Source organism: Bos indicus x Bos taurus, chromosome 2 (genome assembly GCF_003369695.1).
Source record: "Bos indicus x Bos taurus breed Angus x Brahman F1 hybrid chromosome 2, Bos_hybrid_MaternalHap_v2.0, whole genome shotgun sequence".
NCBI classification, from domain to species: domain Eukaryota; kingdom Metazoa; phylum Chordata; class Mammalia; order Artiodactyla; family Bovidae; genus Bos; species Bos indicus x Bos taurus.
This window is the reverse complement of record NC_040077.1, coordinates 126441504-126579123: the sequence shown is the minus strand read 5'-3', so window position 1 is coordinate 126579123 and position 137620 is coordinate 126441504. Positions and strand designations below refer to the sequence as shown.

Below are 137620 nucleotides of genomic sequence, written 5' to 3'. Positions count from 1 at the left end.
TGACAGCATCCCAGCTGGGCTCTGCCCGGCCTCATGCTTAACCCCTTCAAGGCCAGATCTCAGGGCTACTGGGCACCCCAACCTTCATCCATAAAACCAGGAGAATGAAAGTCCCTACTTCATTGGGTGGTTTTGAGGATTAAATGTGTTAATCATTGTGTGAAGTACTTAGAACAGTGCTTAGCATATATCAGTCTCTTAATACATATTAACTAGTATTCCTCATTGTGTGAACTTGATAAATCATTTCACCTGAGTCTCATTCTCTTCAGCAGTCCAATGGAGAACATAATAAACCTACTTCTGAAACGTAGTCCTGGGGATGAATTCTGATCATGTACATTAGAACATTTTGTAGAGTGCTGTAACAACACAATATGGATGGACAAAAAAAAAAAATACTCCCTTTAACTAGGTAATAAAATTCGTTACCAGGAGATGGGCCTTGTAGTTTTCAGACTTATTACCTTACTTGCCAGGTTGAGGGTGCAGTGGAAAGAGTGGATTTGGGGTTGGAATTAGGTACCCCCAATCCTGTTTCCTTGCCTATCAAGTACGGTGGTCACCCCTGCTGGGTCTGCTGTTTAGGGTCTTTGTGGGGGACAAAGGAGATCAGAGAACAAAGGTATGAACATGCTTTGCAAACATTAAAAAGTGCTAGAAGGGAGGGAAAGAGATTTGTGAAGAGTCGGGAGGGGTGCGGGGACCCCTTGGCAGGGGCATTAGTCTTGGGGCTCTGGGTGCTGCAGAGTTTGCCCAGTGGGGAGAGAGTAGAAGGTGCACTCCTGGAACCAGCATTGTGGGGACAGGACTCCCCCTTGAGAAGTGAGGTGTCAAATAAGAAACTAGGCCAGCTCTAGAAGTCCCCGATGGGGGCAAAGAAGGAAAGAGGTCCTTTCCCCAGGCTTGGACCCATCCCTTCATTACCCTCTTCCCAGCCAATTCCATTTGCCATCAGAGGATATTAGACAGAGGCCCCTCCAGTAGGCTCCCTTGTGACCTTCCTGCCAAGACTTGTTGGGAGGGGCTCACCCTGCATATCTGCAGCACCCCTCTCCCCACTTTTAGGCTGCAGATTCTTGGCCTCACCCCTAGGGAGAGCAAGCTTGACACCTTTCACACACGCAGGCCAGGGCAGGTCTAAACCTGCTCCAGAGGGAAAAAGCATGGTGTACTAGAACCCTGCCCTGCCTTCCCATCTGAACGAAGAGCATCCGCCAAGGCCCAGCAGAGCGGGCTGACCCCACGTGAATAACTTGTCCCCACCCCAGGCCTCTGGAGGAAGCTTGGGAACCAGAGACCTTGTTTGGGATGCTGGCTGTGCCCCAAGCTTACTGTGCCTCTATGTAAACCACTTAACCTGCCAGGGCCTGTGTGACCATTGGCTAAATAAAGGAGCTGGACGTGGTCCAAGGGTCCTCTCCTGCTCTGAGATGGTGACCAGGAAGGAGTTAACAGAGGCCAGGCTCCAGGTCAGGAAGGCAAGAGTTAATCTTGGGGGTGGAGGCTCTCTTGGCTTTTCCTGTGGAGAGTGAGGTTTGGCTGCCACCAAAGTTACTTCCAGTCCCCGCTGTCCCTCCTGCCTTCAGTCTGGACCTGCCGGGGGACCCTGGCATTCAGCCTCCCCATGCAGAGGTGAGTGCATCCTGAACCTGGAGCTGGGGTGGGAGGGCACCCAGACACCCAAGGGTACGGAGGCTGGCACCAAGCCAGGGAGCACTGTCCCCCAGCCCGCATCTGTGTCCAGAGCCGAAAGCTTGGGCAAAGTTCATCAGTCCACTGACCCCAGCGCTGGGAGAAGGTAGGCAGAGGGACAGAGGGCTCAAGGATGTCTGCCAGGCTTTTAGGGAGGGAATGTCTGCGGTCCAGCACCAAGGAGCTCAGAAGGCCAGGAAGAGGCAGTGGACAGCAAACTATTTTGGTCCCTGTGTTTAGGAACTTTTTATAGTCTCCTGCTCAGGGCTGGGAAGAGGAGGGGGCAGGAGGGTACCCATGAGGTCAGACAAGCACAGATCCCTCCTGGGACCTTAGAATCAGACCTGTTGCCAAGTTGAGTCTTTGGGAGGCAGGAAGGAGGGCACTGCCAGGCTCTCCTTGCTGCCTGGGTTCCCAGTCACCAGCTACCTATGGGCTGACTTACTGGACACTAAGTGGGTGTATGTAAGTGTATGTGTTTATACTCATGCAGGCTGCCCTGGGGGGAGTGGGATTGGTAGAGTTTCTACTCCAAGACCCCTCACCAGGGCTCCCCTCCCCCCATCCCTGGCAAGTTGTGTTTCTTTGTTGCCTCCAGCCCAAGGTCTCCTCAGCCCCTAGAACTGCTGTGTCCCTCTCAGCTGAATGGAGGATGGGAGGAGTAGGGAAACAGAAGTGGGGTGGAGTGTGCTGGGCTGTGTGGGTGGCCCATTCTATTACTGCCAAAGGAACTGTCAGCTCTTGATTTACAATCCCCCTGGGCCCCCTTCCCCAGCAGAAAAGGAAGGTGGAGAAGAAGGGTCATGGGGGTCTCAGGGTGAGGGACCCAGAGGGCAGGTTTCTGGGAGTACAAGTTCCTGGGAAGAATTAGTGGAAGGAACTTTTTAGAGAGGTAAAGGGCCCATCTCTCGCAGAAATCGCTTGGTGTTAAAGCAGCAAGAACAGAAGCAAAACAGAGAGGAAAGTTCCGATAGGCAAGTGAGAGATTCAAACTACGAAGCGAGAGACCTGTGTTCCAGTCCTGGGCCCAAACTCTCAGTGAGACCTGAACTAGCTCCTCCTCTTTGCGCCAGTTTTCTCTTCTGTGAAATGGAAGTGCAGGGGGCAAACAAAGTGATGTTTACAAGTTGGGCATTCTGGAATTCCCTTCGAAGGGGCACAGACTGAGTGGCATATAGCTGGCTGAAGTGACGTGGTGACCATGTCCCTCTCTTTCCCTGATGGCCCTGCTGGGCCTGGGCAGGGCAGTTGGCTGCAATTACCGGAGGCTCCTACCCTGTGGTTATGTCCCTGACCTCTCTGCTTGGGGGCGGGATGGGTGGGTCCTGCTGGAACCAGCGGGTGGCTGGGAAGCCTCCTTGTCTTGGACTCAAAGTTGCTAGGTTGGGAAGAGGTATTTTTTCCGGTTGAGGCTACTTTCGGGAACCAGGCCGGGGAACAGCCCCATTTCCTTTTCCAAGGGTCCGGCTTGCTGATGCCTACTTGGCATGGCCCTGTGGCCAGAATGGGGCACGCTCAAAAGGGCCTAGGTCTCTGGATGGTCAGAAAGCCCCTGCCCATTGTCTCTGAGGGATCAGGGAAGGGATACCTGAGCCTCTGCCCCCTAGGCATGGCACCTGGCTGACTTGCATGGGGGAGGGGTGGCTGGCTGACCTTATTCCCAGGAATGCCTTCAGGAGAGTCATCTCCTACCTCTCCCCCTGACCACTCCTCTTTCCCCAGCAGGTCCCAGGGAGCCCCAGCCAATTGCTCTCAGTTCCTTCACTATCTGCCTGCCTCCAGTGGCTTATGGAGCACTGTCCTGCCCAGTTCTGCTAAAATGCTCCTGGCCTCTCCCTCCACCCCGTCCCGGGGACGGACCCCCAGCGCAGTGGAGAGGCTGGAGGCCGACAAAGCCAAGTATGTCAAGACGCACCAGGTGATCGCGCGACGCCAGGAGCCGGCTCTGCGTGGGGGTCCCGGGCCGCTCACCCCGCACACTTGCAACGAGCTGGGGCCCCCTCCATCGCCCAGAACGCCCAGGCCCGCCCGCCGGGGCAGTGGCAGGCGACTGCCAAGGCCTGATTCCCTCATCTTCTACCGCCAGAAGCGGGACTGTAAGGCTTCGGTGAACAAAGAGAATGCCAAGGGCCAGGGGCTGGTGCGGCGCCTCTTCCTGGGCAGCCCCCGAGACGTCGCCTCGAGCAGCGCAGGCTCATCGGAGCGACCCGCGGCTCCCGGGGGATGGACCGCGCCCCAAGATGCCCCGGAAGCGGCGGGAAAGCGGGCATTGTGCCCCACGTGCTCGCTGCCCCTGTCGGAGAAGGAGCGCTTCTTCAACTACTGCGGCCTGGAGCGCGCGCTCGTGGAGGTGCTGGGAGCCGAGCGCTTCTCTCCGCAGAGCTGGGGCGCCGACGCCAGCCCCCAGCCCGGAACGTCGCCGCCGCCGGGCTCCGGAGACGCCAGCGACTGGACGTCCAGCGAGGGCGGCGCAGATCGCCGGGACGGTGCGGAGGGCGGCGGCTCAGCGGCGGCGGGCTCGGAGCGGGACGGGCGCCCCCAGGTGTCGGTGGTGGAGCGCAACGCGCGCGTCATCCAGTGGCTGTACGGCTGCCAGCGCGCCCGCGGGCCACCGCGCGAGTCCGAGGTGTGACCGCCGCCGCTCGGGGGCCGGCTCTCCTGGAGTTGGCGGTCCGGGGAAGGGCAAGGAGCGGGCGCGGGGCTGGACCCGGGCAAGGGCAGGGGCTCCCTGCCTCACGCGTCGAGTGCTTTGGGGCAAGCCCTTCCCTCTGGATCGCGGCGTCCACGCTTGAACCTTCGGAGCTTGGGACCAAACGGTTCCGAAGGCCCTTCCCAGCGCAGACTGAGGACGGGGAGGTAGCCGGCCTCGCGGCCCCTGTGGAGGCCGGGAGGTGAGTGAAGACTGGGTTGGGAGATCAGAGAACCTGCTGAATAAAGCCAAAACGTTCTTTAACGGACTCGGAAGGTTGGATTACAGGGCAGATGCGCCAGGGTTTTGGAGTGTGGCTTCCAGACTGACTGTGTGACCCTGGGCCAGCACTCCGCCTCTGGGAACCGCAGCGACACCCCCTCGGTTGATCAAAGTATTGAAATGGTCACAAAGCGCTTGGCAAAGTTGAGGAAGTGCTAAGTAAACGAAGCCTCTAGGACCACTACCGAATTAGCATAATACTAACAGTAACACTATTATGATCATCTCTGCCACTGACCGCGCCCCACCACAGGGGTGGGGTCCAAACTATTTTGGGGGATAGAGGTTGAGGGAGGGGTCTGCTCCCAGAAATCTGGGGTTCACTAGTCCCCGAAGGCCCTCATTCCTGGAGCTTTGCCGCCCATTTTGGTTACTCGGTAGGAAGGACTGAAATGTGGTGAATCCAGAATCAGGATAATAAAGGACTTTTCAAACCAGGATTTTGCCAGCCCACAGCCTCACCTCATCACTGCCTTTCTTTCCCTTAAAACAAGGTCACCTGTTTTCCTCACACGTTCACACCTCCAAGTCTTTATTCACTTCCTCTTCCTTTTAGGCGGGTTACCTTCCCCTTTCTTTCCACTCAGCTAAGATTCCGTATATGCGTTCTCTAGCTCTCTCTCGGGAACTCCTGAATTTCCCAGCGGGTCTCATCTCCTCTGAGCTCCCAAGTACAGCCTGATTTTGGGGCCTCAACCTATCACCTTGCGTGGGACCCGCTGGTAGTCTGGGTTCTCTTGTTAGTCTCTGACCTTCCCCTAGTACAGGGACAAGGCCACAAGCAAAGTGTCGAATTAAAAGCGGCTGGAGAGGGCGGCAAGACCTGTCCATACTGGTAAGATGGTGCCCCAAATCGAATACAATCTGTACTGATACCAGGGATGTCCCTGGTCGTTTTTCTCCCTGTAGGTTTGTGGGGGCACAAGGCGAGGACCACTCCAGTTGGACCCGGGCCTGAGGTTGCCCACCCCAAAGCAGCCTTCTCCGTCCGGACATAAAAGCACGCGGTCACCAGAGGTGTCAGGCCAGGTTTTTATCCGGAAGGGGAGGAGCGGGCGCCCAGTTCGGCCAGCCGGCCGGCTAGTCGCCCTTGGGTGCCGCTTTCACCCTCATCTCGGCCAGTTTGTGAGTGAGGAAGCCCCACTTGAAACCGGCCACGGGATCAGCTTCGCGCGGCTCGGGGCGCTCGGCGGCCTCGTCCCCGGCTTCGGGGTCCGGCTCCGGGGTGGGCTCCGCTCCGCGCAGCATGGACGCGGCGGCCGCCTGCTGCTGCTGCCACCTGCTGGCGAACGCGTCCCAGAAGCCCGGCCCGCGCGCCTCGGCCGCCGCCTGCGGGGCGGGCTGCGCAGCCAGCGGGCTGCGGGAGAGAGGCGGGGTCAGGGGCTGGCCGGGAGGCCCCGGAGAGGCCAAAGGACAGGAGGCGGGGTCAGGGGACCTATCGTGGGGCCAGTGGGGCCCGGGCGAGGTCGAGGGCTGGGAGGGAGGAGAGACCCGGGAGACTGGGAGGAGGTCAGGGCATGGAGGCGAGAGGAGTACTCAGAGGCTACTGGGATAGGGGTCAGGGCATTAGGTGAGGGGGTCTGGGCTTGCCTCGTGGCTCAGCTGGTAAAGAATTCGCCCGCAATGCGGGAGACCAGGGTTCGATCCCTGGGTTGGGAAGATCCCCTGGAGAAGGGAACAGCTACCCATTCCAGTATTCTGGCCTGAGGAATTCCATGGACTATATAGTCCATGGAGTCGCAGTCGGTCGGACACGACTGAGCGACTTTCACTTTCGCTGGGAAAAAGGGTCGGGATCAGGATCCGTGGGGAGAGAGCCGGGCTCACGGGGTCAGAGTTGGTACTCAGGGAGAGGGAGGAGGCCAGAGCAGGGGAGATGGAGGCTGCGGGAAGGTGGGGAGGAGCCCTGAGAGAGGAGCGGGCGGAAGGATGGGAGGTGGTGGTGGCACCCGATCGGGGTGGGGGAGGGACGCGGTCAGATTCTGGAGGCGGTCCTTCGGGAAAACCCGCAGAGCCCGGGGGAAAGGGGCGGGGCGGGAACAGGGGTCTGGTTTCCCGGATGGAGGGAAAGAGGGTCCAGAAAAATGGGGGACGCTGGGGAGAGGACGGGTGCAGGGACCCCGAGGAAGGAGAAGGGCCTAGATCAAAGGCTTAGGGGAGAGGGAAACTCGGGAGGTAGCAAGGAGATGTCGGGAAGGGCAATCAGGAATGGTGTTGAAGCTTGAGTCCATGGGCAGGAGAGAGAAAAGGAACCCTGCGGCAAGAGAGATGGGCGGGTCGGGGGAACCCTAAGGAAGAAAGGAATAGGGGGGATGTCAAAAGGGAAGTGTGACTGGGCTGGAGGAAAGGGCAGAAGTGGAGTGTGTCCCAGAACAGAGCTAGGGGGGAGATCAGACCCTGGATCTGACCCTGTGGCCCCCAGCATCAAGGACTCGCTAAGACAGGGGTTCCTAAACTGTTACCCTCAAGTCCTCAGAGAGCTCGCTGAAAATATAGATCCCCGGCCTCAGCCAACACCCACTGAATCAGAATCTTTGAAGGAAGGTCTGGGAATCTGTGTCTGTCTCAAGTTCCCTGGGAGGATGAGCGTTTAGACCAATACTTAAGAACCACTGATCTGAACCACTCTCTGTTCCAAACACCTAAAACTTCTCTCCTGGTTTCCCTTATTCTAGGGAGGTGACCCCTCCCACATGGATGGGGAGAGACACAGTAATACCTTCTAGCATCTCAATCCCAACAGCTGGTAAATTCCTCCTGAGATCTAATCTAATCTCCCAGATTGGCCTCTTTCCTGCTGAGAGAGAGAGAAACAGGAACAGCCAGGGGCTGGCCCTCCCCAGTCCTCCATGGTCAGAAAGACAAAGCAGAAGGAAAGGACATGGGAGAAGAGGGTCCCCAGGTCTGTTTCAGACAGCCTCCCCCGAAACACACACGTACTGGTCAGCACAGGGCTCCGGTGGCAGCAGCTTATTCTCATCTTCTTTGTTAAACAAAGATGACATCGTCAGCCAACCTTTCACCCCGACTCCCTGAACCTGGGAGAGAGGGGCTGAGGGTCAAGGAGGGCCCCAGCACACCTCCCAGGACTCCACAGAGGCTTCTGCCCAGTTCCCCAGGATTGGGGCGGAAAAAAGCAGAACTCACCCGGCGGGCCAGCTGTGACATGGGGTTGAAGGCCTCTTCAGTGGGTTCTGCCATCTCAGACTCCACTAACACTGGGTTCTCCTTCTGGGACACAAGACCCCCACCCAGTATGAGAGAGGCCCCAGAGGAATACGACCTCCCTTCCCTCCTGCCAGCCTGATGCACACAGACCAGGACTTGAAACCCCATGGAACAAGACACACCTAGCCCCCTGACACCCTCCAAAACTGCACACAGGTGTTTGTACCTCTATGCAAAACTACCTGTCATACACATTACCTGTAGAGTAGATCCTTGCAGACACCTTTGAGCTCACATACCTGCTCACCCACAGACACATTCATACACACTGCCACACACATGGACAAAGGCTTGCACGCCAATGGAGACACACACCTGTACATGAGTGTGCCTCCATATGGCTACAGCTCTTCACCTGTATATAGATACATGTGCTGTGAGACACTTACCCAAGGATGCTCATACAGTTCACACCTGTGCTCTTCCACAACTGCAGACAGGTGCATGGAAGCCCACTCAGCACATAAAACTTCACCCATTCACAGACACTAAAACACAGATGTACACACACACCCAAACACGCATACCATACAAACACAATACCTGTGAATGCTTCCATAGTCTTCTGCCTCAAAGGTATACACCTGAAAATGCCTATAACCTGTTCACACCTGCACACACACACACCTTACCTGGGGATTCCACACAGAAACCAATCCCTATACTGACCCACAGACACTTCTACACAGGGTCAGCCCTGGACGCCAACCTGTGTAGACATACATTTATTCACACTGACATACACACACCCTGGAACTAATTCCTGCCTCTGCCGTGTCTATTTGTGTAACTGCCATCCCTGGGGGCTCAGATGGTAAAGAATCCACCTGCAGTGCAGGAGACCTGGGTTCAATCCCTGGGTTGGGAGGATCCCCTGGAGAAGGGAACAGCGACCCACTCCAGTATTCTTGCCTGGAGAATTCCATGGACAGAGGAGCCTGGCAGGCTACAGTCCATAGGGTCACAAAGAGTCAGACAGGACTGAGCGACTTTCACTTTTACTTTCCAGAGGTAAGACTCTTTTCAAAAACCTTTTTTTAATGTCAGAACAAACATGGTCCAAGTAATGGCTCTGATCTGAGCTGCTACAGTGACCCTCAGTGTAACAAATGCTGCTTATCCTGCCACCAGTCCCAGGGGCTCCCTTCCTCTCAAAGCAAATCATCCCACTTCTGCTCAGCTCTGCCCGTTAGAAACATGTGTCAAACTGAGTGTATCTGCATGGGTGCTGCCCTTGGGTCCTAAAAGGATCCCTTCCATGTGGCAGCCCTTGAGATCTTTGGAGACGCTGACCACTCCTCAGGTGCCCCCCCCCCCAAGTCTTCCCTTCTTCTTTGGTTTGCTGGAATGTCCTGACTTTCTGCCAGTGCACCATGCCATTGGTCATCCCTGTATTGCCAGTTGCTTCCACACAAGTCAATGGCTCTTTCTCTCCCCTCCCTCCTCAGAACCAGTCCCTTCTTCTTCTCTGTACCTTTCACTCCTGCTGCCCCTCTGCCCATGCCCCATCCAGCAAGCAGGATGGTACCCACCTCCTCTGCCAGGCCCTCCTCAGATTCCCCACTCAGGGTCTGTAGCACTTTGGACTTGTAGGTTTTCCAGAAGGCCTGGCTCATGGCTGCATGGGAAATAGGCCTGGCACCCAGGCACGGGAAGCTGGTGGTTCAGGGGGCACCCAGTGAGTCTGGCTCCAGGAACCTGGTGAGTCTGAGAGCCTGTCCCAAGCATCAGGTGACCTCATTAAAGATGCACCAGCCTCCCCAGATGGCACAGTGCCCAGCAGGTGAACCCGATCCAAAAGAGTCTGTGGTGAGACCCAGCTTCTGCCCCTTCAGCCCCTTATCTTGACCCATATTTGCAAGAATAATGAAAACATAATGAAGACATCTTTCTTTACAGAAGCCTCCTTCCTGGGCCTACGAGTTCTTGAATTTGATTATTTGGAAAGGCTCCAGAAAAATTCTTTTCCATTCACGAATTCTATTTACAAAGTCTTTGGGCTTAGGACCCACAGTGGTGCCTCTGCGGCTGTAGCCATACCAGCTGTGCCCTCAACAGGGCCATACCCTCAACAGGGCCCTGCCCTATACCTTCACTCAGCCTGTATGGTCTGGAGTGGGAAGGCCCCAAGGCTCCCAGTGGGTGCCCTGGGCTTACATTTCACTGCTTTGGGCTGGAAACCGATTCCTCTCCCCAGGGATGCACGTGCTGGTCTCCCTGTTTCCTGGCAACAGGTTCCAAAGAACTGGAGCCCCTGAATTATTGCTGAGTTCCTGTGGTCAACCTGGAAGGAAAAAGGCACCCAGCTCTGATGCATGGGGAAAGGCTCTCTGGCCCTCTCCCCAGACTGAGCACACACCATCTAGGCTGATCTCTCTCTTTGATGCCAGCCCACGCCTGACAGTCCAGGGCTCAGAGCAAGGGGTCAAAGATGGGAGGTCCTTCTGTGAGAATCTCCTCTTCTTGTGAGAGGAGCTGACCCCCTTGAGTCTCTGACAGGGCACTGTGATCTCTGGGAGGAATAACTGGGGAGGGGTTTCAAATGGCGAGGGCTTTCTCAAGGACCAGAGATATCTCGGCGCCCTGTGGGAGCTGGGATCCCAAACGTCTTCACTCTTACTTATTCATTTATTCACATCACAGACATTTTTCAGTGCCTCCCAGAGATGCAACATTATTCCCCCTCTCCCCTCAACCGCGGAATCTAAGATGGGGGAACCAGGAAGGTGTGACAAGGCCAGAGGACGGCGCTGAAATCGGTTGGGCCAGGCTGGATGGGTTTGGCCAGGGGACTGGCCGAAATGCCCGCAGGGCTCACACCACCGAGCTCCCTCCAGTGACCGAAGAGGACGCTTGGTGAGGCCGGATCCCGAGCTCAGTCACTGACGTCGACGACCGCCTGGGGGCGCTCGAAGCGCGAGCCGCGCGAGTGACGTCATCAGAGGCGGTCCGGTGGAGCCCGACCCGTCCCGGAGCGTCATATGACGTCATCGAGCCGTCCGGAAGCGCCCCCACGTGTCCTCCCACCTCGGTTCTGGGACCTCTGATCTTGCTGTCACCCATCATGGGTCGTTCCCGCCGAACGGGCGCGCACCGAGCACACTCTTTGGCCCGTCAGATGAAGGCGAAGCGGCGGCGGCCGGACCTGGATGAGATTCACCGCGAGTTGCGGCCCCAGGTCGCCACACGGCCCCGGCCAGACCCAGGCGCTGAACCCGATCCCGACCTGCCAGGGGGAGGCCTGCATCGCTGTCTGGCCTGCGCGTGAGTTCTGGCCAGGCCCAGGCCTGAGGAGGAGAAGGGTCCGCGGTACGGGCCGGAGGTGTGAGGTCCGGGCCCGGGGTGTGCAGGGTTTCCCTCTCTTGGGACCCATGTGGGTCTGCCGGCCTCCCATGCCTTCAAGCCCGGAGCCTAGCGTCAGCGAATGAGCTAGGGTCAGGGAAGTAGGCCTACCTGAGAGGCATCACCTTCTGACTCTCCTCCCTACCCACCTCATCCCTACAGGAGGTACTTCATCGATTCTGCCAACCTGAAGACCCACTTCCGATCCAAAGATCACAAGAAGAGGTATGAAGGAGCAAGGAGAGGATTGATGGATGGGTTGCCGGGCAGACAGAGCTTGCATCTGGTCAGCTTTCAATTCCTATTCTTTTTTCCCAGGCTGAAACAGCTGAGTGTGGAGCCCTACAGTCAGGAAGAAGCGGAGAGGGCAGCGGGCATGGGTTCCTATATTCCTCCCCAGCGGCTGGCAGTCCCCACAGAAGTATCCACTGAGGTCCCTGAGATGGACACGTCTACATGACATGGCCTGAGGATGCAAGGCAGAGGAGCTGCCCATGGACAGTGGTACAGGGGCCAAGCTGGGAGAGACTGTGCTTATCTCTTTTGGTTTGGGGAGTGGATGGCCTCTTCCAGATACCCTCCTTTCCAATAAAAGAAATGGATAAATAGGGCTTGCTTCTGACTCACTAACCTCCAGGCCACTCCTCCAAATTCAAGCCCTGTAAAGATTTCTCTACTACTCCTGTGTACAGGACCCAGGAATTTACTCCCTGCTTGATTCAGCCTTAGAGCCTGCATCCTTGCCATCCCTCAGGGGTCCTGGCATCTGTGCTGAAGCCCCCTTTGGAGCCCAGGTGTGTGTGGGGTGATGGGTAGGATCAGGTTTATACTCTTGCTTACAATGAGGACAGGGAGTGACCTCCAGGAAAAGAAAGAAGTAGGCTCCTGAGATTGTAGCCCCTGTGAATCCAGGGGCCGAGGTGAGAGGCTGCCTGCTTCGTCATGGAGCCTGTGGCCGCCGCCGCTGCCCCACCATCTTCCAGACAGCATAGCAGGAGCCGCCCAGCCCGAGGACAGCCAGCACTGCAGCCACAATCCCCGCCAGCGGACTCCGGGGCTCTGCCTTCAGCTCCCCGGCTATCTGCATCTGGAGATGCACAGAGGGTCCACCTGAGGGGTCAGTCAAGACTACTGGGAAGACGGGTGGGGTGGAAAGGGGCTGAGAAGCTACAGCTGGGGAAAGGAGATATGGATGCCATTGCTGCCCCAGGGAGATTCCACCCCAATCCCTCTCGCTTCACTGCCCATCTGGGCCCTGGTTGCTCAGGCGGCCGGGAACGTGACAGCCTGGTGACTGGGTATCATCCCGGCCATGGTAAGGGGCGGATAGGGTCGGTGCTGGAAGCCATCCGTTGGGGTACTTACCTGTAGCACTCGGAAGTAGCCAGGGGTCAGGCATCGAAATCGCATGGTGGGTGCCGCTCGTCTCCCAGATGTCCTGTGGGGTGAAAGCCGGAATGAGGACCAGTGGCGTTCGTTCATGATACCAAGAGGTGGAAATCAGGGCACAGAGGTCCCTGCTTCTCATACGTGAGAGAGCCTTGCCCTCAGAGGATGCTCACCAGCGTCTGCCTTCCCGGGTCTGGCAGGGGCGGGACAGCCAGACCTTTAAATCTGTCCCTTCCCCCACTGCCCGCCCTGCCGGCCTTAGGAGCAGCTGTCAGGAGAGATCAGCATCAGGCCTGAGCAGCTCCTCCCCCGCCCACTGGGGAGTGCAGCCCTGGGAGGCAGGAGAGGCCTTGCCTAGCAGCGTGGACAAGTCTCAGGCCTGGACCAGGTGCGGGAGGGCCTGCCCGGCCCTGGTTTTGGCCCTGTCCCTGCCTCAGGTAACTGGATGTCACCTGTCAGCTCTCAGCAGAGGAGGGGTTGGGTACCTTTAGCACCCCTTCCAAATAGGGGCAGGCCTTTTTCACTTGATTTCTTTTAGATCAACCATACCTACCTTGGGGGAAGGCACATTTCACCCCTTTCCCCAAGATGGAGTTCCTACAGGAACTTCCCTCCTCAGCTTGGAGACAAGAATAAAAGATCTGCATCTACTGATTGAAAAAGCTGTTTGAGGTGTGTTAAGAAAAATTGTAGCTGATTGGGAATTTCCTGGTGGCCTAGTGGTTAGGATTCTAGGCTTTCACTGTCGTGTCTCAGGTTCATACCTGATCTGAGAACTGAGATCCTGCAAGACCTACAAGTGTGGCCCAAAAAAATAACTGACTGTGCTGGGCATTATTCTAAGCACTTTACGTGTATGATTTCATTTGGAATTGATTATCTCATAAAAATGCAGAAAAGTGTGTTTGCTAAATAGCATGTAGAGTGTCTGCATATAGTATGTAGAGAAGGGAAGAACACCCAGAAAACTTAACAGTGGCCCATTCTGGGCAACGGGATGGGATCCTGCTGGGGAAAGGACACATCCACCTTCCATTTGGGCTTTTCTGGTGGCTCAGCCAGTAAAGAATCTGCCTACAATGCAGGAGACCCATGTTCGATTCCTGGGTTGGGAAGATTCCCCTGGAGAAGGAAATGACAACCCACTCCAGTATTCTTGCCTGGAGACTTGCCAGTATTCTTGCCACAGATAGAGGAGCCTGGCGGACTAAAGTCCATGGCATCGAAGAGTCAGGCAGGACTGAGCAACTAACACTTTCACTTTCCTTCCACTCAATGAGCTACTATTACCTTTGACATTTTTGCAGCAAATAAGTTCAAAGACCTTTTATAAACTCATAAAACTACCCTCAGAATAGAAGCTGCGGGACTTTCCTGGTGATACCATGGATAGGAATCCTCCTGACAATGCAGGAGACACAGGTTCGATCCCTGGTCCAGGAAGATCCCACCTGCCGTGGAGTAACTAAGCCTTTGTGCCGCAACTACTGAGCCCATGCCTAGAACCTGTGCTCCACAAGAGAAGCCAGTGCAGTGAGAAGCCTGCGCACTGCAACTCTATGTTAGACCCCACTCTCAGCAACTAGACAAAGTGTGTGCAGTGAATACCCAGTGCAACCAATAAATAAATTTATTTTTTAAATCCTGATTAAAAAATTGAAGAAAATAGAAGCTGCCATTTACCATGCCTCTACTTCTCAGCCCTGCCAGGTCCTTCAGGTGGGGGTGGGGGTTGGGGGGCAGTAAAGGCACCAGCGTAGCTGTTAGGCCCCCAGTCCTTTTCGGGGAGGATCTGAGTACAAGTGGTGTCTTGTTGGTTTCTCCCCTACAGGATTGTGAGTTCAGGGAGGTCAGGCTGGCTGGCGTCTCACCCCTAGCTCATGTGCCAGCTCAGGGTAGTGTTTGATGAAATCAGGATGATGGAGATACGTCTGTTTATTGGAGCATCACAGGGAAGCTAGTGTGGGAAGAAGGAAAAGCATTAAAGGAGGAGACAGCACAGAGGAGTGTTAGAGGGATACACAGAGTGCAGGGCAGGAGGACATGCGACCAAGGACAAAGCCAGAAACGTGAGGGCCGAGCTGCAAATTTGAGCCTGCTGGTTCACAAATGAGGGAGCAAGGCCTCTGGGGACCTGGCGAGCTGGCATCCCCTTGAAGGAAGCAGCTGACAATCTGCACTCATGTTTGATGCCACGTGCGAAGGTAGAATGAGGTCAACAGAGCTGGCCAAGTTCCAGAGGACTCAATTTGTATGTGAAATTGTTAAATGATAATTAACACACACACATACCACATGGACATCCGTGGACCAAATTCAGACTTTGAATCTCTGACGATTCAGTTCCTGACAGGCTTTGGAGGTACTGGTAGAGAGTCCAAGTTAGGTGACACGGACGGGGCAGCCCTCCCAGGCCCCTCCCCACAGAAGTAAAGCAATAACAACTCAGATCTACCTCATATTCCAGATTTCAAATACTAAAAGACATCCTCAGAGCTAAGGTCTAATTCCCTCTCTGCTCTTCTAGAGACAAAGAAACAGGTTCAGAGAAATGTAAGAGGTGGACTCAGTCACATAGCAAATAGAACTGATTTTTTTTAATTGACGCATAGTTGATTTACAATGTGTTGATTTCAAGTGTACAGAAAAGCGATTTTGATAAATACAGAATATAAGAATATATATATTCAGACTCTTTTTTCCTTACAAGTTATTATAAAATACTAAGTTTAGTTTTCTGTGCTATATAATAGGTCCTTGTTAGTTATCTGTTGTATACATAGCCATGTGTATGTTAATTCTAAACTCATGTGGAACTGATTCTGGCTGACTCCAAAGTCCTGGGCGTTCCCTAGCCTGGGATGATAATAATGATGATAACTGCAGACACTTAGTATGTGTAAGACGTTGTTCTAAAAGGAAAGCTCTTAACTTGGGCTTCCCATCCCATCAACTTGGATGGGGAAAAAATTATATATTTATTTCCACTGACCTCTAACCAAAATTTACCATCTCCTTCTTTATGAAGTATTAACAGTATCTGTGTTTTTGTCACCAGTTGAAGATACATTGATATCAAATTGTAGTTATCACAAGTATCTCAAAATGTTACTTATGCTCATTAAAGATTTCAAAATGCTGACAGTCATTAACCCACTGCTAAATCACACTCTGTTTCAGACACTCCTAAAACAGAGCTGCCATTGACTGTGGCCAGTAGAGGGTTAGTGGCCAAATGGTGAATCCACCTGCTCTTGCATTAGTGACTCAGATTCTCAGCCTCTCACACGCCCTATCTGTAGTTGTTTGCTGACCAATAGGTGTGAGGAGGTGAGTCAGAGACCACCCCCACAATTCAGTGTTATTCATGCTGAGTAACAATACACTGATACCACTAGAAGAGGAAAAGTTAATTTGCCAGTCCTGTTATTGATACATATTAAATACATATTACTATATGTACTGATAAATACATATTACTATATCATAAATTTGTGGGTTTTAATATATTTTGATAGTAATTGTCCTCGCAATCTTCAGCATTTTGCTTTATGCTTTTAAAAGCAATGTTCTGAGAAAACGTCTAGGATTTCCACCATACCGTCAAAAGGGTCCATAGTGCAAAACAGAGGGGGCTGGAAAGTAGTTCTAAAGGTTTTCAGTCAGTTCAGTTCAGTCGCTCAGTCGTGTCCGACTCTTCGGGACCCCATGAATCACAGCACGCCAGGCCTCCCTGTCCATCACCAACTCCCGGAGTTCACCCAGACTCACGCCCATCGAGTCAGTGATGCCATCCAGCCATCTCATCCTCTGTCATCCCCTTCTCCTCCTGCCCCCAATCCCTCCCAGCATCAGAGTCTTTTCCAGTGAGTCAACTCTTCGCATGAGGTGGCCAAAGTACTGGAGTTTCAGCTTTAGCATCATTCCTTCCAAAGAAATCCCAGGGCTGATCTCCTTCAGAATGGACTGGTTGGATCTCCTTGCAGTCCAGGGGACTCTCAAGAGTCTTCTCCAACACCACACTTCAAAAGCATCAATTCTTCGGCGCTCAGCCTTCTTCACAGTCCAACTCTCACATCCATACATGACCACAGGAAAAGCCATAGCCTTGACTAGACGAACCCTTGTTGGCAAAGTAATGTCTCTGCTTTTGAATATGCTGTCTAGGTTGGTCATAACTTTCCTTCCAAGGAGCAAGTGTCTTTTAATTTCATGGCTGCAGTCACCATCTGTAGTGATTTTGGAGCCCAAAAAAATAAAGTCTGACACTGTTTCCACTGTTTCCCTACTATTTCCCATGAAGTGATGGGACCAGATGCCATAATCTTCGTTTTCTGAATGTTGAGCTTTAAGCCAACTTTTTCACTCTCCTCTTTCACTTTCATCAAGAGGCTTTTTAGTTCCTCTTCACTTTCTGCCATAAGGGTGGTGTCATCTGCATATCTGAGGTTATCGATATTTCTCCCAGCAATCTTGATTCCAGCTTGTGTTTCTTCCAGTCCAGCGTTTCTCATGATGTACTCTGCATATAAGTTAAATAAACAGGGTGACAATATACAGCCTTGACGTACTCCTTTTCCTATTTGGAACCAGTCTGTTATTCCATGTCCAGTTCTAACTGTTGCTTCCTGACCTGCATACAGGTTTCTCAAGAGGCAGATCAGGTGGTCTGGTATTCCCATCTCTTTCAGAATTTTCCACAGTTGATTGTGATCCACACAGTTAAAGGCTTTGGCATAGTCAAGCAGAAATAGATGTTTTTCTGGAACTCTCTTGCTTTTTCCACGATCCAGCAGATGTTGGCAATTTGATCTCTGGTTCCTCTGCCTTTTCTAAAACCAGCTTGAACATCAGGAAGTTCACTGTTCACATATTGCTGAAGCCTGGCTTGGAGAATTTTGAGCACTACTTTACTAGCGTGTGAGATAGAGCTGTTAATTCAGGTACTCCGCACAGCCCTCTGAAGTACGCTCTAATACCCATTCTACAGACAGGGAAATTGAGGCCCGGTGGGTCGGTTTAGGCCTTGTCACACAAGCTAAGAAGCTGCAGCGTTGGGGTTTAGACCCAGGCTCGGGCTTCCTAACCTTTCTGTGCCTCGCTGTTGTGATCACTGCTCACTTTCTGGTCCCTTTCTGAGAAGGCCGGAAGGTCAGGTCGCATCCTGCCATTTGAGGCCAGTTTTGGGCGGAGATCCCAGGCCAGCTCCGAGGTCACCCGTATCACACACCAGTGGCCCCACCCCCTGGTTTGGCAGCCAGATATTCTGGGATGCCTGAAGGGCGGGGCGGGAGACGTTGAGGCCAATGGCTGTGAGAGCGCCTTACCTGGCCTGCTCTGTGGGCCCAGGTATGCTAGTGGCTCCGCCCCCGGCCCAGCCCAGCCCCGCCCCAGGTCGGGGCTCGGGGAGCGGAAATTCCTGCGTGGGCGAGGCGGAGCGGGTGCAGTCCGAGAGGCCGAACTTGGCCATGGAGCCAGTGGCGACCTGGACCCCCAGGAAGGTGGCGGCTTGGCTGAGAGGTGGGTGGGGCCGGGGCAGTGCTGGGCCTGAGGGGCCCTGGGCCGGGGAGAGCGGAAGCAAAAAGGACGTGCCGAGTTTGTCAGTCGGTTAGTCTGTCCGCAAGCATTTACACAGCGTCTGCCGTGAACCCGGCAGAAAGGTAGTCGAGATGACTCCGCTGGGGTCCCCCGAGGACCTAGAAGGGGTCTGCCTTCCCGTCAATAGCCCAGGCAGTGGTTCTGTAATGAAAACAGTAGGTGTCGCCCCAGCTGACCGCCCGCAGTGTATCTCCTCTTCCCTCTGCCCCCGGGGCGCAGTGGGCTGTAATTAATCCCACTTTTCAGATGCTGAAAACTCTACACTGAGCCAACAAGTGATTTGCCCAGGCTTTGGACTAGGGCCTGCCCGTAGTGTCTTTTCCCTCCCCCCACCCTGAGGCTCCCAGTGAGAACAGAAGCCCAGGCCCAACTGGAGGGGGTCGGCACAGCCCCTCCTGAGACCTCCAGGGAGGATGAGCCCAGAGTGGGAAAGGCTGGTGAGAAAAGGCCCAGAGTGTCAGCGGACTCAGAGAAGTGTAGATGGTCTGCTGTGGAGTTGGAAGCTGGGAGGTGAGGACCACATTCCTCCCACAGGCGGAGCCAGAGTTGGAGGGAGGCAACTGGAGTCGTCTGGGGACAGACTCAGGGTGACCATCCCCGGGAGGAGCAGGGACTCAGGGCTGGAGTCAGTCTCCCAGACTGAATTCCAGGCCCAGCCCCTCTGCTCATCAGTTCTGTGACCACAAATCTCCGTTTCCCTATCCACAAAATGGGAAAGGCAGCTCTGATCTCTTGAGGTTAGACCAAATAAGACAATTGTGATGAGGGCCAGGCTCAGCGTCAGGGTCTGTTGGGAGGGAGACAACACAGCACATTCACTGTGCATGGGAAGGGGGGTGCTTGAGGCCCACGGCCACGGAGTAAAAGCTCGTGAACTCCTAGTCAAGGGCTCCTGATGTCACACAGGGGATGGGGGAAGAGCTATTGGTCACACACACATACCCCGTAAAGGACTCTGGCTTGGAATGGCAGGGGTTCCTTCAAAGAGGGAGGAAGCTAACTATTAACCTCTATGTGAAATATCTGTACTTTCTAGATTTGGTGAAGATTAAATGTATTAATATGTATAAAGCCCTTAAATTTTTCCTAGCACATAGTATTTATTTTTGAGTGTCTGCCTTATGCCAGGCCTCGGCCGGAATTAGAGATGAACACTTGTTTTAAGGCCCAGTCCTTGGAAGAGCTCGTGTTCGAGTAGGAGAGGTTGGTGCTCTGGTGCAGGGGTCTGTGGAGGCACAGGGGGCAGTGAGCGCAGCAAAGGGCCCCAGCCCAGCCTGGGGAGTTGTGGGAGGCTTCCTGGAGGAAGTTAGATGACCAAGGACATGAGGGAGCTGGAACAGCAGTTCAGGCAGAAGGAAAGGCACCTTCGGGGACCGTGAAGCAAAAGCAAAAGAACCTCCCGAGAGCTGCAGGCAGTTAGTGCTCTGGATCTAGAGTGTTGAGCATGACGGGCTGTGCCAAGAGATGAAACTGGAGAGGCAGGTGGTGGCCGGATCATACGGGGCCTTGCAGATCATGGTAGAGAGTCTGGCAACACATAACATGGGGGCTGTTATTGACTGAACCAAGGGAGTTGGTCAGGTGCTTGACATGTGTCATGTCATTTAATACACATTAGAAGTGATGTGTTTTTATCTCCCCCATTTTTTAGGTGGAAACAGGCACAGAGTAATTCAGTTACTTGCTCAGTTGCTATCACTCAGGTCTCTCGGACTCCAAAGCCACATCAGTCATGACTTGCCCAAGCATCAGAACCCCTGTAGGATTTGTTAAAAAGCACATTGCTGGGCCCTGCCCCTGATTTCACGCCACTGGGCTTGTAGGATCTTATTAATAGTTCCCAGACCAGGGATTAAACTCAGGCTACGGCAGCGAAAGCTCAGAATCCTAACCATAGTCACCATGCTGTACATTCTGTCCCCCAAACTGACTTATAAATAGAAGCTTGTCCCTTTGGACCACCTTCACCCCTTTCCCCCACTCCCTGCTTCCTTGCCGCTGGCAATCATCAGTCTGTTCCCTGTTTCTAAGAGTTTGCGTTGTTTGGATTCTGTATATGAGATAATACAGTTTGTCTTTCTCTGATTGATTTCACTTAGCATAATAACCTCAAGGTCTATCCATGTTGCCAATGGCACAATTTCCTTCTTCCTGGCTGAATATTTGTGCATGTGTGCACGTGTGCAGGTGTGTGTGTGTGACATTTTCTTTATCCATTCATCTGTCAGTGGACACTGAGGTTGTTTCCATGTCTTGCTTGTTTTTCTTTTTTATGGCCACACCACGTGACTCATGGGATCTTAGTTCCCCGACTGGGGTTGAACCCAGGCCATGGCAATAAGAGCGCTGAATCCTAACCACTGGACCACCAGGGAATTCCCAGAATTTGTATTTCTAACAAGTCCTCCGATGAGGCTGCTGCTGCTGGTCTGGGGAACCATCCTTTGAGAACCACTGCCCTGTGTGATCCTACTTCTCAACTCAGTAGTAGCCTTATCTGTGAAATGGGCAGGACAGAACACAGCCTTGGTCTCAGGGTGGGAGAAGGGCTCTTCTACTGACCGGAAAGGCCTTGCCAACCCCCTGAGTCCCCCGTGTTGACCCCTGCTCTCCCTCCAGGCCTGGACGATTCCCTGCAGGACTACTGCTTTGAGGACTGGGAGCTGCCTGGCAAGTACCTGCTGCAGCTTTGCCCCCGCAGCCTGGAGGCTCTAACCGTGTGGCCTCTGGGCCACCAGGAGATCATCCTGGAAGGGGTGGAACAGCTCCGGGCCCTGGTAAGTGAATGGCGGCCTAACTGGCTGCAGCTTCCACCCACCCTGGAGATGCTGATGGGGGCTGGCCCCTGCCGGAGTAACTTGCCCCCTCTCTGCACAGAGCTCAGGGCTACAGTCAGAGAACCTGCAGAGCCTGACAGAGGGGCTGCTGGAGGGAACCCAGGCATTCCAGAGCTTGGTCCAAGGTCGCCTGGGGGGCTGTGTGGAGACCCCTGCAGATGTCCTGGGCGCGGCCGTGCAGCTGGTACATGAGGCCCGTTCCCTCCTCTTCTGGCTCAACAGGTACCTCGGTCTCTTCCCAGGGTCTGAGTGACTGGTGAGGGGACCCTCTGCATCCATGGCCTCCTCCAGGGACCTGGAGAGAAAACAAGAGCTTGGCTCTTGTTCAGCTATGGTTCAGTTCAGTTCAGTTCAGTTGCTCAGTCGTGTCCCACTCGTTGTGACCCCATGAACTGCAGCACACCAGGCCTCCCTGCCCATCACCAACTCCCAGAGTTTACCCAAACTCATGTCCATTGAGTCGGTAATGCTATCCAACCATCTCATCCTCTGTCGTCCCCTTCTCCTCCTGCCTTCAATCTTTCCCAGCTTCAGAGTCTTTTCTAATGAGTCAGCTCTTCGCATCAGGTGGCCAAAGTATTGGAGTTTCAGCTTCAACATCAGTCCTTGCAATGAACACCCAGGGCTGATCTCCTTTAGGATGGAATTTTTGGATCTCCCTGCAGTCCAAGGGACTCTCAAGAGTCTTCTCCAACACCACAGTTCAAAAGCATCAATTCTTCAGTGCTCAGCTTTCTTTATAATCCAACTCTCACATCCATATATGACCACTGGAAAAACCGTAGCCTTGACTAGACGGACCTTTGTTGGCAAAGTAATGTCTCTGCTTTTTAATAGGCTGTCTAGGTTGGTCATAACTTTCTTTCCAAGGAGTAGTATGGTGGGACTGGCCAAAAAAGGTTAATTGGTCTGTGTAAGGGGCTTCACAGTGGTTTGTAATGGGGCTTCCATGGTGGCTCAGATGGTAAAGCGTCTGCCTTCTATTCAGGAGATCCAGGTTCGATCACTGGGTTAGGAAGATCCCCTGGAGAAGGAAATGACAACCCACTCCAGTACTCTTGCCTGGAAAATTCTGTGGACAGAGGAGCCTGGTAGGCTACAGTCTATGGGGTCGCAAAGAGTCGGACACAATTGAGCGACTTCACTCACTTAAGGGCACTGGGTTCCCTGGGTTCCCACCCGACCTCCAGCTTGTAACCATGTCTCATCAGCAGCATTGCATAAGGAGCTGGCTACCCCTTCACTGGCTGCTGCTTGTCCCAGAGGTCCTAGCTCCAATGTCACCTCCTCAGGGAAGCCTTTCCCATTATACACTCTCAGAGCTCCCTATGTGTCACAGGAGTAGAAGTTACATCTTTTTTTGAATTTTTGTTTCTTTTTTGGCCACACTGGGTCTTCCTTGCTGTGGGCAGGCTTTCTCTAGTTGTGGGATGCGGGGGCTGCTCTCTGGTTGTAGTACGTGGGCTGCTCATTGCAGTGGCTTCTCTTGTTGCAGAGCACAGGCTTTAGGGTACATAAGCGTCAATAGTTGTAGCTCACGGGCTCTAGAATTTGTGGGCTTCAATAGTTGGGCCACATGATTGCCCTGTGGCATGTGGGATCTTCTCAGTCCAGGGATCAAACCCATATCCTCTGCACTGGCAGACAGATTCCTAACCACTGGACCACCAGTGAAGTGAAGTGAAGTGAAAGGTGCTCGATTGTGTCCAACTTTTTGCGACCCCATGGACTATACCATCCATGGAATTCTCCAGGCCAGAATACTGGAGTGGATAGCCTTTCCCTTCTCTAGAGGGTCTTCCCAACCCAGGGATTGAAACCAGGTCTCCCGCATTGCAGGCAGATTCTTTACCAGCTAAGCCACATAGGAAACCCAAGAATACTAGAGTGGGTAGCCTATCCGTTCTCCAGCGGATCTTCCCGACCCAGGAATTGAAGCCGGGTCTCCTGCATTGGAGGCAGGTTCTTTACCAACTGAGCTATGAGGGAAGCCCATAAATCATCATTGGACACCAGGGAAGTCCCTAATCATTATTGATGTAATTATGTATTTAATATCTGTCTCTCCAGTGCCTAGAACCAAGCCTGGCATTCATTAAACACTTGACAAATAAATCCTGTGCTAAAGTCTGTGCTAAAATAAATAAAGTCTGCACAGAATAAATCTGTGCTAAAGATGTATCAGTCATCTCCTTCACCCCAAACCAAAACTCATCAGGGCCTTAGATGCGTAGTTGGCTCAGGGTGGTTCAGTGGCCTGACTGTTAAGCTCAGTCCCCTAACCACTGCTCCATCCTCCCCTCTGCCAGGTACCTCTTCTCCCACTTAAATGACTTCTCATCCTGCCAGGCGATTGGGGAATTATGCGGGGAGCTGGGCCAGGCCTTGCAGGAGGTAGGAGATCCAAGGGCCAGGCTTGGCTGAGGCCATAGAGACCAAGTCAGGCTAGAGCTTTTTATAACTTGTGAATCAGCACAGGTTCGGGGGTGAGAGCAGGGAGGGGCCAGAGCAGGAAGAGAGGAGGCCCGGCCACTGGGTAGTGGGTGAGGGGGTGTGGGGGCTCCTAACTGGAAGGGGCAGCTCAGCAAGTTTGATCTCAGGAGGGTGTGGAGCGGGGGAGGGCATGTGTGGTGATCTCTGGGGGCCCGGTATCAGGGAGATGGGATCTTGGGGCCAAAGTTCTGCGGCCCTGTCATTCCGGGAAGGGGCCAGGGTATGGGACACGCTGGGAGGGACCGCAGGGAACTCCCCTGCCCTCAGGAGAAGGCAGGGCACCCTGCTCAGGGCCGGCCCCCGCTCTCTCTCTGCTTCCAGGACTGTCCAGCGGCTGAGAAGGAAAGCAAAGTCCTGAGAATTGTGAGTCAGGGGCTGAGCGGGCCGTGGGGATGGGGTGGGACGGGACTCAGGCTAGACATCCTGCCCTCCATCCGCCAGAGCAGCCATGTGGCTGGGATCTGTTGCAACATCCTGAGCTGCTGCCCGGAGGAGCTGCTGAAGCAGAAGGCTGTACTAGAGCAAGTGCCGCTGGACGATCCTTCGGTGAGCCCTGACCTCTCACCTTTCACCTCTGGTCCCCTCAAGCAGCCTCGTGTGGGCTCGGAAATCTGATTCTAGGATCCCACAGAATCCTATCCTATTACGGCTGGATGGACCTTTCTGTACAGATGTTAAAGGTTCAGAGGACCTCCCCTGGGATCTCACCATCCTTCAGCCCCTTCTCCAGTCCAGAGGGGCTGCAGCAGGTGGGGTCTTGGTGACACATGCCGGCCCCGGGACACGGACTTGGCAGATTAAGGGAGAAGGGGAGAGGGCATGAACTTTTTTGCTTCAATCCTTGACCAGCTGGGAAAACCCCAGCCCTGCCCTGTCCCTGCTTAAGCCTTCAGGAGAGTTGCTGAGAGTTGCTAAAAGCTCAGAAGTCAGTAACCTGCTCCCCTCAGTCCTTAGGGGAAGAGGAGGCAGGGCCCAGAGAGGTGCAGCAGCAAGCCCCAAGTCATACAGCAAGTCGGGCGGTGCCAACTTGAGGCCAGCTCTCTCCCCCTTTCCACCCGCCTATGAGTCCTGGTGCCCAGCGAGGGTCCTGCCCACTGGCCCTGCAGCCCCCCGACCCTCAGTGACCGCAAGGCTTTGCCTTGCAGGGCCTGGAAATCCACACCACCAGCAACTGCCTGCACTTCGTGTCTCGAGTGGGCACCCAGGTGAGAGCCCTGCAGCCTTCTCAGCCAACAAGCCCCACGGTCCTCTTTACCTGCCGGCCAAGCCCCATGAGGGTGCACCCCTCTGAACCCTACCTCCAACACCAGGTCCCCACCAACCCCCAGCTGCAAGTCCTGCCTGGAGACGAGATTGTCCAGGTCAACGAGCAGGTGGTGGTGAGTGAGGGGAAGGGCACGATGGGAGGAAGGGGTTCCTGAGTAGAACCCAGGTTGGTGGGTGGAGAGGTTCCCTTCCTTCGGGAGACCAGGGTGGTGAGCTGCTTGCCGTGAGGTCAGCCAGCTCACGTGGGTCCGAGGGGCTCCGGGAGGCTTCCTAGAGGACAGCGAGGGGAGGCTGAGCCCGAGACTGAGAGAGTGATCGAGGGGAGGGCTGTAAGGTTGCCCCGGAGACTCCCGTCCAGGTCAGTCCAGCCCCGTGTCCCCATCCCCTAGGTGGGCTGGCCCCACAAAAACGTGGTGAGGGAGCTGCTGCGGGAGCCGGACAGGGTCAGCTTAGTGCTGAAGAAGGTCCCGGTGCCGGAGACCCCACAACAGGTACCTGCCACCCTCCCCACCCCCAGTCTGCTTTCAGACCCAGGTGTGGTCCCCAGCTCCATCTCCTATTTCTGGTTGCTCCTTAGACCCCTCCTCAGCCCCTGGACTCACCATGCCCAGTGAGCCCATCACCAGCTCCAGCCTCAGTGTCTCCCAGGTAACAGGCTCGGGCCCCGGGTGGGTCTTGGAGGGTGGGCCACAGCTCACTTTATCTCTCCCCCATCACTCCAGGACCCCGTCTAAAGACATCTTTGACTTCAACCTGTCTTCAAACCCAAGTCCTGGACCCAGCCCTCCTGCCTGGACAGGTAATATCAAAGCCCCACGTGTTAGCAGGTGTCTCAGACAAGGCATGTGGGGTGTCTGACTCTGACCCTGGGCTCTTACACCCGCAGCCTACTGCTGGGCCTGGGTCTGAGGCTCATGGAGCCTCTCTCTCTCTTCTCCCTCCCTGACAGACTCAACCTTCCTTGGCCCCAAGCCCCTGCCCAGCCCCCCTGCAACCGCAGCCACATACCTGGCAGAGGTAGCAGACACTCCGGAGCGCCCAGAACACCCTGATAGGGTAAGTTCAGGGGCTCAGTAGGGAGGGGTGTGTGGCTCTGGATGCAGACTCTTCTCTAATTGCCTGTGTCCCTTTCAGAGTCCTGTCCCTGGCTGCAGGAAATCAAAAGGTATGAAATGCACCAGACTGGGTAGGTTGGGAGGCACTCTTAGAAGTCTTTACAAGGCTGGACAAGACCACCCTCCCAACACACACGTCGCACACTTCTCCCCCGGACACAGTTCTGTTTCTGGGGTCAAACAGACCTGTGCTCCCAGCCTAGACCTCTCACGATCTCTGCAATTTTTGGGCAAACAGCTTGTCCTCTGATCTTCACCTTCCTCATCTCTTAAAATGAGAAGAGTCAACCCCCGCCCGGAACTGACACTTGCTACAATCCAAGTGCAGAGCAGGGGTTCAGAAGCATCAGCTGGGGTGCTCCTGCGGGGCCAGGGAGCAGCTTTGGGGGTCTGGGATGCCCCGCCAACCCCTCACTGACCCTTGTGTCATGCTGCTGCAGGCGTGGCGACGCGCAGGCGGGTGTCGTGTCGGGAGCTGGGCCCGCCCGACTGTGATGGCTGGCTCTTGCTCCGCAAGGTGCCCGGGGGCTTCATGGGCCCGCGCTGGCGCCGCTGCTGGTTCGTGCTCAAGGGACACACACTCTACTGGTACCGCCAGCCCCAGGTGAGACCCCGTACACACACGCACAAGTGAGTCACCTCAGGGCCATGGCTCCTGTTCCTCCTCCAGCGTTCAGGCCCATCAGTGGTCACAGGTGGGCCTCAGCATTCCCATCTGTAAAATGGGGACAGTCTTTGGCGAGAACTGAGGTGTGTGCAAAAGCAGTTTGGAAAAGGTAGCACAGGGCATGTAGAATCGCTGATTCTGCCCACCCTTCCTTCCCCTTCCGTTAATCTGTTCATCCAGTGATGGGTGCTCAAGCAATTGTCTGCTCATTCCACTAACATTCAAGGTGCCTACTGTATACCCAGCTCTGGGCTGGGCCCTGGGACATGTGGGAGAACCAGATCTTTTCTGTTTCTCAGGCCAGTGGGGACAGGGATGAATACACAGGGACAATACGGGAACATATAATGTGATGGAGGAAGAGCCCAGGGGTGGGTGGGATCCCTGCAAAGGTGACCAGTCCACCTGAAGAGTGGCGAAGGCTTCCTGAGAAACTAGTGCCTGAAGGTTAGACAGAAAGGTGCAAGAAAAACAGGCAGGGAGAAGAGCATTCTGCAAAGCAGCTTCGTCTGTGTCTGTGATGGAGCAGATGTATGAGCGGGCTCCTCTTTCCTGGCTGTTTCTCCGGATAGCTTGCCTCCATTTCCAGGCACAGAGACACCCCTTGGTCACAACCCTATCCCAGCTTCCTTCCCTGAGCCCTGGGCATTGAGAGATGAGCAGTTAGACAGCCCAGGAGATGCCCTTCCCCCTCCCCCGCTGCCATTAGGAGCCTGCCTGGGCCTCAAGGGTGTTGGAGCTCCAAGCTGACCTTCACGCTGTGATTCCCCCAGGATGAGAAGGCCGAGGGCCTCATCAATGTCTCCAACTACAGTCTGGAAAGTGGACAAGATCAGAAGAAAAAATAGTTAAGTCCTGGGCTGTGACAGGCGGGGATAGGGAGAGAAAGGGAGAGGCAGGTGACAGGAGGGGCGAGGTGGGGGCAGCAGGTGGCTGGGGTTCCCAGGCCAGCCTCTCTGGGTTCGGGATGGGCACCCCCAGGTGAGTGAGGCCCCTCTGCTCCCCGGCAGTGTGTTCCAGCTCACCCACAACGTGTACAAACCCTTCATCTTCGCTGCTGATACCCTGACGGATCTGAGCATGTGAGTGCCACTCTCTCACCCCCCACAGCTTGCATGTGAGTGCTCAGGGCCTGGGCTCAGGAGCCTGGATTCAGATCCCAGCTCTCTGAGAGGGCTGCTCAAGATACTCCCTTCTCTAAGCCTCAGTTTCACCTTCTGTAAAATGGACTAATAAGAATTCCTATCTCTCAGATTGGCTCTGAGGATTAAGTTAGAAGATGATATAAGTGAAAGCCCCACCCAGCACTCTTGAGAGTCTCTTGGACTGCAAGGAGATCCAATCAGTCCATCCTAAAGGAATATTCAGTCTTGAATATTCACTGGAAGGACTGATGTTGAAGCTGAAACTCCAAACCTTTGGCCACCTGATGTGAAGAACTGACTCATTTGAAAAGACCCTGATGCTGGGAAAGATTGAAGGCAGGAGGAGAAGGGGACAACAGAGGATGAGATGGTTGGATGGCATCACCAACTCAATGGACATGAGTTTGAGTAAACTCCGGCAGTTGGTGATGGACAGGGAGGCCTGGTGAGCTGCAGTCCATGGGGTCACAAAGAGTTGGACACGACTGAGCGACTGAACTGACTGACTGACTGACACCCAGCATGCTGCTGCTGCTGCTGCTGCTAAGTCACTTCAGTCGTATCCAACTCTGTGCAACCCCATGGACTGCAGCCTACCAGGCTCCTCCGTCCATGGGATTTTCCAGGCAAGAGTACTGGAGTGGGTTGCCATTGCCTTCTCCAACCCAGCATACTGACTCAGTGGAAACTCTCTGAGACCCATTTGCCCCTCCACAGGTGGGTGCGTCATCTCATCACCTGTATTTCCAAGTACCAGTCTCCAGGCCGGGCCTCCCTACCCCGAGAGGAAGGTGGGTATCTCACAGGGCTGGATCCCATCGAATCTCACCTGAGCCTCTGCTTTCCTGGGGTGGGGGCTGGGAATCCAGTTCCCCAAGCCCACCCCCTGGCTTACCCAACCTGTGAAGCTTCTGTGCGTCCCCCCAACGGCTCCTGTCCACTCCAGACTGCTATAGCGAGACGGAAGCCGAAGATCCTGACGACGAGGCTGGATCCTGCTCAGCCTCAGTGAGTCGGGGGCTGGTGGAGAGGGTGGTGGGGTGAAGAGCAGGGCGTGGAGCTCAGACTGATAACCCTCCTCTCCTTCCACCCTGCCCACAGCCCAGCCCAGCCCAAGCTACGAGTTCGCTCCATGGAGATCCATCACCTGCAGTCACCCCGCAGGACAGCCCGCGGACCTCCTTCAGTCCGGCGACAGGTGCGGAGCAGAGCAGGCGGTGGTGGGGTTAGTCGGGACACGGAGCTGAGACAGGGCTGGTGGCAGTGGGGCGGGCACACCTTCACTTTGCTCCCCCCTCCCACAGACAGCAGCGAAGGGGCCCTCGAAGGAATGGTCCGGGGCCTGAGACTGGGTGGTGTGTCCCTGCTGGGCCAGCAGCAGCCCCTCACTCAGGAGCAATGGCGAAGCTCTTTCATGCGGCGCAACCGAGACCCCCAGCTCAATGAGCGAGTGCACCGTGTGCGCGCACTGCAGAGCACGCTCAAGGTCAGCAGGGGGCGCACGGGGGGCTGGATGCTGGGCTAGATGTCTAGCTGGGCCAGGTGTCTAGATGTCTAGCCCTCCTGGGCTCGGCTGCGGACCGGGTCGAGTTCTGGATTCCTGGAGCCAGGCTCTCGATTTTGAGGATGGGGGCTGGCGCTGGCTGGGATCTGGGCGCTGGGCCCTAGAGCTAGCTCTGGGCTCGGGCTCTGCCCCTTCCTGGGGTGATCCTGGCCCCTTAACCCCGACACCTCTTCCAGGCAAAGCTGCAGGAGCTGCAGGCTCTGGAGGAAGTGCTGGGCGACCCCGAGCTCACCGGAGAGAAATTCCGCCGGTGGAAGGAGCAGAACCAGGAGCTCTACTCGGAGGGCCTGGGGGCCTGGGGAGGGGAGCAGGCCCAGGGCGGCTCCCAAGTCCTGAATTCTGACCCCAAGGAACAGCCTTCCCACCCGCCACCCTCTGACCCCGAGGAGTGCTCCCCTCTCTGCCCCCTGACCCCAGAGAGTGACCCCCGACCTCCTGACCTCTAACCTTGGCCAGTACCCTAAGTTTCCGACCTCCGGCCTTGAGGACCACCTCTGACACATCTAGGACAGAGCATCCCTGCATGCTGTTCCGAGTTGGAGGCGGTGCTTGTCGGTGCCTCTGCCCCAAGCTGACCGCCTCTGCTCCGCCTTCTGCCATTTCTGCTCCTCTGCCCGCCCTGGAATGGGGTAAAGTGAAGTGAGCTTGTGCCAAGGAAGGAGCGAGAGGCAGGGGTGCAAGAACTCTTTCTTACCCTGTGCTCTTCCTGTGCCCCCTCCGCCCCTCAGCATGTCTCCATTCCCCAAGCCAGTCTGTACAGAAGTTCTTCACTTGAACCAGTGGATACTTTTCAAGTAAATAAAGTCAGTTTCTTTAACATGAATCTGCATGTGCCTTTGACTTCTGTATTAGAATCTGGAATCTGCTTCTGGGAGGGGACAGGGATGAAAAGCTGTCAGATGGGGGTGAATGCTCTTGGTAAGTAGCCCATTGCACAGCCCACCGACGGGGTCTCTAGCTGAAGCCCCATCCCTACCAGGATGGTGGGGGCTTCTCCTTAATGCCCATCTCTCCCCAGCCCTCAGAGACCTGATGGTGTTGTCCTGTGCCATCTCCAGGGGGGAACATGTGAGAAACAGAGACCAAACTTTTCCTCTACAGATGGGGAAACATACCTCCCATGGAAAGATGGGCAGAAGGGCAGCCCTGGAGACTGGGGTGGTGGGATGGGGTGGCCAGTGGGCAGGGATTCAGGATGAAGTCTGCTTGGAGGAGGACCCCAGAACGAAACACCTTTCTCCTCTTCTCTCTCCTTGGCAGGGTCTCACCTCCAGCTCCTGGATGCAGAGCAGGGACCTGCCCCTTTGTCTCCATCCAGGCTGCGTAAGAGACCTGACCTGCTCTCACCAGCCTCCGACTTGTGACCTCCCCCGTGTGCTGGGCCTCCTCTGTGGCACACCCAGGGGAGTCAGTGGGAGGAGCTTCTCTTGCTCCAGGAGTTCCTTGGTGGAATGCGGACGCTGGGGGGTCACAGAGGCCTCTGTGATATCACCACGAGGGGCGGGCAGGCGCGCTTGGAGTGACGTTTCTTTGAGGAGTCGGGGGAGACTGAGCGACATGGCAGATAATCAGAGGAGCTGGTGGCAGCAGTGGACAGACACCACCTACATCAGACCTTTGAACCGCCTGGTAGGCGGCTCCTGCCTGGCTGCACTGCCCAAGCTGGGCATCCCGGGGTGGGATGAGGCATGAGAGGACTGGACTGGGTCTGGAGGGGCACGGGCTGCCCTGATGGGCCCCCTCCTCACCCTTGCAGAGGGCTGCTCAAGAGCCCTACCGGCGGCCAGAGGAGCAAGTGCTCATCAACCGCCGAGACATCACCAGCAGGAAGGTAAGGCTGAGGCTGGGCGTGCAGCCTGGCGGGGGCTTGCAGCCATCCTCACCCCCATGGTGACCCCTCTGCTGCTGCATCCATGGGGCCACAGGCCCTCAGGATAACTGCCCCTTCTGCTTCTAAACGCCCCAGTAGGGATCCCTGCAGTGACCCGCTCCCCAACCATGATATGTTAGTAACCGCCTGGCTGTGACCCTCACAGGAGCCCCTCTATAATGAGAGCCACTCCCCAGCAGAGACCCCCAAAAGAGTCTCCCTTGCAATGACCCCAACAAAGACCACCCCCAGGAGTGACCCGCTTTCAGTGACTAAGTAGTGACCTCTACACTAATGCCCCCAATTCTATGATCCCGTCTCAGGCAACTTCTCCCCCTAAAAGTGGCCCCTGTGGGTCCCTATTCACTGAGAGCAAACTTCCAGGCAGAGGCCTCGTATGGTGACACCTGCCTGAAGGAAGGTCCCCCGTCCTCTCCCAGGATGCCTGGGACATGCAGGAGTTCATCACGCGCATGTATGTCAAGCAGCTTCTCCGACACCCGGCCTCCAAGGTGCTGCTGGCCATGCTGCTGGTGGTCAACGCCATCACCATCGCTCTCCGCACCAACTCCATGCTTGGCCAGGTGGGACTCGAGCCTGACCCCTGCTCTCACTCATCTCACAGGGGCCGGGGCAAGGCACCTCCCTCCCTGGGCCTCGGACTCCTCATCTTTTTATGATGGTTGGATTGGATGCTTTTCACGGGCCTTTCAGCACTGAGATCAAGGAAGACTTCGTGCTGGAGGGGCCCCAGCTTTGAGAAATGCATTGGATTCGCAGAGGAAGGACAGGAGAAAAATGGTGTGAGCAGAGGCAGGCCAGTGGGTGTCTTGTGGGGAAGGGTATCCCATTTTAACCAATAGTCACTGAGCGAGAATCACTCTGCACCAGATACTGGGCTCTGTGCCAGGTATGAATACGACAGACACGACAAACATGTCATTGCAAGTACCTGAGTGTCACAGGGTGTGTGGAAGCTCAGAGGAGGCATTGGACGCAATCTTGGGGTCAGGTGGGCTTCCTGGAGAAAGAGGCATTTAAGTGGAGAATAAAGAATGAGTAGGTGTTGGCCAGGCAGAAGGAGGTGGAGAAGAATGTTTTGGGCAGAAGAAACAGCATAGAAGTGAGTTCTGGGTATCCAGCTTCAAGTCCACTATGACTTGGGTCTTACCCTTGAGGTTTTAATTTCTTACAAGGAGTCCACCACATACGTGAATTGTCCTTTTGAAAGCCAGTGATTTTAAAATGTTCCTGTGTGGTGACTTACAAGTTCAGAGAGGCGGTCAACAGCCAGATCACACAGCATCTTCAAGTTATATTAAGGAGGATGTCTTTGGAAGTTCAGTTCAGTCGCTCAGTCGTGTCTGACTCTTTGCCACCCCATGAACAGCAAGCCAAGGTTTATTTTTTTATTTTTTACTTTTTTTTTAAATTGGAGTATCATTGATTTCAGTGTTGTGTTAATTTCTGCTGTACGGCAGTGATTCAGTTATGTATGCATATATATATTCTTTTTTATATTCTTTTCCATTATGGTTTGTCATAGGATATTACTATAGTCCCCTGTGCTATACAGTAGGACCTTGATGTTTATCCAGGCAAGCCAGGGTTTAAAGTATGGCAGCGTGAGAGTGACTGACATCCAAGCAGCTGGTTGCCGAAGCTCAAGGAAGGGATGAGGTTGCCTGGGAGAGAGTACCGAGTGAGAAGGGGACCAAGACAGAGTTCTCTGAGAAGAGCCTCTAAGTAAAGGTCAGAAAATAGAAGAGGAAATGCAAAAGGGTAGTAAGGAGGAGCAGCCAGCCGAGTGAGAGGATCCCCGGGAGAGAACATTACCAAGGGAGCAAGCGCAGTGTCAGATGTGGCTAGGACACGAGGCCAGAAAAGGACTCTGAAACACCCCTTGGATCTTGCCCTTGTGACCTTGACAGGAGCTAACTCTGATGTGGTGGAGGCAGAAACCCACTTGCCAGGGTTTGCAGAATGAGTGACTGGAGGGCAGATCAAAACTCATCAGTGGATCATGAAAACAATTCAGAATGCAGGTAGCTTTTGATGTAGAATCAAACAAAATGAAAAAGAATGAAGTAGCAACTGTGGTGGGGAAGAGAGAGGGAGGGGAGGAGCCAGAGGGAGAGAAAGCATTATGGAGTAAAATATATATTTGAGTCCAAGTCAAAAATGCTAAAAAAGCCTGGTAGAGTGTATGTGCCGTGAAGCTCAGATCCTAGAGAGCTGTGAATGCCAGCCTGGTTTTGTACCTCACCCTGCAGGCCATAGCGAGTCATGGAAGGTTTGTGGGTAAAGAATACAACTCTGATTTAACCACAGATGCTCTTGACTTGGAGAAGGCAGGGCAACTGTTCAGGACGCTCTTTCAGTAAATACAAGAGGCTATTGCCACCTGTGGCCAGTGGGGTAGAGCTGAAGGGAAAGATGAAGGGAAGAAAAAGCCTTTCCTTGCTTTAGGTAGACACCACTGGCCCATGATGCCCTTTGGGAATTTGGAACAGGCTGGGAGCCCATAAACTTCAGCTCCCATCTGAACTTAAGAAGCTCTGCCCAGGGAGTTCCCTGGTGGTCCAGTGGTTAAGACTCTACGCTTGCACTGCTGGGGGCATGGGTTCAATCCCTGGTCAGGGAAGTAAGATCCCACATGCTGTGCTGCATGGCTGAGAGAAAAAGAAGCAACTCTGTCCAGCCTCACACTGGCTGGTGGATGGAGCTGGTGGCAAGGTGTGGGGAGCAGGAGGCGTGAAGCCCTGAGTCTGTGGGCCACGGAGGTAAAGAAAAGGGGGAGTCAGGTGACTTTTGTAACTGGCAAAGTGGAGTCGGGGGCTGGGAGCTGTTCATGTCACAAACAACAGCAGTGTCACAGCTTAACAGGAGATGGCGTGAAAGTGAGTCGTTTTAAACAGAATTCAGAATCATGGAGTCATCCATCCATCCATCAATCCATCCACCCCGGGAGCATGTCTTGGACCCATGAGTAAGGGGATACTCAGGAGTTTGGTCAAGCCAAGCCTGGGGATTTGGGAGCTGGTGCAGCCGGAGTGGTGGAGACAACCAAAGAAGCAATGATGGGACTTGGTGTCCTCCATCTCAAGGGCCAGGGCTTTCCCTCCCGATCCTGGAGTCTGTTCTGCCTTTCTCCACCTCCCTTTTCCTACTCTAGAGTTCATGGACAAAGGTTTGTAGTCAGACAACAGTCTTTATCACTAACTGTTTGACTTTGGGCACTTCTCTGATTCCTCAAGTGCAAGATGGGAATAAAACCTACTTTGCAGGATGATGGTGATGGTAACATGAAATAAGTTTGTGGTCTTAAGAATGGTGCCTGGCACGTACGTGCAAGAGTTACTCTAAAGAGCGCTACAAAGATGCAAGCCTGAAAAGCAATAAGAATCTAGGCCTCCCCTTCCCTACAGACATCCTCTGTCCCTGGTCTTGCCAAGGCCCCACTCCACTGACTTTTCTGCCCTTCTTTTTCTCTGTCTTCCATGTAGAAACACTATGAGTTGTTCTCTACCATAGATGACATTGTGCTGACCACCCTTATCTGTGAACTTCTTCTCGGCTGGTTGAATGGTTTCTGGATTTTCTGGAAGGTGAGATCCTGGGCCCTCCCTGCCATCACCTCTACTCCTCCTTAGGGTTGGCACCCCATCCTGTCCCCACCACTGTGCACCTGGCCCTGAAACCTGAGGAGTGTGTGTGTGTGTGTGTGTGTGTGTGTGTATGAGTGTGTGAGTATGTTCATGCGCATGCATGAAGAAAGAAAGACTGACTTCTGAGATGTCTGTGATGTGGCAGAAAGTAATTTGTACTGGAAGTGCAGCCTTCCTGGGTCCCCGTTCCTGATCCAGCTTTCCCTAGTTCTGTGCTCTTAGGAAAACCTTGATTTCCTTATCAGAGAAATGCAGCTGAGAGTATCCACCTTCATTTACCCCTGGGTTAGGAAGATCCGCTAGAGGAGGGCATGTCAACCCACTCCAGTGTTCTTGCCTGGAGAATCCCATGGACAGAGGAGCCTGGTAGGCTACAGTCCATAGGGTTGCAAAGAGTCAGACACGACTGAATTAACTTAGTGCGCACACACACACCTTAATTTACAGGGTTCAAGAGCAGAGGGGTCAGCAGAGACTTTCTGTAAAGGGTGTTGACCTTAAAAATAATTAAGTCAGTTATTTTACCAGCAAAACAAAATGGGGGGTTTATTTGGGAATAGAAGAGGATTTGCAATTCAGGACTAGTAAGCTATAGCCAAAGCCACAGCAAGTCCAAAAATGGAGAGGAACATTATTTTAGGGAGAAAAAGGAGGCAGTTAGGAGAGGTTGATTTGAACCAAAATCTGCTGGAGAAAAGTGAGAGTGCAGGGTGAAATGGTCTTATTAGCTGAGTTTCTGGAATATTAGATTTCTTGCAGGAGATGCTCTGTACCTCTTTTCCTGTGGGGCCTATAATTGATGATTCTTTCCCAGTTGGTGATTATTCTGTTGAGTCAGTAATTGACAATTCTTCCTGTAATCTACTAGTAATCTAGTGGTACTGCATGAGAGTGCCCCCTTTTGGCCATCCAATTGCATTGCAGGGAGGTTTCCCTATAATTTTCTCAAGGGCCAGGTAAATATTTTTTTGTGGGGGCCATATAGTCTCTGTTGCAAATACTCATCTCTGCTGTAAGAGCACAAAGCAGCCATAGACAGTATATAGACAAATGAGCATGCTATGTTCCAGATAAATTTTATTTGTGTATACTGACATTTGAACTTTAAATTTTACATGTCACGAAATATTATTTTCCTTTTGCTTTCCCCCCAACCATTAAAAAAATGTAAAAATCATTCTAAACCCATGGGTCTTAAAAAAAAGAGACTGCTGGTCAGATTTGGCCTTGAGCTATAGTGTTCTGACTCCTATTTGGGAGAGTATCAAAAAGATACCTGGGTAGGAACAGATCTTAACATTACATAAAGTGAAACAAAGACTCAAATTCTTTGTTTAAATGGGACTTCTAGAGTCAAAGGATTTCTGGAGTCAAGAGATTTATCTTGCCTTTGGGCATGTGCAAGAAGAGTCTTTAAAAAAAATTACCCATCAAAACTTTATACGTTTTTAAAAAGGAAGCATCATTTAAATACCATTATCAGGACAACCAATTAGAATTACAAGCTTTCCAGGGCTTAGAAGTGTCACTTCATAGAACACAGAATGTAGAACCTAGAACAATATTTCTAAAGTATGGATGTCTTAAAGGCTGCTTTGTGAGACCAACACTTGGGAGGATGTTTATTAACAGAAAATAGAATAGGATGGTGCATATTTATTTGTCTCCATGGTGGAGGGGAGAATAGGTACCATGATTTTGTGAATATTTCAATGTACCACTCTTCAGGATACAGGCAGATATTTGTTCCCTAAGAGAGAGCATTTCTTATGTGAAAGCAGTCCTGAGATTTCTTTCGTTGTCCATAGAAATTGTTCAGAGGCTAGATAAGAAATTCAGGCAAGGCTTTGTTGGGGCCTCTGCAGTAGCAGTGGGGAGTGAGAACAAGTAACTATTTCCTTTGCTCATCTCTCCCTGATTCCTTGTATGAGGTGAGGGTAGTGGTGTGACCAGGGGTCGGACTGGAGGGGTGGTTTAGGTGGTACGCCTGCCGTTTTGGTGGTGGTGTGTGCAGGAGGCATGTGCGAGTACTGCTTTTGCTTACTGCTTTTGAGCCCTTGCGTTTGCTTCCAGCCCCTTGCTTTTGCTCTATGCTCTTCAGAGGTGGCATTTAGGCTGTTTGGTCTTTTTGTATCTTGTCCATAATTTGCCCCAACTGCTCATGCAGGCAGTTATTTTTAGTCTCTTACAGTTTATTTGTATTTTGTTGCTTGGGGAAGTTTGTCCAGGTGCAAGCATTGCAGCAAAGGGTCCCAGATTCCTACCTGTCTCATTGGCAGCAGCAGTTAGGAGGGCCTGCACTTTCAAGGCTAAACTCTAGCGTTTCATTAGCACAAGAGAATGGGAGCAAATTTTGTGTTCCTCCCAGCCACTCTGCATATCTCCTCAAGGACAAGATTTCTCAGCCTGGGCACTGTTGACATAATTGGCCTAGATAATGCTTCATTGGGAGGGGACTGTCCTGTGCACTGTAGAATGTTTAGCAGCATTCTTGGCCTCTACCCGTTAGATGCCATAAACGTCTTCCTAGCTGTGACAATCAAGGGTATCTCCAGACACTGCCAAATGTCCTCTGGAAGGCAAAACCGCCCTCCAGAACTAATGGCTGACAACGAATGTCCCAAGCCCTAACCTTTATCTGGGGCCAGCCTCCCAGTGCCAAAAGCCAGGGCTTGTTAGAGACCCTCTGCTGTCTTCTTCCCCAGGCCCAGCCCCTCTCCTGGTCCTGGTGTACAAGGACTACTCCCCATTTAATGGGTGGATGGAAAGGGAGAAGGCAGGGGAGGGAGGAAAATCTGCAAGTTAATATTTCAAATATTACCCAGCCACATGGGATCCCCAACGTTTTGCCCACAATGCCCCCTTTTCTACAGTGCTCATGTGGCTCCTGTCTCCTCCTTACCTCCACACTCTATTAATTACTATTTTACCACCTAAGAATTTCACAATTTTCTTGCCACCTCTGCAGCTCTGGTACCCCATTCCAGTTCCTGTCTTCTCTCACAGGGTGTTGCTATGGCTTCCAGTGCACCCCACCTGCCATCAAAATAGTTTTCCCAAAGCCCAAGACAGAGTGCCCTTAAACATTCCAGTGGCTCCCAACTGTTTATAGGATCAGGTCTAAATGCCTCATTGTGATACCGACCAGGGTTCTTGGCCTTCTCCAATCAACAGAAACTGACTAGAGGCCAGACAAAAGATTCAGGCTAGGCTTTTTAGGGCCCCTGCTGCAGAAGAGGGGAAGGAGGACAAGCAACAGATTGTTTTGTTCCCTTAATCCCTGACCTGCGAGGCAAGGTTGTTCCTTACATGGGGTGGGGGTAGGGGTGTGTCTGGAGTCAGACTGGAGGGGTGTCTTAGGTGGTTTTCCCATCCCTTAGGTAGTGTTGTGTGCAGGGGGCATGTGCAATACCCTGATTTTGCTCCCAACATCCTGTTTTTGCTCCTGGCTCTTTAGAAGTGGCAATTGAATTTTTTGGTCTTTTTGTATCTTTTGTCCCAGATTTGTCCCATCTGCACATGCACTTAGTTATTTTTAGTCCCAAATAGTTTCTTTGTAGGAGAAGGCAATGGCACCCCACTCCAGTACTCCTGCCTGGAAAATCCGGTGGATGGAGGAGCCTGGTAGGCTACAGTCCATGGGGTCGCACGGAGTCCGACGCGACTGAAGCGACTTAGCAGCAGCAGTTTCTTTGTATTTTGTTGCTCGAGTAGAGGTACGTCCAGGTGCAAGCATTGAAGCACGGCAGCAAAGAGTGCCAGGTCCCAGGCTGTCTCAGTTGTGCTTAAGGCTTTCCATGAAATGGCTCTTGTCTGCTTTTGCAGCCTTATCACTCCTCACCTCACCCTTGGGTGTTCCAGCTACATCAAGCTGCTTGTAGTGACATTCCTCAGATCAGATCAGTCGCTCAGTAGTGTCTGACTCTTTGCGACCCCATGAATCGCAGCCTACCAGGCTCCTCCGTCCACGGGATTTTCCAGGCAAGAGTACTGGAGTGGGTTGACATTCCTAAAGACACACTTACACGTGTGCACACGCACACATACACATACATACACACACTGCTGTTGCTCACTTTACACACTGCTGTTGCTCACTTTCATGCCTTTGTCCATGCTGACATCTAGTCTATGAAAGCTCCTTACCACTTACTCACTTGCTTTTCTCCTACTTACAGTTTAAGACTCATTCAGATGTCTTCTCTTCCAGGAAGTCTTCCTGTTTCTCCTAAGCTAGCTTAGTTGTTGCCCTGTCTCCCTAACACTGTGTACTCACCTCTCAGTTCAGTTCAGTTCAGTCAGTCAGTCATGTCCGACTCTTTGTGACCCCATGAACTGCAGCACGCCAGGCCTCCCTGTCCATCACCAACTCCTGGAGTCTCTCACCAGGAGTTAAAATTTACTGTCTGTCCACTTCCCTCAAAATAGCCTATGAGCTCAGCAGAGCAGAAATCCTGTATCTTCAGGATCTGATTTGAGGTGTGGCATAGAGTAGGAGCTTAATATTGAATGGATACAGGGATGGATCTGTAGACAGGGAGCCTTGTGTCTCCTGATGTATGTTTAGGCACCAACACTCTGAATGTGACATACCAGGAAGTCTTGTGTTTATTGGACTGCCCAATAAATTTAAGAACTTTTTTCCCATTAAAGTAATTTTTTCAAAATAAAGTAGTTTTCTTTTTGGAACTTCCCTGGTGGTCCAGTGGCTAAGACTCCATGCTCCCAATGCAGGAAACCCAGGTTCAATCCCTGGTCAGGAAACTAGATCCCACATGCTGGAACAAAGACCTGTTGCAGCCAAATATTTTTTCAAAAAGGAAAAAAAATTATTTTCTTTTTGAATATTTAATGCAGCTACATATTGGTCAAAACTGTACTGAAAGGAGCATACAAAATTCTTGTTTCTACTCTGTCCCTTCATCCCTGTCCCCTTCCCCCACCCTCTTCAGATAATCTTTGTTATTTATAATCTCTTGTTTATCCTCCTAGTGTTTATTTTGCAATCATAAGCAAATATGTGTATATTTTTAGTCCTCCCTTTCCATGCAGTAGCATAGTTTAAATGCTGCAGTACATTTTACTTTTGTCATTTAATGGGTCTTTCTGTGTCAGTACATGGAGACCTCTCCCATTGTTCTGTACTCCATTGAATGAACATGTAGTTTAGCCAGCCAGTGTTCTATTATAATTGCTGGACACTTTAGTTATTTTCAGCCTTCTACAAATGTCATTTTGTAGTTGTACCAGAGTTTGTGTGGGATGGATTTCTAGAAGTGGGATCACTGGTCAAAGGAAAATGCAGACTGTTTATTAGAGAAAATTCCCCCCATAGCGGTTGTGCTTGAATTTGTCATACACGTGAGCTTCCTTCCTCCGTCCGTACTCTAAAGGAGTTTGTGCCGTGTTGGACGTGGGGCTTGCAAACTGTGCCTTTCTTCTACAGTGAGAGTTAGTTCAGCTCTGAAGTGGCTATTGAAGCCCTGTGCCTTAGTGTTTTCGTTTATTTTCGTTTTATTAACTGTAGTGTGTGTCCCACAAAGCTGGAGCATCCAAACGCTTTCAGGTCACCTAACTGCAGGGCAAGGCCTTTGTCAGCGGCACACTAGCCAAGGTGGGCGCTCAGCTTAGGAACTGGCGTATATGAGGGACTCAATTGTGTGTTCAGACACTGCACTTGGCTGTGGACACGTGTGTGAGACAGCGAGTGCGTGGGTGTTTTGTGGCATGTTTGGGGGGCGACAGCAGGACCGCAGTGGGTGGCACGTGACTGGCCCTGTTCTGAGAGCACCAGGAGTCCCCATCCTGAGGGTGTGGGGAGGGCAGACCCAGGATGAACCCGTGGGCTGGGCCTGACAGACCCTGCTGGGGCTGGCCCACCCCCCCAGGACGGCTGGAACATCCTCAACTTCCTTATCATCTTTATCTTGCTCCTGGGGTTTTTCGTTAATGAACTCAGTGTCGTGGCTATCACCTACACCCTCAGGTAAGCTGGGGGACTCGGAGTGAAGAAGGGACCCGTCTGGATCCCGGGAGAGAGGGGAGGGGGTTGTTGCAGGTGGGCATCAGCTCTGCCTTTCTGGGCAGGTGGGGCGATGGTGAGGAGGAGGGGTCTGGGAAGGGCCGAGGGGCACCCTGAGAGGCTCTGCCGCAGGGCACTTCGTCTGCTGCACGTGTGCATGGCGGTGGAGCCCCTGGCCCGGATCATTCGCGTCATCCTGAAGTCGGTGCCCGATATGGCCAACATCATGGTCCTCATCCTCTTCCTCATGCTGGTCAGTGCCCTCCCCTCCCCCCAGCCGCCCCCCTTTCCTGGACAGGCCCCTGGGTCACTGGGGATACGGGGTGTCTGGAGAGGAGAGGAGGAGGCTTTGGAGATAAGAGGAGGAGAGGCCCGCCTCCCTGTGATTCCTTTGGCAGCTCCTTTGCATGTCCTGTGTCCCAGGCCCGTGGGTGAAATCAGGGGTGGGTCTCCCATCTCTCCGGCAGGTGTTCTCCGTGTTTGGGGTCACTCTCTTTGGTGTGTTCGTGCCCATGCATTTCCAGAACATGCAGGTTGCCCTGTATACCCTCTTCATCTGCATCACCCAGGATGGCTGGGTGGACATCTACAGTGACTTTCAGTGAGTGTCCGTGGGGCTTCCGGGCCCCCAGTCCAGCTGAGCTAGGCGGGGAGGGCCTGGGGCATCCAGGGGCAAAAAAAACCACCTGGGGAGGGAGAAGGGGTCTCAGGTGGGAGTGGGGCTCCAGGACTTGGGGTGAGGGTGGCAGGAGGCGGGTGTGGCACCTGGGGCTTTGAACTGGGGAAAAGCAGACTCCTGGGGCTGAGGCCTCTAGCTTTGTAATCTACTTGAAGCCTTGTCCCTATGAAACTCCATGTATTCAAAGTCCCGCTGCAGTCTTGTTCATGGACTGCAGTCTCCCTTCATGCTCAGCAGTTGGGCAGCTTAGCCTTGGGCCAGGCAGCAGGTCTGTGGTTGTACCTAGGGTCCCAAGGCAGCTCCCAGTCCACACTGGAGCCCACCAGAATGCCTCGACTCCTGGGAATGTAAGGTCTCATTTTATTCATTTTGAGACCCACTGTCCAAGGTCATGTTTGGCCGCAGAGGGCTGCCTGCGTTCTGTTCTTTGCCTCTTTCCATTTAGCCCAAATCCTACTTGTTTCCAGGCCATTTCAGGGGCTGGGTCCCACTGACTGATTTCTTTTTATCTTCCTCGTGTGAGAGTAGAAGCCCAATTGGTAAAGGGGCTTCTACTCTCATTACGCATTACATTATAGGCAGTGGACAAGTCATGGAATGTGCAATAAAGGTGGCCTGGCCTTTTGAGTCTTTGCTCCACTGTACTAGCCATGCAACCTTCTGAGCCTGTTTCCTCATGTGTCAACTGGAGATCATAATACGACATTTAACCATGTCATGGGTTGCTCTGAGGATTAGTAGAGACTGACATTGTGTGCACACACACACATACATGTGTAGCAAGAGAGCAAAAGCTATTATTTGGGAAAATATTTTATGGGAGGTTTGCAATAGATATTAACAGTGGTGGGATTTTTTTTCCTATATATTTTCCCTCTGATTTTTCTACAACAAACCTGAGTTATAATAAGAATGACATGATAAAAGTACAGCCAATAGATTAAATTTGATAATGCTGGTGTATGAATCCTCACCTTGCAGGGCTGGCTTGAGGGCAGCCCACTGTCTGGCAGTACAGCGGGTGCTCATTCAAGAGCAGCTGTGGGAACAATCAGGAGTCAGGCCTTAGGTCTGCACAGCAGCAGTGAGGCAGCAGAAGTCCCAGTAGGCTTTGAGATAATTTCTCCATCTCGTAGATGAGGAAACTGAGGCCCAAAGGGCCAGGGAGGTGATAGGGCCCCTGACTGCCATCTCCAGGACGGAGACAGGGGAGTACGGAGTGGAGATTGGGGGCGCCATCTACTTTGCCATCTTCATCACCATGGGTGCCTTCATTGGCATCAACCTGTTGGTCGTCGTGGTGACCACCAATCTGGAGCAAATGATGAAGGCAGAACAGGGGCACCAGCATCAAATAGCCTTCAGAGAGGTGAGTGAGATAGGGAGGGCAGAGGGGGGAAAGGGAGCGTGTATATGAGTGCTAACTTGAGTGTGTGTGTGTGTGTGTGTGTGTGTGTGCGCGCGCGCTCACACACTGGAGGGCCTAAAGAAAGCCAAGCCTGAGGCCTGAAGGCAGCAATCCCCACTGTGAATGCCAACTCACCAACTGAGGCTTCTGAGGGGTGTGGAGTTCCTTGATATCTTGCTCTGTGACAACTCAAAAGTGAGCAGCTGGGTGACCTTAGGGCATTTAAACCAATCTAAACCTCAATTCCTTCTTCTATAAAATGGAAGTGATAATAATTCTGTTTACTTCATAGGGCTATTATGAGAATTTCATGGGTCAACGAACAGTACTTGACACATATTAAGAACTCGATGAACATTAGCTATAGTATTACTCATCGGGGGGTAGAGCTTCCGAAAGGTGGGGAGTATTGTGTAAAGTGCCGAGGGCTGTGGACTGTGGCCTGAGAGTAGTTAGGGTTTCAGAAGTTTGCTGGGTAGGATTTATCAGGAGGGAAATGATGGGGGAAGCACTAAGTTGTGAAAAGGGGTGAGAATTTTCAGAGGGACAGACTTCTGCATTTCAAGTTGAGCTCCCACAGTAAAGGAGGGAGGCTAAGACTGGTTGGAGCTGAAATGAGGGGCGTGAGAACCCTGGCGTCCTGAGACTCGTCTCCCCTGAAGTCAGGCAGGAAGGGGCCAGGGGAGGGGGTACCGGCTAAGCTACCCTTCCCTCTCCATTCTCCCTTCCCCAGGTAGACGACAAGAAGGAAAATGGGAATAACAAGCTGCCGCTGGTGCACTGTGCAGTCGCCCGTTCGGAGATGTCTGGCGTCCCCCAAGAGCCATTTATGGGAGGCCCCCTGACAAACCTCTCGGAAAGAACATGCGACAACTTTTGCCTGGTGCTCGAGGCGATACAGGAGAACCTGATGGAATACAAGGAGATCCGTGATGAGCTCAACATGTAGGGCGGGTACAGGGGGTAACCCCCGAGTCTCATGAGTCAGGGCTCAGTGGACCCTCAGATTCTTCTGGCCTCATGCCCTGATTGATAATGGGGACCCTGGGACTCAGAGCAGTTAAGTGACTTGCCCAGGCTCCTCCCAGACTGTCTGTGCAGGATATATACCTCCTCGTAATCTCACAAAGGGCCTTGAGCCTTGGCCTGGGTCTCTATCAGAGTCAAGGCGGGGAGGGTGCAGGGGGCTGGACCCCAGGGAAGAGATGGAAGGGCCGCCCCCCAACCCCCTCCCTCGGAATGCACTCACCCTTCCACCTTCAGGATAGTGGACGAGGTCCGCTCCATCCGCTTCAACCAGGAGCAGGAGGAGGAGCTGATGCAGAGGTACTTGTCATGGAACATATCCTTGGAGAGCAGGTCCTCCGTGGACATCCGTGAGATGACTCGCGAGCAAGACTTGATCACCGCGCTCGTCAACAGAGAAAAGGTGCAGCTTCTCAGCTTCCCTTTCCTACTCAATCAGTGCTCACCCCACCCAGCCACCACCCCCTTAGTCAAGGTTTCTGACTCTTTCAAGGTCTGGACCGCCCCCCTAGACTCCCAGGCACCCCAGCAGTCACCGCCCATCTGGTTAGATTCCAGATTTTCTGGGAGGCCCTGCCCCTCCTGTAGGGCTCCACACACTGAGCCATCTTGGTCTTCAGCACCCTCAAGCTTCCTCTTTTTTTTTTTCAAGCTTCCTCTTAAGGGGACTTGAGCAGCTCAGTTCCTGCTTAGTGGCAAATGCTTAGGTCCACCAGGGGGGCATAGGACCCCCCGGGTCTTGTCAGGTACGTAAGAGGAGCAGCCTCCTGAGGGAAGAAAATTCTAGGGAGAAAAAGGCCATGCCCCCCTCCAGGGGGTCTTCCTGAACCAGGGATCGAACCCATGTCTCCTGCATTGGCAGGCGGGTTCTTTGCCCCTGGCGCCACCTGGGAAGCCCCATAGAACAAAGCACATTCCCACACATTTCGTTTCCTTCTCTGCTTCCCATCCCATCTGACCTGGGAGCCTTGTGGGTGTCTATGGCCTGAGAGGAGAGCGCCACCGTCAGAGAGGAGACTAAGAGTTAGACGGGAAGGACTTCCCTGGGAAGCCTGGATGCGCCACTGTTGAGCTGGAGGAGGGAAGTAAGGGGGCGTCTGCCATGTCAGGGGTGGGGGATTGACAAGAAGACCTCTTGGTTTGCAGGTTCAGGAATCCAACACAAATATTAACAAACACAAGGCCAGCCGCTGAGAGGGCAGTACAGGAGCCAGTGGGCATGAGCACACACCCAGCTGCTGCATCTTCCTGCATCGCTAGCGTGACATGGCACATCCTGGCCTGAGCCCATCCTCTGCCTTACACCTGGGCAGATGCCTGGGGATGGAAGGGGGCGGTATCTCTAGGACTTGGGCCTGTGAGCCCCAGGTCCAGAGGAGCACGGATGGAGAAGGTGGTGGATGAGAGTGGGAGCCTTACAGCAAGGATAAGCCCACAAGGGGGTGCTGGCCAAGGCAGCCAGGATTTGCCCTCAGGATTGGCATCCCTGGTCCCCTGCTAGACCAGAACTAGATGGGGTCTAAGTGGGCCCAAGTACCAAGAGGAGAAAGATGAGGCTGGTGGAGCCAGGTATTGTGTATTGACAATAAAGTTTTGTGTTGGGATCAATGTGTCTGACTGGTAGACCTCCAAACCTCTGGAGGCAGCCTTCCCCCTCAAAAGCTTCTTTTGCCAGACAGGGGAGTAACTGACTGTCCCCCAGAGCTTCCAGTCTAATGGGAGAGAGAATCTACAGCCTGAAAAATTTTGACTTAATGGTAGAGAGATAATTCCTGCATTAGGGTCCTAAATTTGGGGGATGAAAGTCTGGTCTTCAGGGTTGGGAGTGCCTCACTGATGGAAACACCTACCCTCTCTCTCTGTCTGAAGGTATAAAACACTGGTCCTCATTCTGGAGAGCTCTAGTCTTGTGGGGTCACCATTGACCAAATCATGCAGGTACAGGAAACTCCATCCTGGGTCAATGGAGAATGAAATGTGAGTCCTGGCAGGCTCTCTGGAGAAGAGCATGGAAGCCTCCTGGAAGGCAGCAGGAAGAATTTGAGGGTCAGGTGAATGAAGTCTGGTAGAGAACTTGGGACCTGTGAGACCTCTTTGGGGCCTTCACAGTAAGACCACTGAGAGCCACAGCAGGTCCCTGAGCCAGGCAATGCAGTCTGACGAAGCCGTGGCACGGGTGGACACTATCAAGAGCTGCCCTGACGGATTCTCATTCTTGGGCAAGTCACCAGGCCTCATTTTGCCCATCGGTGCAATCGGGAGAGGGTGAGATTGAACGCCAGCTCTAAAATCAAGTGGCCGGAGATCAACTCCCTGGAGCTGGGAGTCTGATGAGATCAGCCATGTGACTGAGACTCAGGTTCCCTGCTGTTATGTGAGAGAAAGGCTGCAAGGCCTCGAGTTCTGCCCGGCTGTTCAGCGTACCCTGACAATTAGGGGCCTTGGGGACAGTCACCAGTTGGAATAGGAATCCCCAGAGGCCCACTGATTGCAGCTGATGGGAAACTCCACCCTTCATTCCCTCCCATCGGCATGGCTGCCAGCCCTGAAAAGCCCCCTGGGGCCTGCTGGGAAGCAGTCTGGACCACCAGGGCAGGGGTGGAACACTCAGCAGGCAGGTGGGAGGTGACACCAGCGCCAGCAGTTCCTCGCTGTCTTGGGGCTGCTGTCTGTGCCTCGGTTTGGACCAGGACTCCTTGCCAGTGAGCTCCGGGACTATCAACCAGAAGAACGATGGGCGGACAGTGGCTTTTGCTGCTGCTGCTGTTATTAACTGGGGATGGAGCCCTCCATCTTCCTGGTGAGTATCCACACACACCCTTTCCATCCATCCTTCTCTGGAGGCTCTCACAGCCCATCTTCTGGCTCACTGGGGAGGGGAAGCAGGTGGTGGAAGATAGGTTAGTGTCTGTCCCTAGGAAGACCTTATGTGAGTACAGCCATCTTCAACCTACTCCTAAATGATCTGAAGGCTTAGGGCACCCATGAGCTTGAGGGGCAGGGCAGGAACATGATGGGATGACCTCAGAAGAGCTTCTGGCTTTGTCTGCCCATCCTCATTCAAGATGCCATCCTTGTCTACTTCCATTTCATCTGTCATCTCAGCCGTCTCCCCTTTTCTGTCTGTCCTTTCCATCTGCGTTGGGCCAGTAGCTAGGGGCTTCAGTAGGTTAGTTCCCTCTCAATCTGGTCTAGAACTGTGGCCCCTGCAGGGGCTTGGACCCCTGCTGCCCTCCCCTGCCCTACTCCAACTGCCACCCGCAATGTCTCACTGAGCGCAACGGAGGAGTGCAACCCTGGATCCTGAGTTCATGGGACAGCACGGGGGAAGATATGGGGAGCTTTCAGGAAACTGCATGTGTCATCAATCCCCTGAGTCACGACTTTTTCCAAGACCGGGTGTTTCCTTGGCAAAATAATACCCAGGAGGCAGATACCAGTTTTGGTGAGAGGCACAGAAGGGGAAATCATTACCAGCAGCAGGTTCTGCTTATTGAGCACCTACTGTATGCTCAGCACTGTGCCAAGTGCTTCCTATGTATTGTCTCATTTAATCTTTATGAGCACCCCTGAAGTAGGCACTGTTATCAATGCTGTTTTACAGTTGAGGAAACTGAGACTCGGAGACATGAAGTGGGTTGTCTGCTCGTCACAGTGCTAGGAGTCTGTCCCAGGTCTGACTCTGGGGTCCAGGCCAGGTTCCATTGCTTCTCAAAGGAGCTACTATGGGCAGGAGGCTTCCATGTCATATACTTGTGAATTCTTAGCAAACCTCTAATTGCAACACACTTCCAATCAAAATCACAATGGTGTTAGATTCCAGTACTTATGAGGGAGAACAAAAGGTCAACAATAGCCAAGGTAACTTTGAAGACCAAGATGGGAGACTCGCACTACCTGATACTGAGACTTATGTTAAAGTAACAGTAAGATAATGTGGTGTCGCAGCAATAGCCAAGTGAACCAAGGGAATGAAAGAGCAGGGAAATTAGTTTCGATGCATAACAACAGGTAGCCTGACAAACCAGTGGGGAGAGGACAGACTTCTCCAAAGTGGGCAGAGACAACTGGTTAACCACATGGAAGAAAACATAAAATCAGATCCAGTGGAAACATCTGTCCCTGAAAATAAAAACTCGAGACCCCTATAGCACGATCTCTCTTCATTTCAGCTTGGAATTTTGCTGCAAACAGACCTATGGATCACTAGGGTTTAGAGAGGTCTTGCGATACAAAGTCCAAGTCCCTCACTGTGCTCGTGGAATGTGCAAGGACTGAGAGAGCTGTGGTCTTCCCCAGTATCGCACAGCATGTCAGTAACAGAGCCAGGTCCAGAGCCTAGCTTTTCTTTTCGTGTATCCTGGCCAGCGCTCCTGTCCTTTTGTAACCCCGTAGCTCTCTTCAGGGGTAGAAGAAAGTGAGGGTTGGAAGAAGCAGATGCCAGATGTGGGTGGGGTTGGGGAGAAGGTTCAGTGCCTCTTCAGAGCTAACTGTGGGAAGGACAAGCCCATCACCTGGGCTGGGTCACCTCTTTTCTGAATTAGTCCCTTGACAACTGCCAGGAGAAGGCAATGGCACCCCACTCCAGTACTGTTGCCCGGAAAATCCCATGGATGGAGGAGCCTGGTAGGCTGCAGTCCATGGGGTCGCTAAGAGTCAGACACGACTGAGCAACTTCACTTTCACTTTCCATTTTCAAGCATTGGAGAATGAAATGGCAACCCACTCCAGTGTTCTTGCCTGGAGAATCCCAGGGACGGAGAAGCCTGGTAGGCTGCAGTCCATGGAGTCGCACAGAGTCGGACACGACTGAAGTGACTTAGCAGCAGCAGCAGCAGCAGCAACTGCCAAGGTTACGATAACAGGGCATCAGGTGATAGACCTATTTCTGCCCATTGCCCAGGAGAGAGAGGAAGGTGTCCAAGGGATACAGGGGTAACTGATTTGGGCCTTTTTCTCTAGAGAGGGTAACTGGCTCAGCTATGAGAATAAAGCTGTGTTTTTGTGAAGCAGTGCAGCATAGTAGGGAGGACATTGGGCTTTGGAGTCTGACGGATCTGGTTTCAAATCCAGTGCCACCACTTCCTGGCTGTGCGACCTTGCACAGATGCCTTCCCCTGGCTGAGCCTCAGTTTCTTCATCTGGTAAATAGAAATAATTGTCCTTACCTCACGGTGGATGTGAGGATTCAGTGTGCCAAGGCTTGCACATTGGAACAGCACCTTACTCAGACAAGGTGAAAACTGAAGGTTGTCAAAACTATCTTTGACTGCTGTTGCAGTAAATGAAGCACTTGGCTTTCAGTTAGGGGGTCGGGTTGCAAAAAAAAAAAAAAAAGCGTATCTTTAAATATTAAAATCATATTCAATGTGGTATGAAAGTCACATCAAAAAAGGTATTAAGAAATCAAAGATCATGCTCATACATATGCATGTAAGTAAAAATCTGTGAGAAGCTACTTTAATAATAAACAGGTGATGAATGTAACAAAAAGAAATCAAAGATCAAGTGTGATAATAGATTTCCATCTTTTGCTGACTCTTGTCTCTGGAATAGTCTTTAAGCATAGTGAGACATAGTTGCCAGAATTAGTTAAATTAGCTCTCCCTGGCATCATCAGCTGAGATCTATTAGCACAGTTGTTGTTCAATCACTAAGTTGTGGCCGACTCTTTGCGACCCCATGGACTGCAGCATGCCAGGCTTCCCAGTCCTTCACTATCTCCCAGAGTTTACTCAAATTCATGTCTGTTGAGTCAGTGATGCCATCCAACCATCTCACTCTCTGTCATGCCCTTCTCCTCTTGCCCTCAATCTTTCCAAGCATCAGGATCTTTTCCAATGAACTGGCTCTTCGCATCAGGTGGCCAAAGTAATGGAGCTTCAGCTTCAGCATCCATCCTTCCAATGAATATTCAGAGTTGCTTTCCTTTAGGATTGACTGGTTTGATCTCCTTGGTGTCCAAGGGACTCTCAAGAGTCCTCTCCAGCACCACAATGTGAAAGCATCAATTCTTTGGCACTCTACCTTCTTTATGGTCCAACTTACACATCCATACATGACCACTAGAAAAACCATAGCTTTGACAATACAGATCTTTGTTGGCAAAGTGATGTCTCTGCTTTTTAATATTCTGTCTAGGTTTGTCATAGCTTTTCTTCCAAGGAGCAAGTATCTTAATTTCATGGCTGCAGTCACCATCCGCAGTGATTTTGGAGCCCAAGAAAATAAAAGTAGCACAGAGCTGGCACATAAATGGTGCAAGCCAGTAATAATATAGTTGGTGTTGATATTACTTTACTGAATCTTGCGATAAAGATATTTGGTAAAGTTAGAACATCTGGATTGGTGGAGGGAACAGGTCTATTGATTTCTTTTTGTTTGTTTGCTTTATAGGCATTATGACAACCCGGGGGTCAATTACAACATCCTCCATGAACAACTCTGCAGCTTTGGGAATTACAGAGTATTCCTCCACAACTTCAGCCCCATCCAACAGTGGGAGAGATAATGGCCCTGCAGTTCCATCTAATGCCTCATCAACAACCGGGAGGACAACAATGTCTGAGTCCCAGCAACATTCAACACCAGTTACTCTTCTAACTTCGTCACCAACTGGCAGCTCTGCTGGATCCACTGAGCAGACAAGCCCAACACATGAGACTCAGGAGGAGAAATTAAATACAGTTATCAGTACAACCTCTGAGGGCACTACACTGCCAAATTCCATGATGACTTCCAGACTGAAGGCCCAGGGAGGGCCATCCAGAAGCACAGCCTCATCCAGCATGGCCACAACAGCAAAGCCCTCGAAACAGAACCAGAGTGCTCCAGCTGCAGCCCCATTCACATCCAGCTGTGCAGCCAATGGACTGGAGTCATCAGTGGCAGCTGACTCTTCAAAATTAGCCACAATCACAACTCCAATGGCTTTAAACACATCAGGCATTGACCTTACGTCATCAGGGTCCACAACAACCACTGTCTCTGAGATGTCAGCTACAATCTCCCGAGCAACATTGGACAAAACCACTGATGCGATAGAATCTTCACCTGTGACCACTCGTGTTGTTACTCACACCACTTCACTAACCGTGACCACCCTGGAGACAACTGTTCCTGGAACAAGCATACCTGGGGCTCAGGAAGGGGTAACTACAGCTGCACCCTTCACCCTAACAACATCCTCCACGATAAGCACGGAGTCCGAAAGACATCACAATACCATCATGCAAACACCTTCTTCTCCAATGGAATCAGCCCCCAGTGCTGGTACTGCCATGACCCCGTCACCCGGGACAACAGCTGCTCATTCAACACCCCTTACTCCCATCTCCCCAGGGACAACAAAATCCTCTGCCAGGACTGGAGTCAGTCAAGTGTCCCCCAGACACACTGGGAGCAGCAGTCCTGGAGCAGAAATCTGTGCTTTGGATGAGTACCTAGCTGACAGCGGAGGTTGTATGTGCAATAACAGCTACTATGCCCACTCAGGTAAGTCTGAGGAACTCCGGACAGTGCAGCTAAGAACTCTGCACAACTCTGTGAAGGCCCAGATGAACTAAGTCCAAAGGGTATGGGAGAGCTAGTGAGGTTTAGACATTGACATCTAAAAGAGTCTACCTGGGCAGAGGTGATTTCCAGTGAGAGCAAGCGTAGCTAGACATGTGAATTTGTCTTAGTTCGGGCTGGTATAACAAAATACCATGCATAGGTTGGCTTATGAACAACAGAAACTCATTCCTTACATTTCGGGAGGCTGACAGTCCGAGATGAAGTCACGGGTAGCTTTGGTATTGGGTGAGGGCCCACGTCCTGGTTCAGACAGCTGTCCTCTTAGTGTGCCCTCCAGGATGGAAGGGGCAAGGGAGCTCTCTGGGGTCACCAATCCTGTTCATGAGGGCTTTCCCCTCATGACCTAAGTGAAGTGAAAGTCACTCAGTCATGTCCGATTCACTGCGACCCCATGGGCTATACAGTCCATGGAATTCTCCAGGCCAGAATACTGGAGTGGGTTGCTATTCCCTTCTCGTGACCTAATCAATTCCCAAAGGACCCACCTCCTAATAATGTCACATTGGATATTAGGATTTAACATATGGATTTGGAGGTGGTGGTGCAAACATATGGTGTACAGCAGAGGTAGAATGGGCAAGTCATCAACCCTCAGCCCCCAGGATTCCAGCGACGGATCTGAGATTAAGCCTTCCTGGGGGGAGTAGATGATGAGCTACCAAAGATAAAACCCCAGCAGAGGCCTGGAGGGCTAAGCAGGGAAATGGGAAAAAGTCTTGTTGAGGCAAGACAAGTGTAGCAGATACTACAGAAAAGTGGAAGTCACGGGATCTCCCTGTGTGAGTAGCAATCAACTACCTCTCAGGCTCAGCCTCTGGCAGGGCTAAAGCTGGGTCCTGGGAACCAAACATATGCCCCCTACAGTGGAAATAAATCTAACCCCCCCATTTTTCTAAAAAAAGACTACTCTTTTTTTTTTTTTTTTGCCATGCCATGCAGCATGGGGGATCTTAATTCCCCAACCAGGGATCCAACCCCACACCCCCTGCAGTGGAAGCACAAGAGTCTTCACCACTAGACCCCCTGGGAACTTCCAAAGCACCAGCTCTTATATTGCAGCCCATGCCTCTGACCGAACATGTCTGCCAAGATAGAATCAAGGAGCTTTTTTTTTTTTTTTAAAAAAAGGAAACAAAACCTTTAAATTCAAAGTAATAAAGCAAGTCCAGAAATGTTTAGTATTTCCATGATATTTTACTTTTAATGACTGTGAGCGGTTCATCCCAAATTCAATAGCAAGTGTGGAAAGCACAGACACAGAAAGAATAGAAGGCTTAAATATTAGCTTCACCTTCATCACCCCAAACATGGTGCCTGACATGTGTCAGGGCACCGTGTGGTGCCAGGGGCAGAAAAATCCATGCTAATCGATTTAAGTATAATTAATTAATTAATTTAGAGAACTGAAAACATGGAACAAAGCAAAATTTGTTGCCTTGTGAAGCTAAGAAATCCTGAAAAGGACGTGAAGATGTGTTCCTCTCTGTCATGACTCTCAGTGGTGCTCCCTCCCTCCCTCGGCTGTCTCTCCAGGAGTTTAGGCTTTTACAAGACAGAAAGAGCTATGGAGTTCAGACAGTTTAGGTCCCTCAAAAACCCCAGGGTCCAGGTTACCCGTTGGAATAAGAAGGAAATCAAAGAACAAAGCAAATTATTATCTCCTCAAATAATCTTGACAGGCAAGTAACAGAAGCCAATGGGTTGGAGAAGGGCAAACAGGAGAATTTATTACAAGGGTGTCTCATGGAGCCCAAGGGTAGGCTCCAGCCAGGGTCCCCCGGGACTTGGAAATATGGATGCGGTGGCAACCAGCGAGTCACCCCTCTCTCCTCTCTCAGTCTTGCTTCACTCCCTTCGGTACCCACAACTGCTTTGTTCCTCTCTCCAAACACTGGCTGTTCCTGCATCTCAGCCCACAAGGCAGGAGAGGGCTGCCTCACAACTCTCAAGCCTTATTGCCTCCTTTCAGGCTCAGTTCCTGGGAAAGAGATTCTGAGTGGATCAGCTAAGGCCAGGGATTAGGGTCCCCAGTGCAATCATGGCAGAGGGGTCTCTCCTCCCATGAGGGAGAGTCTTTAAGGGAGTGGCTATGGGTTGGACCCCCAGATTAGAACTAGTACCCCTGCCCATGGCATCACCTCGGGAGCCTCAGGAAGCTCTGTCCTGGCTCTTATCCCCCTACAGAACTATCCGGGGCATTGGTGGCTCTGCGCTGCCAGACACAGAAAATTGAGGTGGTCCTGAGCAGCTGCTTCCTGAAGACGCGCCACTGGATCCTGGGGAAAGGCGCCTTTTCAGGATGCTCCAGTGTCAGCAAGTCAGAGGAAGGTCGCAGAGCCCAGGTCTTCACCGTGGAGAAGAAAGAGGGTTCTTGTGGACTCCACCTCTCTGTGAGCAATCTGGAAGGGATCCTCTGACAGGAAGTTGGGCTGTATATGTGCTTCGGGGGAGGGACTGGGAAATGAATGACTGGTGCCAGTTGTGACTTTATTTCAATTGAAATGAAGGATAATTCTCTGGAATGAAGTCAAGTCTTAGCAATCAGACTAGTCTTTTGGGGGAGGAGACCATGTTGTCTCTCATCAGATTAGGAATGCCTTTATAAATGGTGCCATGTTGGATGGATTGGGAAATTGATTTCCAAACTTGTCAGCCACAGAATCCTTTAAAATAATAACTACCACAACCACAACTGGTATTTATTAATGTCTTACTGTGTGCTGGGCTTCCCTGGTAGCTCAGATGTTAAAGAATCTGCCTGTAATGCAGGAGACCCGGGTTCAATCCCCGGGTCGGGAAGATCCCCGGGAGAAGGGAATGGCAACCCACTCCAGTATTCTTGCCTGGAGCATGGCTACAGTCCATGGGGTCACAAAGAGTCAGACACGACCGATTGACACACACATACTGTGTACCATGTGCTGTGGGTCAGAATCTTTTTTATATGCAATGTCTCGCTAAATCTTCACAATAATCCTGTGAAGTTTCCATTTTACAGGTGAACAATCTAAGGATCAGAGAAGCTGAGGGATTATCCCAAGTCACACAGTTAGTTATTAACTGAGCTGGCTTGTGCTCCTAACTGCTCACTGTGCTGTTACTTCCTTTCCTGGAAAGGGCTCTTATGAAAAGCCAAACATAAAAAGAAATATATAAAAATAGAGCAGCTCTGATTGAATGCAGCAGGAGGAAGAGTGCCCTGCTGGATCAGCTTCCCCCTAACACATAGGTAGACTTTAATGCCCCTTCAAAGAGGCCCTGGAGCTCTCTGGGCTCAGTTTGAAAACCAGAGTTTGTTACAATGGTGGGGTAAGGTGGGTGATGTAGTTCCTCCAGTATCTAGTTCTGCCACCCACAGATGGGTTCTCTTGCCCAAGTCAGTAGCACAGAGTTGACAGTTTCAACATGTAATAGATAAGTCCATGGCTTTGCCCCTAGAATTCTCTGTGTTCTTTTTAAAATAAACTGCCTGATTTACAGCAATAAAACAAATCATTTTGATTTGTTTTTAAGAAATCCTGTGGAAAACAACGAAATATCAAAAAAATATCCGTATCTTGGGATAAGGACCAGGCATCAGCCATTTTAACAAGTCCCACAGTGATTCTTTTATTTTTTTCCAGGAAATTCTAAAATGCATGTTGAAATTTGAGAACCACTGACACAGAGGTTAAGAACATGGGCTCTGGGATCAGTGAGATGTTGAATTCTGGCTTTGTTAGTTGCTTTGGGTAAATCTTTTAACTTTCTAACCCTCCGTTTACTCTTTTGGGAATTCCCTGGCAGTCTAGTGGTTAGAGCTCTGTGCTTTCACTGCCGAGGGCCTGGGTATAATCCCTGTTGGGGAACTAAGATCCTGCAGGCGCACTGTGCAGACAAAGAAATAAGCCTCAGTTTACCCTTCTGTAAAATGGGACTAATAATGGACCCCTCCTCAGAGTTGCATTCAGACCATAGTGCCTGGAATATAACCCATGCTCAGTAAACTTTAGCCATTACTCTTTTCTTGGCCCCTATATTTTGGCCACGGGATTTTCCACCAGGGATCAAATCTGCGTCCCCTGCAGGGGAGGTGCAGCATCTTAACCACTGGACTGCCAGAGAGGTCCAGGCTTTGGCCATTCCTCTTGTTTAAATAAACAGCTTGTAACAAACGACGATGGAAGACAGAGATTCCCCAGGAGATCTGAGGGTAATGGCCGCCTCCCGGTTTTTTCCAGATCAACAAGAGCCATGCCCTTTATTCTCTGGAGGCGCAGCTTCTGAAATCTCACCCTGATGCTGCCAATAAAACTGACATCATGATGCTCAGCCTCAGCTGCACGTATGCTCTGGTGGTGAATGTCACTCACCCCAACCCAGTAGTCTCTTTCACGTGAGTTCCTTTTCATCAGCTGCCTCTCTGGCTTGGCCCTGCAGAGTTCCCACTGCTACCTATAATCAATGCAAAAGGAGTCAACACCCTCCGGATGTTGGTTCCCCCCGCCATGCCCACCCAGCAATCATAGGTACCTCTTGGACTAAGATTCAAAGTATTAGTGGAAGAAAAAGATGCTTTTATGAAGTAATACATTATGGGTTGTTTATGTAAATTACCTTGAGGTAGGATGGCTCAGATATCTCCAATGGCCCTGGGGTCTGAGGATCTATGACGTGGCCCCTCACTTTTTAGGAGGTCCAGGAAGAAGGTTAGCAAACTTGCCGCTCCACTCCCTTCCCGTGGGCTTCCCTGGTGGCTCAGACAATAAAGAATCTGCCTGCAATGCAGGAGACCCAGGTTTGAATCCTGGATTGGGAAGATCCCCTGGAGAAGGGCATGACTACCCACACCAGTATTCTTGCCTGGAGAATTCCATGGAGAGAGGAGCCTGGCAGGCTCAACAAAGAGCTGGAATGATTGAGCGACTAACACTTCCCTGCCCCTGGTTCTCTGTGGCTACCAGTGCTCTGTGAACTGAGGTACAACACAGAGGGTGAGTGATACCCCGGCCTCTGGGGTTTTGTAGTGACGGTCTTATTGCCATCCCTCTCCAGGTATATCACCATCCATATTTTGGGCACTGGGGACACCATCGTCATCCTGGGCATCTACACAGACCCCCAGTGCTTGTCTCCACTTGAGAACAGACCAGCTCCCCTTCACAAGCCTCTCTACGTAGTCCTCAGAGCGACAAGCAGTGACCCAAATAGATTTGCCCTGGTGGTCAATGAGGTCTTCGCCAGCACCAGCATCTCCAGGACTGGTGCTGTTAAGGCCACCCACTACTTTGTGAAGAAAAGGTAAGTACCCGTGGGGCCCTGGTAACCTCCTTTCGCTGCTACTCTAGCTCTTGGACTGTAGCTTGGGCTGGGTGGTTTTATACCCACAAGCACAGGTCCTGTCACCCTTCTCTGTACTGCTAGTACGTAAGCAGGAGGAGAAAGTAAGTGCTGGGTGAATGTTTATTGAAAAAAATGCAAAGATTATTATCATTTCCATGTTTCAGATGAGTAAATTAAGGTGATGGGAAATGAAGTCCTATACAAGATTACAGCCAATTAACACCACTCATTCCTTGTCTTCTTTCCTCAAACAATTACTGAGGGTTTACAGTCATAAAAGTAAAAAACGGAAACAAAGCTAACATTTCAGGGTACAATACACTACCTAATATATTTGACATTTGAACAGACACTGTTCAAATCACTTCGCATATATTAATTCACGTAAGACTCACAATACACTGTATGAGATAGTTATATTTTCATTCCCATTTTATAGATGGAGAAACTTCGGCTCAGTTCACACAACTCGTAAGTGGTAGACCTTGCTAAGTGGTGGTTCAGGTCCTTACCCTCAACAGCTCATGGTCAAGGGAATGAGCCATGTCTCCTGCCTCCTGGTTTTATTTCATTATTATTAACAAGGGTTCACAGAGCACAGTGAATCATTCATCGCCTCATTTATTCCTGAAAAAACCCTGTGAAGTATTATTTCCTCCACTTTAAAAATGAGAGGATTAGAGGATTCAGAATTTAATGACTAGACCAAGGCCATAATGCTGATCTACTCATGCTTCCAGAGTCCTCCTTCTGAAACACCACCAAATCCATTCTACCATGCAATTCTTCCTTTGTCAGGAGGAAAGAGAAAGTGAAAGTGAATCATGTCTGACTTTTTGTGACCCCATGAACTGTAGTCCGCCAGACTCCTCTGTCCATGGAATTCTCCAGGCAAGAATACTGGAGTGGGTTGCCATGCCCTTCTCCAGGGGATCTTCCCCAGCCAGGGATGGAACCCGGGTCTCCTGCATTACAGGCAGATTCTTTACCATCTGAGCCACCAGGGAAGCCCCTTTGTTGGAGAAAAGAGAACCTAGTGATTAAGGGTATTGGTGGCACTGCATCCAGATTGCTACCTGAAGGAACTTGGACAACCTACTTAGCTTTTCTAAGCTTCAGTTTCCTCATCTTTAAAAGAAAAAAAGGACAGAATTCCCAGTCCAGTGGTTAGGACTTGGCGCTTTCATTGCCACGGAGCTAGGTTCAGTTCCAACCACTGAGATCCCACAAGCCACATGATGCAGCCAAAGATAAAAGAAGTAGAAGAAAAGGACCATCAAGGGGGGAAACCAGAATGGATTTTATTGATAGTAAGCTTGAGTTTTGGAATAAAGAAAGTGAAAGTGAAATAGCTTATTCATGTCTGACTCTTGGCGACCCCATGGACTGTAGCCTCCCAGGCTCCTCCATCCATGGAAGTTTACAGGCAAGAGTACTGGAGTGGGTTGCCATTTCCTTCTCCAGGGGATCTTCCCGACCCAGGGATCGAACCTGGGTCTCTCACATTGCAGGCAGACGCTTTACCATCTGAGCCACCAGGGATAAAGACCCAAGGGTGAAAAATACTGGGCTTCACAGGTGGCACTAGTGGTAAAGAACCTGCCTGCCAATGAAGGAGACACAAGAGACACAGGTTAGACCCTTGGGTCAGGAAGATCCCCTGGAGGTGGGCATGGCAATTCACTTCAGTATTCTTGCCCAGGAAATCCCATGGTCAGAGGAGCCTGGCGGGCTACAGTCCATAGTGTCTCAAAGAGTCAGACATGACTGAAGCAACTGAGCAAGCAAGCAAGCTTGAGTCCTGGAATAAAGACCCCAGGGTATAAAAAGATTACACGGGCTTCAGAAAGTACACGGGAGAGAGGTCATAGAGGTGATTCCCTAATGCCCAAGGAGGTAGCATCTGTGGGGACAGGTACTTTAGTGGGAAGATAATTTGCTCTCCCTTAGGCTTTTACATGGGCTGTTTTCTCTTCCTGGAATCCTCAACGCCCTGATACCTATATGGAAAATTCTCATCCCTTTAGTCTTTACTTAAAGGACACCATTTCAATGAAGCCTACTCATCCTTGCTATTTAAAATTGCAACTATCCTCCACTCATCCAGTCTAGATCCATATTTCTTTCTTCTACTTATCACCTCCTATTATATACTATGTTACATGAGCTCGTTTACTTTTTTAAATTAAGTTATTTATTGTATGTCTCCTCTTACCACAAGAGAATAGGAGGTTTGGTCTGTTTCACTCACTCAGTTCCCTGAGTGAACTTTCTCCCAAGCACCAGGAAGAGAACAGAACCTAAGCACAGTGAGACTGTCTGCCCACGGACTCTATCCCAGTGTTAACAGTTATAGTCAAGGGGTTACATTTAGGTTACTGTCACCTCAAAAAAGTCACCATGACAACACCATGAACAATTCAGGCCACTACCTCCAAATCCCTGAGCTCATAATTTTTTGTGTCTATCAGAGTTTGCCACCAGTAGCTGAGGTTTCCTTTTTTTAATGTGCAGCAGCTGATAAGTGATCACTGATAAACTATGTCCAGCGAAGAAGCGCACTTTACTGAAAGGGGAGGGCCTTAGAAAAACACACATAAAAATAAAAGGTCATCTTGCCTTAAGTTACTACCACCACATCATCAAAATAACAATAGAAGTAAGAGAGGAAGGAGAAAAAGGAAAAGACAGAGGGAGAGAAAAGACGTTTTTTAAAAAAAAGGAAGGAGGGTAAGAGAAAGAAAGAAAAAGGGGAGAGAGGGAGGGAAAGAGGGAAGGAGAGAGAAATGAAGGGAAGGAGAGGGAGACAAGGAGGGAAGGGAAGAAAAGGAGGGAGAGAAAGAAGTAAAGAAAGAAAGAGGAGGGGGGCAAAAGTATTGTCCTCCTATGACTGATGTGAGAATACAATGAAATAATGCACGTGAATTTTCATCATGAGACCCAGCATGTACACCCACACTGGACAAGCCAGAAAGGGGGAATCAGTGTTTGCCTGGGCTCCTAACCATGGGGGACGCTGCCTCTCCCGACAGTTGCCCGGTCAGCAAGCGGCTGCTGGAGGGCCCGCGGGCCAACGGGGCCTCCTTGGAGGTGAAACTGGCCTTCAACCCGTTCCGCCTCTTGCCCAGCGATGTGCTCTACCTGCACAGCCGAGTGACCCTGTGTGACAAGCAGGCAGGACGCCCGTGTCCACCGGTGAGCGGGCAGCACTAGGTGCTCCACGGGCCACAGCTGTGGGCGGCTAGCTGGGGAGCTGGGCTCCCTGCAATTCCTTCACCCCGAGGGTGGGACTAAGGTGGGGCCTGGAGGATGGTGGTGCTGGGGCCTGGCCTAGCCTGCCCAGGGCAGGGGGCCTGTAGATTGATCCTAAAGGGCAGGATTTTGGTGAATTCACTGGGGCAACCAGGGCATCTCAGGCAAAGGCCCGACCAGGCAAGGGCAGAGAGAGACTTCGCTACCCTTCTGCTTTGTCCCCACAGACCTGTAGAAAGAACAGTCTGCCTGGGAGGAATCGAGCCTGGGAGATCGCAACCCAGGAGGGCCGGGAGAGTGGCACTGGCTGGCTGGTGTTTGGGCCCATTCGATTAAGTGGTAACTGGATCATTTGGGGGCCTCCTTGGCTCCTCTTCCATATTTCCCCACTGACCTGTTCTGAGATGCCAACCCTTTCACCTCTTCCTACCATACTCTTCCCTCAATTCCAGTCTGTGTCCTCCTCCTTGACCCCTTTGCTCTGGAGAGATCTCCTCTCTCACCCCATCCTGGTTCCCTTTCTCACTCATTAAACTTTTCTCCTCCCATTCTCATCTTTTCTGCCCACCCCAGACCCATTTTCACCCAGTCTGTTTATCTCTTGTGCCAGTCTGCTTTTGTAAACCTTCCTGCTAGTCTGAAACCATCTCTCTTTTCTCCGTTTGGTGACAACCTTCCAAAGCTCTGACACTCACAGGAAAGTGAGAGTCTTCTTAGTAAGTCCATTCTTTAGAGGCAGAAGGTTCATCATCACAACCTTCTGAGCCCATGCTTCAAGAAATGGTCCTTTTGCTTAATCAAATAATGCATGCTGCTGCTGCTGCTGCTAAGTTGCTTCAGTTGTGTCTGACTCTGTGCGATCCCATAGACAGTAGCCCACCAGGCTCCTCTGTCCCTGGGATTCTCCAGGCAAGAATACTGGAGTGGGTTGCCATTTCCTTCTCCACAAAGAATGCATAAATGACACTAAATAATCCCCAGAGTAGAGTGTTTAAGCCTAAAAAGTTTAAGCTTAATCTTTCTTCGTTTGCGGTTTCAGAGTCCAGTTCCTCCAGCCCCAGGAGTCTGGCAGGTTGGTACCCAGGGGTTGCTGTGACAAAGTTCTGATGGCTGCACCAGGATCTGGGGTGGATCTTATCTCTACTCAATAGTATGTGACTTGGGAGAAGTTATTTACCCTAAGTCTTAGCTTTCTCAGCTATACATGGCAGAGTTGTCATTTGGGGACTGTTTGTAGTCATAACGTTTTATCCCTTATCAGAACCTGAGGCTATCCAGAAATGATTTAGAGTAGGGGTTGAAATGTCAAGATACAAGGCCAGGAAGGAAATGACAAGTGAGGGGGTTGAGTGGAGTCCCCACTGAATGGAGAGTTCATCTCTGCATCTCCATCCATCTCACCCCCAGACCAGCAGTGGAACTGCCGCGCAGTTGTTGTTCAGTCACTAACATAGCCAACTCTTTGTTACCGCATGAATGGCAGCATGCCAGGCTTTCCTGTCTTTCCCTATTTCCTGGGGTTTGCTCACACTCATGTCCATTGAGTCAGTGATGCTATCCAACTGAGTACTCAGGGCCATGCAGTGAGCCCCAGGAAAGCTTTGTTGAAAGAATGCATGAATGACTTACTAAATAATCTCCAAAGTAGAGTGTTTAAGCCTAAAATGTTTCCTAGGCTCACAAAGCCACCTAATTCTGCTTTAAAATCATTTCTTTCTTTCCTGCAGGATCCTGGATGGCCATCTTTCTTCTCGTGGTGATAGGCTGGATGCTAGGATAAAATCCTATCCAGATACTCCCCCGAAGCTCTAGTCCTTAGCCTTTAGTTTAGTGGCCTGAGGCAAGGGTAGGGTGGAGGAAGATATAGGGGAAGGCAACTAGTCTGTCCTCTTGTTAGGGACCAAACAGGTTGGGGGTGAAGATGGAATCCATGTGTGACTTATTAAACTGTCTGGTAAGGATTGTAACCACTGAGTCTTGGGCAGTGTGCTTCCTCATTTCACCTTCCCTTCCTATCTCTGGAACTCTTCCAAGGGTAGGTTTGTACTGCTCAATATGGTAAGGTGTAGGCAAAGGTTATGGCCAATAAACAGCAGAGAACTTTCCTACTTTATTTGACTCCTTTTCTGTTATCAGACCACAAAGCTTCGAGGCATTATGAGGAATGGTGTGTGTGTGTGTGTGTGTGTGTGTGTACATACATGTGAGAAGTAACTTTGTTCTCTGTGGATCTCGGTTCCTCTATTTGTAAGATCAAAGAATTTGACCAGATGATCTTTGCTTCAACATGGGGACTCCATGACTCTCATTCTAGGTAAGTTGCTGGGCCATGGCCAACTGGTTCCAAGTCTCCTTTCTTCTGCAGAATGGGCAATTTCAGAACTAGGATTTAATGTGTCAAAATAGGGCTTCCCTGGTAGAGAATCTGCTTGCAATACAGGAGACCCCAGTTTGATTCCTGGGTCAGGAAAATCCCCTGGAGAAGGGATAGGATACCCACTCCAGTATTCGTGGGCTTCCCTGGTGGCTCAGATGGTAAAGAATCTGCCTGCAATGTGGGAGACCTGGGTTGGGATGATCCCCTGGAGGAGGGCATGGCAACCCACTCCAGTATTCTTGCCTGAAGAATTCCATGGACAGAGGAGACTGGCGGGCTACAGTCCATGGGGTTGCAAAGAGTCAGACACAACTGAATGACTAAGCACAGCACAGCCGGTATGAATATAATATTATTCTGATCATTATTTTCAGCCTCATTAACTCCCCTTTCCTAACAGAGGGTGGATACAGGCAACAGTGTGCTACCATTTATTCATTCAAAAACAGGTTGGAATCTACTGGGGATTCAACAGCACACAAAACACAGGCTTTGACCCTACAGAGAGGATAGTTGAAGGCAGGAAGTACCACTGCATGGTGTGAACCACAAAGCAGGACAGGCTTTAAGAAGCTGACAGAGGTGGTACTTTCACAAAATCCCAAGAAGGCCCTATGCCTATTTTGTTGTTTCATTTTTAAGATACTGCTTTTATTTGTATCTATAATCATTTTGAACTGTGGTGTTGGAGAAGACTCTTGAGAGTCCCTTGGACTGCAAGGAGATCCAACCAGTCCATTCTGAAGGAGATCACTCCTGGGTATTCTTTGGAAGGACTGATGCTAAAGCTGAAACTCCAGTACTTTGGCCACCTCATGCGAAGAACTGACTCACTGGAAAAGACTCTGATGCTGGGAGGGATTGGGGACAGGAGGAGAAGGGGATGGCAGAGGATGAGATGGCTGGATGGCATCACCGACTCGATGGACGTGAGTTTGAGTGAACTCTGGGAGTTGGTGATGGACAGGGAGGCCTGGTGTGCTGTGATTCATGGGGTTGCAAAGAGTCGGACACGACTGAGCGACTGAACTGAACTGACTGACAATCATTTTAGAAATTAATTTCTTGGGGGAATATGTTGTTACAAGCAACTAAATTAAAAGTCTTTAACATTTCATTTGCAAAATCTTGTTATTTAATGATTTAACAGCTCCAGAAAAAATTAAGTCAAATGATCAATCCATATTATTTTTTCATGTACATAAAAATCACACACATTAAATCAGTACAATTAATTACATTTCATTGGGAATTTATATTCACTTTATGAGTCTGGAGTAGAGAGACCTTTTAAATAGCCCTGTTGACAAAGGCATTATCCCTTGCCCACATTTAAAATATATCCCAGTCAGGATTTCCCTCATGGTCCAGTAGCTAAGACTGTGCTCCCAATGCAGGGGTCCACATTTGATCCCTGGTCAGGGAACTAGACCCCATGCTGCAACTAAAGATCCCATGTGCCACAACTAAGCCACCAAATAAATAAATAAAAATATTTTAAAATAAGTAAAATAAAATATATCCTAGGGAATTCCTTGGCGGTCCAATGGCTAGGACTTGGGGCGTCTACTGCTGAGGGCTCAGTTCAATCTCTGGTAGGGTAACCAAGATTGGAACTAAGATCCTGCCAGCCACCAGCTGGGGCAAAAAAAGAAAATATCCTAAAGTATAAGGGGAAAATACCATTGACTATATTATGCTTAAATATCTCAAAAAGGAAACAGAATGAAACAAAATAAAGTTAAAAGGAAGCTATTGAACTTAAACTGTGTTGAAAATTGTGAATATTCTCTGAAATTAGAGCCAAAAATCTCCATTAAAATATAAATGAGAGGGGGGGACGTTTGAGTAGGGAGGCAAAATTGATCCCATACCCTTCAATCTGACTCCTGGTCACAAACTGACCATGGCCTGTTACGTAACCAGATCAAGTCCTGACCCTGACAAGACAGTGACCCTGATCACAACCTAATTCCTGGTCACAATGTGACCCCCTGTTTCAGGTGGGAGTACTGATAGGTGGTGAGGAATGGAGTAGGCTGGGATCCCGGAATGAGCTGTGCCCAGTTTTTCAATCTGCACAGGCCCAAGAAGGCCACTTCAGGGCCCGGTGAGCAGCGCTCCGCCCAGAAACGAGACCAGTAGAAGGGCTGAGGCGACGGCAGAGAGCGGCGACTAGCTCATGCGCAGAGAGATCCGTCCGTTCCCCGCGCCGAGGGCGGCGTGCAAGGGCGGGACACCCGCGCGGCCCTACTTCTGATTGGTCGCAGATGGGCAGAAAGGGGCGGGGCCGGGGCGGAGCGCGCGGCGCGCGGCGTGGCGGGCGTGTTAACGGCCGTTAGGCAAGCTGAGGGGGCCGAGCCGCTGTCCGTGGCAGACGTGGTCGCAGCGGTTGGTGTTTCTGAGTGAGGGGTTTTGCTGCTCGCTTTCAAGCCCACGTAAGTCCTCCTCTCTCCCGGGCCTTCGTTGGACTGACAAACCCTGTGCCCTCCTTGGAGAACCCCGGCAGAGCCTCGGGCACGGTCGACCTGCCTCCGTGGGGGCCGAGGGAGAGCGAAGAGCATGCGCAGAGCGGCTGAGCTGCCCGCCTTGGGTCTCTCACGCCCCGGCTTTCTGAAATAACGCCCCCCGCTTTCATCGCCTTGCTCTCTCCATCCCTCATTCCACAGCAATTGCGGGACCTCTGTGAGGTACAGTCCCGGTCCCGGTCGCCAGGGCACGGCGGGAGGGACGTTCCTTGCCCTCTAGGAGCGCGTAGCCCTGCGAGAGTAGACGTCAACCGGGTGGTTGTGCCGGGTGGAGAAGTACGGAGCGCGGAACCCTAGGCACCAACAGGTCTGAGGGGGCGGGGAGCCCTCCCCGAGGAAGCGAAGTTTGAGCCAAGATTTGGAGCATGAATAGAGAAGGAAGGCCGGAGGGACCGAGAGCGCTCGTGAAGGCGCTGGGATGGAATTTCTGAGCTGGCACTGTTTTGCTTCCCCCTCCACAAGCTATTTAACAGTGTCTGGAGACGTTTTGGGTTCTCACAACTCTGGGATTGTTCCTGGCATCCCATGGGTAGATAGATGTCAGGGGTGCTGCTGAACAGCCTGCAGGACAGCCCTACATCAAAGACTTACCGACTCCAGTGTCAGTAGTACCAGGATTGAGAATCCCTGCTATAGACAGGGAGGAGCTGGTTCTCTGGATGCACATAAAGTGTGTTGAAGCTTATTTATTCAGTAGAGGGTGGTCAGCACATTAAACGGAAGGATCAGAACCCTGTTTGTCCTCTGCACCAGTCTACTTCCACCACATGGCACAGAGCCAGGCAAATAGGCACTCAGTAAATTTTGGTTGATGAATTGAATACTGTGTGCTAGGAAGGGAGGGGTGGTGATACAAGGACGATTAAGATAACCATGCTTCATTTCTTGCCCTTAGGCCTTGTATGTTTTATAATAATTTGATGGTGTGGTGTGTTTCAGGACTCCTTTGTAAAGGCAACATCTTGGCTCTTTAGATCTGGTTCGATGAATGATCAAGGCGATGGAAATAGTGTAATGCTGTGAGATTCTTAGTGTGTATGTGTCAACTGTATGTATCCCTTCAAATCCTCTCCGGTCTTGATGTGGTTCTCTCAACAGCTGCCAAATGTATTCCACACTAAGATTATAATTCTTCAAAGGAGGAATACTTAACAACAGTCAAAATCTAGTTCTTGGATAGCAACTTGGGAAATAGAGCTTGGGTGGTGACCAATGACAAAATGAAGAAATTATATGAGCTGCCCCAGCTCCTAAGTGCTTTGGGACTTGCAGCTCTGGCTGTGTCTGAGACAGAAACTCCAACTTGTGGTGGCTTAGTAACTACCTCATAGGTTTGATGTGAGTATTAAACATAAGACATGATACTATAGAATCTTTAGCACAGTGCTTGATGGGTAGTAAGGACTGGCATACCTCAGAGATATTGTGGGTAGGGTTCCAGACCACCAGAATAAATGGAGTCACACAAATTTTTTTGGTTTCTCAGTATGTATATGTTATGTTTATACTTTACTGTAGTCCATTAAGTATGCAATAGCATTATGTCTTTTAAAAATGTACACGCCTTTATTAAAAAATACTTTATTGCTAAAAAATGCTAACCATCATCTAAACCCTCAGTGATTTGTAATCTCTGCTAATTTGCCAGTAGAGGATTCTGCCTTGATGTTAATGGCTGATGACTGAATGAGGTGATGGTTGCTGAATGTTGGGGTGGCTGTGGCAATTTCTTAAAATAAGACAACAGTGAAGTTTACTGCATTGATTGACTTTTCCTTTCACAAACAATTTTTCTGTAACATGTAAAGCTGTTTAATGGTATTTTCCCCATGGTGGAACTTCTTTCAAAACCAGTCAGTCCTCTCAAACCCTGCTACTGCTCTATCAACTAAGTTTATGTAATATTCTAAATCCTTTGTTGTCATTTCGACAGTCTTGACAGCATCTTGACTGGAAGTAGTTCCATCTCAAGAAACCACTTTCCTCATCCATAAGAAGCATCTCTTCATCTTTTAAAGTTTTATCATGAGATTGCAGTAATTCAGTCACATCTTCAGGCTCCACGTCTAATTTTAGTCCTCTTGCTAGTTCTACTACTCCTGCAGTTACAATAGTAATATCAAAGTTCACTAATCACAGCTCCCCATAACGGATATAATAATGTTGAAAAAGCTTGGAATATTGCAAGAATCACCAAAATGTGACACACAAAGTGAGCAAATGCTGCAGGAAAAAAATGGCATCCATAGACTTGCTTGACACCAGAGTTGCCACAGATCTTCAGTTTGTTAAAAAAATGGAATCTGTGAAGCTCAGTAAAGTGAAGTGCAATAAAAAAAAGACGTATGCTTGTACTTACTACATGTTGAATTTGTTGAATGAATTGTTCTGTAGTTTAAACAGCTTTGAAAGTAGAAATTATCAGTGTTGGGTTCTTTTCTTCTGTCTGCCTGCATTCATTTTTACCTCTCTTGGCTGTATAATTGGCTATTTGTATTACTTCTTATGCATTCATTTCTCTCACTTTTATCTCAAGAAGTCTGTCTCTTTCAAATGTCTCTAAAAATTTCCACCAGTAGCCCATCTACTTGTAAACTTAAGTAGGAAGAAGTTAAGAATTATTTATTCTGTATTGTATTACTCCTTATGGGAGTTTTTTTGAGATTTAATTCACATAAAATTCAGTTTTACGTGTGTGCAATTCAGAGGTTTTAGTGTACTCACAAGCTTGCACAGCCATCATCACTATCTAATCTCAGCATTTTGTTCAGGCTGGTCAGAAACTCCCTGCCCTCCTCTTATTCCCCAGCAACCACTCATCTACTGTCTTTATGGATTTTCCAGTTCTGGACACTTTGTATAAATGGATTCATACAATATATGGCCTTTTGTACTTGTCCTCCTTTACTTAATATATTATTTCCAGTGTTCATCCATGTTGTAGCAGGTATCAATACTTCATTCCTTTTTTGCTGCCTACTAATATTCCATTGTATGAATATACCACATTTTATTTGAAAAAGAAAGTGAAAGTCGCTCAGTTGTGTCCAACTCTTTGCAACCCCATGGACTATATAGTTCATGGAATTCTCCAGGCCAGAATACTGGAGTGGGTAGCCTTTCCCTTCTCCAGGGGATCTTCCTGACCCAGGAATCGAACCAGGGTCTCCTGCATTGCAGACTGATTCTTTATGAATTGAGCTGTGATGGAAGGCCACGTTTTATTTATCCATCAGCTAATGGACATTTCTTTCCACTTTTTGGCCACTTCATAATGCTGCTATGAAGATTAATGTACAAGATTTTGTGTTGACATACATTTGGAGCTGCTGAGTCATAGGATAAATCCATGTTTTAACTGAGAATTCTTTTGTTATCCCATTTTCAACTCCTCTGAATTTGGAAAGGTTTCAGAATTTAATGGGCCAATCTTTATTTTAAAAAAGGGGATGATATTGACCAGTATCACTAGTAGGTAGATCATCCTTCGGTGTCACTGTAAAACACTGAATAATACTAGCCATAAATGGAAACTGTTTAACTGCACAAAGTTTCTCTTACCCAGTATGTGGAGACCTGGGATTTCAGGGGATCGTACAATTTCTGTTGTAGATGCAGTGAATTAGGGTTTGTTGTTGTTACTAAGAAAAAACTGCAGAGGTCAGTAAAGCACATTAGGGAAAACGTACCGTATAGCCTTTTTTTTCCTTCCAAAGTTAAATTTCACCTCTAAGAATTGTGTTCTGTGGATAGAGTTTGTCCCAAACTCTGAAAGTCAGTCACTTCCGACTCTTTGCGACCCATTTTGCACTGCAGGTGGATTCTTTAACAGCTGAGCCACAAGGGAAGCCCAAGAATACTAGAGTGGGTAACCTATCCCTTCTCCAGGGGATCTTCCTGACCCAGAAATTGAACCATGGTCTCCTGTATTGCAGGTGGATTCTTCACCATCTGAGCTATCAGGGAAGCCCCATGGGCTCTTATAAATTCAAAGTTTCTAAATTGATAATTTATCTTCCAGGAATTGTACTTTTTCACTTTCTATTAACATAAAATGTTAATATGCCAAGTATAATAAAAGCATTAATAAAACACTTAATATGTATCAGACACCATTGTAAGTTAATCCTAAATGAGAACAAATTAGGTCCTGTTTTTATCCTCATTTTTATAGGAAGGAGCTGAGGCACAAAGATACTAAGAAATTTGCCCAAGATTACACAGCTAATACATTGCTCATTTGTTGTTCAGTTGCGTCCAACTCATTGTGATCCCATGGATTATAGCATGCCAGGCTTCCCTGTCCTTGACTGTCTCCTGGAGCCTGCTCAAACTCATGTCCATTGAGTTAGTGTTGCCATCCAGCTATCTGATCCTCTGTTGCCCCCTTCTCCTCCCACCCTTAGTCTTTCCCAGCATCAGGGTCTATTCCAATGCATTGGCTCATGTCCAACTTCAAACCTGAGCTGTCTGATTGAGAGTCAGTGCTCTGAGCCACTTCTCTTACTCTGTGCTGCCTCTCAAGTACTATACATACACAAGATATTATTTGCTATTATTAGTTACAGCTAATTAAAGCTTTTGTTTGTACAACTAGTAATCAGACTTACACTGAATTCTTAGATCCTACCATTAGAAAAAGTATAAATGTTTTATTTAAGTAATGGGGAAATGGGAAGAAAATCTCATGTTCCCAGCTGAGGATTGGAGTTCTGCTTTTGACCAAGAATTCTGTCCATCATTGTACATCATATGACTAACTTTCATTACTGGAGGAATCAGGGAATTCATTTTATGTTCATCAGGATTGAAGCTATAATACTTTGCTGTTGTTTTGGTTACTTAGTTTTTTTCCTACCTCACTCTTCCATCCCATTCCAGCAGGTAAGAATATCTTTGGCAGCTTTTTAATTAAAGTAATATTATTTTTAATTTTTGCAATAATCAGAAGGGTTCTAGACCTTATAGGATCAGTATTGAGAATCTCTGTTTGGTTCTAGGTGTTTTCTTCTTGCTTTGGGAGAAGTAGAGTGAAATATTGGGAGTTGCTTTGCCTTAAAAAAATATCCTTAGGAGTAAAACATGTGGAAGAATACTTGAATACTTTATATGCATTTGGCAGTTTCAGCTGAATGGGAATGAATTACAGGGAATTAAAAGATAATGGAGAGATCTGACTGCTTCCTTTATTTTACAGCTGGCTCAAGTAACTGTGTTCGTGGCCATGCAGGATAAATACCCAAGTGAGAGGATCTCTCATGCCACCTCACCAGGTGAGTAGTCAAAGTGTTCTGGATTAAATTCTGACCATTGGTCTGTTATTTTATAACAGAAATTTCCTTAAAAGGAAATACTGAACAAACAAGCATCCACTGAAATGCTGGTACCAAAAGAACAAAAATGATGTGGGGCTACATTGAATAGAAAAATAGATCTCTCTGAGAGAATAACTATTTATCTCTCATGCTACATGGCTTCCAACAAGACCACGTGATTGATTATTGAAGGGGGCATATAAAGGATTGGAACAAAACACGACTTTGGAACATAGTTCCATTTGAAATCAGAGAAACAAGCATAAATTACTGTGGTCTATGTTGTCTTTGTAGTCCTGTGGGTGGGTCAGTCATCTGCTAGCCCACAAAGATTGGAATTCTTGGATGCCAGCAGTCTCACTTATGATGTCACTAGAGACTCAGAAATTTATCTCTAGAATGGATTTAAAGGATTTTGAAAGCTCAGTTGATATCCTAAGTTACTATGTTAAAAGTATATATGTATATTTTATATATATATTAAAAACATGTAAATATGTATATACACTCAATAGACAACATTAAGTGAAGGGCTTCCCATGTGGCTCTGCTGGTGAAGAATCCACCTGCAATGTGGGAGACCTGGATTCAATACCTGGGTTGGGAAGATCCCCTGGAGAAGGGAAAGGCTACCCACTTCAGTATTCTTGCCTGGAAAATTCCATGGGCAGAGGAGCCTGGAAGGCTCATACACACTCAATAGGCAACATTTAAGTAGATATGGTATATTCAAATAGGAAGTACCATTTTAGAAAAATAACTTTTGCATTCTGGTACATTTATGAAGAAAGAATACATTTATGGAACTAATGATATGTTTTCTTTAACTTTAAAAACCTTACAGTGCCTTATAACAGACATTTTGACAGGTATGTTATTTTCTTCTAGGCATATGGCCTTGCATATAGTAAGCACTTTGAAAAAATTCAAGAGTCATTCAGCAAATATTTATTGAACATCTGCTATGCACTGTCTTAGGACTAAATGTACAGTTTCTTAGGACAGCTATGTATAGTGCAAGTTTTGGAATGCAGCAGTTCCTGTCAGCTCACTGCCTTTCTGTGCATTGTTCACTGTGGTCTCTTGTTTGATTGATCATGGCCCACGAGCCGATAATAGGACACATGGCATAACACAGAACTCACACACTTCAGATAATCAGTCTCTGTAATTGTACCAAAGCACGCTTTCATTTCAGCAAATCTTTCTTTTAGAATTGATATTTGGAGTGGCTGACTAAGAAGATGGTAGAAGTGAAGAAAAAGATTAGTAGTAGTAACAGGAAGTGGTTTCCAAGATGAGGCCCTCAATGGATTTTTCACTGTTTCAAAAAACATGATAAATTATACACTTACTGGAGAGATAATGCCATATAGACTCACCAGGAAGTCAAATTTCTTTGCTTCTGGCTAGAATTTTGTTAATTTAGTATAGTAACACTGGCTAATCTTATGCTGATCAGAGGCTTTAATTTTTGGCTGTGTTTTCTACTAAAGATTATTACAGATTACTGTGTATATATAGACGCTTTCAAATCAGACAGTCCCCTGAGACCCAAAGAATAAAAGGAGTTCTTGGGGAAAGTGAGAATATCTTCAGTAGAAAGTAAAAGTAAGGGTAGCGAAAAAAGAAGCAAAAGTAGGTTGGTTCAGAAGGTGGGAGAAGCACTAAATTCAAATATCATTTGCTTCCCACTAGATCATAGAGTGTGTAGAAACATATTTTACACACTCAGATTCTGACACTTCAAATGGATAAGCAGCTGCCATTACCTGTTTGTTTACATGGATCATCTCAGATAAAGTTTAGAAAAATTACAGTGATTTTTAAAAAATAATTTGAATTTAATTCTTTTTTTAATGAATTTAATTCTTTGCTAATATGTTCTTAAATCAAGTATTTATTGAACAATTCCTATCTACCAAGCCTCAAACAGCAAGCTGACAAAGTCAGATAAATTTCATCAGTCTTGTTTCATCTTACCTGCTCAGAAATTTTAGTAGTTCCTCTGCATTGCCTCCCAGAACCCTTCAGATTAACTTGTAAGACTTGCCTTGATCTGGATTCACTCTGCCCAGAAGGATACCCTGATTCATTCCCAAGTGGTGATTTACAAAGGACACTGGATTGCATGTTACCCTGTGGAGCATTTAGAAACATATGGGGGTATTTTCAGGTTTCACAGTGATGGTGGGATGGAGTGAGGTCTGTTACTGGCATTTAGGGGATGGGGAAGGACTAGGGATGCTTAACCATCCTGTAGTAGGTAGAGTATACATTGAAGAATTGTCAGACCCAGAATGCCAAGAGCACCTGTTGAGAAACCCTGCAAGAGGGAAAAATGTGGGTATTGAAATCAGAATAACATGGGTTCAAATCTCAGTTGTATCCTCTGTAAAATAGGGATTATAATACTTTTCACTAAGTAGGTAGATGAGACCATGTCTGTAAAGTGCCGTGGCTTCTAGATTTCAAAGAATGGAGCCGCTGTTAACTATTACTGTCTCAGTACCCTTGGATCCTTGGTAGGTCTTTTTTTGTGTCTTTGAACATTCTCATCTCTTATGCTATTTCCATTTAGACTTAACTAATTCAAGGACTTCCCTGGTGGTTCAGTGGTTGAGAATCTGCCTTGCAATGCAGGGAACATGGGTTCGATCCCTAGTTTGGGAACTAAGATTCCACATGCCTTGGGGCAGCTGAACCTGTGTGCCACAACTGCTGAGCCCTAGTGTCTAGAGCCCGTGCTCTGAGACAAGAGAACCCACTGCAAGGAGAAGCCCAGCACCACAACTAGAGAGTAGCCCCTACTCGCCACAACTAGAGAAAGCCCACCTGCAGCAATGAAGAGTCCCCATGCCACAACAGAGACCCCGTGCAGCCATGAATGAATGGATGAATGCCTAATTTTAAAAAACATCATTAAAAAAAATAAAGTTAACTAATTCAGAGTAGCTGAAATAGGCACGGGAGGAAGAAAGGGGTGAGGTATGGCTCTTCTCTCACAGGTTTAAGTGATTTTTTTAAAAAAGTTTTGTGGTATTATACAAGCTGATTAACATTAACAGTGGGAAATGCTGGTTGTTTCAGGTTCCAGCGTGATTCAGAAGGGCAGTTCCCTGGGGACTGAATGGCAGACCCCAGTTATCTCAGAGGCCTTTCGGAGCCGCTTCAGTCGTTGTTCAAGTTTAGCTGACAGTGGGGACACAGCCATTGGCACATCGTGCTCGGACATCGCAGAGGGTAAGTTTGAATTAATGATTTGATTACCAAAATATGTTGTCGTTTTCAAATTGTATTTCAGGTGTATTGTCATTTCCAGAATATTCATAAGTCAATTTACTCAGAGTGTGCTTGATTCTTCCTATGCTATTCTCGTCACAACTGGTCCCTTCCTTTCAACTTCTGCTGTTTGTCCTGCCTGAACAGCTTCCTAATAGGTTTCTTGGCATCAGGTCTTTCCCTCTCCTGCCAGATTAATCTTAAATCCTGATTTCATAGTTTCCTTTCCTGAAAATCCTCAACTGTTTCTGTTACTTGGAGGATAAAGGTCAGAGGCTTCAATTCTGTGATCTGTCCCTGTCCCATTCACACTTTTTGTTTGTTTGTTTGTTTGTTTTTGGCTGTGCTAGGTCTTCGTTGCTGCATGGGCTTTTCTCTAGTTGTGGAGAGCAGAACTTACTTTCTAGTTGCGGTACATTGGCTTCTCATTACAGTATCTTCCCTTGTTGGAGAGCATGGGCCCTAGGGTGTGCCAGCTTCAGTAGTTGCAGCTCCAGGGCTCTAGAGCACAAGCTCAGTAGTTGTGGGCACATGGGCTTAGTTGCTCAGTGGCATGTGGAATCTTCCTGGACCAGGGATTGAATCCTTGTCTCCTGCATTGGCAGGTGGATTCTTTACCACTGAGCCACCAGGGAAGCCCCAGACATATTTCTTACTGTCCTCAGGTATGTTGTCTTAACTATGCTATGAAAGCACAGAAAGCACAGAACTACTGTTTTTTTTTTTTGATACCTGAGCTCTTTCCTTCTTTAATCTGGACCCATTTGTGCTATTCTCATCTTCTCTTGCCCCTCCCAGCTATGTTGATCTTATTTTTCATGATTTAGTGAAGTGTCTTGACCAAACTTTGCACATCTCTTTCTCCCATTACTGATCTTCCTTTTTGCAATCTTATACTTTATTTTTTCTGCCATATTTTTTCTGCCACTGGTTTTTGCACTTAAGTAATAGCTGTTAGGCTGCTTTGTAAATAATATATCCCAATAAAAAATTAAAAAGAAAAAACAGCAAAAAGCTGTAAGGTTGTACTTTACAAGATTTTTTTTTTTCTTTTCATTTAGATGGTGGGTTCCTAGGAGGACAGAAAATCTAGTGATAATAATTAACTACTGTTTATCAAATACTTTATGATGAATACTGCACTAAATTTTTTTTCATTAATACCATTAAGAACTCTATGCATTTTTTTTTTAAGCACTGGGTCTTAGTTTTGGCACTTGAGATGTTTAGTTGTGACATATGAGATCTAGTTCCCTGACCAGAGAACAAACCCTGGCCCCCTGCAATGGGAGCATGGAGTCTTAATCACTGAATCAACAGGGAAGTCCCAAGAGATATTTTATTTCCAATCTACAAATGAGAAAGCTGAATTTCAAGAGTGATTAAATGAGCTGATTAAAGTCACAAAACAAATTACTTTGGTACTTTATCAGATGTCACACCCACTTGGATGGCTATAATCAAAAAGATAATAAGTGTTGGTGGGAATGTAGAGAAACTGGAGCCTGTACATTGCTGGTGGGAATGTAAAATGTTGCAGCTGCTTTGGAAAGCTGTTTGGCAGTTCTTTAAAAGATTAAACATAGAGTTGCATCATGGCTCAGCTACTCCTGGGTATATATACTCAAGAGAAGATGAAAACATACATCCACACAACTTGTACACAAATGCTCATAGCAGCATTAGTTAATAATAATAACCGAAAAATGGAAACAACCCAATGTATCAGTTAACAAATAGATGAATAAAATGTTGTATTATATTATAGAATACTGTGGAGCAATAAAAAGAAATGAAGTATGAATACACCCCACAAACTGGATGAACTTTAAAAATCCAGTGCTGAGTAAAAAAAGCCATGCTGAGTAAAAAAAGCCAGACACAAAAGACCACATATTATATGATTCCATTTTTAAGTGTCCAAAATAGGCCAATTTATATAGAGACAGAAAGGAGATTTAGTGGTTGCCTAAGGCTATGACGGAGAAGGCAGTGGCACCCCACTTCAGTACTCTTGCCTGGCAAATCCCATGGACGGAGGAGCCTGATAGGCTGCAATCCATGGGGTCGCTAAGAGTCGGACACGACTGAGCGACTTCACTTTCACTTTTCACTTTCATGCATTGAAGAAGAAAATGGCAACCCACTCGTGTTCTTGCCTGGAAAATCCCAGGGACAGGGGAGCCTGGTGGGCTGCCGTCTGTGGGGTCGCACAGAGTCGGACACAACTGAAGCGACTTAGGAGCAGTAGCAGCAGCAAGGCTATGAAGTTAGAGTAAATGCAGCATGACCTCTAGAGGGTAAAAAGGTTTCTTTGGTGATGATGAAAATGTTCTAAACTTGATTGTAGTGATGGTCACATAATTCTGTGAATATACTAAAAAAACATTGAATTGTGTGTCTTAAGTGGGTGAAAATTGTATGGTATGTGAACTATATCTCAGTAAAGCTGGTTTTTTTTTAAAAAACAAACAAATGTTTGGGAAAAAATCTTCTATTTTGAAGAATAAAATACTAGTACTGACTCCTGGGCACCTGGCATTTGATTTGATAACTATGTGTATATGGGCACAGTGTCAATAAATATTGAGTAAATGGAATAATAGATTTTAATAGACAGGACTTTAAAAATCACTTAATCCAGTTCATTTTTGCAAATGAGTAACAAAAATTCCACACAGGGTTAAGTAACTTGCCTAATGTCACACAGCTAATTATCAAATTCAGGTCTCCCACCTGTAGTATTCTTTCCATCACTTGTGTAATCAAAAGTATTACTGTCAATGTACTTAGGACTTGTTAAGGTTTTGTCTACATGGGCAGTCATAGGATCTTTTTCATTTTGACTAAATAATTGAGTTTTGAAAAATCAAACAGTTGTCTAGATTTTTCCCCCTGTTGAATTGACTGGCTGTATCTCATCCAGTAAAATTGTTAGATAGATTGTGTGTAACTCTGCATGCTTTTTATATCTTTGGGGAAATTATATTTCCTTCCTAGTGCATTTTTATTTTTAATTTTTTTGTCTGAGTGTGTGGCTTGTTACCACAATTGATCTCAGTTACCCGACCAGAGATCAAACTTGGGTCCCCAGAGGTGAAAGCTCAGGGTCTTAACCACTGGACCACCAGGGAATTGCCAGTTATGTGTTCTTTTTTAAATTATAGTAGTCTTGACATGGTGGCCAAAGCCATTGATCTAGAAGTTTCTTTTAAAAGGATCTAAGGTTTCTTTTCTGCCATGTTATATACTGTGGTCTTAATTTTATTTTTTGCTTATTTTGTTCATGGCTATATCTTGGTTTATTTGGAGCCCAGGTGACAAGAACATTTGTGACTGGTATAAAATATAGTTCATTAGGTGTTCTTTCTTTCTATTTAAAGATTTTTTTATTTTATAATGGAGTGCAGCTGATTTACAATGTTGTGTTAATTTCAGGTGTATGGCAAAGTAATTCAGTTAAATATACACATATATCTATTCTTTTTCATATTCATTTCCCATTTAGAATATTATAAAATATTGAGTAGAGATCGCTGTGCTATACAGTAGGTCCTTGTTGATTACAATAGTATGTTAATCCCCAAATCCTAATTTTTCCCTCCTCTTCACCTTTCCCGTTTGGTAACCGTAAATTCATTCTCTAAGTCTATGAGTCTATTTTCTGTTTGTAAATAAGTTTATCTGTATGATTTTTTTAGGTTCCACATATAAGTGATATTATATGATATGATATTTATCTTTGTCTGACTCAGTATGATAATCTCCAGGTCTATTCATGTTATTGCAAATGGCTTTATTTCATTTTTCTTTCTTTTCTTTTTTATGGTTAAGTAATACTCCATTGAATATATGTACCACATCTTTATTCATTCATTTGCTGATGGACATTTAGGGTTTTTTGTTTCATTTTGCTTTTCCTGGTTGTTCTGTGCAACTTGTAGGATCTTAGTTCCCCAACTGAGGATTGAACCCAGGCCTCTGCAGTGAAAGCCTGGAGTCCTAACCATTGAACTGCCAGGGAATTCCCCATTTAGGTTTTTGATTCTACCCTTCACTAAGGTGTTTTACCTTGAAGATTCTCAAGGGACAGGATAGAGGTAGATACCTGAGAGCTCAGAAGTCTTTCAGTTTTTTGATAAAGACTGAAATCATCACTGGCTTATTTCAGACTACCGAACTTCATAAACCAGTAAGGGATATAGGAGAAGTGACCAAAATTTAGCAATAGCTAAGTCTGCCCCTTACCAAGAAAGGATGGTTGCTAGAAAGAATGAATTGTTTTTGGTGAGGGGTGGGAGTTGAGGGCCAGGGAGTATGTTTGAGGAAAGGAGAGGTTTAGAGATATATCCTTGAAGTGGCAAAAACCCAATGATTTGGTGAATTGTTCAGTTCAGTTGCTCAGTTGTGTCCAACTCTTAGTGACCCCATGAATTGCAGCACTCCAAGCCTCCCTGTCCATCACCAACTCCTGGAGTTCACTCAAACTCATGTCCATCTAGTCAGTGATGCCATCCAGCCATCTCAACCTCTGTCGTCCCCTTCTCCTCCTGCCCCCAATCCCTCCCAGCATGAGAATCTTTTCCATTGAGTCAACTCTTCGCGTGAGGTGGCCAAAGTATTGAAGTTTCAGCTTTAGCGTCAGTCCTTCCAGTGAACACCCAGGACTGATCTCCTTTAGAATGGACCAGTTCGATCTCTTTGCAGTCAAGGGACTCTCAAGAGTCTTCTCCAGCACCACAGTTCAAAACCATCAATTCTTCGGTGCTCAGCTTTCTTCACCATCCAACTCTCACATCCATACATGACCACTGGAAAAACCATAGCCTTGACTAGATGGACCTTTGTTGGCAAAGTAATGTCTCTGCTTTTGAATATGCTATCTAGGTTGGTCATAACTTTCCTTCCAAGGAGTAAGCGTCTTTTAATTTCGTGGCTGCAGTCACCATCTGCAGTGATTTCGGAGCCCAAAAAAATGAAGTCTGACACTGTTTCCACTGTTTCCTCATCTGTTTCTCATGAAATGAGGGGACCAGATGCCATGACCTTCGTTTTCTGAATGTTGAGCTTCTCTTTCACTTTCCTCTTTCACTTTCCTCTTTCCTCTTTCACTTTCATCAAAAGCCTTCTTAGTTCCTCTTCACTTTCTGCCATAAAGGTGGTGTCATCTGCATATCTGAGGTTATTGATATTTCTCCCGGCAATCTTGATTCCAGCTTGTGCTTCTTCCAGCCCAGCATTTCTCATGATGTACTCTGCATATAAGTTAAATAAGCTGGGTGACAATATACAGCCTTGATGTACTCCTTTTCCTATTTGGAACCAATCTGTTGTTCCATGTCCAGTTCTAACTGTTGCTTCCTGACCTGCATACAGGTTTCTCAAGAGACAGGTCAGGTGTTCTGGTATTCCTGTCTCTTTCAGAATTTTCCACAGTTGATTGTGATCCACACAGTCAAAGGCTTTGGCATAGTCAATAAAGCAGAAATAGATGTTTTCCTGAAACTCTCTTGCTTTTTCGATGACCCAGCGGATGTTGGCAATTTGATCTCTGGTTCCTCTGCCTTTTCTAAAACCAGCTTGAACATCTGGAAGTTCACGGTTCATATATTGCTGAAGCCTGGCTTGGAGAATTTTGAGCATCACTTTACTAGCGTGTGAGATGAGTGCAATTGTGCGGTAGTTTGAGCATTCTTTGGCATTGCCTTTCTTTGGGATTGGAATGAAAACTGACCTTTTCCAGTCCTGTGGCCACTGCTGAGTTTTCCAAGTATGCTGATGTATTGAGTGCAGCACTTTCACAGCATCATCTTTTAGGATTTGAAATAGCTCATATTAAAAAAATCACATATCTCATATGCTAAATTTGAATAGCCTTTGAAAATTATAGAAGATAGTGACCCTTTTGAAAATGTGTTGCTGTTTTGTTTCAAAATGCTCTGAAACACAATCCAGACTTTAATGTAACTTGACATTTTATAGTACTTTCTCGGAATCACACAATTTCCTTAATGTAAATAGATAAACCCAGTAGATAAATGACAAGTGCTGACAGACTTCATTTCATCATCCATAGATGGACCATACTCACCAGAAAATTAGAGAAACAATATTCTTTTGGGGCAGTTGGTACCTTTCTTTGTGACTTAGGTTTTGGCATTACTCCTTTGGGCATTATGGGCTCAAAACTGAATTTGGTGAGATGTGAGAGAGCGTGGTGCCGTGGATGGAGGATGGAAGAAGGTGTTGCCGAGTTCAGCGTAGTAGTAGCCCTCATAACCAAAATCTTACTGTCTTCTCTTCCATTATTATATTTGGAGAGTGGGGACCCTTGATGAGAGAATGTTATGGTATCACTATGGAAGATTTCAAGGAGAGAGCTTTCTAGTCTTAGAATCTTCATCACCACCAGTCTACCTTAACCCTGTGACTAGTTCTGGATTTAAGTTTCAGGACATCACAAATAGTGTCCTTTGACTCTTGAAATGTCCTTCTTTCTTGGTCCTGAGAAGCTGATGCATGTCATCAAAAATTACTGGTTGGTTTGCTTCTGGTTTGTTTTTACTATGGTATTTTATATAGCCCCACGATCATCTGAGTAGAGGAAATTAGATACTCTGCATACATTATAAGGGATAATTTGGCTTGCTTGTTTTTAAAGAACTGCTTACAAATGCATATGAGAAGATGATAGCAGATCTATACCCATTTAATTCTGGAAAAGGTTAGTCCTCATTGGCTGAGTGTGTTCTGTGTTGGTTGATGGAAAATGGAACAAATTGGGGATCTATTCTTCTCCACAGTAGATGTTGCTTAGTTTGGAAAGACTATTGGACACAGTTGAGAAAGAGAGACGCTTCTGTTCCTCGTCCCCCTCTCTTGGTTCCCTGCCTGCTGAAGGCAATAGGTGTGTTTCCTCATATTCCTGCCTGTACTTTGCTTGTGGCCCTCTGCCCTGTGTTAGTTCTGTGACCTTGTAGTCCTCTTCACAGTAGCACTTGAAAGTTGGAAATAGTAAAAATGTGAACCTTCGGCAGCAGAGCCAATCGGAGAGTTGTCTCTCAAGACTACGCAGGAGCTAAAGGAAACATAAATCCAGTCTCAAGGAAAGTGAAAAATCACAGTTATGTACAAACAAGGGGGTAAATAAAAGGCAAAGTAAAAAATAAGAGGATTTCAGTGTTTACCAGTTGAGAGTGCTCACTGTGCTAGAATGAAACCTGAGAGTTGCTAAGAATAACTTGACATATCCTGGCAGTCAGGTCTGGCGTGTGGGAGAGAGAGCAGAATCCTGATTCAGATGCAGTGCTCCCTGCCCCAGACACAAAGCAGCACTATCCAGTTTGCCTTATTCTTTGCATAGTTTAGATCCATTGTTCACCTTTGCTGTGGAGCTTTTGGAGATCAAAGAAGATTCCAGCAGCCCTTGGAAAAGACATTTTTATTAGATTGGATTATAGCTTAGAGTCGCCCAGCTCTTGGAAGAGTAGGACCTAATCCAGTTCCCTTAAGTAAGTGATTTTTTTTTTTAAGTTCAGTTTTCAGCTTTATTGACTGGCAGGATTTTAGCTGTGTCCGACTCTTTGCAACCCCGTGGAGTGTAGCCCACCAGGCTCCTCCGTCCATGGGATTCTTTGGGCAAGAATACTGGAGTGGGTTGCCATTTCTTTCTCCAGGGGATCTTTCCAACCCAGGGATCGAACCCAGGTCTCCCGCATTGGAGGCAGACACTTTAACCTCTGAGCCACCAGGGAAGCCCTTTCAAATACAAAGGACAGTATAAATTAAAAGTGAAGCCAATGTTACCTTTCTTTGGTTTGCCTTGGGAATGGCATTTGAGATCCTAGAACACACATCTCCCATTTAGGCTGCTATATTTTTCTGCCTGATACTTGTGAAAGTGCCCTCTCTGCCTGCTCTCGGGCAGAGAATGTCTGGCATAGCAGCCAAACTCAAAAAAAGCTTGCTGCTTTGATTTTGACTTACGGAAGACTATTCTCTCCACAGATTTTTGCAGTTCAAGTAGCAGTCCTTCTTTCCAGCCCATCAAAAGCCACGTAACCATTCCAACAGCCCATGTGATACCTTCTACTTTGGGGACCTCTCCTTCCAAGCCAAATTCTGCTGCCGGATCCTCTACCAAACTTCCTTTGTCAGGGTTGGCTGAAAGTGTGGGGATGACAAGAAATGGAGACCTCAGTTCAATGAAACGTTCTCCAGGCCTTTCTAGAGATTTCATGTATCTTTGTGGTGCTGCTGGAGAAAATGGAGTTGAGCAATCCTGGTTTCCAGCAGTGGGCCATGAAAGAGAAGAAGAAGCGAGAAAGTTTGATGTTCCCAATATGGAGTCTACCCTCAATCAGTCGGCAATGCTGGAGACACTTTATTCAGATCCCCACTACCGAGTCTACTTCCACAACCCAAGAACCGACACAAACAAGGAGCTATACAAAGGGTTGCCTGAGACCAAGAAGGCACCGGGCAGCGGGGCAGTATGTGAGCGGAATGGACCACACCCTGGCAGCAGTGGGGTTCTTCCTTTGGGACTCCAGCCTGCTCCTGGGCTCTCCAAGCCTCTACCTTCTCAGGTGTGGCAGCCGAATCCTGACCCTTGGCATTCCCGCGAGCGATCTTGTGAGCTCAGCACTTGTCGGCAGCAGCTGGAGTTGATCCGTTTACAGATGGAGCAAATGCAGGTAGAGGCCTTTCTTTCCTTGGACTTTGCAGTTTCTGTGCTTATCTTAGAACTATATAGGTTTTCTTATAAGTTTTGACTCCAAAGAAAGTGTTTGTAAAAAGGAGGGAAGATGTTTGTAGATAGGCAATCTTGTGAATGTCATCAAATCTGTTGGTTCTAAACACCAGATTGGTTCTCCAAAGCAGAGGGTTACAAAGAGAAACCCAGAAGTAGGACACTAACACTGATTATGTGTTATGTACTTACATAACAGTCACTAGGCTAGGTACTTTAACATACAGAATCTTATTTGATCCTTACTCTGATGAGGTAAATGTAGAAATTTACCAGGTTCTTGGAATAACTAATCTGTCCAGAGACACAGAGCTGGTTTAAGTGGCAGAGCTCTAGGGTTCAAAACTATCTTTTATTCCCGTATTCTTTCCACTGTACTACTTTTGTGTTTGTTGTTTTGTTTTGTTTTGTTTTTTGAAAGTTCTTGTACTTACTAAGAATGGGGAGAAAGGAAGCAAGACACATTCTCCTTTCCTGGTTGGTGAGGGCATCTTAGCTTCTGATTTGCTTTTGTTCCAGATAAAGAAAGATAAACTGACCTTTTCTTAGAAACTAGAGCCTTTCTGAGCAGGGAGTGTCCAGTTGGCAGAAGTCTGTCAGGCAGGTTCTTTCCAGTCATGCATCAGAGCTAAAATTATTTCATAAACAGTGGGCCTTCTCCAACTGAGCCAAAGTGAATCTTGACTACAGACACAGCTGGGCACTTTATAGGTGCTTTCAGGTGCCTGTAGGTTAACATTAAGTCCCACTGGGCCTGTTTGTCTTCCAGCTTCAGAATGGAGCCGTCTGCCACCATCCTGCTGGTTTTTCTCCTTCATTGCCCACGTTAGACCCAGCACAATGGATGAGCATCTTGAACAGTAATGAACACCTTCTGAAGGAAAAGGAGCTCCTTATTGACAAGTAAGGGGGCAAGGGGCCATAGGCCCCCAACTGATGACATCTCCCCAAGGGCAGTGCATCCTCCTCTGTTTAGACCCCTACTTTGCCTCATGATAAGTAGCCTAGTTCTGTGTGTGAATAATATGATAGGTTTGTTACATATCTCTGTAGGGGCTGTGGGGAATGCCTAGAGGAGGCAGCTGGGTCTTTGCAGCTGATCTTTCTTCATTTTGCCTCAGTCAGTTTTCTTCTTTGCATTTCCTCCTTCAGCACTACCCGAGAATCCAAGGTCTTTGTTTACAAAGTGTATTTTGTAAATAGGTTTTTACCTATTTAAGAAAAGTTGGGGCTCATATTACAAGTGGGTTTGTGTCAGGGACCCTGGGCCTCATTCTGTTCTGACTTTTGCAGGCAGAGGAAACATATCTCTCAGCTGGAGCAGAAGGTGCGAGAGAGTGAACTGCAAGTCCACAGTGCTCTTTTAGGCCGCCCTGCCCCCTTTGGGGACGTCTGCTTGCTGAGGCTGCAGGTAAGCCTTGGCAGCCAGGATGGCATTCTGCTTGTCATAACTCAGTATCTTCCCTGTGCTTGGCACTGGTAGGTATCCAGGAGATAGAAAATGGACCAAGTGAAGTAAGGTATTCTTGCCCTCAGAAAGTAAACATTCTTAATTATAGAACATCTCCTGTTCTGCTCTTGAGGGGGCAGAAAAGGCCTGAGGATGGAATCAAGTGGAAGTCCAGGTGCCTTGATATCAGGACATACTTGGGAGAAAAGGAAGGCAGAGCAAGGTTCATAGTAAGGTCCTAGAATTGAGTGATGTTCTGAGAAGTCTTGATCTACCAGCCCTGGCCAAATGAAGAGAGAAGCAGAGGTAGCACTGGATTTAGAGCCATTCCCATTTTTATTCTTCCATGTCTAGGAGCAACTGAGGGAAAACTATGCTTTCACTCAGGTCAGTAGCTCTGAACGATGTTGGCCAAGCTTCTTCTGCAATTTGGGCTTTTGAGTGATGAGTATTAGACAGACTATAGTACTGTACTGGCTTTGCCACCTAGTGGGCTTCTTAAGACAATGTTCCATCTTGGAGAATCAGAATGTTAGTGTGAGAATGGCCATTACATAAAATATATCTCAGTCTTCTCATTTACTGATGAGAAAATTGAGGCCCAGGAAGGAGGAAGAATTTGCCTTAAGTCATATAAAGAATGAGTGGAGGAGAACCAGGCCTTGAGCCCAGGTCTGCTGATGTATTGTCCTGTATTCCTTTGTTACATGACTCGTCCTTGAATATTGCTTTAAGCCAGTGGTTCGAAATTTGAGTGTGCATCTGAATCACCTGGAGGGCTTGTTAAAACACAGATTATTAACATCCGTCCCCAGAGTTTCTGATTCACTGGGCCTGGGAGTTGGACTTAAGAATTTGCATTTCTAACAAGTTCCCAGGTAATGCTGAAGCTGTTAGTCCTAAAAGTGAAAGTCGCTCAGTTGTATCCAACTCTTTGTGACTCCATGGACTATGCAGTCCATGAAGTTCTCCAGGCCAGAATACTGGAGTCAGTAGCCTTTCCCTTCTCCAGGGGATCTTCCCAGCCCAGGGATCGAACCCAGGTTTCCCACATTGCAGGTGGATTCTTTACCAACTGAACTATCAAGGAAGCCCCTGTTAGTCCTAGGACCACACTTTGAGAAGCACTGCTTGCAGAAATTCTTAGAGAAAATTGATATTCGACCACAAAGTATGCTAGGTATAAGTAAAGTACATGGGACTCTCAAGGTAAGGAACAGTTACATATTGCAAATCTTTCTGCAGGAATTGCAGCGAGAGAACACTTTCTTACGTGCACAGTTTGCACAGAAGACAGAAGCCTTGAGCAAAGAAAAGATCGAGCTTGAAAAGAAACTCTCTGCTTCAGAAGTTGAAGTCCAGCTCATCAGAGAGTCACTCAGAGTGGCACTGCAGAAGCATTCGGAGGAAGGGAAGAAACAAGAAGAAAGGGTGAGCTAAGGAGCTGATAGCTTTCTAATTCACAAAAGAATTGGCAGTCAGCCCTTTCCTGCCAAACTGTTCTTGGAACCTGGAGGAGACAATTGGGTGAGACACCCTACATTGACTTCTCATGCAGGACTGGTTTGTTTGAAATGGAACCCTTCATACCTGCTTCATCCCCGCAAAACTATCACAGACAGTGTATAATCTCTCCCTGTCCCAGGTCGTGATGGGGAACCAGCTGGCCTAGGTGAAAAACCAGTCTGACCAGTCATACCAAATGGTACTGTTGCAAGATGTACCTGTGGTACATCATTCAGCATGATTTCTTCTCACTTCTACCTAAAAAGTAGGTGAAGAATCCCACATATGCAGTTGTTTTGGGAGTTTTTACATATTTGCCAGTGCTCTTAGAATTGCCTCAGGTTGAGATTGGTTTTCATAGAAGGAGCTAAATCTTCTGGTTCTGTTCACAGGTTGCTCTAATACAGATATTCTTGGGGGACCGGTTTAATAATGTTTAGCTCTGGACCACTTGCATCAAAGTCAGCTAAAGCAGTGCTTCTTAAACTTGAATGTGTTTAAGAATCATTTGGAGATCTTGATGAAAATACAGATCCAGATTCAGTAGTTTTGGAAGGGGAGGCAGCCCTGGGATTCTGCATTTCTGACAATCTTACCAGGCGATATTGGTGCATTGGTACAGCGTGGACTTAGAGGCTTGTTTGAAAAAACAGAGAAAAAAAACTTGTAATCGAAATAATACATGTGTCTAAGTTAAATAACCAACATGTTATCAAACATCAACATCAATATCAATATCAGCCCCACTCTACAGAATTAGCCTCAACTCTTTTCTTTCTCCTGACATATACGTCTGTATTTTTGAATAGTGTTCTCTTACTTAATGCATTTTTTTGCTATTTCTGTTTCATGAATGCAGTATCTTTTCTCTGATGATATTGATTATGCCTTTTGGGATATCTGCATCTGCTTATAGTGTTTCTTTCAGGTCTTATTTTGTTTTTGTGTCTTACACGTTAGAGGATTGATGATCCTTGAATGAAAGAGTGCTCATATTTAAGAATATAGTATTTTTAAATTGCATGGAAGCTCTGGGTTCATGGAAGTTGCCTGGTGGGCTTCTCTGTGGGATGATCAGACTTAGTCTTCCCTTTTCACTTGGGAACCCTTAAATGTCAATATCTGATGTCTCATCTTACTCTCTCTAAAAAAGAATCTTCAGCCTGCTGCCTGGTGGGGAGGCTGGGGACAGGAATGCTTTTGGCCTTTGGGTTCTCAACACTGAGAAGGAAATTAGATTTAAAGTCCCATAGTTCTACACATAGATTCTTATTTATGCTTATTTTCAACCCAGTGCTTCACTCTCTGTCTCTCTCTGCCATGACTGATACCCCTGAGCTGGGCTCTCTCTGATTTGATTTCTCCTCAAAGAATAAATCTCCAGTCTCCTTTTGGGAAAACCTAGGGTGAGAATGATATCCAGCTAACCTGAATATAGACTTCCAGTGAATTCCCCTATTTTTCAGGTTTATGGCTGATACCTACCTGCCTCAGGTATCTTGTGTTTCAAGTAAAGGGATTCTTGTGGGTTGTGAAGGGCACATTGTCTTCCAAGTTGTCTGTGACTCCTACTGCAAATTATAACTCCTCTGCTCCAAATCATTTGTCCCTCCCATTCCCTTTCATATTCTGAAAACATCTTGAACTATCTTACATACTTTTTTTATTTGTTTCTGGGGGGCTGTGCTGCATCTTTTTTGCTGCATGGGCTTTTCTCTAGTTGTGGTGAGCAGGAGCTACACTCCAGTTGTAGTGTGACTTCTCATTGTCTTCTCTTGTGAAGCACAGCCTCCAGAGCATGCAGGCTTCCATAGTTGTGGCTCTGGGACTCTAGAGCGTGGGTTCAGTAGTTGTGGCTCTGGGTCTTAGTTGCTCCACAGCACGTGGAATCTTCCAGACCAGGAATCAAACCCAGGTCTCTTCAGTGGCAAATTCTTTGCCACTGAACCGTCACGAAAGCCCCTATCTTGTATACTTTTGTCTCCTCTGTTGCCTTTTAAAAATTGGTATTTTATTTTATGCCTGTCATTCTAGAAATATTTTGGAAGGGAGAAAAAATAAACATCTCTGACTGGCCTACCATTTTTTAAATTAAGAGTTGGCCATCAGCATTTTCAATAAGCTTCCCACGTGATTCTGATGCATATTAAGATGTGAGAGTCTGGAGAATCACATGGAGCTTGAACGATACAGATTGTACCTGGGGTAAAGCTTTTAACTGATTTTCAGGGATCCTTCTTAGTACTGTATTGTCTTTGGATCAAATTAGGCCTGAGCCTCTTTGGCATCAATAAATCTGCCTTATTCTCTGCTTTATCTCCAGCTTCCTTTTTCATAAGCCAAAGAAAAAGCCATAATAGTAAAGAAAAGGTTCCATTCAACTAATCTTAATTGATTGCTTGCTTAGTGCCAAGCATTGTGCTGTGTGTTGGGGATTTGATAAAAGCAAAATGGACACAGCCCCTTCTCTCAAAGAGTTTACAGTCTCCTTAGCCCTTCCAGATGATTGCTTAGCTTTATATAATATGAAGTGTTTAGAGAGGAATCCATTACCTGTCTCATCAGAATAGACCAGGTGGGCTGTATGTATACTACCTATACAGTTATATATACTTTTGCAATTCAGTTCTGATGCAAACCACTCAGAGTTAGCATCAGGCCCCACAAGTTTAAAGGACACGGTCCCCCAAAAGACTATGCTTATTTATTATTTCAGATGCCAACTGCAAGTTTTGGGTTCCCTAGATTGCCTATATTTCTGACCAACTGGCTATAAATCCAGGGGTTCCCATGACACCTTCAGGTACAGTAATTTCACAGATGACAGTTTTGTTACACAAATCATGATAAGCCAAGAGACAAATAGGACGAGGTCTGGGAAAGTCCTAAAAGCAGGGCTTCCATACCTTTTCCCTCTTGGAATTAGAACCTGTCATCCTCCCAGCACATGCATGTGTTCATCAACCTGGAAGCTCCATTGAGCTTTGGTGTCCAGAGTTTTTAATTGGGATTTTATCATATAGGCATGATTGAACTCAAATCTCCTGTTTTTGTCCCCTTTTCACAGGAAGTTGGGTTCAACTCCATTGGTTTTTGTAGTGATCAGTTCCTGTTCTGAGTCATCTAATTAGCATAAATGCATTTATGGTACGCTGTGGTCCATTGAGCAATATTGCATAGGAACCTGGAATGTTAGGTCCATGAATCAAGGCAAACTGGAAGTGGTCAAACAGGAGATGGCAAGAGTGAACATCGACATTTTAGGAATCAGCAAACTAAAATGGACTGGAATGGGTGAATTTAACTCAGATGACCATTATATCTACTACTGTGGGCAGGAATCCCTTAGAAGAAATGGAGTAGCCATCATGGTCAACAGAAGAGTCTGAAATGCAGTACTTGGATGCAATCTCAAAAACGACAGAATGATCTCTGTTCGTTTCCAAGGCAAACCATTCAATATCATGGTAATCCAAGTGTATGCCCTGACCAGTAACGCTGAAGAAGCTGAAGTTGAATGGTTCTGTGAAGACCTACAAGACCTTTTAGAACTAACACCCAAAAAAGACGTCCTTTTCATTATAGGGGACTGGAATACAAAAGTAGGAAGTCAAGAAACACCTGGAGTAATGGGCAAATTTGGCCTTAGAGTACGGAATGAAGCAGGGCAAAGGCTAATAGAGTTTTGTCAAAAGAACGCACTGGTCATAGCCAACACCCCTCTTCCAACAACACAAGAGAAGACTCTACACATGGACATCACTAGATGGCCAACACTGAAATCAGATTGATTATATTCTTTGCAGCCAAAGATGGAGAAGCTCTATACAGTCAGCAAAAACAAGACTGGGAGCAGATTGTGGCTCAGATCATGAACTCCTTATTGCCAAATTCAGACTTAAATTGAAGAAAGTGGGGAAAACCACTAAACCATTCAGGTATGACCTAAATCAAATCCCTTATGATTATACAATGGAAGTAGAAATAGATTTAAGGGACTAGATCTGATAGACAGAGTGCCTGATGAACTATGGATGGAGGTTCGTGACATTGTATAGGAGACAGGGATCAAGACCATCCCCATGGAAAAGAAATGCAAAAAAGCAAAATGGTTGTCTGAGGAGGCTTTACAAATAGCTGTGAAGAGAAGAGAAGCAAAAAGCGAAGGAGAAAAGGAAAGATATACCCATTTGAAAGCAGAGTTCCAAAGAATAGCAAGGAGAGATAAAGCCTTCCTCAGCAATCAGTGCGAAGAAATAGAGGAAAACAATAAAATGGGAAAGACTAGAGATCTCTTCAAGAAAGTTAGAGATACCAAGGGAACATTTCATGCAAGGTTGGGCTCAATAAAGGACAGAAACAGTATGGGCCTAACAGAAGCAGAAGATATTAAGAAGAGGTGGCAAAGATACACGGAAGAACTGTACAAAAAAGATCTTCACGACCCAGTTAATCACGATGGTGTGATCACTCACATAGAGCCAGACATCTTGGAATGTGAAGTCAAGTAGGCCTTAGGAAGCATCACTACGAACAAAGCTAGTGGAGGTGATGAAATCCCAGTTGAGCTATTTCAAATCCTGAAAGATGATGCTGTGAAAATGCTGCACTCAATATGCCAGCAAATTTGGAAAACTCAGCAGTGGCCACAGGACTGGAAAAGGTCAGTTTTCATTCCAATCCCAAAGAAAGGCAACGCCAAAGAATGCTCAAACTACTGCCACAATTGCACTCATCTCACACGCTAGTAAAGTAATGCTCAGAATTCTCCAAGCAAGTCTTCAGCAATACGTGAACCATGAACTTCCAGATGTTCAAGCTGGTTTTAGAAAAGGCAGAGGAACCAGAGTTCCAGGAAAACATCTATTTCTGCTTTATTGACTATGCCAAAGCCTTTGACTGTGTGGATCACAATCAACTGTGGAAAATTCTGAAAGAGATGGGAATACCAGACCACCTGACCTGCCTCTTGAGAAACCTGTATGCAGGTCAGGAAGCAACAGTTAGAACTGGACATGGAACAACAGACTGGTTCCAAATAAGAAAAGGAGTATGTCAAGCCTGTATATTGTCACTCAGCTTATTTAACTTATATGCAGAGTACATTATGAGAAATGCTGGGCTGGAGGAAGCACAAGCTGGAATCAAGATTGCCAGGAGAAATAACAATAACCTCAGATATGCAGATGACACCACCCTTAGGGCAGAAAGCAAAGAACTAAAGAGCCTCTTGATGAAAGTGAAAGAGGAGAGTGAAAAAGTTGGCTTAAAGCTCCACATTCAGAAAACTAAGATCATGGCATCTGGTCCCTTCACTTCATGGGAAATAGATGGGGAAACAGTGGCTGACTTTATTTTTTGGGCTCCAAAATCACTGAAGATGGTGATTGCAGCCATGAAATTAAAAGATGCTTACTCCTTGGAAGGAAAGTTATGACCAACCTAGATAGCATATTCAAAAGCAGAGACATTACTTTGCCAACAAAGGTCCATCTAGTCAAGGCTATGGTTTTTCCAGTGGTCATGTATGGATGTGAGAGTTGGACTATAAAGAAGGCTGAGCACAGATGAATTAATGCTTTTGAACTATGGTGTTGGAGACTCTTGAGAGTCCCTTGGACTGCAAGGAGATCCAACCAGTCCATTCTAAAGGAGATCAGTCCTGGGTGTTCATTGGAAGGACTGATGTTGAAGCTGAAGCTCCAATACTTTGGCCACCTGATGCGAAGAGCTGACTCATTTGAAAAGACCCTGTTGCTGGGAAAGATTGAGGGCAGGAGGAGACGGGGACAACAGAGGATGAGATGGTTGGATGACATCACCAACTCGATGGACATGAGTTTGGGTGAACTCCGGGAGTTGCTGATGGACAGGGAGGCCTGGCATGCTGCATTGCATGGGGTCGCAAAGAGTCGGATGCTTCGTCGTGTCCGACTCTTTACGACTGAACTGAACTGGTCCACTGTGAATAACAAAGACATATTTATTATTTGGGATATTCTAAGAGTTTAGAAGTTACCTCCAGGAACTTGAACAAATACCAGAGAAATTCTTTTATTATACAGTAGAGCTACCAGGTTTTGAAAACTGCCCAAGAATCCCCTCTTCCTTGCCCTTGAACGGAAAGTTCTGGTTGTGATAACTCTGCATTTTATGTCCTAATCTCCAATGGCAAAGTTTATTCAACTTCCTGCCTTCATGGTAGTAGAAAACAGTTATAGTCCTAAGGTCAAAGACAGTGTTCACTTATAAGAAAATAGTTAACGTTCAAGATGGTAGAGGGATCAGTGGAGAAGGATTCTTAACATTTCTTTCCAATAGGTCAAGGGTCGTGATAAACATATTAATAATTTGAAAAAGAAATGTCAGAAGGAATCCGAGCAGAACCGGGAGAAGCAGCAGCGTATTGAGACCTTGGAGCGCTACCTGGCTGACCTGCCCACTCTGGAAGATCATCAGAAACAGAGCCAGCAGGTAGCAGCAATGACCAAGCATACCTGGGGCAAGTTGTGGGTGGTGGTAGGGGCTTTCTCAACCTTTGCTGCATGCAGTGACCTTGTGGTGTCCTGAAAGGAAAATCCCAAAGGAGTCAGGTCCAGACTCACATCACAACTGAACTGCAAAGTTTTCGAAATATACCTAAAGTCTTCCCTGCTTGTTGACCTAAGCATGGAATCCTGTCTCTCAGCTTAAGGATTCTGAGTTGAAGAGCACAGAGCTGCAGGAGAGAGTGACTGAGCTGGAGAGCTTGCTGGAGGAGACCCAGGCAGCCTGCAGAGAAAAGGAGGTTCAACTGGAAAGCCTGAGACAGAGGGAAGCTGACTTCTCCTCCACCCAACATAGGTAAATATCCCTGCTGCTGCTGCTGCTAAGTCGCCTCAGTCGTGTCCGACTCTGTGCCACCCCAAAGACGGCAGCCCACCAAGCTCCCCCGTCCCTGGGATTCTCCAGGCAAGAACACTGGAGTGGGTTGCCATTTCCTTCTCCAATGCGTGAAAGTGAAGTCACTCAGTCATGTCCGACTCTTAGCTACCCCCTGGACTGCAGCCTACCAGGCTCCTCTGCCCATGGGATTTTCCAGGCAAGAGTATTGGAGTGGGCTGCCATTGTCTTCTCCAAATATCCCTGAGGGGTTTAAAAAGAAGCAGAGAGCTAGGTTCTGGTCCTGGCTACCCTACTCACTGCTTGTTTGACTTTGGGCAACTCACTTTACTTCTCTGAGCTTTGTTTTCTTTGGATTGTAAGTAATAGGAAAACTGTTTATGAGCAGGGACTGTGTCTTTGAGATGGAATGTGAGTGGTATAGTGGTGCAGTGGGGTTTTCCACTGTCCTTTGGAAAGATCCAACCCAGTGCCTGGCATCATAATAGTATTGGGTAATAGTTCTTGAATATGTATGTGTTGAATGAATGGGAGCACTTTGGAAAGTGATTATCTGTATTTGCAGAAGTAGATCCTGGTGCTGATGACTGAGGGTTATCCACATGGTGAATCTTGTGAAGGCTACCAGGAGCATCTGTTACTTCTCCTTAGCCCTAGGGATTGCTCTCAATTGACATAGCAGATTCTGAGAACAAAACAAGATGCTATAATGTACTCTCAGGGTGTCTTGGGAACTTCTTCCATATTAATAGCAGTTTCTGAAAATGTCGTGGCTGTGTTTCAACAGCCTCTTGGACCAAATCCAGTTTTTAATGGGATGGATTGGATTTCTCATCCCACATTCAACCACAGTAACCCTGTTGTTTATCTCAGCATATGGCCCATGATGAAAGTGATTGTGGTTAGGGGACAAAGTTGGGTCTGTCCCAGACTGGGTGTGCAAAGAAAAAAGGACTTTTTGTGTTTTTCTGTATTTTCTAAAATTTCTCTATCCTATATGTGTGACTTTTGTCATTTAAATACATGTGGTGAATGTTTACTTTTAAATATCTAAGCATAAAGATGCCTTGGGTAGGTAAAGAATTGCTGGCACATTGTATAGGTGCTGACCTCTAGGGAAGGGAACTAACATAGACTGAGCAAGCAGCTTCTGTGTGGCATTCCCTACTTTAAACAGACCTAAGCAATTATCCCCAGCTATGGCTTGGAAGGGCCTACTTGTCTTGCCCAGTAAATAGCAGTATCAGGAATCAAAGCCACATCTCTCTGATTTAGAGTTCTTGAAGAGGCTACTGTCTTTCAGCCTGCAAGATGAGCAGTGTGTGGAAGATGCCAGTGGAGATGGTCCAGCTCAACAAGGACGAGGTCCCCAAGTGGAAATGGAGTCTTGGCAGAAGGAATGTGATTCCCTTCGAAAGGTGACTGAGGGCGTCCAGGCCGTAAGGGGGTAGGCTTAGAGGAAGCAGAAGATTGGGTTTTGGTAGGGAACCATGAATTTCTGGCCCTAAGCCCCCTAGCATCTGTTACCCAGAGTTTTTCCTTTCTTTTCCTAGAAGCCATCCCTGCATAATAAATTCACATTTTAGATAGCCATCCTTAGTACTGACAAGCAAAGTTAGGGAAGGGCATGCCTTTGAATATCCAAACTTAGATGTACCAAAATGGTGCACTGAAGCTTGGTACACTTCCTTCATGACTCAGGCCCTCTACAGAACCTCTTGCATTGAGCAGAGTGTTAGCCAGTGAGGTGGCCCTAATTCAGCATAGAAGAAGGAGCCCAGGACCTACCAGAGAGACTTGTTTGAAGGTCAGCAAAAAAGACCCAGAAACGGTTCAGAGAGTACCTGGGGTCTCATAGGACAGGACACTGGACCTGTTTAGGTTCCCTCCTTGAACAGTGGGACCAAAGCTATTAGTGAAAAACTGTCATAGCCCTAAACAGGACTGGCTTCGTTAAACTGAATTTTCAGTTATGTCCTCTACCAAAGAACCAGAAGGTACACTGGCTGTATATGAAGTTGATTCTACTGGCCGACAGTCATCAGGGTGAAGGGGTCTCTCTCCACCTGACTTCCCCATGGTAGTCATAGGTCCTCCGCGTTGTGTTCCTCTTTGTTTAAACCTCTGCCGGAGCACAGGACTGTGAAGCTAAGTAGCCAGGATAGGGAGTCTGGTTTATATTTCTTGTTTTCACTCTGTTCTCACTATTAATTGGCTGTAGCCAGTTGTGATAATAGTCAAACTGCAGATCTTAGTGCAGCCTCTTGCCATCTGGCCCCACTATTAGCATGTGCTTGCAATCGTCCTTGATAACTTTGCCTTTCAGATTGTGGAGAGGCAACAGCAGAAGATTGATCAGTTGCACTCACAAGTACAGGTGAGCTGGAATCCTTGGGACATGATGGGCAGGACTTGATGGAATTTCTAGAATTCAGCCAACCCTATTCTTTGCCCTGCGATTTACTCAGTGTTAAGAGTACCAGCTTCGGGCTTCTCAGGTGGTGCTAGTGGTAAAGAACCTGCCTGCCAGTGCAGGAGATGTAAGAGACACAGGTTCGATCCCTGGGTGAGGAAGATCCCCTGGAGGAGGGCGTGGCAGCACACTCTAGTCTTCTTGTCTGGAGAATCACATGGACAGAGGAGCCTGGCAGGTGGTCCACAGAATTGCAAAGAGTCAGACACAACTGAAGTGACTTAGCACATATCCAGGGGTACAAGCATGAGACCAAATCAGTGCTTGTGGCCTACAATCTTGTTGGGAAGAGGTTTCATTCAGCACAGTGCAGTGAGAGCATCCATATTACCCTGCGGGAGCATAAAAGAGTCATTGAAAGTAGGGGAGATCAAGGAAGGGTTTCTGGAGACCATGAGGCTTGAAGAAGGAGGAGGAGTTAGCCAGGCAATGAGGAGGCTAGCATAGGATGGTATTGAAATTCTGATAGAAGGAACATCATGGGTAGGAACATGAAGGCATGTGACAGCAGGGTTTATGTAAGTCGTTTGCGTGTTGAGTAAGGTGGCAGCTGGAGAACTGGGCTATGGGAGGGCTTGGACTGTCCAGTGAAGTTAGCTTTTATTCTTTAGGTGGGTGATGGGAATCTACCGTAGCATTTCGTTGGGGTGTGCTGTAGTCAGGTTTGCAGCTCAGACTTGAGTGTGGAAGAAGATTGGCAGTTGGAGAGAGGCAAGGCTGGAGGGCAAGTCTGTTGCAGAAATTAAAGACAACTCCTGGTTTCTATTTTGGACCAGAGTAGGAGTGTCCTTAATTGGGTTCTCCAAGAAATTGTAGGTACAGGTTCTCTCTGGATTTTAAAAGAGGCTTTCATACCAAAACAGGTGAAATGCACTTCCACCGAGGAACAGCTGAAAGCTCAGTCCTACCATTGCCTTCATGGGTCTATTTAGTTCACAGATTTCAAGCCCTCTAAAGAGATAGTCAAGCCTAGTGAATGTTTACATCCATTTATTTTATTACTGTTATTATTTTGGATCTCACTGTGCAGCTTGCAGAATCTTAATTCTGTGTTGGAGATTGAACATGGGCCCTTGGCAGTGAAAGCAGGAAGTCCTAACCACTGGACAGTCAGGGAATTCCCTACATCCATTTAAAATCCCAAGATTTTAGTAGTTTTTAATGGATCTCAAAGTATGTTTCCTGGAACTCTTGACAACATTTTATTTATTTATTTTTAAAATATTTATTTTTGGCTGTGCTAGGTCTTTGTTGCTTTGAGAGGGCCTTCCCTAGTTGGAGCAACTGGTTGCTGCTCTCTAGCTGCAGTATGCAGGCTTCTGATTGCAGTGGCTCCTCTTGTTGCAGAGCACAGGCTCTAGGGTGTGCAGGCTTCAGTAGTTGGGGCACAGGGGCTTGCTCACCAGCCCTAAGGCACGTGGGATCTTCCTGGACCAGGGATTGCACCAGTGTCCCCTGCATTGCAAAGTGTATTCTTAACCACTGGACTACCAGGGAAGCCCTCCACAACATTTTAAATGTATATTTACCCATGATGAGACTTCTAAGACAAATTAAAATGTCAGGTGAATTTGGTGGAATTAGGTGGATTCAAAATGGTCACCTTGGGTCTTTTGTGGTGGTGAGACGTTCTCCTTGGCTGTTTAATGTTTTATTAAAACAAAATGGAAAAGCTCAGAAATATTATTTATACTTAATTTGTCCAAATCAGTTTCAAAACCAGAGGGAAATTGGAATGAACAGAATGAGAGGCAAAAGATAACAAGTCTATATATACCTCCCTCTCCTGACCCTGACCACCCCTATACACATAAACACACATACACAGAACTAGATTAGGTGACTGAGAGCGTGCCCTCGACTCCTTCTCATCTCTGTCAAAAGCATTTAATATACTATGCTATAATGTACTCTCAGGGTGTCTTGGGAACTTCTTCCATATTAATAGCAGTTTCTATTCTACCATTGCCATCATGTGGGTCTATTTAGTTCACAGATTTCAAGTCCTCTAAAGAGATAGTCAAGCCTAGTGAATGTTTACATCCATTTATTTTATTAATATACAATGCTTCCCTGGTGGCTCAGTGGTAAAGAATCCGCCTGCCAGTGCGGGAGACGCAGGTTTGATCCCTGGTTTGGAAATATCCCTAGAGAAGGAAATGGCAACCCACTCCAATATTCTTGCCTGGGAAATCTCATGGACAGAGGCACCTGGTAGACTATAGTCCATGGGCTGGCAAAAGAGTGGAACACATCTTGGTGACTAAACAACAGTTGTCAAGGGCATTTGGCTGTGAGCTCCTCAGAGACGGGAATGCCTGGTGGTGTCTTCTGTGTCCCTAGTGCCTGTCAGTAGTGAGTGCTCAATCAGTAATTGAACTCAACTGAAACAACATTCCTTGCCGTCGAGAAAGTTACAGTCTAATAGAGGAATCAAGTGCACAGCCAACAAATGTACTCATGAGCCATGAGTATTAGTAGCAGGGCAAGGTTGGGATTAATTGAATCTGATCTGCAGATGAAGAAAGGTTGAGGTGGGAAGTTTCCCAGGTGACTGACAGAGCAGAGGGGCATTCTGGGCAAAAGCAAAGAAAAGTGAGCAACAGTATTGGCGCTGGAATCTTTGGGGATGAAGGCCAGTCAGTCTGTGTGACTAGAGTGGAGGTGATGTGGAGGGTAAAAAGAGGTAAAGATACAGAAGTAGGTAAAGGCCAGGCTGACCTGTTAAAAGAATGCTTTTCTGAGGAGCCTGACCTCGGATGGTACATGGTCAGGGGCTCGAGAAGGGTTTTGATGGAAAGTCACAGATCAGGGTTGTTCCAAAATAATCTTAGCAGCAGCGTGTGGGCAGGGTGGGGCTTTACTATTATGTAGTCCAGACCAGAGGCGATGTAGTCTGACCCAGACTTGTTGCCTCTGATGTGTTCTCCCACCCTCCTTGTCATGGGATTCAGAGCCTAGAACAGGAAGTGGCTCAAGAAGAAGGAACAAGCCAGGCCCTGAAAGAGGAGGCCCAAAGGAGGGAGACAGCCCTGCAGCAGCTGCGCACAGCTGTGAAAGAGGTGAGCAGCACCAGCTAGGCCTCTTGGCATTGTCTTTACAAACCTAATTTCTCTGTGTACTCTACCCATCCCTACTCCCACAAGACCCCCCACATTTTGAGAAGTCTTTTTTGGAGGAGTAAGAAGGAACATTGCATCATCCTTTATATTAAAGGTCCTAAGCCTGTCTTTGGCTGTAATTACCCAGTAATGCATTTTGGATATGGAAAATCATTCTCTCTTATTTTGTCTTCTTGCAGCCACAGGTTTGTGGGGTTGGGGATGAAGGGTTCAAGAAGACTGAAGGTTTGGTGATCCTCCTGGAGTAAACAGAGCTGTCAGCAGGGGGCGGTCAAGGTCACTGGCCAAGTGCCTAGGAAGGAGGCTCCCAGAGCAAAGATGGTCATATGGCCCAGTGTGGGTGAAGGGCTGGGACTAGTGGAGGAACTCTATGCCTTGTCTTTAAAACAGAATAGTGGTAGGAAGGGAAGGAGAGTATGTTAAAGCTGTTGTGGGAAAGGGAGAGAAAGAGATACAGATACACGTGAATGAGCTGGTCTCTGTAGTGAAGCCTGACTCCACCGAGGTGAAGGGCTGAAAAGGCAGGGCACTCTTCAGCACTGTGTCCTCCAGGTCAGCAGCTTCTTTAGCCCCTAGCCTTCACCTTCCCAGTAGCCACTAGCTGTCATGTTGTCTTTCTTGCCCACTTTATTCCTCTGACACACACTGATCAAGCTGGCTGGTGGCCACTTTTGTCAGGGTGGCAGGGAGAGATTGAAACCAGTGTCTCCTCAGATTTCACAGTTCACGTTAAGCCTTCTCTAATAGCCTGGCTAACAGAGTTGGCTGAGGGACTGGCTTCAGATAGAGTTCCGAGGAGCGGGAGTATCTTCTCTGGTTCCTGAACAGAAACCTGGAGGCTGCTGACTCAGTCTGCTGGGGTGCAGTTTCCTCTCCAGTGCTGAGGTCCTGTGGGCCCAACCTACCTGCAGGAGCAACAGCCTGATATTGATGGGGGAAGGGGCAATGCAAAGTCTGTTAGTAGGAGTGGGGAAGGGGGAATGTTGCCTTTGTCTCGTAGCTTCCCCTCAACACACCATATATGTATATCCACATTCGTGTGCAGTTACTCTGCTTCTCCCTGGGCCTGAGTTAACGTGCTCACCTGTCTATCTGCTCAGCTTTCAGTACAGAATCAGGACCTCATTGAGAAGAATCTGACGCTCCAAGAACACCTGCGACAGGCCCAATCAGGGTCCCCGTCTTCATCAGACACAGCTCAGCTGGCATTTGAGCTGCACCAGGAATTGGCCAGTTGTCTTCAAGATCTGCAGGCTGTCTGTAGCATTGTGACCCAGAGGGCCCAGGGCCACGACCCCAATCTCTCCCTGCTCCTGGGCATTCACTGTGAGTCCTTAGACTAGTCTGGGACCTAGGAGATAATGGCTTTCATTCTCCTCTCACCTCTATCTACCTTTCCCAGTTAGATGTTCAGTAAATCTGTTTTGGAAGCAGGCATCCTTATGGGTACCTGGGTGTAGGACAAACAGAAGTGGCCCTTAGGCAGCAGGACTTTTAGCCCATTATCCCTAGCTGTTTTGTCAAAAGTGCCGTGTTCCAAGACCACAGGCCTTAGGGTACTGCCTGTCCACACTGCCCCCTCCACATGGAAGTGTCTTCTGACTTACTTATTAATATTCTGTCAAAATGTTCTTCTCCTCCCCAGCTGTGCACCCAGGGACTCAACTAGATTTTCAGAAGCCAGATGTAATCAGGAGAAAACTGGAAGAGGTTCAGCAGCTACGCCGTGACATCGAGGACTTAAGGACCACCATGTCAGATAGATATGCCCAGGACATGGGAGAAAACTGTGTCACACAATGAGGAATGCTGGGGGTGGACAAGCTGTGCTCCCCCAGGGAGAATCTGGTCTGCTGAGAGCACCGTCCAGCAGGTCCTGCCCTGACAATCTCTTGCCTCCTATCTGCTGCTATTCCCGGAGAGAAGGGGTGGGAGCGGGGAGGTGTGAGCCTGCATACAGGGCCAAGGGCCGGTGAGAGAATCTTGTTTGTCCTGCCCAACTCTGGCTTTGCCTTGTTGGGTTGCATTTATCCTGTCATCCTGATTCACTCTTTTAGGGTGAGTTACTAATTAACTGCAGGTAAATCCTCACAGACTGTTACCGGTAACAAGCTGATGTCAAAGGCAAACAAACAGGCTGCTTAACTCCCTTCCGCATCCTTTGGGATGGATCCACATTCATTCCCACTCTGTACCTTGGTCGTGCTGATGCCCAAAGTTCCTTAGAAGGGCCAGGAAAGGCTGAGTACCAGTAACAGTAGCCGTTTGAGACTCCTCCGGCCCTCTGTGCCAGCCTTCCTGGGACCTGCCTGAGCTGGCTCTGGACTTTCCTAGGCCCAGGCCCACTCCTCCTTCCTCAGGGCTCTTATTCTCACTGATGCCTCAGGGTGATCTGTTCATTAGCAAAGTATTTGCTAGGATTGGGGGCCTGGGGATTATACCCAGGGCTCCTTCATCTGTGCTATCATGCCTATTTACAGGAGACCCACTTGAGCTGCCCCGTGCCCTTGGGGCCCTGGTCATGTAGTTAGCACAGCCCCTTTGTCCTTTGTTCTCAGGCTGGCCAGGTAGCCCCTTCTTGGGCTTTGAGTGCAAACTCTTCTCTATGGTTCTGGATTGATACCACAAGGCACTGTCAAGCTGCTCACCCCCTTCCCCCAAGGCTGGGGCCAGGGCCTGGCCTTTGATTTGTGCCTCTCTTGTGTTTGGGGACGGGGGTCCTTTCCCTTTCCTGTTCTGGGCTCCTTGAGAGTTCAGAGTAGCCAGTACAGGTCAGCTTCAAGGTATAGCGCTTGTGTTTTTAGTTGTTTCTCTGGGGCCTTTGGAGCTCTGCTTTCTGGTTTCTCTTGCCTCTTTGTTGAGAGAGCATCTTGTAGTTGTTTGTGTCTGGTCCTTGGGCCAGCTCAAGGTTTCCTCTAGATCTGGAGCCAGGGCCGTGTGAGGGGGAGTCCTGAGCAGTTCAGGAGTCCAGAGCCAGCCACTGGGAGGTGGTTGCTAAGCTTTGGGCTAGCAGGGCAGCATCCCGGACCTCACTCCCAGGCCTGAATGAGACTCCTTCTTAAGTGTTTTTACAAGTTGGTGTTTTATTTATGGAGTGACTTAACCCTCCATTCAGAGCATCCCCACCCAGCTGTCCCCTCAGCCTCTGGGCTCCTGCCTGCTAAAATCAAAGCTGCCTTGTTGGTCTCCACCCTGAATTGGGAGCCCAGCCACCATGCTCACGGGTATTTTTCCTCATAAAGTTTATAAGCAGTTATTTATATGAATCCTTGTTATGTCAACTGGTTTGTATTGCCTATTTTGTTTACAAAATAAAAATTTAACAGACTCCTCGGTTTTCCCTTGCCTTCCATCGCCATTCATACTCCACCCCTCATTTTGGCTTATCAGGGCCAAAGCCTGTGTGCTTAGCCAAGTTCTCCGAACAGCAGCAAAGAGGGAACTTTGGCAGGTCCAGCCTCATGTTTGTATCTCTACCACTTCTGCTCCTCTGTCTGTGGAGATGGATAAGATCTCTTCCTACAGCACTTTCTATTGCATGACGCTGCCCTGAGTCATACAGCAAGTTTGTCATGGAGTTTCAGTAATCCTGACAAGGAAGTCTGCTGCCTGTGGGTTGCTGCAGGGAAGTGGCTTCCCCAGAGCAAGGCAGGGCACTGTGTTTGCCTCCAGGAGCTAGGCTTGTCTTCCTGGGTTATTCTTGGGGCCCTGGACCTGGGGAGACTTATGAGGGGTGTCATGTCCCACCCCAGACAGATAGCTGAGTCTCCAAAGTTGGGCTGGTTGCTGCCTCGTACTGTACTCCCTGCATTTTGCTGGTAGTAAGTTTTTGGAGGGTCATATGCAGCATGAAGTCCCGGTGGGGCTGGGGCCACCCCCAGACCAGCTGTGGATTTTTAACAAGGGCCCAGCCAGACTCGGGAACCCCACTGCCAGCCTCTGCCTGCACCGGGTCCAGAGCTAGAAGCCTTTCTCACCTTGGCCCCCATTTGGCTCTTTGAGGGCGTGGCCCTGTCTCCGGCCACCACCCTTGTCTGAACCTGCCTATCTGAGCGGAGGGAGAGGAGCTCTGGGGAAAACTCGCAGCGAGGGGTTGTCACTGTCGTGGCGTGCCCCGCGGGGTTAGCTATGTGTGGGTGGCCCACAGGACAATGCTCGACTGGAGCCAGGTTCCCTGGGCGGGGAACTGAGAACAGCTCCGAACCTTCAAAGCTGAGCAGCGGCGTCGTGGCACCCGGGGGAGGGCAACCAGTTGGGTGCAGCAAACCTGGGCGAGGCTGAGGCGGCCTCTGCCAAGCCCCTCCCCCCGCCCTTTCCGTCAGATCGCTCCCTGGCCTCACACTGTGAGCCCCAGGCCGGGGAGGGCTGAAACGGGCAGCCCTGCGTGGGACGCGGGTCCCCGGCGCGCCCAGTCCCCCAGGGGGAGGGGAGGGGGCCCGGCGGTGCGCGGGGCGGGGTCGCGCAAGCCCCGCCCCGGCCGCGCGCCTGTCCGCGCCGCCCATTGGTCCCGAGAGCGGTGACTCGCGGGCTGAGCAGGAAGGAAACCGCTCCCGAGCGCGGCGGCCTCGTCTCTAGGCCGTGCAGCTGCTGCCACCGCCGTCTGTCTGCCTGCCCTCCCGTCGGTCCACCCGCAGCATGAGCGGCCTGCGCGTCTACAGCACGTCGGTCACCGGCTCCCGCGAAGTGAGTGTGCGCCCTGGGCTAGAGCGCGGGCGGCGGTTCCGGGGCTCTGGACCCAGCGCCTGGGACCCGCCCCCAGGGCGGGGGCGCCGAGGTGCTGGGCATGGCCTCCGGGAGTTGGGCTGGGGGCAGGTTCTACAGCCCCATCCTGAACCTTGAACATTTACTGAGGGCATCCTGGGTCCTCCGCACCCCTACTACGAGGCCGATCCTTGACCCTGTCCTTATCTGGCCCTTCCTCTCTCCACTGTGTCTATACTTGGGGCGGGGGTGGCCCCTTACCAGCCTCCACCCAGGCCTGCCCTGCTTTCCGCTTGCTGAGCTCCTGGCTCTCCCCACCCTGAATTTCTCTCTTACCTTCACCCTGACTCCCCTCCTCATGGTTGGTGGTCCCTCTCTCCTCCCACACCACCACAAGCCTGACTCATCCTCCCAACTCCCTGTGGCCAGAACCCTCCCCTAGGGTGTGTAGAGGGACAGGGGGGACCATAGCTCCTGACCACAGCCCCTTTGTCCCTGCCGAGGGTTCTCCCCCTCAACCTTCCAGGCTGCCTGCTAACCTCTACCCGCCCTCTGCCCCCAGATCAAGTCCCAGCAGAGTGAGGTGACCCGCATCCTGGATGGGAAGCGCATCCAGTACCAGCTAGTGGACATCTCCCAAGACAACGCCCTGCGGGACGAGATGCGAGCCTTGGCCGGCAACCCCAAGGCCACCCCACCCCAGATTGTCAACGGGGACCAGTATTGTGGGGTATGGGCCTCGGGTGGGGGTGGAGGGAGCGTTACAGGAGGATACCAGCCAGAGTCAGACCTGAGACAGAACGCCAGCACTCTGGTGACCGCTTCTCTTCCCCTCCCCTAGGACTATGAGCTCTTCGTGGAGGCTGTGGAACAAAACACACTGCAGGAGTTCCTGAAACTGGCCTGAGCCAAGTCAGCCCCCTGGACTTCGTCATCACATTCCCCTCCCCAGCCATCACCCCGGCCATGAAGGACCTTGTGACCAACTTCCCTGTTATTCCTAACCTGAACGGGGGGCCTCTCCCCTCAACCCAAGACCCCTTCTCCTCCCCTAACTGTAAGCCCCCTCTTCTCCATTCAGCAGCAACATTCCTCACCCACCGGTCTCAGAAATTGTCTTAAGCAACAGCCCAAGTGCTGGTTGTCCTCAGCTCGGTCCTGAGGCTGCCACCCTGCCTGGCACTGGCTGATGGGCACCTTTGTTGATTCCATTAGCCAAGGCTCTGCCAAAGGCCCCGCAATCCCCGTCCGGGAGCACCGCAGAAACAATTAAATGTTCCATTCCATTGGCACCGTGTCTGTCTGGTGTGGCCTGTGCCTCCCAGGTCCTGGCTCTGAGCAAAGCTAGTGGTAGACGTGATTGTGCTGAGGCTGTGCTCGGTGGGCAGGTCGACTGGCAGTCCCGTGTGGCACCTTTGTGTGTGTGACAGTGCATGCGTTTGGATATATGCCCAGAACACACACGCACACAATTGTGTTGGACCGTTGGTCTCTAGAGATACGGGGGGTGGGTCACCCTGCAGTGCTCGTGCGTGTGGTGGTGTCCATGATGCGCTTGTGCCCTGGTGTGCACTGCATGTTTGCATGCCAGTCAGTAACAGGGCGGTACCCTGTGCCCTCCTGCCTGTGTCCCGACAGCTCAGCTCGGTGTGGGGGTGTCGTGGAAGTGGGTGCCCAGGTGCAGTTCTGCCAGGGTGGGGGCAGTGGCTCTGATGCAGTGTTGAAGTGTCTACGTGCTTGTCCTGTGCGTGTCTGGGCGCAGGGATCCGCTGGCTGCACGCTGGCCCAGGAGCCGCTGGGCTGGGGCGGGGCCCGGGCCCTCCTTCCCCTGGAGCAGCTAAGCCCTCAGGGCCGAAAGAGGAACCTACAGGACAAAGACCCAGGGCCAGGGCCGCCCGCTGGGGCTCGGGTTACAGCGGATCGGGTGGGCGCCGCCCCCTCCGCAGAGCTAGCGCAGCGGGGCTGCCCCGCCAAGACAGCCTCGCGGAGCAGCCGGTATCAGGCGGGCGGGCGGTTTATTTGGGGCCGGGGGCGGGCGGCGAGGCCCGACGAACCCGAAGCAGCAGCGTGGCGTTGGGCACCAGGCCCGCGGCCTGCAGTGTGAGCGCGTCGTCGTTGTAGACTGTGGGCGGGAACGTACTGAAGATCTCGAAGGTGCTGGGCTCCACGGCCCTGGGGACAGGGAAGCACAGATCAGGCTGGGTCGTGGCGCTTGAGCCCCACTGCGGTCGCCAGCCGTGCCCCGCGCCCACCTGGCCTGTGCGAGCAGGGCGCGAACATCGCCGACCCTGTCTTCCGGCCGCATCATCAGCAGGAAAGCCTGCTCGCCGTTCTCAGACTTGATGCGCAGCATGGAGAGCAGGGGCGCCGGCGACTCCGGAGACTCCCGGCTCCTGCGGACCCAGAGGCCGTCAGTGCTCCCCCGAGGAACTCAAGCCCAGCGTCCTCACCTCTCCACTCGGCCCTCACCTCACACGCTCAGCAGCCAAGGCAGGCGTCTCCACCACGATCTCCTGGATCCGGACAGGCAATGGGCAGCAGTTCTGGAAAGCATTGATGGAGTGGACAGAGCCCTGGACCCTGCCAGAGTCAGGGCCTCCCCCAACCCCTACAGGGGACATCTCCCTGCCCAGGGATGGATGAGACCAGTGAGCCAAAAGGGGCCCAGTGTGTAAACTGGGGCCCAAGGAGAGGAAACAGAAGGGAAGCTTTGAGAGGTGGCTCCATCATTCCCTTATTCTAGTGGGGAAGACGTAATCCGACAGCGACCAGGCTGGATGCCTAACCCAGCATTTCCCTAGGGAAATGACACCTGAGCTGACTGAAGGATGAAGAGTTCTTAGAAATGGAAGGAGGGCGGGGGAAGGATATCCCAGATAGCATAGATGAGAGAAGGCTTCTGAGAAGAGGTGATATATTCGAGAGTCTGGAAAATCCCATGGACGGAGCCTGGTAGGCTACAGTCCATGGGGTCCCAAAGAGTCGGACACGACTGAGCGACTTCACTCTCTTTCTTAGTTCATGGGGATCAGGCTGGACTGGGAAGAAAGAAAAGGTAAAAGATGGGAAGAGGACCAGGAAGGAATGACAGGCTTTACCTAGGAACCACTGGAGGGTTTCAACAGGGAAGAGCCAAGATCCAATTTGCATTTTTAAAAGGGCACAGAGGCTGCTGGGGAAGGATGGCTGGCAGGGTGGGAGTGGAGGTGAGGTCAGTGAGGGGGCCACTGCAGTTGTCTGGGAGACACGGGAGCCTGGGCTAGGTTGGCAGGGACAGAAATGGAGAGAAGAGATGGATTTGGGAGCAGTTCTGGGGATCGACAGATCTGGCAGGACTTGGCCACGTGTGGTGAAGGCAGAGTCAGGGGTGGAAACGGGTTTGGTACCTTTCACGGGGAGAAGAGGACAGGGAGTGAGAAGAGGGAATGGCAAGTTCTGTGAAGCCCAGGAAGGTGTATTTCAGACTGAACCTCGAGGGGGTGACCTGGACTTGGGCTCACCCCCAACCTAGAGTCCCCTGACCTGCCCGTTCTTACAGCTCCTGCTCCCATATTGTGCCAGATGCTTTCTGGTCCCTACTCAGAGCCCTCAGCAGCTCCATCATTTCCAGGAGACGGTGGAACAGCTAGCTGTGAGGGGCCTGTCTCTCCATGCAGGCCATCCTGAGGGGCCCCCAAGCCTGAGCCTCCAGATTAACCACTGCTCTGGCCAGCTGGGTGAGGGTTGATGGCAACCACACACAGTAAGGCCCGGAGAGCCAGGGCTGGGCTCACCTGCAGGGTATCCCGGATCGGGCCCCGGATGTCAATCACCTCGCCTTGTCGGATCACAAATTTGGGGAGCCTGTTCAGAAACTTCTCGGCGGTCATCCTGGAGCCTGCAGGGAAGGCATCGGGGAACCTTGGTCAGGCGGGGACTGGAGTGATGGTGGAGGAGGCCCACCTGGAGCTTGTTGGGCACAGCATTCCCACCACCTGGCTCAGCCACAGGGCTGAGCTCACCTGAATGCTCTATGCTGTCCAAGGGTTTTCGAATCCTCTGCAGGCCTACCACGCGGCCCTCACCTGGGAATGGGTCCAGCCCATGCTCTGGGTAGACCTGACTGCGCAGGTCACTCACCTGGCAAGAAGGAAGGGAAACAGTGGCAGGCACAGCTCTTCAGCCCTGGGCTTCATCCCCACCCCTCCGTGCCCAGAGACCCCAGGAATAGGCCCGCGGGGTGGCCTGACACAATCCCCATTTTACAGATGAGGAAGCGGAGGCCCTGGGAGAGAGCAGGAGACCTGCCATTTGTGCAGCTCTCACCCACCTGATCCCTGCTCTCCCTGCAAGCTCCCCTCATCATGCCAGCTGGAGTCACAGTACTGACATCCCCCTCCCAGAGCAGGGGAGGGATGAGGGTGTTTAGGAGAGGCCAAAGCCTGGCTTGGCACGCACTGCCTCGAACACCCCCGGTCGTGACTCACGGTAGTTTCCAAGCCCGGCTGGCGCGCGCTCCCTCACATGCTCACATTGTGGAACTAACACACCACCCTCGGGGGCACCGCCTCAGGTTGGTCCAGTCACCCTCATCTCACCGCCCACCACCCCCACAGCAGGGGGCTGGCTGCACCTCAATTCTTTAGTTCCAACATCTGCCTCCTCCCAAGGCACTGCCTTCCACCCCAACCAGGAGACGCCAGGAGCCCCTAGGGGGAGCCAGGTCGCTTTTGCATGGACTCTTCACTGTCCCCAGTTGGTCCGGGTGTCCTGGACGTGGTGGAGGAGGGTCCCAGGCAGCTGAAGGCTGTGCTTCGAGGCAGCCAGCAGGGGGCACTGCCTGCTGCTCAGCCACCAGCCTTCCCTGCTTCAGGCTGCTGCTGCTGCTGCTGCTGCTGCTAGAGCCCCAGGGGCCACCACAGCCTCCCAGCTCCCTTCCCAGGCTGGTTTCAGGCTCCCTCTCCTTCTGGAGAGGTCATCAGATGGTGGGGGGGGGGTCCCCTGAAGTGGAGTAGCGCCTCTAGGTGAGGCCTGAGAAAGCAATCCCACCCCCCCTGCAAAATCCCCACACTGGGAGTGAGTGAGTGGATCTGGGATCAGCCCATCACCTTAAAGGGGACGCCATCAGGGTACAGCCGCTGGAGCTCTGAGGGGAAGAAGCCATCCAGTATGTCTCGGAGGCAGCGCTGTGGGGAGAGAGGTCGGATGAGGCCTGGGCTGGACCCTGTTTCCTGTCTAGATGGCAGGCTACGGGGCCGGGCTCCCTCTGTGGATCCTACTCTGGAAGTAGAGCCCCAGGGCTCGGGCAGGTAGGAGTGCTGCTGAAGGCTGCACATGAGCCTGGGGTGCTGGGGGAGAGCTGGGCCCATTTAATGGTGAGCAAGGGGTTGGCCACCAGAGCAGCTTGAGGGTGCTTGGGCCTGTCTCCCCGTCCTTGAGGGTGCTTGGGCCTGTCTCCCTGTCCCTGTCACTCCTACCTGTGTGGAGGGATCGTGGAAGGGCCGGAAGGGCCCATCGAACATCATGATGCCATTCCGGTAGAGCCTCAGCGGGATGGGTTCAAGGGTCCGGTGCGGCACTCTGTCGGGCACTGGCATCACCTGGGTGTCGCTGTCCTCCACCAGCTCGCTGAGATCTTTCAGGCTGGCCAGCAGCCTGTCAAAGTCCACCTCGGGAGGAACCAACGAGTCCCCTGGCAAAGCGGATAGACACCCATAAGCCTCTCTTAGGGGCTGCTGTGTGTTCCGGGGCCCTGGTTTCCATGGCCCCTTCCCACGCTGGGCAGGGGACTTAGCATCTCTTTAAGTGACCCCCCTGGAGAGGGAGAAGGACAGCTGACCTAGATAATAATACTGGCTGTCTTTTAGTGAGCATCTGCTTTGTGCGAGGGGTTTACCATCTATTATCCTATTCTCTCTTCATGCCAACCCTATGCTGTAGGGACCATGAACATCCCCATTTTCCATATTAGGAAACGAAAGGCTAGAGGTTAAAGGCTGGCCTAGGGACACACGAGTAAGTGGTGGGAGCAGGACTCATCCCGGGTCAGACGTGCCAGGCACGGGGTTAGCAGCTGAAAGGCTCAGTGCTGAGTTCCCAACGGTCTGAGCTCAAATTCCAGCTCTTCCCCTCCTTCCTGCATCACCCTGGTCAAGTCATTTTACCGCTCTGCACCAGAGCATTCTCTTCTGGAAGGGGATGATGACAGTACCAGGAGGGTGTGAGGATCCAAGAGGACCATGTAAGGCTTCCAACGAGCATGTGTCTGTCAGCTACTGTTAACAAGTCCACCGCGCAGGAATGGGCTACAAGCCAGGGCTTATTTATCTCCATTTTACACATGAGGAAACAGGCCCACAGAGACGGAAAGTGACTTGCCCCAGGCCACTTGGTGAGTTAGAAAAAGTGGTTGACCTAAAATCTGTTTTTCCCACCCATCTGCACCATCAGGAGAGGGAGGCGAGGGTCAGGACAGCCACTGGACAGAATGGACATGGGACAGACCTTGGATTGGACATATGTTTCTTGAGTCACAGAGCCCTTTGACAAGCTGGCAGCTTTGGCCTCTGCTTCTCCATATAGCTGTTCCTAAGCTTCATGGGGTGCAGGTGGGGTGGTGGGGACAGTCAGGACAGGTGCCAGCGCAGAAAGGGGGACAGGGCAGCTGGGATGCTGGTGGGGGGCAGGCCAGGAGCCTGTTCTCAGTCTTTGAAGGGATCTAGCCCCCAAGTCAGAGAAGGCAATGGCACTCCACTCCAGTACTCTTGCCTGGAAAATCCCATGGACAGAGGAGCCTGGTAGGCTGCAGTCCATGGGGTCTCTAAGAGTCGGACACGACTGAGCAACTTCACTTTCACTTTTCACTTTCATGCATTGGAGAAGGAAATGGCAACCCACTCCAGTATTCTTGCCTGGAGAATCCTAGGGACGGGGGAGCCTGGTGGGCTGCTGTCTTTGGGGTCACACAGAGTCGGACACGACTGAAGCGACTTAGCAGCAGCAGCAGCAGCCCCCAAGTAAGTCATCTACTAGGGTGGCAAGGCTACAAAATACTGATGACTGGGGACTTCCCTGGCAGTCCAGTGATTAAGACTCTGTGCTTCCAATACAGGGGGCGCAAGTTCGATTCCTGCTAGGGAAACTGAGATCCCACATGCCTGCCACACGGTGCAGCCAAAAGCAAAAAAATGAAAACAAACACCGGTGGGGCTTTCTGGTCCTCCTTGGAAGTTGTTTTTCACCACGACAGCCAAGGTGCGGCAGGATGTGGGTCAGGATTCTGGGGACCCAGTTCCATCCCCCACAGAGGTGCAGTTGCTCTACCCGGGGAAGTACAGATGTGGGCGGCCCTATTTCCTGTTGCCTTTGTGGCTGCTGCAACGGTAGGCCCCAGCTGGCCTTCCCCTCTGCCTGTCTGCACCTTCTACTGCTGTAGGGGCTGCACCTGCCCCACCCTCTCCTAGGGTCCCCTGGGGTCCCTGAGACTCCCACGAAAAACTCACAGAACATCCTGGGTATCCCTGGTATGAGTCAGAACAACATCAAGACACTATTTTCCTTTAATAACTAACTACTTTCAGAACATCTCCGTAAACCTAAAAATAACAACAGAGCAGCTCATCACTTTCCACGCCTGCCCCTGTCCCTAGCTTCCTACAGATGGGAAAGCGAGGCCCAGGAAGTCACGTGACTTGGCCAGAGGAGGCCATGCAGAGCAGAGCCAAGAGGAGCCGCCTCCTGGGGCCTGGGCTCTTTCAGGGAGCTGTTGGGTCGACAGGAAAGGCGCAGGCAGAAGGCCAGGGGAGGACGCCCAGAAGCAACAAAAGGGAAAGGGACAGTTTGCCAAGGAAATCTCTCCCAGCCAGGGTGGAGAAGTGAAAGCAGGGTGGGCTGGCAGGTATCAGATGCCACAGATCCGAAGTGAGACAAGGCACCCCCAGAGAAGGAAACTCAGCTCTGGACAAACCAGGGCCGAAAGAATAAGGCGGGAAGAGCCAGGCATCACCCTCTCGCAGCAGGGAGTGCTCAACAGAAGCCGGGGGCCCCCCAGACCCCCAACAACCTGGCAGCCACGTCACATGGGATGAGGCAGGTCAGACAGAGGTCAAGTGGGGCACTTGCTCTCTGAGCTGCAGTTTCTCCAGGGAGTTGGGGGGAGATACTAGAACTCTCCATCCTTCCCACAAGATCCGGGGGTGAGCTGACTACATGCCGAGCACCGAGAGGCAGGCCTTCCTGCTTCCACTCTACAGATGAGGAGACTGGGCCCAAGGAGGCAACACGCCCCGGGTCACGCCGTGTGCAGGGCCCAGGTGACCCTCGGCCTTTGTCCTCTGTGGCCACGCAGGCTGCCTCTCAGTGCTGGTTCTTCAGAATCTGCTTACGGGGCGGGGGGCGGGTTCCTTCCCAAGGAGGGGCACAGTGCAGGGAGACCCTCATCCAACTTGTGAGGGCCCATGATTTTACTTCCGGAGGGGAGTGCTGAGGCTCGGAGATCGAGTCCACGCTCCCTGACCCTCGGGGCCCAGAGCCTCTGGGCCCCAGCTCTGCAGCCGCCGTCGGAAGGCTCTCCGGGCTCACGCTCTGGGGCCGTACGAGCAGGGCTACCACTTCCTAGCTGTGGGACCCTGGGCACGTGGGCCAGCGTCTCTGGGCCTCAGCTTCCTCTTCCACACAACGAGGACGATAACAGGCCGCACTTCACAGGGCTGCAGGGAGGCTCACGGGAGGTGCCTGGCAGACGGCCGCTGCTGTCACTCGCGCCCCTCCCTCTTGCTCACCTCAGGGTTCGGGGCGCCCTCTCACCACCTCTGAGGAGGCCCTTGTCAGGAGCCCCTCCCCTCACCCCGAGCCTGGGTCCCTGTTCCTCCTGGGCTTCTGGAACCCTCGGGCCCACTCTCGGTCCTTGTCACAGGTTGTTGTCATTTTGTCTTGTCTTCCTGGCTACACCAGCAAGAGCATCCAGCCCTGAGCCTGGCCCAGAGAGCATTGCTGAAGAAGCCCTGGACCCACTCCTCCACCCACCACCCCGCCATCCAGCAAGCGTGCCTGGAGCGGCCATGCTCTGCCCGCCCTGAGCAGCATGGTGGTGCCCACGCCCAGGGTTCTGCCCTCCTCAGGCTCAGACTTGAGCAAAGGAGACGGAGACAAACGGTGCCCGTGGCATGTGGTTAAGTGCCACCAATGGGGCCGCAGGGCCCATAGGAGGGTTAGACCCTGTGACTACGTGCAGGTTGAGTGGGGGGCCCACCCTGGGCTGGCCCCTCGTGGGGGGCCCACCCTCGTGGGAGGCCCAGCTGGCTGCCGTGAAATGCCAGCAGTGGCTGAGGCACCCTGGCAGGCCCGTCCCCAAGCACCCAGGCGAAGGCGGTTGAACAGGAAGCAAACCCACTGCTTCCACACACCTGCAAGCCAGGCCCTGCTCTGGGGACTTTGCCTACAGTTGCTCCACTCTTCAGAGGAACCAGCAGGGAGAAAACAGGCCCCCAGAGCCTGGTTACCTCTGGCACCACAACCAGGCTGACTCAGCAGGGTCCGACTGCTCAGGCCACTCCTCTGAGCATCACGCTGCCCATCCCCCCTCATCCTGTGCAGGGGCTCCGACCACCCAAGCCAGGGCACCCAGGCCCTGCATGGGCATCTGCCCCTGGCCTTTGGGTCAAGCGAGCCCGTGCTGGCGCTCCGGAGCAGAGCAGGCCAGAGCAGTAAATGGACACAGTCCCTGGTCACTGACTGCGCATCGACCCGCAAGGATGCGCCACACACACTAGGGGCACGCGGGGCTCTCCATGGCCTGGGGAGGGGTGGTCAATCGTGCCATCTCCTCACTTCACAGGGCAGGATGTGGACTCAGAGGGGAAAGCGGTCTCCCCGCACAGGGTCTGATCTGACCCACGCCCCCCTCTTCAGCCAGGGCCTTTAAGGCTTTCACTCTAACGCAGGGCCCTTAACCATGTGCCCAGGCAGCTGCAGGGCGGCACCATGCCTGGCGCCAAGCAGGCGCTCCATGCACATTTGCTCGAGCAGGTGGGCTTTGAGCTGAGCTTCAAAGGAGTGGAGAAAAGGGGGCAGGGCACTTGCAGGGGAAGTGGTCACAGCACAGGCCTGAGCTGGTGGGAGGCGGCCAGCCTGCCTGAGGTCTAGGCCAACCCAGTTCCAGGGGCTCGAGGGCCACCTGGGGATGAGTGAAGCCGGTTGCAGCCCCACAGAGGAGGCAGGGTGGCTTCTGGAGCGGAGATGCAGGAGCCTAGGCTTGGGGAAAAGGGTTGGGGAGGTGGGGATGGTAGGAGGAAAGCAGGAACTGGACAAGGGGTTGGAGGACTGAAGTGCTCAGAGGGGTGGGGAGAAGGGAGTGAGGACTCAGAGTTGGCCGGAGCTCTCAGCCCTGAGGCGCAGCACCTGACTCGAAGGTGGTTAGGACCAGAGCTGAACGGTGCCTTTCATGTCTCTGCACACCCCGCAGCGCCTGGCACGGCCTCCACGCAGCTTACTGGTGGGAAGGGGAGAATGACCTGGCCCGGGGCCAAACCCTTGCAAGGCTTCCTCTCAAGCCCCTGGGCCCTTCGTTGGCCTAATCAACTGTCCTCCCTAAGGCAAGAGTCCCAGGCTCTAGAAAGTTTGGATCAACCTGTTTGCCTAATACAGATATCCCAGCTCACCTGTCAGCTGGCCTGCTGCCCCAGGGACTGCGGGGGGTGGAAGCCAACAGCTGTTGTTGAGTCACTAAGTCGTATCTGACTCTTTTGTGACCCCCATGGATGGAAGCCCTCCAGGCTCCTCGGTCCATGGCATTTCCCCAAGCAAGAAGATGGGAGTAGGTTGCCATTTCCTTCTCCAGGGGATCAGACAGCCTAAGAAACAGGCCAGAGCAACAGGGCCAGCCAGAGACCAGCTTCAGGGACCCGAGGACCCTTGGGGCAGGGGCAAGCTAGCCCCTGGGGACAAGGCTGTGGGGAGAAGGGAAAAAGCTGGGGCAGTCCCTAGAGAAAAAGCTGCTAGAAATGAGAAACATGTTGTTCCTCTGGCAGGAGAGCTAAACTGAGGCCCCTCCCTGCTGAAGAATCGAAAGGCAGAAGAAAGACGGAGAGCTCGCGGTCGGGTGGCTTTCACAAGTGACTTCAGAGCGGCCGTACTCTGAGCAAAAACAAACAACGCAGGGGAGGTGGGGCTGCTCTCTCTTTGAGGGAAGAGGCTGGAATCCACAGAGCCAGGTCCAGAAACTGGCTGTCTGGTCTGACCTCTTCCCCAAAGGAGCAGGGAGGCCCCACTGCCCAGGAGGACGTCTGGCCTCCCACAAGTCAGCAGGGCCACACGAGGCCTGAGCCGGCACACCACACGGGGTGGGGTGGGGTGGGGGGTGTGTGTATGCGCGCGAAGTGCTGGCAGGCCTTTGGTCCTAGACCCCAGGGAGGGACATTCTTACAGCTTCTGGCAGTTGCCTGCCAGGTCTCGCCTTTCATCGGGGCAGAGGTCCTTGGAGACACTGAGCACTCTGCACAGGGTTCAGCTCCTGGCACGGCCTGAGCGCCATACAGTCCCCCAGCTTTGCCATGTCCCAAAAGGACTGGGCATCTTCCCCACAGCCCTGCTCCCCAGGGTCCCCCCAGGTTCCTCCCACTCTCTCCCTGATGTACAGTCATCGTCAAGACCAGGGATTCTCTTCCTAAATCTCTCTGCTCTGCCCCTCCTCACCAGCCCCACCCATATGCTGGGCATCATATTATCTTCTACCCTGGATGACTGTAACCACCTCCCAATGGGCTCTCAGCCTTAAGTCTTGCCCTTTCCCTCAACAGTCTTCAGACTTAAGTGCCTCTGTTTTCTTATCTGTAAAATGGAATTATTCCTGGCCCATGTCAAGGCTACTTATAAAAATGCCTTGTTAGTAATGTGGTACAAATGGGAAATGATACTTTTGCAAAAAGGGTGAGGGGGTTGTGCCCCGAGACTTAGGGGGATCTGCTCAAAGTGCAGAAGGTGGGACTCTCAGGTTTTCAGCCTGGGTTTTTACCCAGCAGGAAACTTATGAAATTAGGACAGGGTAGGTGCCTTCCAGATGGTCCCGAGGCCCAACCCCATGCTCCCACGAGACTGCCACTGCCTTCTGATGGCGGAAAACAATGAGAGCTCCCATTTGTGGACTGACAACCTGCAAGGTCAGTGCCAGATGCTGTGTCCAACTCACGGCTCCTAATTAACTCCACAGGGAAGAATGAAAGTGAAAGTCGCTCAGTCATGTCTGACTCTTTGCGACCCCATGGACTGTAGCCCGCCAGGCTCCTCTGTCCATGGGATTTCCCAGGCAAGAATGCTGGAGTGGGTAGCAGTTCCCTACCCCAGCCCCATCTACTGATGAGGAACTGGAGGCTCAGAGAATGGAACTTGAGTATCCAAATCACACCGGGGCTAGGTGGGAGGGCGGAGATGAGAACCCACCTCACATTCTGGTCACACCCAGGATAAGTGTGACCAACTCCACAACCTGGAGAACTACCTTCCAGGCAATGATGGAAGAATGGACCCAGCTTTCAGAACCCAGCCAGTTCAATGGCCCCAAATCTCTGGAGTGCATCCCTCTGGATATTAGCGGTAGAGTTAAAAAGTGGTGGCGTTCCACAGAAGTGGGTGGATTCCAATGGTTTGCTACAGATGAACCTGGAGAGGCAGTCTAAAGAGGTGGCTGAGCCCTTGGACTGAGAGGCGGCTTCCAAAGGATGGGGAATCGCTTCTAAGGGCCACAGCTTTTGAATGGGTGACATTTTGTAAACTATAGTGCCTGAGACAAGGGAGGTCTTGTTAACATTTTGCATCTCTGGGTCCCTGGAGCCTTTAGCAACTTGAGCAAGCAGAGTCCGGGGTTAGGTGGTCAGTGTTGGAGGCTGGGGCCTCTCTCTCCTGCCCCTGTGACAGCAGCAAGGCAGAGGAGCGGGGGCGCGAATGAGCTGGTGTCCCAACAGCTGCGGGCCATCCAGAGCTGTTGGAGTTTCCTTTGCAGGAGGGGCCAGGGTGGACCCCAACTCTACCTGGCTTCCAGAACTTCTTGGCCGTCATCCAGTCCCTCTCGCCATCCTCCGAGTCCTCCTGGTCCATGGGCTCACCCACCCACTGCAGCCCGTAGTCACCGAGGAACCGCTGGGAGGAGAGAAGCCGGAGGCATCAGGGGGCGCTCACTGTCAGCTCAGCCCCTTCCCAGGGAACTGGTGGCATCATGCAGCCCCCCACTTCAGGTCTTGGCCAATGGGGCCGTGGGGTTATGGGACCAGGCCTCTGGGCCACTTCCTCACTGTGGCCTTGGGAGGCCCCTTCTCCTAGAGCCTGAGGCTTCTCCTTGTAAAATGGGAGTTGTCAGACAAAGCTTGTGAAGATGACTGACGTGTATGTCCTTAGCACAGACCCCGGCACAAGTAGGAACTCGCTGAAGGCAGCCATGATGGCTGCGGGAGGCCGTGTGGGTCTGGCCCGAGTGGGAGGAGGGGCAGGAACGCCTCGCTCTGCGGGCTCAGAGGTATGCCCACCCACGTGTGGCCTCTCCAGGGCTGGCCTCACAATCCTTTGCCACAGGAGGGCTTCTGAGTCGTCCATACTTCCTGGTGCTGCTTCCTCATCCCCACGCCCTTCCTCCACCCACTCCCGCTGGGCCTCCAGCCCCACAGCTCACTGCAACTCCTTGCAGGCGGCCACCTGCCCAGTGCCTAACCCAGCAGGCACACTTCTGTGCTCATCTCTTGCAACATGTTCCTTTTCAGTTTCAGATTTCTAGCCACTTAAAAGACCTCCCACAGGCATCTCGGACCCAAACAGTCAAGATTCCCAAACGTCGATCCCTCAGCCTCCTGGTCTCGGTCAGTGGCGCTGGCTTCCTCCATCACCTGATCCTCTCCCTGCCCACCCCCAGGACCCCCAGGCCTGTGGCACCCGTGCCACAGCAGACCTGAGTCCTGCACCCGCTCTGCTTCCTCTCGCCTGGGCCAAGCCACAGCCCTCTTCCTCCCGGACCGCCAAACTGCTTGTCTGCCTGCCCTCCCCGGCCCACTCCTCCACCTCAAACCTGCCTACGGTTTCCACACTCCGGGATCCTGTTCCCCACTGCGCCTGGCTCCGGGATGTGGTCCCTGTGGCCTCTCCCCCTTCTCCCTTTCGCTCCCCACAGCTCCCAGCCACAAGCCCAAGACATGGCAGGAGGAAGTGGAAGCTTTCCTCTCTTTGGCTTGGATCCTCTTTTCCCTGATACCTCGCCTCATCCTCTGTATCTCTTGCCCAACGTCACCCCTCAGAGTGGCCCAAATCCCGGCTAGTCTCTGTTGCGTCACCCCTTGAACTATTTCAGTGTATTCTGTACTTGTGGCTCTTCCTACATACTTGTATATGTGTCTGTCCCCTCTAGACTGTCAGCCCCACGAGGGCAGGACACATAGGAAAGACTTTGGATGAGTTTCCTAAATTAAGGGAGCAACAGATGCATGAACAGTGTGAAGGTGGGAGCCCCAGTGCCCTCTGCCCTGGGTGGGCAGCCCTCGGCCCTGTGGTGGCGGCTCAGCGAAGCTGCATGGCTGTGGGCAGTATCCCAGTGGACTTCTCAGGGAGCAGCTGTGCGCCCACAGCCCCATGTAGGAAGAGGCCTGGGTGCCAAGGGCCCTCAGCTGCAGCAGCGGCTTGGGAGTTTGCATCTGTGCTCTTAGGTTGGGGCTTTGGAGAGCAACTCTGTGGAGCGGAGACCTCAGGAAGAGCTTCTGACAGGGCTGGTGAGGGAGTTGGGGCATGGGGGGCAGCACTGAGGAAGCATGTGTGCCCAGGACCCTCCTTGGAGCCTAGGGTCCCTCCGGTTCAAGCCTTGCTATATGAGTGGGGGCAAGACAGGTGACCCTGGGTGAGTGCAATGCTACCTCCAGAGGCAGGGAGCGGCTATGAGCGACACGGCACGCACACACGGCCAGGCCCCACCCAACAGGGGAAAAGCGTCCTTCCCTCCCTCCCTCGTGGAGTCTATGGTCCCCCAGAGAAGAAGAGGTGTGGTTCTAAGAAAGCCCAGGAGGGAGAACCTGCCCAGGTCAGAGTTCAAGGGGGTCCCCTAGGGAAGGGCCCCCGGCCTCAACCTGACACTTTGAGAGGATGAGTGAAAACTCACCAGGGGGAGGTGGGAAAACCCATTTCAGGTGGAAGGGACGGCACTGGACCAAGGTCCTGAGGTGGGAAAGGACTTGACAGAGCCACAGAACCCGAGGCAGGTCCCCGCCGTGGCCGGAGGAGAGTGGGTGAGACGAAACTGAGGAAGCGGGGAGGGGCCCTGTGTGGGGTGTGCGCTGAGGAGACCCCAGAGAAGCGGGCTCTGACCCTGGCTCTGGGGGCAGACAGCTGTGGGCACGCCACCTCCCTCACCTCCATCTCCCCAACCTGCCGCTGCAGCTTCGCACACACCGTCTCCAGCTCCTCCTGCCGCTGCAGGCTCACCTTGCCTGGGGAGGTAGGGGGGAGACGGGAGGGGTTCCACGGCCCCTGCACCTAGGCTGCCAGGCTGCTCGCTTCTGGCTTTGACCAGAGCTTTGGCCCGAGGCTTACCTGGAGAAGCTGCCCCTCTGAAAACTCAAGGGATTCCCCTGAGAGTCACCTCTTGGCCCCTTCCCCTGACCTTGAAGAGGGGACACCCGGGCTCTCAGGAGGTCACCAACCTCCATCCCCCCACCCGCCTCCCTCAGAGCAAGGCTCCTGGGGGCGGCATTTCCTCCAGGCTTTTCTGTACTCAGGGCTGGGCTAGGGCTGTGCCCCGGGGGACTCGGTCCCACACAGAAGGGCACCGTCCTGGGTGTCACTGCTCCTCTCTGGGCTCCGTTGTCCAGACCACTCCCCCCCATACACACACACGGGACTCAGCCAGATGCTCTGGAGCCCTGATGCCCAGGGGTCACTAGCCCCAGGGGAGGTGCAGGGGTGAGCTGGCCAGCCCGCAGAGAGGGCCTCTTACCCTGGTGCTTCTCGAGAGTCTCCACCATCTCCTCCAGGGCCTGTATCTTCCGAGTCTGCAGCAGGGAGGTGGGAGGGGAGCGGGCCTGGTGGCTTCCAGAGCCCACAGGAACCCCTTCCGGATGGGAAGAGCCTGCTTGAAGCCCCTGTCCCACCCTGGGTGCAGCCACCGCTCCTGTACCTCAGATGAGCCTTTTTGTGGCTCCACCAAGGTGGGGGAAGGGTGTGGGGCACCCCCAAGTGCCCAGCACTAAGCAGCCACTGCTGCCACCCAACCTGAGGGTGAAGGCCTAGCTCGGAGGTGAAGACCTTGAGGCTCCGTGCTCAGGTCACAGGGACCCACATCAGTCCCAGGCCAGACGTGGCCCCCGAGGTGGGAGGTCTGGTCAGGGAGATGGTTCGAGAACCCATCATCTCTGGCCTACTGCAAGAGTAGCCTCACTGGCCTCCCCAGCCCGGGCCCTTCCACCCCTCCGACCAGACCCTGGCCCTCTGGCGCTGGGGGCCCACCTTGGACAGTATCTCATCAGTCTGGGCCTTCACCTGCCGTTCCAGATCCCGCAGTTTCCGTGTCAGGGTGGCCACCAGCTCCGAGTCATTGTACACGGGGACTGCCAACCAGACAAGGTCCTCGAACCCAGCCTAGAGCTGAGGCTGATGGGGTGGGGGTCCAGGGGAGGGGGGAGAGATCCCCAAACGTGGAAAGAGGCGTGCTAACAGCAGCTGCAACCTATACTATAGCCTGCCAGGCTCCTCTGTCCATGGGATTCTCCAGGCAAGAATACAAGAGTGGGTTACCATGCCCTTCTCCAGGGGATCTTCCCAACCCAGGGATGAAACCAGGGTCTCCTGCATTGCAGACAGATTCTTTACCTTTGGAGCCACCAGGGAAGCCCCTAGACAATGGGGACTGTTCTAAACACTTCATGTGTCAGCTTTTCTGAGGAAATGAACTGCTTTGGGAATCTGAGGCACAGAGATTCAGTGATGCACTCAAGACATACAAAGAAGTGGTACAACATCCAGGTCACATTACAAACAGTGTCGAAAAGTTCACCCTCAGCTGAATCACATGTCTAATCTCACCCCTAATTCACAGGCAGTACAGTGGACAGAGGAGCAAGTTAATGGCACGGGGACAAGTCACAATGGGGCCCATCCTGCAGGGCAGGTGGCCTGGACTCTTCAAAAAGCATCATTGTTTAAAAGAGGCAGGGACTCTGCTCTGCAGAAGTACAACAGTAAGACGCATGACACGACTCTCACGTAGAACCCAAATCAGTGAAAAAAGCTGTGGGAGGAATTTTGGAACACGGGGATGTCAGTTACTGAGTTGTTCACATTCCGAGGTGTGATCACAGCATCGTGGTTACGTATTTCCTTCTTCCTAGAAGACGCACAGGGAAGTGCTTACAGCTGAACTGTCACGGTATCTGTGACTGATTTCCAAATGGTTCATCAAAAAAAATACACTTGTGTTCCTCCAGACGTGTATATGGAGAGAAAGGAAGCACAGCAAAATGTCACTTATTACCGAATACAGAGGGAGGATGTGTGAGCATCTGTTGAACTATTTCAACTTTTTTGTTGGCTGACAATGTTTTAAATTAGGGACTTCCCTGGTGGCCCCGTGGTTAAGAATCTGCCTTGCAATGCAGGGGACATGGGTTTGATCCCTGGTCAGGGAACTAAGATCCCACGTGCCATAGTACAACTAAGCCCACAGGCCGCAACTACGGAGCCCTAGGTGCCAGCCACAGCCTGCCCTGGGGCTTGAACAGACCTGAGCTAAGGGCAGGGCCCATGTGCGGCTTCATGCCAAGCCAAACTCTGAACAGGTCTGGGGTGCAGGCACGTGCCCAGTCAGCCAGGAGCAGAAGCAGCTGCCTCTGACCCAGCAGGCAGGAGGCGAGGCCATACCTCTCACGGCCTCTCTCACTGGGGTCTTTCCTGATGCCAGGGACTCAGACCCCTTTGGGCGTCTGCACTCACCTTGCCTACTCACAGGGGCACCTATGCCACCATAGCAGGAAGGGACAGAGATCCTTTCTTCTGAGCCATGAGCGCCATTCAGCATGTCCACCTCATCTTCTGCAGACAGGGATGCCCGGGTCACCGCTCTGCGGCTGAGGCCCTGGGCCCTGGCCGAGATGAAACAGCCTGTACTCTGTCCCTCTCCCCCTTCCCACTCCCCGCGTATGAGGAGAGAAAACTTGGGGTGCTGGAGAGCAAGGATCCAACCAGAACAGGCCTCTTGTTCTCCCAGCCCAGCTCCTGGGGGGCCCTGAGGGGCCAAAGCCTGCATCAGAGTTGGGGCTAGAGTGCTGTTGGGATGCAAAGGTCTGAGCCTGCAGGAGGCAAGGCAGCCATATGCGGACTGGGCTTCAAGGAGAAAAGGCTGTAATGGGCTGGAGGTGGCTGTCATGGGCGGGGGAGGCGGGTGGGGGTCTGGCGCCCTTAGAGCCCACCCCACAGTGAGCAGAGGGATTCCAACGTTAGTCAGGACATCCCTGTTCAGGGTGTGGAGTCTCCTAACCCGAGGGCTGCGGGCAGCACTGTCGCAGGCCAGCCACCCCGACTGACAAGGCAGTTCACCGTGCTCTTTCTCTCCATCCGCCCAAACACAAGGAGGCGAGGAGGGCCCGTGGGCCAGAGCCCACACTTACCATTTCCGTAGATTTTTATCCCCCGCCTCCTGGGAACGGGCAGGAAGGAGAAGGAAGACAGACAAGTTAAGACCCCCTGGACTGCCATGGCGAGGTGGGGGGTGCTTTGGCACCAGGTCCCCCCTCGCCAAGCCTAAAAAAGATGCCTCGTGAGGACACCCACCCCCAATCCCATCCTGGCCAGGGGGTGAGCCAAGGCACAGGCATCAGGGTATCTGACTCCTCCCGACGGAGACAGATGGGCAACAGCTGAAGGGCAGAGCCTTAGGGAGAGGACCACAGGAGCGCCCCAGCCCAGGAGCCCAGCCCCAGCTCTGCTCTGAAATGGCTGCAGGACCCCAGGCCTGTCACTTAACCTCTCTGGACCCCTTTGGCCATGACACGGATGACTCAAAGTGGGGTTCAGAAGAACAAGGAGAGGGGTAAAAAAAAAAAATGCTTTGCAAAGATGAAAGCGACAGAATGATGACTAGGCTTCCCTTCACTGAGAGCCCAGCATGTAACGTGGCCAGGCCCAGAACGGCTGGGCCATCAGTGTCTGCAGAACTAATTCATGAACAACGAATAAATGGAAGAGCTACCCCACAGCCCACACCTCACTGGAGGGTGTGCTTAGACACATGGACAGCCTCCCAGAAGACGGGACGAGAAAGAAGAGGTGGCCAGGGAAAGATACATCACTTCTTACTGCTTCCCCAAGACGCTAGGAGTCAATCTCTGAGTTCATGGGAGGGGCCAGGAGGAGGCAGGGGCACGGACACAAAGATTCCAAGAGGCTGGCTCCTTACCCAGGATTCACAGGCTCCGACTGTAGAGGCACTCTCCGGGTCTTGCCAAGGGAGGCCAAAGGTGAGCTCATATTTCTACTTCTAGATTCTAGCCATCGGGAACCCCCTGAGAAGAAAGAAGTCAGCCCTTGGGGACAGTCACTGAGGACCAGGGAGCAGCCTGAAACCTGCCCTTCCCTGCCTACTTTTCCGAGGAGAGGGCACTGTCCAGGGGACGGTGCCCCTCATGTCTTCCCACAGCCCCTGCAGAAGTTTCTGGAGGCAACCTGGCCTCAGGATCCCATGCTTGATGCCCACCTGCTCCGCTGGATATCTAGCTCTCTGCTCTGCTCCTGGAGGCCTCTGGCCTAGCAGTACCCGAGAAATGGGCAATGGGGTGCGATGGGGGCAGAGGCTGGCCACTCGACCAGGACTTCCGCAGACCTCCATCCTGGGCACAAGACCACCCAGGTGGCCAGGGGCTTTTGTCCATCTATCAAGGACCTGGTCCTCACAAAGTTGCTCATCACAAAGCCCGGGTGTCCCTCCCCTCCTACTGGAACCAGGTGCCACTTCCAACATCTCAGAGCCAGAGAGGGGCAACCCCAAGGCAGGGTTCTACCAAGACACTGCACGTGGCAGGAAGTCAAGAGCCAGGCTCTGGACAGGCTCCAGCACCAGTATAGCCTGCGCCTCACTTTCCTGTAGCATAAAGTGGGGATGGTAACAGTATCAGCCAGGCAGGGGTAACACACTTAAATCACCTAGCCCAGGGCCACACGCAAAGGAATTACTTAAAAATGTAACTTGTGACTGCTGATGTTATTAGCACACAGAAGGCCCTCATAAATGTTTGTTTCCCTTCCTTTCCTCTTCCCTCAGGAAAGATGAATGAACATCAGGGATGCAATTAAAGGTCACTATTCAGTGAATTAAGTGTATCATGTGGCCAATATCTAGACATGTTGGTCAGACGACCTCCACTAGATCCTGAGTCAAGTCTTTAGCTCCACTTTGGAAATGCATGGCCCTGGCCTTCCCCCCGCATTTTCCCGTGAAGCAGGGACGGGGACCTGCATCACCAGGAGGCAGCTTCCTTGGTCCTGATTCTGGAGTTTGGGACTCATGCCCCTCCCTCACTCAGAGGTGCCCTCCAAGGACCAGGCCCAGAGTCTCCTCACCCCATCACCCAGCATCCAGCCTCCCCAATCTGCCCCCAGCCTACCTGCTGCTAAGTCACTTCAGTCGTGTCCGACTCTGTGCGACCCATAGACGGCAGCCCACCAGGCTCCCCCGTCCCTGGGACTCTCCAGGCAAGAACACTGGAGTGGGTTGCCATTTCCTTCTCCAATGCATGAAAGTGAAAAGTGAAAGTGAAGTCGCTCAGTCGTGTCCGACTCTTAGCGACCCCAGGGACTGCAGCGCACCAGGCTCCTCCGTCCATGGGATTTTCCAGGCAAGAGTACTGGAGTGGGGTGCCATTGGTTCCTGCCATCTCGCTCAGGCATCCTCGCGGTTTGTGTGTCCAAGTGTGATAGCCCCTGTGGCTCCCTGCACCAGTCTCCACACACCGCCAGAGGGATCTTCTTACACACAAAGCTGACAGGTCGCTTCCCTACTAAATACTCCCAATGGCTCCTTCTCACCCACAGGAAAAAAAAAATCAAAATTCCAGACTTCCTTGCTGGGAGCTGACTGTGGCACAAATCATGAACTCCTTATTGCAAAATTCAGACTTAAGTTGAAGAAACTAAGGAAAACCACTAGACCATTCAGGTATGACCTAAATCAAATCCCTTATGATTATTCAGTGGAAGTGACAAACAGATTCAAGGGACTAGATCTGATAGACAGAGTGCCTGAAGAACTATGGATGGAGGTTTGTGACACTGTACAGGAGGCAGTGATCAAGACCATCCCCAAGAAAAAGAAATGATAAAAGGCAAAATGGTTGTCTGAGCAGGTCTTACAAATAGCTGAGAAAAGAAGAGAAGCAAAAGGCAAAGGAGAAAAGGAAAGATATACCCATGTGAATGCAGAGTTCCAAAGAACAGCAAGGAGAGATAAGAAAGCCTTCTTCAGTGATCAATGCAAAGAAATAGAGGAAAACAATAGAATGGGAAAGAAAGACTAGAGATTTCTTCAAGAAAATTAGAGATACCAAGGGAACATTTCATGCAAAGATGGGCACAATAAAGGACAGAAATGGTATGGACCTAACAGAAGCAGAAGATATTAAGAAGAGGTGGCAAGAATACACAGAAGAACTATACAAAAAATATCTACATGACCCAAATAACCACAATGATGTGATCCCTCACCTAGAGCCAGACATCTAGGAATGCGAAGTCAACTGGGCCTTAGGACGAATCACTATGAACAAAGCTAGCGGAGGTGATGGAATTCCAGTTGAGCTATTTCAAATCTTAAAACATGATGCTGTGAAAGTGCTGCACTCAATATGCCAGCAAATTTGGAAAACTCAGCAGTGGCCACAGGACAGGAAAAGGTCAGTTTTCATTCCAATCCCAAAGAAAGGCAATGCCAAAGAATGCTCAAACTACCGCCACAATTGCACTCATCTCACACGCTAGTAAAGTAATGCTCAAAATTCTCCAAGCCAGGCTTCAACAGTACGTGAACCCTGAACTTCCAGTTGTTCAAGCTGGTTTTAGAAAAGGCAGAGGAACCACAGATCAAGTTGCCAACATCTGTTGGATCACTGAAAAAGCAAGAGAGTTCCAGAAAAACATCTACTTCTGTTTTATTGGCTATGCCAAAGCCTTTGACTGTGTGGATCACAACAAACTGTGGGAAATTCTTCAAGAGATGGAAGTACCAGACCACCTTACCTACCTCCTGAGAAATCTGTATGCAGGTCAAGAAGCAACAGTTAGAACTGGACATGGAACAACAGACTGGTTCCAAATTGGGAAAGGAGTAGTCAAGGCTGTATATTGTCACCCTGTTTATTTAACTTATAGGCAGAGTACATCATGTGAAATGCCAGGCTGGATGAAGCACAAGCTGGAATCAAGATTGCCAGGAGAAATACCAATAACCTCAGATATGCAGATGACACCACCCTTATGGCAGAAAGCAAAGAACTAAAGAGCCTCTTGATGAAAGTGAAAGATGAGAGTGAAAAAGTTGGCTTAAAACTCAACATTCAGAAAACCAAGATCATGGCCTCTGGTCACATCACTTCATGGCAAATAGATGGGGAAACAATGGAAACAGTGAGAGACTTTATTTTGGGGGGCTCCAAAATCACTGCAGATGGTGACTGCAGCCATGAAATTAAAAGACACTTGCTCCTTGGAAGAAAAGCTATGACCAACCTAGACAGCATATTCAAAAGCAGAGACGTTACTTTGCCAACAAAGGTCCGTCTAGTCAAGGCTATGGTTTTTCCAGTGGTCATGTATGGATGTGAGAGTTGGACTGTGAAGAAAGCTGACCGCCAAAGAATTGATGCTTTTGAAGCGTGGTGTTGGAGAAGACTCTTGAGAGTCCCTTGGACTGCAAGGAGATACAACCAGTCCATTCTGAAGGAGATCAGCCCTGGGATTTCTTTGGAAGGAATGATGCTAAAGCTGAAATTCCAGTACTTTGGCCACCTCATGCGAAGAGCTGACTCACTGGAAAAGATTCTGATGCTGGGAGGGATTGGGGGCAGGAGGAAAAGGGGACGACAGAGGATGAGATGGCTGGATGGCATCACCAACTAGATGTTTGTGAGTTTGAGTGAACTCCGGGAGTTGGTGATAGACAGGGAGGCCTGGCGTGCTGCGATTCATGGGGTCGCAAAGAGTCGGACACGACTGAGCAACTGAACTGAACTGATCCAAACAAAAAATTTCCCTCCTTTTTCCCCTCTAATCCCATCAGTTCCGGAATCCTGCAGGGTAAACCCTGCACCTTTCTCACACACAGCTCCTCCTCCCGTGGCGCCGTTGGCCATCCTAGAGGGACTCTCACTGCCCTTCTTTGGGGCTGTCACAATGGCCCCAAACCGACTTCCCTGCTTCCAATCTCACTCCAAGCCAATCCAACACACCTTCTGCAGATCAATTTTCCCATGTGATCATAGGAGACCCCTGAGGACAACGGCTATTCCTTTCCTTCCGCCTGGGGACTTCTTGAGCGAAGAAGGGCTGTGTCTCCTCCCTCAGATTGGGAACCCTGGGGACAAAGCCACGTCTATTCCCTTCACTTTGGGTTTTTTCTGGGGGGGGTGGGGGGGGGGGAGGGGGGGAATGATGGGGCGGGGAGACTGTGTCTTCCTCCTCAAGCCGGAGGCGGCTAAAGGTTAGACTGCCTGCCTCTTCAGACTCAAGCTTTGAGAGTCAAATTGGTCTTCCAACAGGTCCCAGTGCTCTCCAGCGCGGACACGGGCCAGCAGGCTGCACACCTTCATTCCCTAAATCTCAGCTGGAAGCGCTCACCACGCGACTTCTACCACGAGACCCTCCCTGGAAGTCGTCAACCCTCTGCCTCCGCCCATAGCCGTGGTAGGTGGCGGCCTGAATCTGCTCCCAGGCGCGGGGAGTCTACTGGAGGGGCCGGGATGTGGGGCTCGCATGTCCTCGAGGCTCTCGCGGTGAGGGCCCCAGCCTATGTGAGAGGGACTCCACGAGCAGAAAGGTCTGGGGCCTTTCTGTAACTCACCACGCAGGCCGCAGAACCACCCGCGGCGCCGCCATCTTGTTGTCACACGGTTTCCCAGGCGACCAGGACCCGTGTGCTTCTCATTGGCTAATGCGTGAGGAGTCCCTGAGCAACCAGGAGGCAGCGGAGGCGGGTACAGCTGTCTCTACTCGAATTCTATTGGCCCACGAAGTCTAAACTCATCGCGGGGAATACTGCGAATCCCAGAACCCACCGCTCTGAGCGGACTCGGGGTTTAGGGAAACTTGAGAGTCCTTTCCTACTACCCCAGGGCACAGAAAGCGGAGAATTGGGATTAGATTCACGAAGCTGCTGGAAGCCTCTGGACCTGAATGTGCAGTCCTGACCATGCCACTGTTTTATTAAATTGATTTTGGGAGAAATTACATTTATCCTGCTGAGCTTGTTTTTCCATCTGATCAGTACAGTACTAAAGGGAAGTTATTTTGAGCATGAATTGAAATGATGCAAGTACTTAATAAATGCTTCTTAAATCTGCATTTCTCTGCTAATTTCTTGGCGCCCCAAAGAGACGCTCAGATTCTATTTCCTTTATGTAAAAATTCGAGTAAGACTCCTGCCGTTGGGTGAGATACTTAGAGTGACTTTGGGTGAGACCCTTCCCCCTCCCGAGCCTCACATGAAAAACAACCTGTTGGATTAGAGCAACTAGAGATAGTTTTGTTAAGAGCATGGTCTTTGGCACCAGGAGTCCCGGGCTGTGTGTGTGTCCTTGAGCAAGTTACCTTAATTTCTTTTGTAAAGTGGGGATAATATCAAACCAGTCAATCCTAGAGGAAATCAACTCAATATTTATTGCAAAACTCATGCTGAAGTTCCAATAGTTTGGCCACCTGATGCGAAGAGCAGACTTGTGGGAAAAGACCCTGATGCTGGGAAAGATTGAGGGCAAGAGGAGAAGAGGGCAACAGAGGATGAGATGGTTGGATGGCATCACTGACTCAATGGACATGAGTTTGAGCAAACTCCAGGAGACAGTGAAGGACAGTAAAGCCTGGTGTGCTGCAGTCCATGGGGTCCCAAAGAATCAGATATGACTTAGTGACTCAACAACCACCACAAACCCACCCCACAGAGTTGCCATGAGAATTAAACGAGACAATACATACTGAATACCTATCACAATACCCATACAGAGTAAGTTTTCAAAACATTTCCTGCTTTTAACTTTTGTTATCATTATCTCACTTACCATTATCTCATAGTCATCCAGCTGTGATGATCTGGGTGTCTTATGATTTCCAGCACCCACTTCCTTATAACTTGGCTCAACTACCAAAGCCCTTTATCTGTATGTCTCCAACTGCACTTATTAATATTTTCCATTTGACTCTCTAACCTACTGCTTTTAGGGGAGGGCAGGCTCCTTGAGGCATTCTTTACACACCAATTGGAAACTGAAAGGACCTACCAATTAATGAGCATCTTCCAAGTGCCAGATGCCAAAATTATGAGCTTTAGAGATGAGAAAACTGAAGCTCAGAGAAGTAAAGCAACTTGCTCAAGACTGTGCAGGTAGAAAGCAGAAAAGTGGATTCAAACCCAGAATTGTCTGCCTTCAGAGTCTGTGCTGTTTCTTGAAGCTCCCACTTTAGTAAAACAGGCAGGCAAAGATAAGTCAGGGTGCAGATGGTACTGGTTCATGGCTAAGGGAAGAATTCAAGTGGAAAGTGTGACTGGAAGTTGGAGGTAGGAGACCTCTCTTGCCGTGAAACTGCGCTCGGGAAGTTCTCTGAGGCTTAAGGTGTATGAAATGAGAAAGTCTGGGGCCCAGTGTTTTGGGGGATTGGTAGTCAGAGAATTAGCAACCTTATACTGTCACCTTGCTCATGTTCCTTCTGCTCTCAAAGGTAAGCAAGGACCGTCACTATGGGAGGCAGGGGCGCTGGCCTCATGGGCCCTGTTGTGCTCTGCCTCTCACTTCCGCAAGACTAGGGAGTGAGCTGGCGTTTATCCAAGCATCGGGGTTTACAACATACCTCCCTCCTTCCCAGGGCTGGAAGCCTGGCCTGAGATTCTGCAGTAGGCAGACACTCAGCAAATATCTAGTTCCTGTGAGGGAGATGGGAGCCCTCTAACCTGGCAGGCAGTTTATTATTTTTTAAAGAGAGAAATCAGAGCCTTATTGTAGAAGTATACATTTTCTTTGTAGAAACTTGGAAAATAATCATAGTCATCTATTGAGGAAACACGGGCAGCATAATTTAACAAGTCTATGGGGCTGGGCTCTGTCGCTTGAGGTGAAGTGGAGTGAAAACTGCCTTCAGTCGTGTCTGACACTTTGCAACCCACCCCCAACCCCCCATGAATAGGACCCCATCAGGATCCTCTGTCCATGGGATTTTCCAGGCAAGAATACTGGAGTAGGTAGCCATTTCCTTCTCCAGAGGATCTTCCCAACCCAGGGCTCAAACCCAGGTCTTCTGCAAATTCTTTACTGTCTGAGCTACCCAGGAAGCCCCGCTCTGTCACTCAGCTGGCTGTCTCTGCTCCAGTTACTCCACTGAGCCTCAGTTTCCATATCTGGAATAGAGATTCTAATCAAACCTACCTTGTAGGGTTATTGTGCAAACTAAATGTGTACAATTCCTCATAACATTGTTGTGTTACTGTTTTTAGAAAGCTGTTTTCCAAAAACAAAGTTATAAGAGTGAAACAAGAGTCTAAGCTCACCTAACAGTTACTTTTCTGACTTATATTTTTCTATCTCCCATCTTAGGTGGTTCTAGAAATCTTTCCAAGGTCTCCAGGTTCACAAAAGATTTGAGTGTTGGAAGGACATTGGAGGAAAATTTGTCCAGCTTCCAAATTCACCCAGGATTACCTCTGGATTTTCTGGGGTGGGGGCCACTTGGCCTCCTCTTAGCTCCATCCTGGGGTGGATATTCATTCCTCTGACAGTTGTGGAAAGGCCCTGGAATGGGAGTAGGGAGGCTCTTTCTGCGCCTGCTCCCCACCTGTGGGATGAGGAAGTAGACCCCAGCCCTGGGGTCTGAGGGTTCTGGAGGCCTCTATTCTTGAGAATAGACTGAGTACACTTTGCAACTAAGTCATTTCCCAAAGAACCCTTACCAGTTATGACCCCTTTGGCACTAAAGAGTTTATCAATTCCTAGCAGGTCAGGAGGGAGAGGTAAAGACTAAGGGAGAAAGAGGTCCTGTAAGTCCAAGCATTCCTTCACAATAAAAACCTTGTCGTCTCTCCCACCTTCCCCCTCTTCTCCACCCATATCACCGGCACCGTGGGTCAAGCCCATCCTAGCTCCTGTCGACATTTAGGACCTTCATATCGTATTATGTGTCCTGCCCTTCACCCTTCTCAATGTTTCAGAAACCATCATGCTCTCTACATTCAGGCCTCTCCTGCCAATGAGAACATCCTCCTTTGCCTTTTCCCCCTGGAAAAAAATCCCCTCCATCCTTCAAGAACTAGTTCAAACGTCCCCTCATTCATGAATACCCTCACTCCCCACAAGTAGAATTGTTACACTCTACAGTCTAAGAGCCCTGCTGCCGTTATAACATCCCTTATTCCATTTTGTGATTTTTTTTTCAGTATGTGTCTCCCTTGCAGACTTTGAACTTCTCAAGGGAAGGGATCCTTACCCATCTGTCTTATTTGACTCACGGTAGGTGTCAACAAATGGCCTGAAATGAACGGCTGAACAAATGGATGGAGGCTTCCCTTGGAATGCGCACCCCTCTCTCTGTGGGGGTGAAAGCTGCAGAGCAGATCAAACTGTAATGTGAGACGCAAGCCCCTCCCCACCCGTCCCCGCCTGTGCTCTATTCCATTCTGTCCCCGAGCTCAAACACATATTGTGCAGATGCCCATTGCGGGACTGCCCTAAGCTGGGCACAGTCATTAAAGAACACTGAGAAACTGGGATGGGGAGTCATCTGAGGTGTTTTGCATGCTCAGGTTCCTTTTTTCTTTGGTTGCACTGGGTCTTCCTTCCTGCACATGGGCTTTCTCTAGTTGAGGTGAGTGGGGGCTACTCTTCACTGCGGTGCGCGGGCTTCTCACCGCAGTGCCTTCTCTTGTGGAGCACAGGCTCTGAGGCCCGCAGACTCAGTAGCTGTGGTGCGAGGCTTTAGTTGCTCCACAGCAGGGGGATCTTCCCAGACCAGGGATGGAACCTTTGTCCCCTGCACTGGCAGGCAGATTCTTAAGCCCTGGACCATCAGGGAAGCCCCCCAGGTCCCTCTTGTTCTGCACAAACACTCCCTTTGAGTGGTCTTCCCTGAACACTAACCTACATATGTCCTCCCCTCATTTCTCTTTCTTCTCACTACCCTTTTGACTTCTTCATTAGTGTTTATTGAAGTCTTAAATTACCATCATGGTTAATGTTTTCTCCTTTCAAATGGGCTTCCCAGGTGGCTCAGTGGCAGAGTCTGCCTGCCAATCCAGGAGATGCAGGTTCACTCCCTGGGTCAGGAAGATCCCCTGCAGAAGGAAATGGTAACCCACTCCAGTACTCTTGCCTGGGAAATTTCATGGATGGAGGAGCCTGGCGGGCTATGATCCATGGAGTCACAAGGAGTCGGACAGGACTGAGCACACACACACCCAGATGTCAGTTCCATAACATCAGGGGCTATGCCCCTTTTTCCCCCACTTCTGTAGCCCCAGTGTGTGCAGTACCTGGCACACAGCAGATACTTAACAACTAACTATATTTGGCTATAATATTCTATTATCATTTTCCACTTTACTAATTCTCTCCTCATTTGTGTCTAATCTGATGTTAAACCTATTCACTGAGTTCTTAATTTCTATTATTATATTTTTAAGTTCTAGAATTTCCATTTGGTTCTATTCTATAATCTATAGTCCTTGGTCTTGTCTTCTATATATCTGAATATACTAAGCATTATTAGTTAAAAGCTTGGTTGATAATTCCACTATCTGGATTTTCTGTGTAATTTTTCCTATTATTTATTGCTCCTCTTATTTTTTGTTTGATTTTTGATCATGTTGTCTTCACTTTCTATGAGGGGTTGGGCTGTTGTTTCTTGTTCATTTGTACTCCTCATGTATAACCTTTCATGCTCCCAACCCAAAGCCTAGTGGAGGGCGGGGGAGTTTGCCAGGGCCCTCCTTTCTTAGCAGGTCTTGAACTGCAGTTTTCTCCCCCAGCTCCAGAAATCTGTGGAAAGCTCTGCACAGCTTCTCAACTGTTTCTTCCGGAAGGAGCAAGTGCTTTTAGAGGAAAAGCAGCCCCAAGTGAAGGGCTCACATCTTTATTCCCCTTAATTCTTTTCTTCATTGGTAACTGCCCAAATATTTAGTCTGCTATTGCCCCATAATAAGCATTTATTGACCTCATGAATACAGGCATGCAAGGCTCAGAGGTAAGGTGTGATCGCCTTGTATTCACTTATTATTCAGCTGGCCCTGACACCTAACTGCCATATTCTGCCTTGTGCTGAGTTAGAGAGGTGACAAGACCTAGAGGGACCTGGTCTTGGGTCAAGCTACTAGACAATATTCTTAGCAGACACAATCTTTAGAGCAGTGGCCAACAGAAGGAGCTCTTGGAATACTGAGGAACCCCCTCCCTTTGAAGGAGTTTCTAGCATCAGGGAAATGGAAATGTTCGCAGAGGAAGGGGCTTCTGAGCTAAGTCTTCTTTTTTTAAATATTTATTTTTATTTACTTATTTATTTATTGGCTCACCAAGTCTTAGTCGTGGCATGTATGATATTGGATTTTTGTTAAGGTATGCAGGGTCCTAAAGGAAATCACTCCTGAATATTCATTGGAAGGACTGATGCTGAAGCTGAAGCTCCAATACTTTGGCCAGCTGATGCAAAGAACCGACTCATTGGAAAAGACCCTGATGCTGGGAAAGATTGAAGGCAGGAGGAGAAGGGGACGACAGAGGATGAGATGGTTGAATGGCATCACCGACTCGATGGACATGAGTTTGAGTAAACTCCAGGAGCTGGTGATGGACAGGGAGGCCTGGCGTGCTGCAGCCCATGGGGTTGCAGAGAGTTGGACACGACTGAGCGACTGAACTGAACTGCAGGGTTTTAGTTGCAGCATGCAGACTCTCAATTGTGGCATGTGGGATCTAGTTCCCTGACTAGGGATTGAACCCAAGCCCCCTGCATTGGGAGTGAGGATTCTAAGCCATTGGATCATGAGGGAAGTCCCTTGATCTAAGTCTTGAAGAAGGAATATTATCAGATAAAACAACTGAAGGGCTTTCCTTAAAGAGAAAACAACTTGGGTTGTAAAAGAGCCTGGGGCAACTAGAGATGCAAGATGGGTGTGGCTGTGGGCTAGGGTGTGATATGCATAGAACCCAAAACAGAAGGCTGGGGAGAAAGGAAGGCCTTTGAATGTCACACTAAGGAGTTTAGGCCTGATTCCTGGGGGAGATAGGGGCTATGGACTGAGATTTCCCAAGTCAGGTTTGGAGAAGGTGTATGGTAGGGCAGGAAAATCTAGAGACAGCTAGGTTCTCTCTTTAGCTCTGCATTAATCTGCCCTTCTTGGGTCCTCAATTTTCCCATCTGTAAAATGGGGGTCTCTCTAAGCTCTTCTAAGTTTTGCAACCAGGGTTCTGTCTATCCAGATGGTGTTAAGACAGAATGAAGCTGCTCAGAGGGCAGGAGAGAAGTCTGAAGCCCCACTTCTCCCAGGTACTAACAGACTCCAGACATCCCTCCAAGTCACAAGTCCCAAACTCTAAAAAGCCTTCCAGCACCCACCAGATTGCCCAAACACTAGCAGCTCAAGCTCAAACAACAGCAGAGACTCAGGATGTGGAAAATGAAATTTCTGGGGTTTGTAAGAATGTTTTTGCAGATATGAGCTTGGCATTTAAGTATCGTCACACGAATCCGCAGCATGGAGAAAGGACCCAGGGTTTAGCCTGTCTTAGCTGCCTCTTTGTAAGAGGAGAGAAGACCGCCCGCCCAGTGGGATGGAGCCAGTTTCAGCAGGGCAATCTTAGGCTTCAACCTGGGCCTCTTGTCTCCTGGGGCCAGGGCCCTTCTGGCATCTGCTGCCTCATGGACTCTCACCCACCCACTTGCACCAAAGGCAGCCAATGTGGTGAGGTTAAGGGTCAGGAGCTGCCTCAGGTGAAGGAGCTGATGGGGGTGAGCCGTGACAGGTGAGGCAGGCTTATCTATTGGCGTGGGGAATTAGCTCAAATAGTATGGTGCTCGCTGAGCATGCAAGAGGTAGCAGGATCGATGCCCGCATTCTCCAGTTTGGGGCCTTGTGGCTCAGCTGGGAAAGAATCTGCCTACAATGCGGGAGACCTGGGTTTGATCCCTGAGTTAGGAAGATCCTCTGGAGGAGGGAAAGGCTACCCACTCCAGTATTCTGGCCTGGAGAATGTCATGGACTGTATAGTGTCACAAAGAGTGTCACAGAGTCGGACACGACTGAGCGACTTCCACTTTTCGTGGCAAGTAGTGGAGGGCTCCACCCACTTCCTTCCCTCCCACCTCCCCTCCCCCGGAGCCTCAAGATTCCTGCCCCTTCCTTTTCACTTCCTGGCTTTCACCAGCCTGACTTTCAGGTTTTTGTTTGTTTTTTTCCTTCGTTTATTTTTAGCCAGGGCTGGAGGCCCTAAGGGCTCACTCAAGTTTTTCTGAGGCTTGCTACAGGAGGCCCAAAACCGTAGCAGGGAAGTGAGAGAGGGGGATTTCTTTTACTACCGGGCATGCAAACGAGACACAGAATAGACTAAGGAAGGGAGGGTGAGTGAAGCTGAAGCTGGGCTACAGAAAGGACTCTTGGGTCCTCCAGGAGGGAGCCAAGCAGGGAATGAAGACTTAATCGGTAACTTCTAGGACAGCCCCAGAGGTTACATGCATAGCTGCTGCTTCAGCAGACCTGGATGCAATCCCACCTGAAACGGGCTCCTCCTTTTATTACCTTGGGCAAGTCACTTAATATCCAAGCCTCAGTTTCTTCATCTGGAAAATGGGGGTAATAATGGAACCTGCTGCAGAGTCCCACTGAGAGAATAAAGTGAGAGGATGTATAAAGAATAGAGCACTGTTCAGGCATCTTTGTGATTCACCCTGTCCCCCAACCCCTGGCTGGGACTTCACAGACACCCCCACCCCAAATCCCTTCCCCTGCAGTTTAGTTAACTCCTGGTCCTCCACTAGCCTTCTTCCCATCGCTCTGAGACTAATACAGACACCCATCTGCTGTTTTCTTTATCCAAGTCACAAGATGCTAGGTCTTAGTAAACTTCAGAAATAACCCACTTCAGTCTTCTCACCTGAGGCCCGGAGGAAATGGGCTTAACTAGAAGCTAGGTTTCTGGGTTCCTGTCACATTTCACCTTCATTTTCACAGAAATCTACATACCCCACTTTTCATGCTCCCCAAGCCTTTCTTCTCAATCTTGGAATGGTCCACAACCTTACTTTGAAACCTAAATTTATCCCAGCTTTTCCTCCTTCAGCGCCTATCCCCTGCCCCAATCTCCTTTTAATAATACCATATTTTTGTAATTCTCTGGCAGTTCTTTCAGAGAGGTACAGTTTCTGGCCCCGGGTCCCAGAATTGATAGGTGATTAAACCAAGATTCAATCCCCATTCTGCAGGACTCCGAGCCCAGGGCCCTCTTTACTTCCCCCCAGCTGCCTCTGGGTTTGCCCACCTCCCATCTCCTGGGATGTGCCCCAGTTCCACTCCAGAACCGTCTGTCACCTGCCAGAGCTGTGGAGCTGGGGCCTGGCATCCTCAATCGCAAGGTCTGTAGAAGAGCAGCAGTACCCACCCCACCCCAGAGGCCCTCCTTCCTTTCCCTCCACCCCGCCTCCCTGCTTTACCCTCCTTCAAAAGCAGCCAAGCCCAAAGAGGCCTGCAGACAGCCCTGAGTTCATCTCCAAAAGCTGCTACCAAGAGAGCCGCGGAGAGCCTCCCAAAATGAAAGGCTTCCTCTTCCTCCTCTTCACCATCAGCCTCCTGATTATGATTCAGGTAAGAGCAGCCCCCTGGAGTCCCTGGAAGCACCACCCCAGGCTCCTCAGACCTCCCCTTCCATGGGAACCAAGGCCTCCAGACGCCTAGCTCCCAGTCTTCCAGTTCTTCTGGTTAGGGTCAGACTGTTGGAGGGTTTCCGCTGAGCATTGCTGCCTCTGGTACTTGAGGCTGGGGCACCCTGACAGGGTGCCAGCATACTGAAGCCCCCAAGGGGTGTTGTGGAATAACAGAGGATGAAGAGGCTTGGGAAGACAGCCCTGAGTGACGATGGCATCAACCCACAGGGAAACTGGGGAAATGGTCCTGTTGGGAGGGGGGCCAGGGAGAGGTTCAAATGGAGCCTGATGGAGGTAGCAGGGAACCCCCACCCCAGGTGAGGAGCCTGAGTGTTTGGCAATGCTAAGATAGAAATCTCCCATTCCAGAAACAGCTAGAGTCTCAAGATCAACTGCTATTCCAAGAGGTGGCTTTGGCAGCATCTCACATGCTAGTCGGTAGAGAAGGGAGCCATCGAGTTCTCCATCGAGAACAGCCTGATCAAGCATTAAGGACACCTTGGTCGCCATCAGAAACAGCTTAATCTCCATCAAGGGCAGCTTTAGTTGCAGGGTGATCAGGCTTTGAGAACAGCCTGATCACCATCTGGCCATCTCTTTGGGGGAAAAAGCCACACCCTCCCTACCCCCACCCACCCACACGCTACCAAGCACCTTTTCTCCAGCCCAGTCTCATGTGACCTCCCCCACGACTGTGATGGGCTCTTCTTCCCATTCACTAGATGAGGAAACAGGTTCAGAGAGGCTAAGGCCCTGGCTGGGCTATTAAGGTCAAGGTCTGGGGCCACAGATTTCCCTATCTCCTGCATACTGGAGGTGCGGGTGGCCTGGTGGACGTGAAAGAAAGGTTCCAGGGCACATAGACTGGGGACTGCCTCTGACCCTGCCTGCGTCATGGCCCGAAGCAGCCAGCCCTCCCCACAGGACCTCGTGGCAGAAGTCACGACCCTTGGGACAGGGAACCAGGGGCTGCAGTCTGGGGGTGGGAGAACTGTGTCTCTAAACAACACACCTGAGACTCACCCCTCCCCGGGCTTGCCCCACTTCTCCTCTTGCAGATACAAACTGGAGTCCTGGGAAACCATACCATCAGCACCTCCAAGAAACCCCGAAGTGGCTCCCCAGCCTTCGGCAGCCTGGCCGGTGGCAGCATCCTTTTCTTCTTGACCAACACCCTCATCCAGCTCTTCCACCTCACCTGAGGTGACACGCCCCAGCCCTCATCCCATCCCCCCCGAGATGGCGGCCATCATCACTAGCAGGAGAAGCACCCCCAATCCTTGGGAGGCACTGATGCTAGAGATGAGCAGTTTGTAGGAATTGACGGGCAGAGCTTGGGGGGTGCCCATGGCCAACACAGGGAGGTTCTGACATGGAGGAGGAAGCACCACCCAGCCGGGGCTCAATAAAGCTGTTGTGTACTTGGAGCAGGGTCCTACGTGTGGTCACTGGACATCACCAGACCCGAAGAGCCAGCACCCAGGGGCTGCCTGTGTCCCCATCAGCAGGAGAGGTGGCACCAGGCAGCTCCCACCCCACCTTCCCTGCCCCAAAGTCTGGAAGCTGGGGCCCTACCCGTTTGGATCCCCTTGAAAGAACCCAGCCCAGAACCTGCTGTAGTCACCCTCTCTTTAGTGGCATTTGGTCACTGGTCCCTGGGAGTTCAAGAAGGGAGGTCCCAGAGGACCCACACGCCCCCACCCAGACCTTGGGCATCCACAGTTACAGAGGCGAGTCCCCCACTCCAGTACCTGAGTTTCTTCAGAACAACAGATTCAGAGAGAACCGCCCACCCAACCTCTAGCGGTTCCCTCACAGCCAGCCTCCTGTCATCACGCCTCCAACCACAGGGGACTGAGAAAGGTGAAGAGGCTGCTGTCCAGTTCTTTCCCACGTACCCATGGGTTAGAAGGCAGGAAGGACATACAGCTGCTCTAACCACTTGTACCCCTCTTGGAATTGGGATCAACAGAGAGGGAAAGGGACCCTGGATAAGTCCCCATCTCTGCCTCT

At 50.3% G+C, this 137620-nt stretch overlaps 8 protein-coding genes across 16 annotated transcripts; 6 read left to right on the top strand and 2 right to left on the bottom strand.

The window, feature by feature from the left end:
- The first annotated feature begins 1386 nt into the window (after window positions 1-1386).
- FAM110D (family with sequence similarity 110 member D) lies at window positions 1387-5106 on the top strand. Of its 2 annotated transcripts, none has more exons than XM_027519851.1 (2): window positions 1387-1635; window positions 3421-5106. In XM_027519851.1, the coding sequence occupies exons 1-2, from the start codon at window positions 1628-1630 to the stop codon at window positions 4325-4327; spliced, it is 915 nt and encodes a 304-aa protein (XP_027375652.1). In that variant the 5' UTR covers window positions 1387-1627; the 3' UTR covers window positions 4328-5106. The 2 variants fall into 2 exon arrangements, with proteins under 2 accessions (XP_027375652.1, XP_027375645.1); XM_027519844.1 differs by having other exon boundaries at window positions 3418-5103.
- Window positions 5107-5185: 79 nt separating this feature from the next.
- Window positions 5186-10679, bottom strand: C2H1orf232 (chromosome 2 C1orf232 homolog). The gene is made up of 4 exons (XM_027519866.1): window positions 9427-10679; window positions 7814-7897; window positions 7607-7704; window positions 5186-6023 (listed from the first exon to the last, which is right to left on the bottom strand). The coding sequence occupies exons 1-4, from the start codon at window positions 9508-9510 to the stop codon at window positions 5747-5749; spliced, it is 543 nt and encodes a 180-aa protein (XP_027375667.1). The 5' UTR covers window positions 9511-10679; the 3' UTR covers window positions 5186-5746.
- Window positions 10680-10765: 86 nt separating this feature from the next.
- Window positions 10766-11846, top strand: ZNF593 (zinc finger protein 593). The gene is made up of 3 exons (XM_027519867.1): window positions 10766-11158; window positions 11399-11461; window positions 11555-11846. Exons 1-3 carry the CDS (start codon window positions 10959-10961, stop codon window positions 11694-11696), a joined length of 405 nt encoding a protein of 134 aa, XP_027375668.1. The 5' UTR covers window positions 10766-10958; the 3' UTR covers window positions 11697-11846.
- A 6160-nt stretch (window positions 11847-18006) lies between these two features.
- On the top strand, window positions 18007-30133 carry CNKSR1 (connector enhancer of kinase suppressor of Ras 1). Its single transcript, XM_027519816.1, has 21 exons — window positions 18007-18145; window positions 20843-21000; window positions 21101-21282; window positions 23370-23454; window positions 23875-23916; window positions 23995-24099; window positions 24699-24758; window positions 24864-24932; window positions 25209-25310; window positions 25397-25467; window positions 25542-25618; window positions 25769-25875; window positions 25954-25984; window positions 26375-26538; window positions 27375-27448; window positions 27612-27683; window positions 28464-28537; window positions 28693-28754; window positions 28848-28944; window positions 29051-29232; window positions 29487-30133. Exons 1-21 carry the CDS (start codon window positions 18094-18096, stop codon window positions 29754-29756), a joined length of 2136 nt encoding a protein of 711 aa, XP_027375617.1. The 5' UTR covers window positions 18007-18093; the 3' UTR covers window positions 29757-30133.
- A 62-nt stretch (window positions 30134-30195) lies between these two features.
- On the top strand, window positions 30196-45585 carry CATSPER4 (cation channel sperm associated 4). Its single transcript, XM_027519831.1, has 11 exons — window positions 30196-30939; window positions 31067-31141; window positions 31621-31764; window positions 34687-34788; window positions 40737-40834; window positions 41003-41123; window positions 41338-41471; window positions 42747-42918; window positions 43691-43902; window positions 44221-44386; window positions 45130-45585. The coding sequence occupies exons 1-11, from the start codon at window positions 30220-30222 to the stop codon at window positions 45175-45177; spliced, it is 1992 nt and encodes a 663-aa protein (XP_027375632.1). The 5' UTR covers window positions 30196-30219; the 3' UTR covers window positions 45178-45585.
- A 19217-nt stretch (window positions 45586-64802) lies between these two features.
- Window positions 64803-101147, top strand: CEP85 (centrosomal protein 85). 3 transcript variants are annotated; one of them, XM_027519727.1, is made up of 14 exons: window positions 64803-64947; window positions 70235-70310; window positions 73443-73595; window positions 81642-82330; window positions 83156-83289; window positions 83680-83797; window positions 85082-85267; window positions 91664-91816; window positions 92031-92185; window positions 93528-93642; window positions 94551-94601; window positions 97652-97759; window positions 98920-99145; window positions 99465-101147. In XM_027519727.1, the coding sequence occupies exons 2-14, from the start codon at window positions 70262-70264 to the stop codon at window positions 99620-99622; spliced, it is 2295 nt and encodes a 764-aa protein (XP_027375528.1). In that variant the 5' UTR covers window positions 64803-64947; window positions 70235-70261; the 3' UTR covers window positions 99623-101147. The 3 variants fall into 3 exon arrangements, with proteins under 3 accessions (XP_027375528.1, XP_027375537.1, XP_027375544.1); XM_027519736.1 differs by lacking the exon at window positions 64803-64947 and adding an exon at window positions 64994-65199; XM_027519743.1 differs by lacking the exons at window positions 64803-64947; window positions 70235-70310; window positions 73443-73595 and adding an exon at window positions 80913-81145.
- A 1014-nt stretch (window positions 101148-102161) lies between these two features.
- Window positions 102162-103812, top strand: SH3BGRL3 (SH3 domain binding glutamate rich protein like 3). The gene is made up of 3 exons (XM_027519809.1): window positions 102162-102502; window positions 103083-103250; window positions 103362-103812. Exons 1-3 carry the CDS (start codon window positions 102455-102457, stop codon window positions 103425-103427), a joined length of 282 nt encoding a protein of 93 aa, XP_027375610.1. The 5' UTR covers window positions 102162-102454; the 3' UTR covers window positions 103428-103812.
- A 704-nt stretch (window positions 103813-104516) lies between these two features.
- On the bottom strand, window positions 104517-127006 carry UBXN11 (UBX domain protein 11). Of its 6 annotated transcripts, XM_027519787.1 has the most exons (16): window positions 126561-127005; window positions 125950-126074; window positions 121911-122016; window positions 121123-121151; window positions 120449-120547; window positions 118967-119067; window positions 118458-118512; window positions 117875-117951; window positions 115522-115630; window positions 107977-108191; window positions 107608-107685; window positions 106522-106639; window positions 106294-106397; window positions 104990-105063; window positions 104773-104913; window positions 104517-104692 (listed from the first exon to the last, which is right to left on the bottom strand). In XM_027519787.1, the coding sequence occupies exons 3-16, from the start codon at window positions 121979-121981 to the stop codon at window positions 104536-104538; spliced, it is 1428 nt and encodes a 475-aa protein (XP_027375588.1). In that variant the 5' UTR covers window positions 121982-122016; window positions 125950-126074; window positions 126561-127005; the 3' UTR covers window positions 104517-104535. The 6 variants fall into 6 exon arrangements, with proteins under 6 accessions (XP_027375588.1, XP_027375599.1, XP_027375582.1 ...); XM_027519798.1 differs by lacking the exon at window positions 125950-126074 and having other exon boundaries at window positions 119000-119067; window positions 126561-127006; XM_027519781.1 differs by lacking the exon at window positions 125950-126074 and having other exon boundaries at window positions 126561-127004.
- Window positions 127007-137620: the final 10614 nt, after the last annotated feature.

Excerpts from the sequence above, each read along its gene's own strand:
- C2H1orf232 (XM_027519866.1), bottom strand. The coding sequence starts at position 9,510 with ATGAGCCAGGCCTTCTGGAAAACCTACAAGTCCAAAGTGCTACAGACC. Across the intron at positions 7,898-9,426 it reads AGGAGGGCCTGGCAGAGGAG|AAGGAGAACCCAGTGTTAGT; the intron begins GTGGGTACCATC and ends CTTGTGTCCCAG. Across the intron at positions 6,024-7,606 it reads CCGGAGCCCTGTGCTGACCA|CCCGCTGGCTGCGCAGCCCG; the intron begins GTACGTGTGTGT and ends TCTCTCCCGCAG.
- ZNF593 (XM_027519867.1), top strand. The coding sequence starts at position 10,959 with ATGGGTCGTTCCCGCCGAACGGGCGCGCACCGAGCACACTCTTTGGCC. Across the intron at positions 11,159-11,398 it reads CATCGCTGTCTGGCCTGCGC|GAGGTACTTCATCGATTCTG; the intron begins GTGAGTTCTGGC and ends TCATCCCTACAG. Across the intron at positions 11,462-11,554 it reads TCCAAAGATCACAAGAAGAG|GCTGAAACAGCTGAGTGTGG; the intron begins GTATGAAGGAGC and ends CTTTTTTCCCAG.
- CNKSR1 (XM_027519816.1), top strand. The coding sequence starts at position 18,094 with ATGGAGCCAGTGGCGACCTGGACCCCCAGGAAGGTGGCGGCTTGGCTG. Across the intron at positions 24,933-25,208 it reads AGGTCAACGAGCAGGTGGTG|GTGGGCTGGCCCCACAAAAA; the intron begins GTGAGTGAGGGG and ends CCCATCCCCTAG. Across the intron at positions 25,876-25,953 it reads GCCCAGAACACCCTGATAGG|AGTCCTGTCCCTGGCTGCAG; the intron begins GTAAGTTCAGGG and ends TGTCCCTTTCAG.
- CATSPER4 (XM_027519831.1), top strand. The coding sequence starts at position 30,220 with ATGCTCTTGGTAAGTAGCCCATTGCACAGCCCACCGACGGGGTCTCTA. Across the intron at positions 41,124-41,337 it reads TCATCCTCTTCCTCATGCTG|GTGTTCTCCGTGTTTGGGGT; the intron begins GTCAGTGCCCTC and ends TCTCTCCGGCAG. Across the intron at positions 44,387-45,129 it reads CGCTCGTCAACAGAGAAAAG|GTTCAGGAATCCAACACAAA; the intron begins GTGCAGCTTCTC and ends CTTGGTTTGCAG.
- CEP85 (XM_027519727.1), top strand. The coding sequence starts at position 70,262 with ATGCAGGATAAATACCCAAGTGAGAGGATCTCTCATGCCACCTCACCA. Across the intron at positions 93,643-94,550 it reads AATGTGATTCCCTTCGAAAG|ATTGTGGAGAGGCAACAGCA; the intron begins GTGACTGAGGGC and ends TTTGCCTTTCAG. Across the intron at positions 97,760-98,919 it reads TGCGCACAGCTGTGAAAGAG|CTTTCAGTACAGAATCAGGA; the intron begins GTGAGCAGCACC and ends CTATCTGCTCAG.
- SH3BGRL3 (XM_027519809.1), top strand. The coding sequence starts at position 102,455 with ATGAGCGGCCTGCGCGTCTACAGCACGTCGGTCACCGGCTCCCGCGAA. Across the intron at positions 102,503-103,082 it reads CGGTCACCGGCTCCCGCGAA|ATCAAGTCCCAGCAGAGTGA; the intron begins GTGAGTGTGCGC and ends CTCTGCCCCCAG. Across the intron at positions 103,251-103,361 it reads ACGGGGACCAGTATTGTGGG|GACTATGAGCTCTTCGTGGA; the intron begins GTATGGGCCTCG and ends CCCCTCCCCTAG.
- UBXN11 (XM_027519754.1), bottom strand. The coding sequence starts at position 120,881 with ATGACAGCCACCTCCAGCCCATTACAGCCTTTTCTCCTTGAAGCCCAG. Across the intron at positions 107,686-107,976 it reads TCCACGATCCCTCCACACAG|CGCTGCCTCCGAGACATACT; the intron begins GTAGGAGTGACA and ends CTCTCCCCACAG. Across the intron at positions 104,693-104,772 it reads GCCCTGCTCGCACAGGCCAG|GGCCGTGGAGCCCAGCACCT; the intron begins GTGGGCGCGGGG and ends CCCTGTCCCCAG.